Here is a 136,737-nt window from a genome sequence, read left to right as displayed (position 1 = left end):
TGGAAAATTACTGGTGTTCTTGGTTCTCTCTTGGTGTTGTTGGTTTGGTGCTGTTGGTGTTGTTGGATTTGTTTGGGGAAGAAGACGAATCTGCTCGGGGAAGAAGATGACACAAAACGGCGTCGTTTGAGAATTTAGGGTTTTGAATTTGGGGGAAAGACACAAAACGGCATCGTTTTGGTGTTAGGATGCTAAAACGACGTCATTTGAAGGCCTAAGTGATCTAATGGAAACTCCGGCGAGCCACATCAGCATAAGAAATTAATAAAAAAAGGCTACGTCAGATTTCCGGCCAATCAAATCGGCGTTGGCACCAAAGTGAGCGTTTTTCAAATTTTTTGGCATTTAAATGATCTGATGGAAACTTTTGGCACCAAAGTGAGCGCCGTACACAACTTATGGCACTATTAGTATACTTATCCCATCGGGATCGAAACATGAGGTATGTATTGTTTAAAATCAGGAGAATCAGGTTACCTTTTCTCTCTCTTTTAAGGCCTTGTACTGCTGCAAGGTTGATTATGGTCCTTCAAGGTTCTTTTTGGCCACTTCTAGTTCATTCCAGAGTGCCAAGAACTTGTTGAAGCATGTTGTGATGGACATATTTCCTTACTTTAGCTCTAATAATTTTTGGGTAAGGGAATTTTTTTTTTTCACTTGATCCAATTTGCCATACATTTCCTTTACATTTTCCCACATAATTTTCGAGTGGTCTATCGAGGATAATTTGGCTGTGATGATTGGAGCTATGCAATTTTCGAGCCATGTGAGATGAGTTGATTGCATTTTTTCCATTGTTGCACAAAATGCTCATTGGTTGGAATCAGAATGGTTTCGTCAAGGAAACCATCATTGTCCTTCATGATAAGGGCTTGCTGGAATTCTCGTGCCTATGTCGAATAGTGTTCGAGTCCTGAAAGTTGATGAGCAGCTAGCCATAGTTTTGATTCATTGGCGGTGGAGACATATAGTAGGTTGCTAGGCTCCAGGTGACCATTGGCGACTGCGATTGGATATGACGGAAACCCAGGTTGGAGAATCGGATAAGGATTTGTTCCAGACTTGAAGTACTCGATTCAGGTGCTTGACTCGCATTGAACCATCCCAACTTGGTGGTTGGGCTTGCCCCATTTATGATTGGCGGGCCTCCATCGGGCTGGGTCTTATTTCTGTGGCCCTGATTTCCTGGCCACGGAACATTTTGGGTTGGCTCGTAGAACCATGGATTGGGCTATAGTTGGATAGGTAGCCACTCGAAGGATTGACCCGCAATCTGCTGGCCTGAGATGGGTTGCGCTAGATTCGATCGGTCCTAGAAGGGATGCCATTGTACACGTTGATCCCGAGTTGGCTGCTCCTAGCTTGCGATGACTTCAGCAAGTGGGCTTTAAGGTATGGATTTCTGGAACTTCTTGTGGTGTCGGCTTCGTTGAAGCACGCCCGTCAGAAACTGATGGTAGATTTTGAATGATGGTATTGATACGAAAAAGAAAAAAATTCCGACAGCAATCAGAGCCAGGGATTCGAAAGCGCTATGATACCAGGAAAGAAATCGGTAGAAAAAGAAAGAAGTCAGGAGATTGGAGGAGTTTGAAGGAATTTTGTTGTATTTCTTCAACTTGAATTCTTACATTAAAAATGTTCCATAAATTTAGTACTATGAACAATGAAAGGAAAGAACTTTAATGTATCAATCTCGCTCCGGATTGATTTCCACATCGAGCGTATCTTCCAATAGACTCCCGGATGTTCTCCTTCCCTAACTCAGCATATCTTAATTAGGCGCCAGATGTTCCTTTTTCCCTAACTCAGGAAAGTTAATTTGTGCGCCATATTCTTTATAGAATCTGTGGACAGCCACTACTGAAAGGATCGGCCGAGGCCCAATTTAGTCCTCAAATCTTTTTGAATGACGATTTGAAATTTTAAAAGCTCAATTATGAGGATCAAGTCCACTTCATAGAATCACCATCTGGGAATTAACCTTCGATAAAGCCAATGGACCGCTAAAATTGACCCGACTTCACTCTGAATTGATAATCCGATTTGCGACTCGACCCGATGCACCTTAAATATCCCACGATCCAGCAATCACCCAACAAGCTCTCACGAGAAAGCTGATAATCTCGTGTTAAGATGACAGAAGATGTCGATCCGACTGATTAAGTCAGTAATCTTCGACTAAACATGGCAAAAGCCGACCAGGAATGACTGATCTTTTGGTTTCTCTCATCTTTGTAAACGTCGATTAGGCTCGTCATTACAATGACGAGGCCCCCTTATTAGCCGGGAGATCAAGAGCAGGTAAAATTAGTAACCTCAACGCGCACAAGAGGGTACACGATACATCAAAAGAACCATAGACCAACGACAACTAACGACGACAACATAGCATTCATTGAAAAAACATAGACAAAGGTAGCCACAAGGTCCAACCACCCCCCTTCAAAATATAAACCTGCATGCAAATCCCAAAATGACTAAATACAAAAGAAAAAGCTTCCTTATTTTCCCCTTCTTCATGATCTCATACGAACCCTTACATGCATCCCCCGAACGATTCCTCAATGATCGCTCAAAGGACCCCATCATGCACACTCCCTAGTCATCCTCGTCGAGCTCTTGATGGCGCCCTCGTTTTCTTCAAGTCCTCCCTCCACCAGCACCGCCGCGCTCACCGCCGACTTCTTGGGCCTTGCTCTGCACCTGCTGGCCTGCCTCCTTCGTCTTCTGGCCCACGTACCCGGCGGTGTCCGCAAGCCGCCGCTTTGCATGCTCTGCCATCTGCTCCGGCGACGTGCCGGTCACCTGCCTTATGTAGTTCGCCACCCGTGAGAGGGACGACAGCGCTGTCAGCCCGAATGCCCCCGACGTGAGGAAGCCCGTCACGGCGAGCCCGACCACCAGCGCAGCCGGCACGAGCACGGGGCTGAAGATGATGAACAGCGGGGTGGTCAAGCAGAGCCCGATGAGGGTCCCGACGAAGGTGATCCCGGCGAGGCCGAGGAGGATGCCCCCCGCGGGGAGCATCGCCATGACCGCGAGGACCTTGCCCGCAGACGGTCCCCCCTCAGACATGTTGTAGCCCTTGCCACCGGGGCCAGTGTTGTAGCGGTGCTGCGGATGGACTTGGATCTGGTGGGGACGGTCGCGGTCCCTATCGCGGTCGCGGTCCGCCATGGACGGTGGCCGAATGAAAGCTCTATGACACAAGTGAGAGAGAGAGAGGAAGATGAGAGAGATGGAGAGTTAAAGTTGGAGGTGAAGGTGCGGTGATTTTATAGAGGAGAGGGGGAGCGAGGGAGATGGACACGTAGGTGGGGGGACGGTGAAGAGAGGGCGTGCATGAGGAACAAGTTTCAGATCGGGAACCCAAACCGAAGAGCGGCAGAGCAAAGCAAAACGAGTGAGGTGGCTGCCGAGCGCAGGAATCGAGCGACACATCGGGTGGCGGTGGTCATTCACTCCATCTGCCTCGTTTGTCGTCGTGTGGTCTCCTTCCTTATCTTTCCTATGCTCTACGTAGGTTCTGTTCCCAGTGTGCTGTCGTTCGAAAACTTAATGCTGTAATTGAATAGACGGGTCTAGCTGAAATACGTCTCCAGGAAACTGTAATTCAAGAACTCGATGACAGTGGAGAACCTACTCGTGTGCTTCGTGACCTTCGACAAAATCACTCTGATGTTCCTAGATGTGTAACTGAGCTTATAAAGAGGTCTTGCCCAACTAAAAGTCAACTAATTTCACCGGCCCCGTTCTAGTAGAGCAGAGAATCATTTCACAGTAACCAAAAGAAAGAAAATGGACGAACAAATAAACATGGAATTGCACGGATTCTAACTTTTTCATGTTGGTATAAGATTAAAGTTAAAACTGGATGACCTCTGGGGAAACCAAGACCCATGGATTCTCACTTTTTTCTGGGAAAAATCACATAGTCAAAATCAAGAAGAAAGAAAACAGAAGCTTTTGAAAATTGTGACTTTAAAGTACAGGTGGGGGTGTCAATTTGTTCTGTGGAGCATGAAACTATCTTGGTCTAGTAATAACTGCAAAATTTACGCCAGGCACATGAGAAGATTTACAACATATTATTAACTCTATTGCTCGCTTAAAGAAGCTCATGGCAGGGTCTAGAGCTGTAAATGGAGGCTTCACAGTTAAACTTGTTCTGGTGGAACTCCGGCCTCGCCTTTGGCAGAAGCAAGCTCGGGCTCGGAATTTGGAATCCAGAAAGTGAGGACAGTAGATGCCGCTACGAACATGGCCCGACGAGGAGCCCATTTCAAGCATGATGCGACGCCAATATGGCTATTCCAACATGCTACCTGGTGGATCAAGCCACAAGAAGAATGTCAGCTTATTTCTATGACAAGAACACTTGCATTTCGAACCAGATTCGCTAGCTGTACTGCGATCGACAGGAGAAATATTCACTGTGATTTGTATATATAATTGTGCAATAATTGCTTATCAATGTACTTCTCCAAGCAAGCATTTACTGACTTATATCCCACTTCAGTCTCGATGAGATGGCATGAACACATGCTTTGCCCTGTCGTCCTTTGTTATGCAATGCTAGAACTAGAAGTACTATTTCAATAAGAAATTTCAACACTTTTCTATAATGAAGACATGATGATGGTTGTTAAGAAATGCCAAAAAGGTGACTCAGATAGGCATGCTCTGCAAAATGTCATTGTCCTAGAGTGTCCAAGATTCTTCAGCCATCAAACTCCAATTTACCTATTTGTGTACTTAACTGGTGCCGCCAAATGCTCTTTTAAGAGAGAAGAGAGCATTGAATTACTAGTCAAACTGAACAAAACAATATACCTCATTTCGCCTGCTGATATTCCATGCATGCAAAGTTCCATCTCCTGAGCCTTGTACAAACATAAAAGTGGGATTAGCATGGGTTTGAAGAGAACGAGTTTCTACTCCTATAGATTCATGTATATCAAAATGTGTTCCTGATCTTGAATATCCACAATAACAAAGTGCAAGTAATTGAATAGTCTCCTCTAAGTTCTGCAGAATGGACTGATGAATTGGCCTCTAATTGCAGTGACGGTGCTGAGAGAATGGAGACTTTCAACAGCCCCACGATTTCAAAAGTTTGAAAGGATACCTGATACAACGTACTGGCCATCTGGTGAAAAACTTGCCTCTATCGGTGTACTTGGAGATGGTTCTAAATTGAATCCACATTGCTGCAATACATGCCATTTACAATAAGTATTTACAGGACAGGTGAAAACTCAGAAAAGAGGACCAAGCTCTATCACAATGATTCTAAGAAAGGTCAACAGGACAACTGCACTAAACCAAAACACGGGCAAAACTCCAAAACAAGGATGACTTATGAAGAAGGCAACCTTATCTCCTGCATATGCATCGAGAACATAGATGTTGTTGTTTGTGGTTGATAATAGCACTGATTTTCCATCATTGCTGAACTTGATATCACAGACCTCAGATGTATCTCCACCAACTAAAAAGGCATCAAAGGGGCCCTAAAAGATGGAAAAGATACAACAAAACTATTCGATCAATACTCTGAGCTCCAAAACAACTATTCAGAGTAACATTTCATTACAAAATATCGCAACCTTGTCGTAAGAGCGTGAATCAAACAATTTGATAGCACCCCCTTCCATAGCTACAGCAAAGACAAGACCCTGCTGGTCATATGCAACAGTAGGTCTGCCACGTAGACGCAGAATTCCCTGGAGACTACAAAGGTAAGCATCATCATTGTCTGCAACTGTAAAGGGCAAGGAGGACCGTATGGGAGCTTTTATGCGTTACTTTCAGTAGATTTCATGTTCAATTTTTTTTTCAATCCATATAATGCTAGGGTTTAGTCAATAAAATTTTAAGTTCAATATTGACTAGATACAACATTCCAACTAGAACTTTTAAAAGTAATCTCAATATTTGCAGTATAATGTAGGATGTTTATCTTTCGAACCATGTGTCCCCAACCCCTACCTTACCCCCACCCACCCATGTAGGAGTGCAACTAGAAGCACCTTAAAAAAAAATCTTGCAAAAGATTTCAATAGAATATCATATTTGGGCTTATCTAGTATAATAAGAGGTAATACACAATGCATGAAATATTAGAATTCCTGCACATGAAGAATTGTGCATTTACAGCCTAAGGTTTAAAGGTCTTATTTGATTCGTAAATTTTTTAAATATCTAACACATGTAACGTTTAAGCACAATGAACTGGGGGAGACTAAAGAAAGCAAAAGAAAGGGCAAAAGTAATAAATTATTGGTAGTTATGTGGTTACCTAGATATATGCAAAAAGAGGACTAGGAAAGCATACAAAATAGTATGGATATAATTGGCATCTTAATACTATTCGTGATCATGTTTCATTTCATTAACCAAAGTACAGAATTATGATCCTTAAGTTCAATACATTTAACAGAAACATGTCAAGACAATCGGTTTTCAAAATAAAAATGCCTTGATCCCTATGTCTAAATTTGATATTTCAAAGTATCATTTGCATGGAAAAGACACCTGGAAAGTGGAAACAATTAAATAACAGGTAAAAGCAACATTGATTAATTATCATACTAGTCAGGACTCCTGAGGTATTGTTATAATCTGAAGGATGTGCATTAGAAGCCAACACAATCCAGTAATGACTCTTTCTGATCGATGCTCTCCACCAAACTTGATTCCACTAACTCTACTTTAGCCATTGATATTTTTTTCTTTTTGAAACTAGCAACCAACCTGGCAAGCATTCACACGGAGATCCCACATTCTCACGCTGTGGTCAAGAGAGCCTGACATGAAGCTATCATTGATTGGAGACATGCACAGGGAAACAACTCTACAGCAGAAATGAAAGATGAATCAGTATAACAAAATCTGAAGAAAAAGCTCAAGATCTTGACTGCCCAAAATCGGAATACGGAATACAATAGCAGGCTAGTAGCCATCACAGATTAGACAAGCTCATTCTTTTGGGTGATAATGAAATTAAAGAGCTCAAACCTCTGTTTGTGTCCCTTAAAGTAGCGGAGGCTTCGGTTATCATACATTGATATATATCTTAAGGACTCTGAACATTAAAAGAAAAAGAAATAGTTAATTATTGCCATTCCCTGAAAATAACTGTTTAAATCAGATAGCATACTGCCCATTTAACGGCAAAAACAGACCTCCAGTATCTAAGTTTTTGGTTGAAGAGCATATGAGGGAGTTTGGATGATGAGTAAAGCACACACGATCAGTGCCATGTTTCTTGTGAAAGGTGGTCTTGAGCAACCTGCAGCTCATCAACGAAAAAGCAGTTTTACCAAAGGATTCTTACAGAGAGAAGTTCCACCGCTGAATAGAGTACATCTTGAGGAAGTTAGCTAAGGATGTGAACTATAAGCGTATCTTCCCAATATGCTTTGAGGCATCAAAACGCGACTCCGACATCTGGAAATACAAAGAGCCTCTGACTTAGTAGAGCATACTCACCTGGCATTTGCAATATCATACAATCTCACTGAATCATCCTCGCCGGCCGTGACCAAAATATCATCCTTACGGTGAAAATCAAGCGAATTTAATTTCCCAACCTGCGAGCAGGACAACAATCAGATCAAGCTCACACCGCATCAAGTAAATGCCAAACCTTTACAAGGAAAATTCGCGCATTGCTCCTCAACTCTCTTCAGAAACCACCCGTGTCTTCAGAATTTAGTTCACCGCAGTCACATTGCATATCATTTCGGCGATGGAAAGTTTCTCAATAGGCCACGTTAAAGGACTCTTTTTTCGCTACCAATGATTCTTGCGTGAAGGAAACACAAAAGACCGATTCGAAAAGCTTCAGCACACACATATTGATGAACGAATTGAGGTGTCAATCCAAATGACCACTAATGGAAAAAGTTAAAAAAGAAAAAAAAAAAGAATCTTTAACACGACCTTCACAACATCTAACAGTATCTAGCGGGGGACCAACTACTCTGCACCGCTGATCCCCGAGAAAGACAGCATATAAAACCAAGAACAAAAAGGCGCTCGCGACCACAAAACACGCTCCGACTGTGATTCGCCGCAATCTAGACCCTAAAAACCGTCGAATCAAAACCAACACATGTCAGGCACTCGCCGCGCGACCACAAACACACGCGCTCTCTCTCTCTCTCTCTCTCCTGAAGGCGTAATAGACGCTCGAGCCACCGTCGAGCTCGCATTCGGCGGAAGGAATTGGAGGCGAAAGCATCGGAACTCACGAAGTCGGAGAAAACGGCTCCGATCGACATGCTGCGGACCATGTCGTCGTCAAGCGCCGCGATCGTTGCCATCGCCGTCGATCGATCGCGTTCTTCCGCGGCTGCTCTGGTGGGCGCCCCCCGCGCGAGCGAACGAGAGGAGACGCGGCGACGGTGGCCTGGGGGAGTTTGGTTTGAGCGCAGCACTTCGAGGTGACGGCAGCTTTTGGGTGCTTCCGAGTGGGTCGGTTTCGTCATTAAGCACAAGTCCTGGGCTCCTTTTCGGAATACGGGCCCTTTCAAGGGGGCCCAGACTAAATTTGCCCGGGAACACCGTCTTACGTAGCCCACGGCCCGCGTATTTGTCGGAAGGGAAAATGTTGCAAATGGTGCTATATCCCAATGTGTAGCCTAATCCATAAACTTTTAATTTATTTAATATAATCTCTAAAATTTAATTTAATATATAATGTCATATTTAAATTTTTAATTTTTCGATATAATTTCTGAAATTTTTTTAAAATATATTAAAATGTTTAATGTTATCATTGAATTTAAACTAATGAAAGGATGATATTGATTTTTTATTATATAGTTTAAGTAGAAGTTTGAATATATAGTTTAAATTAAAAATTCAAAAATAACATCCATATTAGATAAAAATTTGAGGATTAGATTAGAAAAATTAAAAGTTCGAAAATCACGTTATACACCGAACTAAAATTTGCAGGTTGTTCACGTCATCATCCATGGTCGAAAGGACATTCTCAATCTCATCCCCCTTCCCCACCCCCCAAAAAAGAAAAAAAGAAAGAAAAAAAAATCCCTGCGGAAAAACCAAACGTGTCGTCTTCTTCATCAGCTCTCCCTTCCTCTTCCTTACACCACTCGCAAAAGCTCCAAAAGAGGGGTACCAGGCCGCCCTCGTTCGAAGTTCGAACCCCTCCCCGATTCTCCCTCCCTCGATGAACGCGTCGCAGTTCATGGACAAGCAGATCATGGATCTCGCGTCGCAGGGGTCGGCGCCGAGCAAGGACTTCATCGATCTCGCCGCTGACCCCCGCGACCAGCACCGCGGCAGTTGCCCCGAGGAGGAGCGGGACCACGCGGCCGGCCGCGGCGGCGGCGGCGGCGCGGAGGAGGACGACGGCGGCGGCGACGGCGACGGCGACGATGGGGTGAGGAGGGAGGAGATCGTGCCGAGCTACGATTTCCAGCCGATTCGACCCATCGCCGTCTCCGGCTCGCCGGCGCTCGGCTTTGACGGTGGATCCGCCAGGGCGTGGGGGTCCCTCGATCCCATGGCCAACGCGAACGCCGCGCCTGTCCGGGTAATGATCTGGTCTCCTGTAATGCTCGGATTCAGTTTTGCTTGCGTGTGGATGTGGTTCAGATGGGTTTTTTTTCCTTTGTGATTGGGTATATGGGATTTAGTTGAATGATCATGTCGCCGCTGCCTAAGTGATTGATATTTTCATGTAATTGGAGAGATGCTTGCGGTTCTTTAGCTTTGGTGTTTGAAATGGTTGAACTTCTTTCCGTCGCGTGCGAGTCTCTGATTGCTATGGAGTTTGTGACTGCACGGTGAATAGAGGTAGTAGAAGTTTGCAGGCATTAGAATACCTTTCGTATTGAGTATGTGTACAGGAGTCCTATTGGCACCATCAAGGGGCTTTGATGTTTAGTCGTAGCGGTTGCTATAGCAAATTAGGGAACTTACATGCTACATAAAGGAAGTAATTGGATCTGATATAAGAAGAATTCTGATTAAACGTTTTAGGAGAGAAGGAAATATTCTAGTATTGATGTTAGTCGTGAACCACTGTGAAAGCCTCTGTTCTTCAAATTTGCATGGAGAGAGAGATTGTCCTATGGAGGGAGCATTTATACAATTATCATCTCTTGAGAATCGTTGTCAATTATGATTATGTTGGAGTCTTTTGCACATTGGCTGTGGCATGGCTACAGGTTTCCTGTTGCGTTTTAAATCTTAGTTCTGAGTATTTTGTTTAGTACAGTGTAGAAGGAAATACAGAATGACAAAAATAAATGGGGGGATTATATGGGAGGAGTCTCTTGGGATATGGTCAAGGACTCTTAAATGAAGCTCAGACAAAGAGACAGTAAGAATGGCGCGAATGCTTGTAGGGGAAAAAGAGGAGAAAGAACGTATGATTACATTATTCATGTTTCGGGGGTGTAGCTCTGTTCTGGCTGTCTTGAAATCCTGTTTGTATATTGTTGACACGTCCAGCACGTATAATGAACATTTCCATGATGAACAATTGAATAGCATGTATTGTTGTGTTTAAGATTATTTCTTAGAAGTTACTGGCTTATTTACTTAGAGGAACCCATTTTTTTTTCACAGAACTATAGTTCACTGGATTCCTTTGAACCTGCAAAAATCATTGCTGAGAAGGATCAGCATGCCTTTGATGCATCAATGGTGTCTGAGATAGATCGAACAATGAAGAAGCATGCTGATAGCTTGCTGCATGTATTGGAAGGTGTTAGTGCACGGTTGACTCAGCTGGAGAGCAGAACTCGCAACCTCGAGAATTCTGTTGATGACTTGAAGGTGTCAGTAGATAACAATTATGGGACTACAGATGGGAAGATGAGACAGCTGGAGAATATTCTCAGAGATGTGAGTTTCCCATATTTGCTTTCTTTTCCTGCTTGGTCTGTGTTACATGTTCTAGATTCCAACAGTTAATCCGTGAAGGACTTGGAAAGTACGTTATGAGATGGCTTGATTGCGGGCAATGTAGATGAGTTATATTAGGTCCGCTTAATTTGAGGACATTCCAATTTTCATGCTTATGGCCGTCCATTGTATGCAGGTGCAAGGAGGGGTGCAGGTTTTAAAAGACAAACAAGAAATTATGGAGGCTCAGTATCAGCTCGCAAAACTGCAATTATCTAAGGCAGAGCAGCAGCAGGATAATCAGAAGGCTTCACATGTGGATTCCCAACAGCCAGTGCCATCCATTCCTCAGCAATCTCTTCAGCAGACTTCTCATGCTAATTTTCAACAACCTTTGCCTGCTCTGCCCACCCCTAATGCTCCTCTACCGCCACCTCCTCAACAAAGTCTACCGCCTCCAGTTCAGCTTCCAAACCAGTTTCCTCAGCCACAGATTCCTCCTGTTCCTCAGCGTGATCCTTATTTCCCACCCCCAGCTCAAGCCTCAGAAGCTTCGAATCAGCAGTTCCATCTTCCTCCCCCCCAGCAGCCACCTCCACCTCCACCTCAAGCAGGTCTGCCTCATCACCAATACCAAACAGTTCCTCAACCTCAGTTTTCACAGCCACCGCCTCCACCACCACAGCACCCAAGCATGGCACCGGTAAATCCTCCTCAACCACCAGTACCCCACCATCCCGAAGAGACGCCATATATTCCATCCCAGACCTACCCCCCAAGCCTCCGTCAGCCCCCTGCTCAGCCACCTAGTGGGCCTCCTCCGCCCCAACAGTTTTATGGGGCTACCCCCCAGATGTACGAGCCACCACCCAGCAGGTCTAGTTCAGGATTTTCTGCTCCATACAGCCAGCCATCTGGGCCTAGTGAGATGCAGTATGGAGGAGCTCCACAGTATGGTAGCGGCTCCCCCATGAAATCTCAGCAACATTCACAGAGTGGTGGAATTGGTTATCCACAGCTCCCAACTGCTCGGGTACTTCCTCATGCTCTACCCACCGCATCTGCAATGAGTGGCAACTCAGGATCCAGTGGAACTGGAAACAGGGTTCCTGTAGATGACGTGGTTGACAAAGTGACAAGCATGGGTTTCCCGAGAGACCAGGTTAGGGGTACTGTTCGGAGGTTGACCGAGAATGGACAGCCTGTGGATTTGAACATAGTGCTAGACAAGTTAATGAACGATTCTGATGTCCAGCCCCCTAGAGGTTGGTTCGGTCGATGATGTTGTACTGTGATGCTCACCTCTATACGGTTGACGGTTGCATCATGACTTGGCTACTTCACTGAAAGGAGCCATTTTCTCACAGATCAGGTTTCTTTGCGCAGTGGATGTTCTGTATCTTTGTTCATTCTCCCTTCTCCCTTCTCCCTTGGCTTTTCTATTGTGTTGGTAAGTGACGGCTCTAGTTTGACTTGGTATTCTTGCTTGCCTGGCTCTATCTATGACCCTGTTTCCATCTCTTTTTGTGTATACTCACTGAAATTCAAATTGTTTTCATCGCTTTTACTGTTCACAGTTATCATTCCTGCTCTTGTAAAGCTGTTTGCTTAGCTTTTAGATATGTCGATTCTTATCGTGGATCTAGACACGCTCAAATGACTGTTTAACACTCGAGTATCCTTTCCCGCACAGATGCCAGTTTGGGTTGATTTCCTGAGTAGAACTGTCCGTGGGAATGGCACGTAGGCCAGTCGGCTTAGACGAATGAGATGCTTTTACCTTAGGAAATATACGTCCGAGGATGGTTCTTATATTAACACAATGATTTGAAGCCTGAAGCCAGAAAAGTCATGTTGCTGTCTGGGCATCTCTGGCTCGGGCGCATGTCAATTCTATCGTTGCACTGTGATAATTTCAGCGAGTCTGTTCTGTTATGCGCGTAAATTGCGTGGGTTCCCATGTATCAAATTCCTACCTTCAAAACCTACACTAGAAATGTTTAGAAAAATGAGTCAGTGGAAAACTTATGATTAAATTCAAGAAAATAACAAATGGCTTTCTCTTTCGAAATAAAAATCAATTTTCAAAATATGATTAGATTTTAGCACGCGGGCTCGGATCCCTTGAGGCAAGTTTAGTGGGATGTTCGGGTCTCCCAAGCTCGAGCTTGAGTACCTGCTTCCTGCATTCGGGACCCACGCCCATGCCCAAGTCCATAGCAACCGTGCGTGGGATCCAAGCCTATGTGCCACTGTCCCAGCACCCGAGCTCAAGTCCTTGACAGAAGTCCATATTATTTGCAACAAAAATCCATATTATTTGCAAATTACAATCAAACATGGGAAATGAATTCCTTTAAAAATACTTTCATTTTTCGGGTAATAGATGAAGTTTTAACAAAGCATGTACTCATAAATGAGTTATGAGAGGATCCAAATTTGCCTTGATGATGAAGTCCTTTAAAATCACTTTCATTTTTCGGGTAACAACAAGAGCATGTACTCATAAATGAGTTAAGAGATGGATCCAAATCCGCAAGGGCCTGTGACCGGTTGAAACAGAGAAATGCATGGTAAACGTTTTATAATAATATTCAGTCATCACAAACAGAACTCTAGTGATTGCATGAAGGATAATGTTACGTCCTTGTTTGCAAATTGAAGGATGAAAACTTAGATGGAAAATGGAAGAAACTTCATACTTTTTGTGGAAGGATAGTAAAGGAGGTCCACAGTTCGTGGCATATTCTGCCCAAAAAAGAAAAGACTTGGAAGTCACTGAACTCGAAAGAAACTACTGCTGTCATCTGACATTATATATAGTAATACTTGAGGGGGCTTACGTCGAACCCCATATCCATCATATTCCTCATCATGGTAAGAAGGATACAGACAGTCGCCACATATCTAGAATAGGTAATCAACCTTGGACAGTTTTCCAGAACCAGTCCATGGAACTTGAACAATGACCATGTGCTCCTCGTATTCGAAAAGGACGTCGCGCCCATCAATTTTGCAGGCTCTCGGTTCGACAGAGGCGTAGACCCTCATTTCCCCTGCTCCCCTCACCCCGACTTCGACCGAATTACCCTTATAGGACAAGGACTGAATAGCTCCGCCAGTGTTGAGCATGTTGGCCAAGCCGATTGCGGCAAACTGCACCGGTTTCCCGGTCAAGACGGTTATCGGAGAAACGGTTAGGAGCTCGAAGTTGAATGGCTTCAGTGAGATTTCTATGTCTTCAGAGGGCTTTGAGAGAATAAGCTTCTTGGACTTAAACATGTAAATGGCAAATCCTTGTGCTCCTTCAATAGGTATAGGGTTCTCGCCGCTGTTCCATTCAATGTCCATGGGGCTGGTCTTGGAGGCCACCGTTTTTGAGAACTGGGAGAAGCATTGATTTTGTCTCGATTCACGAGACCATCCTCCTCCTTGGCAGTTGAATGCACCGACGACCCCCGTATACTGTTGGAGAGCAAAGCCGAACAAAGCATAACGTGAGGATCGCCACGAAGTTTTTGTAAAGAAAGAGATAAAGAAAAAACGAGTCGATAGTACATGCACAATTGGAACTGCTACCAATTACACCGCATTTTAGAAGATGATCATCGCAATCTTACTTTGTTAAGGTTCCATATTTTGAGCATGGTCTTGCCATCATGGAGAGGATCTTCAAAGAGGCAATCCCGAGTCGGGAGGGCATAGTATTCACATCTCAGGATGGACCCATCAGGCAACACGAGGGTCTTGAGCAGCTGGAAGTCATGCTTTCCTACCGTGTCGCTCACATAGATAGGGCCACCGGAGATGGCTCGGGAGGCAGCATGGAACTCAGCACACGGGTGCGTCGACTGGAACATGTCCCAATCCGGGTGGATGAAGTTGCCCATCCACAGGCTGTTGTAAGCGCAATGCACCATGTGACACCCTTGGAGCCAGAACGTGCCGTTGGGATCGCCTGATGGATCGGTGCACCAGAAATCATCACCTACATCGAACGTCAGCAACAGTGAATTGAAGCAACGGTCATTGGAGTATCAATCTCACTTACTCAGAGGATTAGAAAAAACGAAAATCGACATAATTGGCTTAGGAAGACCGATGTGCGACTCTCGACATACCGACACGACCGAGGGTGATAGCTTCCGTGCCGAGGAACATGAAATCGTTGCAGTGTTCCATGCTAGCAATCACACCATTTCCCTTGAAATGTTTATTAACAGAAGCTGTCAAGGCTTTGTAGTAGGCCTTGGCAAGCTCTACTCTCCCACCATAATCTTCACACAGCATTTCCAGCAACTGATACGGGCACATCGTCACGGGAAACAACATCAGACGATCCATTAGTAACTCAATGGAAACAATTCCAAAGGGAAGTTGTGTAGAGATACTTACGTGAATGACATCCACCTTGACGCCATCGATGCCCACGGACTCCAAGTGCGAGTGAAGCCCCTCGTACATCTGATCCGCGTGCTCCGGCGGGACCATCCCCACCCCGGTGCTCACAATCTTGTCGACGGCCAGATCCTGCATCGTCATCTCGAGCCCGGGCGACAACTTGGGCTTGATCACGGTACAATCCGGCAGGCCCGGCACCTCCGGCCTGAGCCCGCCCCAATACCCGCAGAACGCGTGCCACACGTAGACATACTCCACCGACCCGAACTCCTCCTTAAGGTCCTTAACGAAGGCCCCCATTCCCTTGGGTCCGCCGCGCCTCGCCCTTGGGCTCATGTAGTCCCTGAACTTGTAGTTCTCTTGGAACTTCAAGAGCCTGCAGGGCATCTGCTCGCCGGCCACGGTCTGGTTAATGCCTTCCTTAGTGATCGGGTCTGCGTCGTGGCCGATCGATTGCCACCCATCGTCAATCAGGACGAGCCCGGGCGGGCACCCGCCCTTGACGAGGCCTGCGACGCCGTCCCATATGCCCTGAGGGTGCACGGTGAGGTAGAACGCGTCCCAAGTGCACCACCCGAACTTGTCCACGATGCCCGGTGGGGTCTTCTCCTCGAGGAGCTTGAAGGTGCCGAGGTGAGCCCGGGCCACCTTTATGGCGTCCTTGACCAGGGCGAACGGGTCCTCGCCCGCTTGCATGTAGAGGACCGCCCGGAACTTGCTCGTGGCGACTTTGGTTGAGCCGCTCTCGACGCAAATGTCAACGTAATCGTCGTCACCTATCGAGAAAGAATCATTAGAACGCACATGATTTGGACATTAGGAAGAGAATACATAGAGGGAAGTGCCACTTTTTGTGCGTGGACAATAGCACGATTATACTATTCACAATTTTAGATGGATCACCAGCACAATTTCCACAGTAAGGGTGCGTTTGCGAACCACTTTTGGAGTTTTTAGGAAAATGCAAAAACCTTTGAGTTAAATGTGTTTTTCAAAATGCAAACTATGTTTTGTAAATTAAAGGTGTTTTCCAAAATGTAAACTGTGTTTGGTAAATTGTACTAAGCTCTTTGTGAAGTACTTTGGGCAAAATGGTGTTTGGGGAATTACATTTACAAACGAGTTTTGTGGTAAAAAAAAAAATTATCAAAAGAAAAATTAAAAAAAAAAAAAATTGCGCAGGGCGGTGGTCGTCGGCGATCTCCGGACCGTCGGCGACCTCCGGCGACCCCGGATTTGGGGCGGCGAGGTCGCGTGACACCGCCTCGACCTCCGACGACCTAGATCGGGGGCGTCGAGGTCGCGGGCGCTGCGACCCAGATCCTGGGGCGGCGAGGTCGCGTGACCTAGATCTGGTCACCGCTAGAGCCTCCGGCACTAGATCTGGTCGCGACCACTAGACCAGCGACCAGATGGGTCGCGCGGTCCCGACGAGCTCCGTGTGGAGGTCGCGGTGCAACAGGCGACGGTCGCCGGCAACGCCGCGACTCATGGAGGTCGCCCGACTCTCCGATGAAGATCGCCTAGGTCACGATGTCCCTGTAGCAGTTGTTGGCCCGGAGAAGATGAACAGTGTTTCATCCAAGGGCACGCACCGGAAAAACATTCTTGAGGACAATTTTGGAAAAAAAAAAAGTGAACAGTGTGCCGTGGGCATGCCGAGAAAGCTGAAAGCCCAAGGAAAGTCAGGCTTTCAGCCTTAAAAATACTTGCTTTGCCATTAAGTCCCTTTCAAAGTGTTTTGCCGAACACTCTTTTTTTTGCCCAAGGGACTTTGGACTCCCAAGGGACTTTGGGAAGTGGTTCCCAAACGCACTCTAAGTCCGTCAGAGCCCTAAGAAGTGTACATATCAATTTGCAGTTCTTGGATTGATTTGACTTTCCAGAACTACTTACCTAATTAATGACCCTAATAATGCCTACCAACCGCTCCTGACGATTTCCTTTTACACAGCACCCCAAATGATGGACGTACTACTTAGCTGCTAAATACGTAGGTGGTGAACCATAAATGTTTCGACTTCATGCATCCCCTACTCAAAGTCAACAGGTGAGCCAGGCTGTTTCATGCAGTCTTGTCTAATAAAGAGCCGGTCTTGGACTTTACTAATTGAAGTGCTTCGCAAGTTAGAAGCTCCCTGTGACGAGGATTTCGTAATGAATTCAGGGCAAAAACTTAAAAATTTACAGCTTTGATGTTGATCACATAGTTTTCAAGGACAAGTTTATAAGAACTCTAATGCCCGTTCAGATAGTAATCCGAAAAGACAACATCTTTCTAGTACGCACTAGAATGCCCTTGCTGATGATTTTTACTCTGACAGAATCTAGTGTTCTTCGAACACTTGATGCTCTTAGTTAACGTGGTGTCACATGTCTGAAAGATAAGTGGCTCTATATAGTTTTTGGTTTCTATAGTTCAGTCGCTATAAATCCACACGAGGTGTACGGAGAACATAGTTATTTTACCGGGTTGAAGAGAAGCACGAAAAGGGCCCTCCAGGAGCGGAAGCAGCACCACATACGGGCGGCCCGAATCCGACCTCTCCAGCATCATCAGCTGAGTCTCGCTCTCGAGATCTCGGCCCTTGGATCCGATCCAGTGAGTCGTCCACCACACCTTGAACCGGAATATGCTCATGAACCGGATGCCCTGCAGCCTCCCAACCGGCGCCACATGCCGGCTCTCGTCCTCGGCAGCGTCGAACCCCACGAAGCACCCTGCCTTGCCGCCATAGGGCGAAGGGGTGGCGACGACGTTGCCGGGGACGTCGGAGAGGAACGGGTGGCCGTTGACCGAGAAGGTCCGGCCCTGGCCGTCCAATGTGATCACGTGCTGCACGGAGGCATCGTCGGACATGGGGGAGAGAGCGGATGCGGCCTTGCTCGAAGCCATGAATGGAAAGAGGAAGAAAAACTCGGAAGATGAGCGAGACGCGAAAGTGCTTTGGGCGAGAAAAATGGAGTGCGAGTTTGGTAAGAGAAGCGCGAGAATGTGGGGTTTATATAGCGCGAATGTGATTATTTAGCGTTTGATGATTTAAAAGGTAAGGTGGGATTGGTCCCGATATTCTTGATTCTATAACGATTGAGGCTATTTTTTTGACTTCTTTTATTATTTTTTTTGGCTAAAATAAATCATTTCTAAATTGACCGACTAAATTAGCTTTCCTTTTTATTCGGAGATATAGAGTCTATTTCTATGGTCTTTGATATTTTATGGCAGGTTCTGAAGCTATCGCTAATGCCGCTTGCCTTGGCTTTTTGGCTATTGTTTCATATCAAGTTTTGTACTATAGTTTCTGTTACATTAGTTGTCCTTTATCTTATCTCACTGTTAGCTGCTGATTTTTTTTTTCCCTTTTATTTTCGCACTGGACTTAGAACCTTCTCCTTTAATGAAAAACTAGGGTAAATTTCATTTTTAGTTACAAGATCTTCTTCTTCTGATGATGATGAAGAATTAGAAGTGGGAATCTTTCCTCTTTTGCTTGCTTTGTCTATAGGTTGTTGAGAAGGTCACTTCTAATTGGCTAACGCAATTATGTATATCTGTAGTAGAATATATTGAGTGTGTATAAGGAAAAAAAAAGAGATCGGAAGATAAATCAATATAATCTTTCACATCCAAAAAATCAAGGGAGATTGGGAACATTCAAAGTGATCTTCTTAGATCTACAAATTTACGAGATTATGAGATGAATCTATGTGATTTTCATAATTGGGATTGCATTTGCTCCTATAAATAGGAGTTCTCCTTAACGGAGAAGTATATACAAAAGCAAGAATATCATAGCAGCGCAGCGGAAGAAACAGGTAAACATTGATTTCAAGTCTTTTGAAAGGAGGTTATAAAGGTCAGAAATCTGCTAATCCGTGGCTCCAGCCATTGGCCCGTGAACTCTTTTGTGCATCTTTGGCCAGAAACATTGAATAAAATCTAGTGGTCGAGAGTAATTCGATCAGTTGACTCAAAATAAAAAAGTTGGGTTATACTTAGAGTGAGAAAATCGTCACGCCCTTTTGCAAGAGAGAATAAAATTCTTTTGGGGGAAGATTTTGTGGGTATGCTTTGAAGGAGTTCGGAAAGTTCTTGTCCATTCAGGCTACTTTTGGGGCACTGCATGCAAATGGAATCAAACAATAGGAGAGCTTAAGAGCTGTGGGGTTGATTTGGTTGGCAGTTTGACAAATACGAGATCTGAGAAATTAGTTTGGCACACCTGTGTAGGGAAGACGCCGAGCATTAGGCCCTCGAACGACATAAATGTGCTGAAAATCAAAGCACTCTCACCAAACGAATGCCAGCAACGTCAGAGCACAGTGGTCATGTATGGATGCAGATATGTCTCCCAAGGCAGCGGTAAAAACTCTCTAGCAGTTGTAAAAATCACGACGACTGCATGTTCATATCGTAAACCGATCATAGGATTATGGGATGATAACAGCCGACAATGGCGTGCCTACTCAGTAGTGAGCTAGATTGGAGTCCGCCATGGTCCGCAACGTTTGCGTATCGTCTCCAAATTTCGGGATAAGTTCTTACAGTGATCAACCACAACGATTGAGTTTATAAACCATGTTTCTGTCTGTCAACTTGGAATGCTAAGGCTTAGAAGTTGCAAAGCATATATTTCCCGTCTCCTTCCCTTGAGCAGCAGTGAAGTGGACAGGGTACCAACTGCGTGACTGCATAGTTGCGAAGGAAACAGATAATGGTGGATGATACATATGCCTTTATGAGAGGGCGGTGTTATACAGAATTCTAGGGTTTTCTTCAAAATTTATTTAGAAAAGGAAAGAAGAAAGGAGACGAACATTCTGATCATGTAACTTGCTAAAAAGCACAGCAGCCCCCTTTATATTCGTTGGTACCAAATTTCGTCCTACGCTCCAAATTCGTGTGATTCTCTTCCCCAACGAAGTTCCATTCTATAGGCTAACTTTTTGTTGGCTTCCTAAAGGGTTCCCTACCTATAATTGCAAAGGCTCGAATATTTTCCGACGATCGGTTTCACTTACGTGAGGAGTAAGGAAACGAATACGATGTCCTTATCCCGATAACATGCCGCAGTAATTTGTTGGTCCTTTGAACCTTTAAGAATGTCTCGTGGCGCACGATATTGGAGGAGATCTTAGATTTCGATTCGGGGTCTTGAATTTGAAGATTCAGGACCTCGTATCATCAAAACCCCGTCGAGCAAATGGATGCAAACCCGCAATCTGATCGTATTTGTCGTTTCTTCACCTTTTGATAAACGTTCTTACACGTCCAAAAATATACATATTTGAAGGAGATGAACGAGTTCTGTGCTTCGCCCTTTTGTCCATCCTTTTCAGATTGGATCTCCCTTAGCTCCGTGATTCCCCAACTAATGTTAAGGGTCAACGTTGATGATGTCTCTCACGTTGCTGCTGCTCTCTCTCCTTTTTGCTTCTTCCCCTTTTACTTTGAATTTTCAAAAAGAGCATCAAAATTCACGCATCTTCCCACGTCTCACCACTCATTACCGAGACTTTTCCATCTTGTGAGCCCGAGAGGGGGGAGAGGATGGTTTAGAACGCGGCTAGTTTGATCTTGCTCGATGAAACTAGACTGTAATGGCTCATCTAAACCATAGCACTAGTTGGTATGACGCATTTTATTGTATGATCATAGGACAATATAACCTAGGCTTGAGATAGCTCTAATCTTAGCTTTGGAATCTAAGCTCACTTTGGATACTTGATATTTAATTTTTATTCGTTAGCGTCATTCTCATCGTCCCTGAAAATCCTTCACTCGTATTTCCTCTAGGACGTAAGTTTAATTGGATAAATGCCTCTGAGCATACATTAACATGATGGTTAATACTATAAAAATCCTAAATTTATACATTTCTAATAATTTTATTCGAACTAATTTTTTACCATAAAAAATCTTAAACTTATATATCCGTGACAAATTTACTCTAAATCGATACACTGTAACAAATTTCCCTTTGGTAAGTTTTGTTAAATTAGACGAATATCACGCAAAAAAAAAAAAAAACAAATTGTTACACTTGCGACAAATGAAATGTAAAATTTTAAATTGATATATCCGTCAACTGTCATTCATCATCTAACTTAGTAATTTGAAAATTTAACAGAAACTAACGAATAGTTAATTTATCACAAATGTGTTAATTTAGGGTAAATTTATCACTAGTATACTAATTTGAGATTTTTCGTGATGTTAATCTTAACCTTTTTATACAAAAGAATTTGTTGATTCAATTCGAGTTTTCCATGTATGTCCCAACCGATATACATACATCTATATGTATGTACTTTGGAATTTATGGACATGTTTAATCCATTTTGACTTGCAAAGTTGGAAGGGATCGATCATGGGCATGGTCCCACCACATAAAGCCCCTCGAGAATTTAATGAGAAGAATAATAAGATGCAAAAGAAGATAAATATTCAGATTCAAAGCTAGTGGACCCTTTGGATTTATGTGAAGACGTTTGTTCCGTTGAAGCCTCTAAGTTCATGCCAAGTGGATCCACTTTGTCTTTTTGATGTCCCATTTGAATGCTTTCGTCACTTCCAGAAGTAAGAAAAGGCATTTTTATTTTTATTTATTTATTCATTTATTCTATTTGTCGACATTATGCTGATCTTAATATGAATAATTCACGTTCTAGCTTTCAAATCAAACCTAAAATAGTCTCCAGATGGGAGTATGACAATGCTCGAAACGTTCCTTTACCTCAAGGAAAGGTTACTGCGAGCGGAATTAATATCGGGACAAGGTGGCGAGGGCGTGATAGGTGGCACGATTGATTTTAGTGGACTTAAATGCCATATGGCTAGTTAAGAGTTATGACTCAGAAGTACCAAATCTCTTGAAATTATCCGGAGTTGAGATATATAGAAAAGAGTCAATTATGGAGAGTTCCAAAATAGTTTCGTATTGGAAATCCCAAAGTATGGAAGTGCCACAGTCGAAATGTGGAAAAGTACCCCGAGTGGCTCATATGATGTGTATCTATAGCGAGGGAGGCTAAGATGGTAGGATGCGGATCAATGGTGGGTTGTTGCATGTTGGTGGGAAACGGGAGCGACACGAAACCGGATCAATGGTTGGCTAAGGGTGCGAATGGTAATTGCTTGGCTAGGGAAGAGTTTTTTTTTTTTTTTTTTTTTCTTTCAAAAATAGTTTTTTTTTCTATTTCTATTCCGGGGAACAATTTCTGAGTAAAATAAGATGTTTGGTAATTATAAAAATTTATATTTTAGAAATAGAAAAAGAATAGAAAAGCGTTTGGTAACTACACAAGATTTTGTATTTTTGTATTTATTTGTTTTTTATTCTTGCTCACTGATTGCCGACCGCCGCGCCCGTCTCCACCCGCTGCCGCCACACAGTGCCGATCACTTGCCGCCCGTTCGCCCGCCGCCACCGCACGAATGCCACCGCCGACCATCGTCGCCGCCCGTCGGCGGTCGTGAACAAAGGTTTTACCAAATGGATTTATGTTCTTTTTTATTTTATTTTGGAGAACAAAAGAACATAAATTTGAAGGAAGAGAAATGTTACCATGCGTTACCTAAAATATCTCTAACAAGCTCCACTCCACCCACCAACCAAAACTTTTTAACAGTGCATTTGCTTCACTGAAAACTTTTTGATAAAGGAAGATATTGTTTGTGGAAATCATTTAAAAAAATGATGAGTTTTCATTTGTTTGATGATTTGGGCGCATTTGGTAACATTTTTATTTTTGCGAACAGTTTATTTTCAAAAATATTTTTTTTTTATAATTTAGTTTCCAAAAACAATTTCTAAGTATTTTAAGATATTTGCTAACTATATAAAATTCATGTTCTCGAAATAAAAATATATTTGATATGACCTCAAATATTTTTGTGATTTAAAATTTCTTTTGATTTATTAATAATTTTATTACATTTTTTTTTCTTTTTCTTTTCTTCTCCTTCCTCTTAGCTGGCCACCAACTTGGCCAAGGCCAACCGGCAACCATCTAGAAGAGGGCTAGTGAAGTCCCCTCGAGCCTCGCCTAGCCACCACAGGGTCGACCTCACCCACCCAAGCAACGTTGACCCAAGTGATGTCGGCCTCGTGGTGGCCGGGCGAGGCCGAGCCTCGCTAGTGGATGGCGAGCTCGAGATGACCTCGTCGAGGGCCGACGAGGCTCTGACAAGGTTGCCAAACCTCGTATGGCCGTTCACCAACCTCGTCGCTCCCAAAATGGCCATTCACTCGCCAACCAAGGCCGACAACCGAAGAGGGGAAGAAGAGAGGAAGAAGAAAGAAAGAAAGAAAAAAAAAAAAAGACTAGGAAGAAAAGAAAGAAAGAAAAAAATTGTTTCTTATTTTTTGAGTTGTTCTTTGGAACAAGAAACAATTTTGTTTCTTTTAATTTTTTTAATTATTTTATTTAATTATTTTTTTTTCCTTTCTTTTTTATTTTTCTTTCGACGCCCGGCCAGCTTATTTTGTTCCAAATCTCGCCGATTCATGGGCCAAAGAAAAAAATAAGAAAAAAAAAAGAAAGAGAAGAGAGAGAATTCATTTCAACTTTTTTTGTTTATTCTTTTTGTTGAAAAACGAACGGGAATAAAAAAGGCCCTAAAAAACATATATTTCGGAGAGTGTCATCAAATGCTCCCTTAGAGAAAGCATTTTCCTTATTATCTAAAGGGGAAATCGTTTTCTCCTAATTTGAATTTATTATTTTTAATCTATGGAAATCTTTTTTCTATAAGTCGATTAGTTTTTCTTCATTTAAATATTGGAAAGTGGGAAAACAGTATATTTTTTTTTTCACTCTTAACACATTATTTATTTAACAGCACGACCAACTGCCTAAGATATGATTTATCATTTATTTTTTTATCTATTGTTAGTTGGGACGTGATTAATGAGTTAATTGGGCATGGCCTACTGAAAATAATCAAGACGGGCTTTCAATCGGGGTCCCCCTTGGTCCTTGCATAGGTAGGAGACACTCGCAGGCGACGACAGATTTGGAGTTGGACGTCCAATTTGGTCTGGGGTTAATTAAAGAATCTACTGCTACGTGTCGTCCGCAGCGCCTACGTGTCCTCCATCGTGTCCGTTGGTTGCTCTGAAATTTTGAAACATTGATGGCCCTTGGAGGGGGCAGAATTATCCACGTAACAAGTTTTTATGGGAACGGGAGGAGACAAATCACACAAGGACATTTAATTCGGACCAACTTAAATTTGACGAAGATTTACATGGTTCGAGTCTAGTCACGTCGAAATTTTCAAGTCGGGTGTGACTGTATTGGTCCACCTCATCTGCCTTAGCTATATGCATTCGCATCGCGTAATAAATTGAAAATCTTTCGTCGGGAAGCGACAATGGACACACGTCACTAGTAGGATTGCATAAAGTCTCAATCATCTATAACATCCGCCGTTAGTACTTGCATAGACTTGTCTCGTTTGTACAGTTGGGTCGACGACACATACATCGATCATGTGAATTTCCGAATAACGGTGGTTGTTGTGTATTATTTAGATGCGAAGCAAAAGAGATAAGTAAAATCATATGACAATTAATCAATGAGTTGAGTGATGATTGAGACATATCAATCCGATTCTATGCAAAATTGGCTAGATACAATTGGCTCACATCCACCTCCTTTGGCATTGCATCTAGAAAGGAAGAGCTATGGGAGAGGGATACACTTCACTAGGCGAAGAAACGCTTGAAGTCTTGGGCCATAACTTAAGACGGAGGAACACTTGCCGCCATAACTTAAGACGGAGGACACAGGAGTCGCCATAACTTTAAAATGGCACACTGAGTGGCGGTTTTAAAGTTAAATGGGACACTTAAATAGTTATTCGAAAATCCGTAAACGGCTGACGTGGCGACTTTCTGAAGCGAGTTTGGTCCAAAACAGCGTTGTTTTGCATGACGTGGCGAAGAAAATGCAAAACGACGTAGTTTTCGTGTCTACGTATAAATAATAATATAAAAATTAATTAAATTAGATTTAAAATTACTTAAAATATTCAAAAAATTTTAAAAAATTAAAATTTTAAAAAATTAAAATTTTAAAAAATTAAAATTTTAAAAATTAAGAAATATTTAAAAATTTAAAAAATTTTAAAAAATTAAGAAATATTTAAATAATTAAGAAAATTTTAAAAATTAAGAAAATTTTAAAAATAAAAAAAAATAAAAAATTTTAAAAAAAGGGGGAGGGCGCGACCCTTGCCCTAGATTTGGGCGCGGGCGCGACCCTTGCCAGATCCGGCGAGGGCTCGCGAGCCTCGCTGCCCCCGCCGCCAGGGAAGGGCCGGCGACGGAGTAGGGAGGGTCGGCGGCCTCGCTAGCCGGCCCAGGCGGCGAGGGCCCGCGAGCCCTCACCCAGATCCGGGCGAGGGTCGCGGCCCTCGCCGCGATCAGCCGAGGGCTCGGCCCTCCCCGTCGGTCGGCTAGGGGCCGCGACCCCGGCCGACTCCCCCTCCGTCGCCGGCCCTTCCCGGCGACGGCGGGAGGCGGTGGCGGCGAGGGCTCACCCTCGCCCGCCCTTCGACCTCCCCCTCCCCTTTTTTAAATTTTTTTTAAAATTTTTAAAATTTTCTTAATTTTTAAATTTTTTTGAATATTTTAAATAAAATTAATTGTAAATCTAATTTAATTAATTTTTATATTATTATTTACACGTAGACACGAAACGGCGTCATTTTTGCATTTTCTTTGCCACGTCGCCGCGCAAAACGACGCCGTTTTGAACCAAACTCGCCGGAAAATGGCCACGTCAACCATTTGGCCGGATTTTCGCCAAAGTGGCACTTAAGTGTACCATTTTAAAGTTATGACACTTAAATGTTCCTTCGTCTGCCAGTTATGACCTCAGGTGTCCCGACCTCCACTTCACTAGGATCGCCTAGAGAGTTTCGGTCATCTATTGCATCCCCGAATATGTTAATGCTTATCTATATCATAATAGTAAGTAAAATAGATATCGTTGATCATGTGAATTTCATGTGGTCCCATTAAGATAGATATTTCTCAACAATAATCATTACATATCATGTAGATGCGAAGCAAAGGGGTCTAATCACATCCCATATAATGAATAAGTTTAAATTTGTGATGATTTAGATTTGTTGATCCAATTTTGTGGAGAATTGGCAAGTTACGTTTAGCTCAAATCAAGTTACGATAGTAGACCAAAGTGGATGATTTGGGTTTGTAGAACCCAATTAAAATCACTATCGAATAAGCCGAACTAAATCATATCCCCAGTTCACGTTGGCCATATCAAGTCTAATTCCTTATTTAGTGATTTGTCCTAGTTTCCCCAACCGTAAACCTTCCGGTCATTGCATCCGAGCACCAAATAGCATAAATTTCGACTTCCTGTCAAGCCGTCAACCTTCATTCTCGTTATTCTCTAAAAGAAAATGTTAAACTGAAATGTCGAATCTTGCCATCACATAAGGTTTGGAGTTCTACTTTCGCTTTATCGTTTGAAGCCTTGTTAGATGCACGTTCGATGCACATGGTCAACGTGGATTACACGTGTTTATGGGATGAGTAGAGCCGAAGGATGGTGACCCCACGTCGCCCAAAAGATAAATTAAAATTCGAAGGGGCAAATAAAACTAGATTGAAGATCAAATGGGCAAATTCGAATAGTGTTTGTTTCAGTAGGGAGACTACCCTTTTAATATAAAGGGAATGGGATCTGAATCTCGAGCATTCCCCGAGAGTTAGTAGAGATAATTTAGTTTTTAGGTTTTAATTTTAAAGCACTGTAAAGGGCCCGTGGTGGAGACTAGATAAATTAAAATGCGAAGGGGCAAATAAAACTAGATCGAACATCGAATGGGCCCGACCCAAGGGCCCAAATATCTGGGCCCAATACAGCACTAACCCACTTCGAGTGCTCAATTTTCAGCCCAGACCGATGATGACCAACCCACACGAGAGAAGGGCGAGAGAGCGAGAGAGAGAGAAGGAACATAGAAACTAGAAGAGATGGATGATTCGGAACTCTCGGAGCTCCGCTGAAGTTTCACGCTGCTTGGCACGATCACTTGGTGAGCCCGATGGTCAATTTAATTTATCTGGGTCGGTTGATTTTAGCAGATTTGCTTAGTCGTTCCTCCTCAATCAATTCGATGTTTCCGTATCCTGTTCTTTTGGTTTTCTTTGGCCATCTTTACGGTTCATTTTTTCGCTCGAATCATCGGAGTCGAGGCAGAGACGATGAATGCGTGCACATGCTCAAGGTGTAATGGAATTCCGCGCCCTTTTTTTCTGTTTCTTTTGTAGGATATTCTAAGAGATAGGCATTCTTGAAAGGCAGGAAACAGTTGGGCATGCTGGCGCCGAGGCTGATGGGAATTGAAAGTTGCGGGGCGTGATATCTTAGGCATTGTCCTCGCTAGTTTAGCTTCATTTTTCTTTGCACATATGTCGTCTACTTGTGTTCTCAGAAGCGGCACGACCATGCTGATCGTGTCGCCGTCCGCCCCCAGCCTTTCGCTCAAGCTAAGAGGTAAAGATTCAAGTTGAATGTGTTGGGTACTTGTGTTTCTCTCTTTCTTGCTGTGGCTCTGACAATTTTTAGAAAATTAATTTAGCTGTCCAGTGGGTGAAATGGGAACAAGTCTCGGAGCTGCGGCCTGGATGCCTTTAAGATTGGGGGGAGGTCCGTTTAGAAGTAGAAATGCTTTGGTAAGATCATGCTTGAAGCCTGAAAATGGAGGATTTGGACCGAGGTCTTTCGGGATTGGTGAAAGAGATGGTCTCATCATTGTTGACCATGGGTCGAGGCGTAGAGAATCGAATCTCATGCTTAGTGAGTGATAAATTTGGATACTCTCTTGTTTTGAAATTCTTAATTGAGTCTGTTGGTTTCTCTGCTTATCTCTCATAACGTTACAATAGCGTCTTAAACTGCATTGCCAGATGAGTTCGTGGCCATGTTTCGAGATAAAACTGGGTACCCAACTGTGGAGCCTGCTCACATGGTAAAACTTTCTTTTCTGACATCAGTTACTCAGTATATGAAGTAAATTCTGCTAGCTGTTGACAACTTTTTGTTCTTTGCAATAGAACTGAAGAGTTAATAGATTGTTGATTTGCTGTAAGTGGATTTAGAAGCAAATATGTTGCTCTGTCTCTTCATGAGCTGGATAGTTCTTTTTGTGGATAAAGATAAAACATTCTTACATTCGTGGGTGGTCAGTTCTTTACTTGTAACTTTGTTTCTCTAATAAATTGTATCCATGAACAGAGAAAAGATCTGTCCAGGTTAACAATGTGATTGACCTGGCATTCATCTCTTATGACTTATTATTTGTAGACGATAGACTTGTATTTGCCTAGGCTGTGCCTTTTTACCTGTGTTTACTTTGTTTTCTTCATCTGTCGCGGTATTCTGTTCATTAAAACATGATCATATGGCATGGTGTTCATTATTGACTGCTTGAATATTTGCTACTTTTGATCCATTTCTTCACGTGCCTTGTCCATGCTAAGGAAAGTGGTCCACTGATATGCATTAGGCAAAGAGTCCTAGTTCTGAATCTCTTTGATCAATGAATGTAGTCTATAACAATTTCAGGCTTCAAAATAACTCAATTTGGTTTGTCTTCAATTTGTCTGATTTATTGGGAAAGGCATGTAAGTTCTGGTTGTAGTTCTTGTATTGCAAAGCTTCCATTGATGTCCTCAGGTTTCTGAGGTGAATCCATGCATGAGAAACTGTGTTCATTAGTTCATTCCATTCTATTAATCAGGAGCTGGCAGAACCATCTATAAAGGATGCATTCAGTTCATGTGTTCGCCGAGGGGTAACTCGTGTAATTGTCACCCCATTCTTTCTCTTTCCTGGGAGACATTGGCACAAGGTAGTTCAACTTTCCATCTTCTTTTATTTGAGCTATGTTTTATGGCTTCTCTGTTGTGCGTACAAGATTTACGGAAGTGATATATATCTGGTGTTATTTCCAGGATATTCCTTCTCTGACAGCTGAAGCTGCAAAGGAGCACCCTGGTGTCTCTTATATTATAACTGCACCTCTCGGCTTGCACGAGCTACTTGTGGTATGATCAATATTCCTCTCTTTATTCATCCTCGTTGCTGAATGGGTCTGAAGATATGTGACATGGTTAGGAAGAGTTGCATTTGTGCATTAAAAGCAGCTGAAAGATACATCTTATCCTATCAAGCTCAGTTGCCATCCATTCAGATAGGTTCTTTTCTATGGAAATTTTTTTAAGGTTACCATAAGGAAGAAGTTCAACAGAAAACATTTGCCAATAACTCTGCAATATAAGCAACATCGTTTCATCTTTTGTGCAATTTCCCTAGTCATTGTAAAGTGAGCTCATTGATGAAAGTAACTGATATTGAAACAATCTGAGCATGATGCAGTAGAAGCTTTATTATAAATCTTCAAGGTTGACAATTTAGTTATTTTTTTATCTTTTGAAATGGGGAAAATCTTATACTGTGCATGTGGCTGTCTTTCTGTTTTGCAGGACGTCGTGAATGACAGGATCAAACACTGCCTGAGCCATGTAGAAGGAGCTGCAGATGAGTGTGAAGCTTGTGTAGGTACAGGCAAATGCAGAATCTATTAGTTTAATGGTGCAACATTTTCCCTTCACTGGAAATAGAATTGAAAAAATCTGAGGGAAATGTTGGAAAATTGCTGCTCTGCATGATTGTTCTCTGAGCTTGATCCAAGTGCCAGTGATATTATGTGGAAATCATGTGGTTCCCAAAACCAACTGGTTAAGGCCATAAAGCAACGATTATGCCGAAAATTTCTGGGAGTACATGTTCCGGCATGTGTCCTTCATTTCATTATCATCTCTCGTCTTTGGCCTCAATAAAGAGTTCTAGTTCAGACTTGCAGAATGCGTTCTTCATCAGCTTGACTAGCTAAGGTGTAATCATTGCAACAAAGCTAGATGCAATTACGTCTGGTACTCATGTAGATGGGTGTATCTGATATCATGGGGTTTCTCCATTGTAAGAAAAAACTTTGTGATTACTCTGTGCCACCTTCATACATCGTGTGGTTGTGCTGTCGAACATAGTCCGTCCATCAGAATTTTCAGGTTAACTTGTCTCTCTATCAACAAGCAATAAATTGCTACATTTCACTATTCATGACAGGATGATGCATGATGCATAGTTGACAACTGCGAAATGTAATTTCATTTTCATTGTGGTGCTATTATAAGTCACGAAGCTATGTACAGATACGAACTGGAGAAGCGTCTCCTTGCAATTGAATGCTTGCATTGAAGCTCGTACTTTATCATCCATGGTTTTTCTCTTGGCCAAATTTCTCACCTACTGTATTGCTGGCATTAAAGAGACCTCTCTCGAATGCTTGATCTGCTTATTCACTTCTTATTCCATGTGTTTAAGCCGAAAAGTTCGATGAGTTTCCAGAATCTCGAGAACTTCTCCATTTTAATCTTCATGCTAGCATCGGCCCGTGCCTTAGCTTGAGCAGGTGTTTCCTCTTCAGTTGCTGCTGTGGCTGTGAAGGGTGTGGCTGTGAAAGGAAACGAGTACAATAATTTGATCAGGTTTGGAAGTCAGTTTAGAAGATGATCGGGCCCACGAAGAGGGTTGTCGGCAAAATTACCAGTCGCGGGTTGTTCTTTGAGTTGCTTGGAAAGTGTCTTTGCTGCCATGAAAACATTTGAAGGTCTTTCCCAGCCGCCGCCAAACACGCCATAACCGTCCTTCGGCTGAGGCTGTGTCAGAAACTCCAGCAGTCCTAGCTCTTCCCTCTCCACCCAGTATATGCAGTTCACCGGGCACGACTCCACCGACACCTGCCGAATGATCATTTCATAGAATCCGCGACATAGCATCAAATAGAGAAAAACGAAACGACGATAGGACAGCTTATATACAGCAAAATAAGTATCCTAGCTTTTTGACGTCTTTCTCCATCAGATCATCACAGGCGGGTGAAGGATTCTTGATTGATCTCTCCATCAACACAAGCAGATGGAGTTCGGTTGTGAGGAGGAAAAAAAGAATCAGTTACCTGCAGCTTCTGCTCATCATCCCCATACTGGACTCTCACTTTAGCGCATCCAAGTTCTTCGTCCATGACAAACGTGTTGCTCGAGTGATGCACGCATTCTCTGCATCCTGAAACCGTCGAACTACTGATTGAAACACAGGCACCTCGAATTGACTGCGAATTCGGAAAAGGAAAATGTACAGCAGTGAGCCAAGGAATGACCTATGCATGCATTTGCATCTACAAACAGAGCCTGCGATCTTAGAGGCCCTTTCCACGAGCTATAACCTATGTTCGAACAGTCTCCTCTGAATCTTGTCCTCGCTTGACCGGTGATGGCATCGTAGTCTCTCCTTAGATTGTCTCTCATCAACACCGCATAAGCCTCGTTCAGCAGCAGAGTATACTCATGACCCTACAAGCAACAAAAGCCCTTCAAGTCAAATTATAAATTCGGCTCGAAAGAACGGCAAAACTTTCGCAAGATCTCGAGGCCATGTCGGAAATAAACCGAATCCATGTGACCTTTTGGCCCGCGACATCAGGGTGATGCTTCTTTTGCAGCTTCCTATAAGCTTCTCTGATTTCTCGCGAGCTCGAATCTGCCGAAACCCCGAGCAGCTCGTAGTAGTTCTTTTCTGATCTAAAGCTCCTTTTGGCCCTTCCGCCACAACACGTGACGACTCCATATCTCTGCCTGCAGCTAGAAAAATGGAAATCAGGCGATGAAGATCGTTCTTTCCAGGATTACTCTGCATACTCAACGACAAATCTCGATCCGAACGTATGGAAGATACATGGACTGAGCTTATCGAACAAAATTCACGGAGCTTCGATTTGGAGATCACCTCGAAACGGGCTTCCTGGTATTGAGATAGACGTGACGAAAATCGGAGTGTTTCGGCGCTAGGGATTGATGAGCAAGTCCTAGAGAGGCCGACATATCTCCTATGCTGGTCTTTCTTAGGTCCTTCGGAGTTTGCTAGTGTTCGATATCTTCCTCTTCTTGTTCTGCATAACCAGTGTCTGTTTTTGATAGGCTTGGAGATATTTCTTTTGTTTCCAGGATAATTGGATATTTTCTCAGTGGCCTTGCAATTTTAGGATCGCCCACCAATCATGGACCTCCTGGTCAGCTAAAGTGCTCAAGTGGGGGACCCTAGCTAGAAACAAGCAGCTGAGAAATATCCTAATTGCCACCGTCTCTCTTCATATTTACTTATTTTCCATCTTATGTTAGGAAGTCATCATTAAAAAATATAAGCTGATAGATGAAAGGATGCGGATATACATTAAAAAAAAAAAGGAATATTCCCTGTGATGCGACATATTTTAATAATAATAGGTATGACTTGAGATTATTACAAATTTAGGTCTGTAAAAAAGAAAAAAAAAAGAACTTTATATTGTTGTCTCCACAGCTCCAATTTGACATATGCAGGTGACAATTTCCAAGGCCTGGCTCTAGCATTTTACACTGGTTTGAGCTCTGTCTCTCTCTTCAATCCAGCATCTCTGCATCAAGCCATAACTGATCATGAGCCTCTGCCCCGTCTAATTTTCACAGAGCGAATGACAGCAACGAGTTTCGTCCACTCACCGATCGGGGGCCCGCGATCGCCCAATCTCAATCCAACAAGGAGTACTCTTCCTTGTCCGCATCCGGATCATCGGACGGACCGCAGAACATGCCGCCCCACTGCGGGAAGTAGATGAGGGCGACGGGGAGGGTGCAGACGAGCATCAGGAGGCCCATCAGCGATATGCTCGTCTGCCTCGGCATCTCGGAGCCGGAGAACAAGAGCAGTTGCGTCACGACCGCCCCCACCGTCCCTCCGCTCCCCGTCATCCCCGAGATCACTCCGAGCGACCTGCAACCGAACAAATCTCAGTTGCACATCGAATTTCGTATGTAGAAGGCGGTCGTGACCACGGGGATCTCGATAAATTTTGCTCCTTTCTAGAGATAATTGGAAGAACAAAACTTGGCCTAGTTTGAAAATGTGACGCATCCGAATTACCATAGCCACGAATGTAACCGATCTCCTCTTTAGACTCCCTAACTACAGTAAAACCCGATTTCCGCTCGGCCTTATTCATAAGGGCCCAGACCCCTGTCAAACCTCGGGTCCCATCCCTACAAAAGCATACCGACATTTTCTCATTTATACATGCCGGACCCCGGAAGATTTAAGGATGCGAAATCAAGAAAATGCTTTTTCCCGACACTTTCCTAACCGGTACAAAGTGAAGAAACGGACTCTTCAATGCTCAGTCACGTGCCCTAGAGAAAGAAAGAACAAAGAAAACCCTTAAAAGGACCACACGAACTGTTCGTCTCCATTTTCCTTTGCTCGAATGGCCGACGACCAGTCGACCTAAGCAGTCGAATCAACGCACGACTCTTGCAATTCGCGTGAGAAAATTTGCACGGCTCGGGTTGCATTTTGATCTTGGACCTCGATATAATCCAAAGTTTCGCTTTGTCCATCTCCTCATAAAGTCTGTCGGCCTTACTTTTCTTTAATCCACACGACACTACTACTGCGGATTATTGCTGTTCTATAATGTGCTCTCCCTGCCCGGTGCTATCTGAAGCTTGCGTGAAGGAAGTGTTGACCAATCACCCCCTCTTTCTTTCCTTGGCTAGCTTGCTGACGACCTAGATCAACTGTGGGAAAATTACCCAAAAAAGTACTAAACTCAATTCCGTCCTTTCCTTTTACCCAATTTTGATAAAAAAACATTGTCGTGACAATCTAATTAGCTAACCATTCTATGTGGTGTGATCAATATTATCATAGATAGTTCTAAAAAAATTTGTTAATTTTTTCTATTTCTCCTTCTCCTTTTTTATTTCCTTTTCATCGATGCTGGCAAGAGTTGAGCCTCACAGGCTATAGGAAAGACTATGGAGGGCCTGGTTGAGGGTCGCAACCTTTGTTAGTGGCCGGCAAGGGCTTGCAACTCCTCACCAAGGTCCTCTGCAACCCTGCCTGTGTAGTCCCTCACTTGGTGACCGATGAGGTCATCAAGCCCTTGCAGGCCGCGATAAAGAAAAAAGAGAGAAGAGAAAATTAAATAAATCAAATAAAAAATATCCATAAATTGTCCACTTCAGTTCTGACAGTATAATGTAGGACAATTGGCATTTACATTAGCATCTCAAGTCAGAATTGGCCAAAAAGACTATATTGACAAATTATAAAAAAGTTTAAGATTTAATTGATCAAATTAAAAGATTTAAAACTGAATCGACATAAACACGATAGGTTTATGAATTTTTTGGTAATTTTCCTAATCATTCATAATAGTAAATATAAAGCACAGAGTATGATTGTCTATGTTGCGAAAAATTATATGCACAAGTAGCCAAATACACTGTTGACTCAAAACAATAAGTAGTTATGATTCTCAAATCAAAGGGCAAGGAGCCGACAAGAATGCTTGTGTACAATTTTATTTACATCGGTAGTGTATGCTCGATTTTTCCCAGACTAAAGTGGCGTCGAATCTGTGTTTGTACTTTAACACATAATTTGCCTACAATTTAATAAGGATCTAGATATTGTGTAAATCATAGGCATACGATATGGACATATGTTTCGTCCTAAAGGAAAAGCCTGTCTTCTAAATTTTGATTTTATATAAATCATGAACTCCGGGGTGATTAAAAAAATCCATATTTAATTGATACATGATGTGATGTGTAGACTATTTTATTTATAAGTATCGAGCACGGTTCATTTATTTAGATATTTACACATAATCTGTCGCATCATTTATTACTTTACTGATTTCGTACGTCGGTTTTAGCATATCTAGCATTGCTTTGTAGCAATTGATATCATTAATTTTTTTAACTCGAATCGGATCGTAGTTTAGAGAACGCTTAAGAGAGCTAGATCGGATTGATACTGACCGCTTGGAGACGAAAGGAACCACGCCGAACGTGAGCCCGGCGGCGGCCTGGACGAACACGCCGAAGCAACACATGACCGCGATGGAGCCCCAGAGGGAGCCGACCCGCCCGAGCCACACGCACAGCAGCCCCGCCGCCGTCTGCGCCGCCCACAGCCCCCACAGCCGCCCCCTCATCCCGAACCTCCGCCCCAGCATGTCGGAGGCCACCCCTCCGGCCGGCCTCGTCACGCAGTTCGCCGCCCCGAAGGTCGCCACGATCAGCCCCGCCGCCTGCAGACTCACCCCGAACCGGTCGTAGAAGTACTGCGCCAGCACGTTGTCCGCCGTCAGCTCGACCCCGAAGCAGTATCCGTACGTCAGGCCGAGGATCCACCCTCTGTAATTCCTCAGGCCGTGCATGAGAACGTCGAAGAAGCCCTCTTTCGAGGCCTCGCCGTTCCTGTACTTCTGGGTTTCGGTGTTATTGAGGTTGCGTTTGTAGTTACCGCTGGGCAAGTCCTGGCCAAACGCTAGGACCATGATCGCGGTGACGATCTGGAACACCGCCGGTACGACGAAGGACACTCGCCACGCCGAGGACGACGACACGTGGAGGTGCTCCACTAGGGAGGTGTAGATGAGTGGCATCACCAGCTGAGTCAGCCCTGACCCCACGTTGGCCCACCCGGCGGCGACCCCGTTGGCCAGGCCGACGATGTCCCCGGCGAACATGGAGCTCATCCAGAACTGGTTCGCCACGAAGTTGGCGATGGAGAACCCGACGAAGAACCGCACCGCGACGAACCCCGCCGGGGTGGTGACGAGGCCGGCCGCGAGGATGGCGGGCGCGGTGAGGAGGGAGAGCGCGGCGGAGGCGGCGCGGGGCCCCACGAGGTCGCAGGCGGGGCCCATGGCGAGGCGGGAGAGGATGGCGCCGGCGAAGGAGGCGACGCCGGCGGCGCCGACGTCGGCCGGGGAGAGGCCGAGGTCGCGGCGGATGACGGGGAGGAGCGGGGGGATGGAGAAGGTGGCGAAGAAGCAAGCGAAGAGGGAGAGCCACGCGAGGTGGAAGGCGCGCATGTGGGGGAGGCCGGCGCCGAGAAGGGGCGGAACGCGGTGGCCCTGCCGCTCGGGTCCACCGGGAGCTGGCCGAAGGAGGGGGGAGGGCCGGGTTGCTTCGTGGGTCGGCTGCCGTCGGCTTCCATGGTGGGAGAAGAAAAGGGCGTTAAAAGGTACCTCAAAAGAAGAGAGAACGCGTTTCCAGAAGGGGAATCGAAGAAGTTATATAGGATTTAGTAGAGAAATTCAATTTGGCATGGAGAAATCGTCCAGTAAAAAAAAGGGCATCTTTCCTACCAAACAGAAAAAATGTAAGTTATCATTATTCCCTATTGAAGTAGATGCATAATAAAAATCAGTACCATCGATGCTGTCACTTTGGCCAGGCGAGAGAGCAAGAGAGCATGGTGTAAGCAGAGGATCGCGCAGCAATCTGTCAATTTCTGGTGGAATATAACTGGGCCCTCCCCTTCCATGTCCTGGCCCGGACCTTGTCCTCTCTTCCACGTTGTAATTAATGAAGTCTTGGATTTATTCGATTCCGTCGCACGAAGAAGCGAAACTGCATGATTTACTGGACGGCAGGAGATATGTCTCCCCACCATTCGCCGGTCTAGATGTGCCGCGACAGCGAAGTGAATAGCCAATTCCTCGCAGGGACATCTCAAATTTTTTTTCTTAGCCGAGAGGTACGAACGGTTTGAATCGTAAGACTTCTAGATGAAATTGGAACAGGACGGGCGATTCTACTTAAAACCACCACATCAGACTCTTACTTAAAAAAATATGAGTGTACTAAAAATTTTAAAATTTGTTAAGTATAATCGAGTATTAAAATGTGCATTTTTTTGAAAATTTAAGGAATTGATTATATTTTAATAACAAATTTTAGGATTTGATTGTATTTTTTGAAAGTTTTAATATTTACTTTCACTTTCGTCACAAAGTTTAAAACTTCCAATGCACTTATTCATTGAAAAAAAACACACTATAGGATATCATATCTTTGCCATCGAGAGTTGTGCCGCTAGACTCCTATGTTAACATTCTTGAGAGATGACATGATTAGTATTTTTTTGTCCATTACATCTATCTGCTCGCCAAATTTTTTGATTGGGTATCGAACTTTGGCTCAAGGCGATGGCAGGAATGGAACGTATGCATGGCGCATGAATCATTAGAGCAATTTCAAAGGTGTCTCTATAGTGACAACTCACTCTTTTGACATTGCCCGGCGTGGCTGCGAAGCTGCCACACCTCCAAGTGGTGGCTGGTCTATATGGGCCCGTAATCAATGTTACACATAATTGTGGAGGAGAGAGATCGGGATTATGACCCGTGAAATTCGAGGTTAGGTCATCAAATTCGTAATTATCAACTTTTTAATTCAATTTAGTCCCCAAATTATATTAAAATATTTAATATCTTTCTCAAATTTGAATTGATAGAAGAATAACATTGAATATTTCCATATAATTCAAGAACTAAATTGAATATGTATAAAAAATTCAAAGATCATATTGAAAAATTAAAATTTTATGAACTACATTATATATTAGGGTAACGTTTAAGAACCACATCGAATAAAGAAAAAGTTTATCACCACATTACACATTAAGTTGAAGTTCATAGGCCGTTTATGTTATTATTTCTTTGTGTAATTCAACAACAAAAATTAAGTTTTGAAAACTTGAGTTCTGAATTTTATGCAGTAATTACCTTACTTGCTGAAAATAGAACTGAGAAGATGTTTCATGATAGTTAAAAGTTGATAGCTTAATATTATTAACTACTATCATATGTAGAAAAAAGTCATAATTGGTAGGTTTTTAGAAATATTTCTGGCAAAAGATTCTAGTTACCATAAAGAACGAATTGAGTAATTCCTTCCTTACTTACCATATCTAGTAGATTTTTTTTAGTTAATTGAATTATTTGAGTCGATTGTATTTAAAGCTATCAAACGATTTCAATCTCTTTAAGTGATGAACTACTAGCTTGCGTCACTTAATTGAGTAATCAAAAAGGGTATTTTGGTTTATTGAAGTGTTGAAAGAAACGCAACAAGTCCCTTCTAAGACTTGAATAAATACGCATTTAAATTGGAGCTAGTCATTTCACTATTTAGATCGACATTCAGATTCATTTAAAAGAATTTACAATTTTTTTCCATTTCTTTCTTGATTTAAAAAAATAATTATTAATTTTCCTTTTTGAGAAATTCCAGAGTAAAGTAAAAATGAAAATTGACTCCCCGTCAATCGTCAACTAACAAAACGACCTCTTCCTGCGAACCCGGAAGGAAGAAAGAAGTAAAGACTATGATCAGCTCCATGAAAAAGCTCTCGCCCAAAACCAGCTTCAACGCCTATGTAGAGACGTGCTTCTCCTCATTGAAAAGCCTCCCCGACCAAGGCTCCGCCAGAGAGGTGACGGCGCTCCACGGCCACCTCATCAAAACGGGCGTATCTTCGGAGCGGTACATCGCCGTTAAGCTCCTCGTGCTGTACTTGAGTCACCGGAGGTCGAGGGAAGCGGAGCAGATCCGGAGGGACTTTGATGGGTCCGACGTGATCGTGCGCAACTGTCTGATCACCGCGAGCCTGGAGTCGGGGGACGTCGGCGAGGCGCGGCGCCTGTTCGACGAAATGCCCGAGAGGAACGAGGTTTCGTGGACGGCGCTGGTCTCGGGCCTGATGAAGTGTGGCCGAGTGGAGGAGTCGATGCGGTACTTTTGGAGGAGCCCCTTCCAGAGCGTGGTTTCGTGGACGGCCGCGATTAGCGGGTTGGTTCGGAACGGGTCGAGCTTCGACGCTCTGAAGCTTTTCAAGAAGATGCTCGAGTCCGGGGTCAGGCCTAACAGTGTTACATTCACTTCTTTGTTTAGGGCTTGCTCGTGCTTGAAGGAATTTTCTTATGGGACGAGTGTCTTGGGATTAATTGTTAAAGCTGGTTTAGAGCATTGTGTATCGATCTCCAATTCGCTAATCACGTTTTTCTTGAGGATGGGTGAGGGTGAGCAGGCTAGGAGAATATTTGATCAAATGCAAGAGAGAGATGTCGTCTCATGGACTGCTATCCTGGATATGTATGTTGAAATGGGGGACTTGAGAGAGGCACGCAGAATTTTTAATGAGATGCCAGAAAGGAATGAAGTATCTTGGAGCGCGATGATCGCAAGGTACAGTCAAAATGGTCATCCTGAAGAAGCTGTGGACCTATTCCTTCAAATGGTTCGTGATGGATTTAAGCCAACTGTTTCTTGTTTATCCTGTGTCATTAGCGCTCTCGCTGACTTGAAGGCTTTGCGAGCAGGGATGAGTTTGCATGCTTGGGTTATAATGATTGGAATTGTGGAAGATGTATATATTAGCAGTTCTCTAATTGACTTGTATTGCAAATGTCAAAATACCGCGACAGGACGCTTGATATTCGATTCAATGTCGTTAAAGAATGCGGTTTCCTGGAATTCAATGATCTCGGGGTACAGTTTGAATGGACAGACGGAGGAAGCTTTGGAGCTATTTGACGATAGTCCTGTACGAAATCAGGTCACCTGGAACAGCATAATAGCTGGTTATGTAGAAAGTGGACAGTTTGATAAGGCCTTTGAGGTGGTAAATAAGATGCTTTTGTCAGGGGAAATCCCCAGTGAATCCACCTTCTCTAGCATTCTTTGTGGTTGTGCAAGCACTGCTTCACTGGAGAAAGGGAAGAACTTCCATGCAAAAGCAATTAAACTTGATATCGAGAGCGATCTATTCTTAGGCACTGCACTCACTGATATGTATGCAAAATGTGGAGATATGTGTGGGGCTAAGCAGGTTTTTGGCAGAATGCCTGAAAAAAATGAATGCTCATGGACTGCGATGATACAAGGTCTGGCTGAAAATGGTTTTGCAGAGGAATCCATTGCTCTGTTTGAAGAGATGGAAAGGAACTTCTCTGCAGCTCCTAATGAGCTCATGCTTCTGTCCGTTTTATTTGCTTGTTCTCATTCTGGGCTAGTCGATAGCGGTCTCCAGTATTTCAACGCGATGGAGAAAGTATATGGTTTAAAGCCGAATAAAAGGCATTACACCTGTGTGGTTGATATGCTTTCTAGATCGGGCCGCCTCTCAGAAGCGGAAGAATTCATTGAGGCAATGCCAATTCCACCGGAACCAAATGCATTGGCTGCTCTATTAAGTGCTTGTACTAAGTACCGGAATGAAGCCATCGGAGAAAGGACTGCTAGAAAGCTGTGGCAACTGGGTGCAAAGGATTCAGCGGGCTATGTGTTAATGTCGAACATATATGCTTCAGCTGGAAGATGGGCCAATGTTGAAAATACCCGGAAGTTGATGAAGGAAAGCGGGTTGAAGAAGAGTGTCGGCTGTAGTTGGGTCGAAGTGAAGAATCGGGTTCGCTCTTTCTACTCGGAAGACAAATCTCACTCTCGATCTGCCGAGATATACGGAATGCTAGATTTATTGAGATTGGAGATGTCCTCTTCTTTCGAGACACTCCCCTTCTGAAGTTGGAAACTTGCTGATGATTGAAGCAGCAGGTGATTCCAATGGACGCTAGAACAACGGGTCCAATCGGAAGCAGGCCAGCCTTTCCAAATCAAGTGGCTGGCCGAGTCAATGACAGGACAGAGACAGTCCTTTCCAGGGAGAAAATGGGAAAGGAACTGTCATGCCGAAAGATGAGATGCCCAGAAATAGAATGCTTCTGCTATCTTGCTATAGGAGTTTGTCATCTTTTTCAAGGTTGATGCGGAAAACCATGCTGATCCCATCTCATGAAGTAAACACAACTGACAAGCAGATTGGAAGAGCACATCATGATACAGATACAAATGTACTGGGAATCCCGTGACATTTCAAACCTAAGGGTGAAATCGAGCCGACTCGAGTCCACAAAATGGCCATTCGAGCTTAAACTCGAATCGAAAATTCTTCGTCTCAATACTCGGCTTGCATTTTTTGTACATGATTTATCAAGTTTAATCATAATGGTGAAAGATATTTGATGTGGTCGAACGGAACCTGATCGAACTCAACTATTATTATTTTTAAGCTCAAGTTCGCTCCACTATTAAATGTATAATCCAATTTAAGATTCACAATTATACCTTATCAATCTTAAATAGCTCAAATCAAGTATGAACAAGAATGAATTGCGACTTCCTTGGAAATTTTACTTGAATGGGGCAATTTTCCTATTTAATTCAGAAATAAAAACAATTGTTTAACTTTACAAAATCATGAAAAAAATATATAATTTTACTTGTCAATTTTTGGATATTTCTAAAAATTCAGACATTTCTTTAAATATGGCGAAACTTGAGAAAGGTAAAAAGTTTTGAAAATAGACGTCAAAATATAGACTCGGCACACCGTTAAAAGAAATTCAAAAAGAACAAAAAAAAAAAAAAAATCGTTTCCCTCCACGGGACCTCACGTCCCCTATAAATACCTCGCGCTTCAATTCTCCCTCTTCGTCCGTTTCCATATGAGCTGACAATTTCGGTGCTCTGCTTTCAGTTCTGCTTCTTCCTCCTGGATAGCGATTGAAGGAAATCCAGTTATGGATTCGTACACGTTGAAGTCCGTTTCGGATCTTCCACCGCCTTTCCGATCGATCTACAGTTTCAGGTATGCGACCTCGCCAGCCGAGTCGAACGATTCATCTTCGAGCGCTTGCGGATGCGTGGAACTGGCTCGTCTCTCGCACCGATCTCTCTTCTGTCCGGATTTTGGCTCCGCGTGCTGCGTTACCGTGCTCCGATTTAGTCGTCGCGAGATGGATTTTGAGTAGTTCGGCGGTTGGATCGTGCGGAATCGGCTCGTAGTTTCTGCATCGCTCGCTCGCGTCTCCGATTTCCGCTGTGTCTAGCGTCAGTTTCAAGTGCTAGAATATGCGAATTCTGCTCTCCGCTCGTCTTCTGCATTGATCGCTCTTATCTCAGATTTCAGCTCTGTAAAGAGTACCTAAGCTCTGTCGATCATGAGATGGATGTGCGACTATTCGCGCATCAATAGTTCTTCTCTCATATTTGATCTCTGTGTGGTCTTCTTGTGTTCTCTATTGATCGTGATGATATGGATGTATGTTGTGATTCATTGAGTATGTTCCTTTTCTCTGGTAATTGTCTGATAGAACTTCGAAAACCAGCTGTAAGGAAGATACTCCTATGTATTTCTGATCAGGTGTGTATTTTTGAATTTATCCTGCGATTTCAATTGCGTTTCTTATGCAAACAGGTACTTCAATTCGCTGCAAAGCGAATGTTTCCCTAGCTGTTTCCACTCCGACATAAACATGGTTATCTCGGCACCAACGGGGAGTGGTAAGACAGTGCTCTTTGAGCTTTGCATTCTGAGGCTGCTCTCGAGATTTATAACCGACGAAATGAAACTTACCCCTGCCAAAGGAACACTTAAGACGGTAAGTCCCTACATGAGAATGCGACGACGTTATTATTATGTCATTGACTACAAAGATGTAGATTAATTCTGTAAAATACGGATTTTTTTATTTAGTTAATAAGCGACTTCATATGGTCATTGCCCAATGAGCATGTACTTTTATGAATATCCAGTTGAGCATTCGACAACTGCTGGAAAAGTTCTTTTTAGAGAATGATCCCTCGTCTGCAGTGTTACTGTGTTTCTTCTGCAACTACATCATTTTTCATGCATCAATGAGTAATTGCCTCTTGCTTTTGTATGGTTCGAGATATACATTGCTCCTTCCAAGGCTTTAGTACAAGAGAAGCTCAGGGACTGGAGCCGAAAGTTTGGATCATGGGGAATCAATTGCCTTGAGCTGACCGGTGATAATGATGCTTACAAAGCAAGGAACATACAGGAAGCAGACATCATTCTGACCACACCCGAGGTTACAATGTAGCCTTAGAGACATGGTTTATATGTAATTGAACTAAGACCTCACATTTCATTCGCATATTTCTAGTGAACTTTAAAAAGGATCAGAGAAATCCCTGTATGTTAGCTCTTTGTAGAATATCTAGGATGCATCAGCATGTGGACAACTAATCTTGTTGCCTGTTTACTTGTCATGCTGAAGCCTTAATTGATTTAATTTCCCTTCCCTTTAGAAATTCGATGCGGTGACTCGCTACCGCATAAAGGACGGAGGCTTGAGCTTTTTCAGCGATATAGCACTCTTACTCATTGATGAAGTTCACCTGTTGAATGATCCACGTGGAGCCGCTCTGGAGGCAATTGTTAGCAGAATCAAAATTCTTGCTAGCAACCCAAATTTGAAGTTGACTCCTCTTGCTCATGTGCGCCTTCTAGCTGTCTCTGCAACGATTCCAAATGTTGAAGATCTTGGTAATGCTTATCCTTGACATAAAGCTGCTTGTGAATGCATGTGTTTATGCAAACCATAGTTTGAGGACTTTTAAAAGATCATAATGCACTGTCTAGTTCAACAAATTTAAGAGCTTCTGTAATTTACTGCAGCTGAATGGCTCATGGTTCCTGCTCAAGGAATTAAAAGGTACTAAGTGGTATCCATCCCATAATGTTTTCTGTCTATCTCATTCAATTTTTTTATGCTGTGATCTGTTTTCAGGTTTGGAGAAGAAATTATCTCATTCAATTTTTTTATGCTGTAATCTGTTTTCAGGTTTGGAGAAGAAATGAGACCAGTGAAATTAACTACCAGAGTTCTTGGTACACATGCTGGATTTGAGTGCTCAATTTTTTGAGGAATACATGCAATCATTTTAAATTCATATTTACATTATGCAGTTATATTTTGACAGGCTACACCCCAGCCAAAAATGACTTTCTTTTTGAGCAGGCAAGTTCTCATCATACTCATAATTCCTTGGGTGAAAACAATCAGGGCCTGCACGACCTAAGTTCAACTTCTCAAGATACTTCTTTAACTGTGAGATTCATATGCAATATTTTTAATGCTTCTGTCTTACTATTACTGTTTGCTACCATTTTCCAGCGCCTTCAGAACTTCATTTTCGGTGAGTAGAAGCGACAAACTAGTCGATGCAATATAATTCTTTATCACAACTTTATCAAGTAGACTGGGGAACAAGATTGACTCCACTTTATTAATTGAAATACTTGGCAGACATTCTAATGCAATATTCCAAAGGGAAGTCTGCTCTTGTTTTTTGTTCAACTAGAAAAGGAGCACAAGAAGCAGCACAGCGACTTTCGCAGATGGCAATGACATTTGGTTATTCAAATCCGTTTATTAAGAATAAGGAACAACAAGAGAGTCTGAGGGAAGCTTCATTGTCTTGCGGCGACAAACAAATGCAGTCTTACATCATTTATGGCGGTATGAGAAAATCTCCCTACTTCATGACATGTCATCATGTAGGTTTAATTCTGAAATGCTCTTACGAGCTGATGTGTACTGAAAGTTCAGTGAATTGTATGTCTGCAGTTGCTTATCACCATGGTGGGCTTGGCTTGAAGGATCGTAACCTTGTTGAAGGTCTATTTCTTAAGGGGGATATACAAGTTTTGTGCACTACTAATACTCTTGCCCATGGAATCAACTTACCTGCACATACAGTAGTAATTAAATCGACACGAAGCTTGTATGTCTTACTTATCCTGGTCACTATTTCTTAATCTTCATGTAAAAAAGTGCTTCCCACTAAATTTAACATTTTTGCAATCCATCCAGCAACAAGGAAAAAGGACACTACGTGGAATATGACCGATCAACAATACTGCAGGTAGATGATGTCTTGGTACACTTAGAAAAAACTGAATCATATATCACTTAAAAATGGCCATATGCTGGAGATGCTGCAATGAGCAAATTTTGCCCAAGTAGTTTTTTTTTTATGGTAAGAGTTTTGCCCAAGTAGTTCTGGCACATCTCTTAGAAGAATGTGTCTGGGAGGTAGTATGGCTGCTAGTTGATTATATCTTAAAGAAATATGCCTAAATACAAATGTAAAGTACATCAAGATGTTGTGATCATTAGTTATTTGGAGTCCTGGGGTGAAAGCACCACAAAAAGCATATTACTATACCTAGTGAAAAATTTAGCCACTATTTTGGAGATAAAATTGAGCATTCAGGACCAACATGTTGGATATTCTGATTGGATGGTGATCTTTAAAGAGCATTTGTGTGTTTTCTATTAAAAGCCAAAGAAGGATTCTACTAACGATGTGATATCAATATCTTCTGGATTAGAAATACTTATATCTTTGGTCATGTTTAAAGGAAGATTGCATAAGGCAAAACTGGGAGCAAAATTACCGTCCCTTGGCCATGGTTTATGTTGATTTTAAATTTTACTTCATTGTTTATTCATGGAGCATTGACATTTCAACTCTCTGGATCCTAGGGACGTATCTAAAAACTGGCCACTTTGATGCTATTGAATATACAGATGTCTGGAAGGGCAGGGAGGCCACCATTTGATGATACAGGAATGGTTATTATTATGACGAGAAAAGAAACGGTATCTTAAGTCGTCCATCTTCTGTTGTTTCTGATGATTGCATTTTATGGTGAATTTAATGTTCTTATAATTCGTCTGATAATCTGTGTAGGTTCATTTGTACGAGAATCTACTGAATGGATGTGAAATTGTCGAGTCACAGTATGTTTATCTCATCCTTTAAATTGAAATGTTGCCTGGTTTTGTTTTCATTTGTCAAACAAGTACTATAACTTGAAATTCGTGGGTTTACCTTTTCTGTTCAGATTGCTCTCTTGTGTAACAGAGCATCTGACTGCAGAGATAGTGCAGCTGACTGTCACTGACATCACTCGAGCAATTGAGTGGATGAAATGCTCTTATTTGTATGTCCGAATGAAAAAGGCATGTACTAATAACGACTTTTTTGGGTTCATCACCGAGGTACACTTTGGCAATATGGGTTGACATTTCCTTTCATGCTTTAGGACCCTGGAAAATATGCAATCAAGAAAGGAATAACTATTAACCAGATAGAGAAGCATATGCAAGGTATTTTGATAAATTGTTACCTTCCCCACCACCCCACCCCCCCGCCCCCACCACAAAAAAAAAAAAAAAAAAAGAAGGATAAAAAGAAAGAAAATGCAATTTGCAAAGCTTGTAATTTTCAATTCGACCCACTCTTTCAGAGATCTGCCTTCAGAAAGTACATGAGTTGTCGCAGCATCAAATGATCTGGACTGATGATGATGGATTTCTCATAAAGCCATTAGGTATATATCAACTTATAAAACAACATTGCCAACTGATGAATTTTTTATTGATCCTAATCCTTTTGTTTCTGTTCTGCAGAGCCTGGTCATCTGATGACAAAGTACTATCTAAAATTTGACACAATGAAGTACATAATGCAGGCTCCTGCAAATTGCAGTTTGGAGGATGCACTTCATGTCATATGCCATGCCGAGGAACTTTCTTGTATGTGTGCTAATGTTGACAGTTGCGAATATTGACAAGCCTGGAAACTTGACATGGGATCTGCATTTTTTCCTGTAGGGATACAATTAAGACGCAATGAGAAGAAGCTTCTGAATGACATTAATGCTGATAAGGATGGAAGGCTTCGGTTTCACATCACTGGTGATAAAGGAAAACCAAAAAAGCGTATTCAAACCAGAGAAGAGAAGATCTTCATCCTGACAAATGATTTTCTAACTGGCGATCCCTTAGTTCATGATTTGTCCATGACCCAGGTTCATTGCCTGGAAATAAAATTTGTCTTCCGGGCCCCATGCCAGTTGAATTGATAATGAGTTTTCTATCATCTCACTGTAGGATATGAACTCTATCTTTCCAAATGGATCGAGAGTTGCGAAGTGCTTGAAAGACTATTTTCTGTACAAGAAAAACTACATGGGAGCAGTTAACTCCGCCAGATTGGCCAAGTCGTTGCATCAAAAGCTCTGGGATGACAGTAAATATTTGCTGAAACAATTGCCTGGCATAGGAATGGTGACTGCCAAGGTTTGCTGTTCTGCTTTTTACTTACTCCAGAGAACCAAGACTAATTTGTGTTTCAGTGTTTTCTTACAATGCTCTCTTCCTCAATGATGTTATGAAGGGTCTGCTTTCCATGGGAATTGATTCATTTGAGAAACTAAACGATGCTGATCCAAGGAGGATAGAGATAGTCACTGGACGCAAATATCCATTTGGGAATCAAATCAAGGAGTCTCTACAGTCATTACCTCCAAAGGTTGAGATGAAAGCCGAGGAAATTGAATGTGATAGACAAGGAAAGGCTAAGGTGTCAATCACATTGACTCGCCTATTGCAGTCAGTTCTATCAAATAAAGGACATTATGCTGACATGGTATGCTAGGAATCCATCTGTCAATTATGCACTTTTCTGACTAGTTTGCGCTTCCATTGCAACTGTGATTAGTCAATTTTTAAAGAGAAAATAATTACAACTAAGTTCCTCCTTTGCAGATTGTGGGTTCAGAAGAAGATAATTGCATCCATTTCCACAAAAAAATAAGGTGATTTTTTATCTACCTATAGTCTTCAATGCCCATATTCAAGAATGACGATTCATTGAAAACACTGTGCTATCAAGCAGCTATAAATAGCTTATACATCTGTTATGCTCTATTTTTCACCTTGATTTCAAGCGACTAATTAAGTACTTGTGAATTGGTGTTGACAGAGTGGCTGAGTTCAGCAGGTAAGCAAACTCAAGGCTCCTCCTAGAACATGACTTGAACAGCCATCGGTTTATAAGTAAGGTTCACCCATATTGGTCCAGGGCGAAGAAACCACAAGAGTGCTGTCTTTACTTCTGAAAAACCCATGCCTCTGATATTCCATGATGGCACTTTCTTGTTTTGCATTTGGTGGGGCATGTATTATTCAGCTACAAACATCACTGCACCTCCACTGAACACTGTGAATAACATTGCTAATAAACAGGAGTTTTGTAGCTTTCATTAAGGATAACCAAGTTATATACAATGTTAGCTTCTTGTTTGATTCTGCAGCCCCTATAACACAACAGTTTACGTGTCACGTCCAAGGCATGGAAAGTTGACCGTCAAGGCTGACCTGATTTTCGAAGAATACTGTAAAACCCTTCCCTCGATGTCATTACTATTTGCAAAGTAATGAACACTGACATTGCCAACATGCTTCAATTCACATTTGCCTGGTTGATGCAGTGGGCATTGATCTGCACCATACTGTTCAATTGAAGGAGAACCAACCAAGCACAGATAATGAAGGTGATAACAAGAAGCCTTCATCTTTCCCTCCATCAGGAGCAGTGGATACAAAAAACTACAACAGTAAAAGCACATCAAATGCTGTAGCAAGAAGCTTTCATAATTTCCACAAGTCTAAAAGCAAAAGCAATTCTGGGTAAGTTGCTTCTCTTGCTTTATAAATATCAACTAGATTGTCGTCTAAAACACCATGCATTTGTTTTTTAGTTCCAGCATAAGTGTCTCTGAGACTCGCATTAATTATTTGTTCTGCTATTCCAGGCCCAGTTTTGACCTCATAGATGAAGAATTGGCAGAAGGTATTGCCAAGCAATTTACCTTTTTTTTTTTTTTTTTTTTTTTTTGGTTGGTGACTCTTATTACCTCTTTCCAGTCCTCAGATATGTTTCTGCTTCTAGTTAATGAAGGTGAGCCTGCAAAGAGAGATGACGATGACAGTGACTGCAAGATCATATCCGAAACTACTGTCTTTGACCATATACGTGAAAAGGCCAAATGCTTTCCTGCACTGCCTGCATCGAGCTCTTCCTCCTCTCCATCGCGTCAACTGCTGGACATACAAAGAAAGCGCAGCCGTGCAAAGCCACAAAAGCTCCCTGAGTTGATAGAAATTCAGGAAGAGACAGAGGGATGGGATACCAATGACAACTTTAATGCATGCGATGCCGATGACGATTCGAGTTCAAAGCAGCATTTTGCAGATGCATTCTCAGTGCCAGTGAGCGCCGAAGGTGAGAAACATGCATATTTAGTTCAAAGCATTCGTTCTTCCAGATATTCATCTCTTTCGTGCAGAGTTTGAGACCATCTGCCTCCATTTCTAAAGGTGGATTTCCTTCCAAACCTAAAGAAAATGCATCCATGGCTTTGAATGAAGAAACGGTGTTCGGTCACATTCGTAAGAAATCTAAGAACCTCCCGGTCCTCACTGGCCTGAACATGTTAGAATCCAAGACGTTCATCGGGACAAAGGAGCACTCATTCGAGGAGCAGGAGCAGCCTCATCACATTAAATCCAGAGACATTCTTAGAGATGACCCTAGCATCTCGAATACAGAGCCCATGCAGGTGGGAAAAGATCCACGCCATACACATTCACTTGGAGTTTTGAGGACGAGTATTGACATATCTTCGATGAAGATGCTCTTGTTTGATAGCCCCGCAGCGAAGAAGAATGCCTCGCAGGCCAACCCGCACAAATCTCCTGGAGTTTGCAAGAAGCTCGATCGCTCTCGCAGTGGACTAACTGCAAGTACAGCCAAGGAAGCGGACTCGTGCCTCGGGTTCAGGAGCGTCTTCTCATTCCTCTGATCTTATTTGCCAAGAAACAAACGCCATTATCGCATTCTGAAAATTCCCATTCCTTTCCGTCCCTCGGTGGTCTCTCTGTCAGTCACCGAGAATTCGCCATTATCCATCACCTGATTCAAAAGCCCGCGTAATGGACTGCAGAGGCATAATATGAATGCCTTGAGATCCAAAACGCCATAGGTGCGAACTTGCCTGCTCTGCTACAGCTCAACCCCCACGCATGCATGTAGATAAGCTGTGCTCAACACGAGAGTTGACCTGTTCAACGAGTTCAGTTAAATGAACATTTTGAATCTGACGAACGTTCGAATGCATTGATGAGTACATCGAACTATAAGCTGAGAAGCTGCAAATCGAAGGACAGTTGGGTCGCGCAAAGCACTTCATTTGTTCAACGTTTTCGACATATTGTCCTTCGTTCGACAAATTTCACTTTATGTACCCTCTTTAACAAAACTCAATTTAGTTTAATAAGGTCGGGTTCGTTTTCGTCCTTGTCACGTTTGCATTGAGTGCCTTGACATAATCAAATACGTTGTGTTCGATTCATGCATTAACTTGACAACCGTGTGTTTCTTTGGTGATCCATGGACGTAATTTTCACTCAAATTGACACTGAAAACGGGAACTGATTTACACGCACGGTCCAAGCGTCCGACTCATATTTTCAAGGGCAAATAAGTAAACTCGAGATGGACTTTTGAAAAGAAGAAACGAGCACACTGGTCGCTCGAATGTGGACGCGTGGATACCATGCGTGGCGGGATCGCAAAGAGAATTCGAAGCACTCCCTCCTAGAACTGTCCACGAATCCGATCAACCTCTCGGTTTCTGCTTCCCTCTCTTCACTTCACCTTCCTCGGTCGGCCGCTGCAGAGTTCTTCGTCGATCACCAGAAGGGTCTGGTTTCCTCCCTCCCTCCCTCCCTCCCTCCGTTTTTCTTTTCTTTTTAAGTCATGTTTACCGAAAAATTGGCAGGTGATGAATGTTCGATCTCTCTCTCTCTCTCTCTCTCTCTCTCTCGATTATTTCATGAATTTCCCATTTTTTAGGGTATCGACTATCGAGGGTAATTCTTGGGCGTGCGTAATTCGGAAGAACATAGTCGTGGTTGCATGCAAGCGTGCAAGTTCCGGCTTGTTGTGCATTCGTCCTCGTTGCGGCAAAGCTTGTTCAATCACGCGTGTAATTTTTTGCAGAGGAGGGAACAAATGGCTGGTCCGCACCAGGTGGCGCGTGCGGCTCACAAGGGCCCGAGCGTCGTGAAGGAGATCGTCTACGGGATAACCCTAGGCATTTCCGCGGGGTTGCTGTGGAAAATGCACCACTGGAATCACCAGAGAAGGACCAAGGAGTTCTATGATCTGCTTGAGCGAGGTGAGATCAGTGTTGTTGTTGAAGATGAGTAGGGTTTTTCAGTACTCTCTGGACTCTGGTATCGGTTGGTGGATACTTTGGTGTACTTCACTGAGGGTAGTGTCTCATGCGTCAAAGATTTTCTCCAAGTGATCTTGTGATCAGAACATAGTGTAAGATAATTCGAGTGGATGGGTACTTTGGTCACATGATTGCTTGAAGATACATAGTCTTTCGAGTTTGTGATGGCGGTTGATCAATCGAAGTGACACAATCCGAAATCATGGTCCTGAAATTTGAAAGGCAGTACTTGCATGTGGTCAATATTAAGGTGGCTGAGTTTTGAAGTTAATTATATAGGTCGTTGTGAAAGTCCACGTCACGAGCATGCTGAAATCGATAATGTTTGATTTGAGTCTTAGTTATTCAATCGGAATATAAATGTATGAGCGTCATGTCAGAAGTTAAGAAACCTCTCTGAATGAGGTAGCAATTGATAATCCAAACCGACGCAATATGATATCATATCATGATTCTGAAAAAGCAATATTTGCATCTAGTCAATATCGAGTCATTGGGTTTTGAACTTAATTATAGACTAACGTGAAAGTTCACGTAACGAGCATGCTGAAGAAATAGAGAATGTTTGATTTGAGTCGTAGTTATTCGAACCACTCATAAATGTATAAATGTATGAGTATCGTTAATAAACCTTTCTGAATGAGATAGCATTTGATCATCCAAAGTGACAACCTGAAATCATGGTCTCAAAAAGCAGCACTTGCATGTCATCAATATCAATTCATCAGGTTTTGAATTTAATTATAGATTACCTAATTGTAGATTAATGTGAAAGTTCATGTCACGAGCATGCTGAAGCAGAGAATGTTCAATTTGAGTCTTAGTCATTCAGTCTATCCATAAATCTATGAGCACAGTGTCGGAAGTAAAGAAACTTATGTGCATGAGGTAGCAAAGTTTGTAGCAAAGTTTGCTCCCCGTACGGTTCAAATTTGTGTCTTCGAGGAAGACGGTGTGATCTGGCCATCACGCGCAGGTTATGAAGTTGTTGGAGTGAACTGGAGCATTAGATGTTCATGGATTATTTCCCTTACTTACGTAGCTAGTTTAAGATATATAAAGAAGCGAGCGGGACCATGAGGCTTTCGGCTTGGCTTGGCCACTCAGAGAATTGTAATGAATCCTTCACGGTGAAACGAAGGAAAGAAAGTTTCCCGCCGATGAATTGGTTCATATGTGTTAGCTATATAGTCGGGACAAGCCTACCAGTATCACAAACATGGAAAAAGGTCCTTTTCCTTTAGGGCCGGTCGAGTGCCCATCTTGAACTTGGTTCGATCTGACCATTAAGCTGAAGAAGTAGTTGTCGATTATTGTCAATGTGGCCGAGGTCGAAATCATACTTCATGATAGAAACGCTTTTCGAATTAATGGCTTTTGAACTTGTTGCAATTTACTTGAAGGGGAAGCGCATGTGGGATGAAAGAGGACTGCTGTTGTATAGCAATTGATAGGGGGTGCTTTGATGGGCATCCCATTGATGTGAAGGCGGTGTGATCTATCTATTGCCGTAGCGTGGGCTGGTTTCATTGGCGGTTCCCTTTTTGTCGAGTCGTTTTCTGCTTTGCTCTCAATTGACGGAAAAGCATGAAACTTTGCCGGGGGGGCGGTCCGCTCAATAAGCACAGTGCGCCCCAAAAAGCAGTTGGCCGATCTCCGTCGCTTTCCTCTTTTGGCGATGGAGAAGATTAGTACTGTCATCGCGGTCGGCATTCCCCGGTCGGCATTCCCCTCCCAAGGTTTCTCATTCATGCCACGCGAGGTGCGGCGATGGAGACGATCAGTACTGTCATCGCGCGGTCGGCATTCCCCTCCCAACGTTCCTCATTCATGCCGCGGCAAGGTGCGTGCTCCAGCAAGACGGGCAGGGAGACGGAACTAACCCGACCGGACCTCGTACAATTCTAGCTGCTTCCAAGAGGAAGTGGTTCTTCCGTTCGTTTGGACGGAAGAACCAACGGCAGCTCGAACTGCAATGAGAGGACATCGATGAAACGTGAACTTATGGCCATCGTGGTGCGGTAGGTCAACATTTTCAGGCAGCTCATCAAAGTCCCGAAAGACAAAAATCCAGGCCTCGGGTTCACACGTCTCTCTGGTCCTGCAAAAATGGTCATAAAGACACCGGACCTAACCCTTCGTGAAGATGTGAGAGAAGTGTGAATAGCATTCCATCTGCCACCTCACTGTCGCCCACGTTACGTTTTCGCACTTCTTTCGCTTTCACTTTCACGTTCGGTGGGGGGCCTTCATCATTCATCGCGTCCGTTTCGCCTGTGGTTTCAAAAAAGGAATTCTGAGCTGGACACCACCTTTTCACCTCGCCTAATTCGTCAAAGTCCCGATTGCACACCTGTAAATGTCCCTTCTCATTGAAGAAAATTTGACACGGGAGTCGGACATGGGCGGCTGAGGAAAATGTCACCCGCCCGTTTCGACTTTCACGGTTTCGTCTTTACATGTTCGACGGGTGAAATCTTAAGAATATCTGCCGGACGTGAAAAAAATTTCCTTCATTTGGCTGTGGAAGTAATTACACTGAGGAGAAAGTTAAAACAACGCCGTCGTGTCGCGCCTTCCAGGAGAGGGTTGCAACTGATCACATCATAGTTAGCTCACTGCTTGATGCTTGTCCTGTAAGTCAGTATGGAGTCGACCGCTCTCGCGAAGTTTCGTTAAACCGAGTCGAATTTTGCTGGAGCTCACGGCCTTTAGTCCTGGTGCTTTACCTCATTGATCATGTAGAGCGGCCGACAACGGCACTGCCTGCGAGATTTGCCGTTGGAGCAGATGCCCGTGTTCTCAAGCGACCGAGTATTGGCTGCTTGTAAGAAGCGTTGTCGACTCATGGTTTCTCGACTGCTTGTCGAGGCTTGGCATGCTCGAGCATTCTGAAGATGTGTAAGAAGCGTTGATCTTTCTCACTGCACTCGACATGAAACTGCTCATCCCGGAGGACCTATTGGAGGTGGCCGGTCCTGACGCGTTGGCATTTAGAAATGGGGGCTGAGTCGGCTGCGGGATCGCGAAATCCTCGCGAGTCAGCATCTGCACCACCTCAGCCATGAACGGTCTAGCGGCAGCCGAAGCTTGTGTGCAAAGGAGTCCTATCCGAAGGACATTCGAGGCCTCTTGCGCAGGAAATTCGCCTTTCAAGCAGGAGTCGACGGCTTCAACCAAGTTGTCGGACTTGTAAAAATTCCACACCTTGGATGAATTGCAAGAGCAAAGCGTCAGCAAAAGGATTTAAGTCATCGGATTTAGAGGAAGATTTGACTTTCGTTTTGGACCTACCATCTGTAATAGAGAAACAGTCTCCTCCCTGAAGGAACTGCTTTTCCTGCCGCAAATGATTTCAAGAACTAGCACTCCAAAACTATAGACATCGGCTTTTTCGGTGAGTTGTCCCCTGACAAGATATTCGGGAGCCATGTATCCGCTGCAATCCAATTGGCAATAACATTAACGATTGACAGTTCATTATAGAATATAAACGGAAGAGTGCAGTATCGAATCTATCTTGACATGTCTTAGTGCGGTTTCCTAAGAGAAAACAAGTTCTTCAAAGAAAGAGATCAATACACTCACAGTGTCCCTGCTATTCCAGTGCTAAGATGCGTCTCGTCGGGTCCGAAACACCGAGCGAGGCCAAAATCGGCAATCTTCGGAGTGAGGTTCTCGTCCAAAAGTACGTTGCTGCCTTTGATATCCCTGTGGATGATCCTTTCCTTACACCCTCCATGTAGATAAGCAATCCCCTCGGCAGTGCCGGTGATGATACTCATCCTCTGCTTCCAGTTTAGAATCCGTATCTTGTTCTTGTCTGCGAAGACAACCCGACACCGTCACTTCTATCGCCACACGACCCTATTCGATCCACTTGCATTACTCGTAATATATGACCTTCAAGTTGGAATCGCTTAAGGAGAAACAATTACCGGATATGTAGTCGTCGAGGCTCCTGTTCGGAACGTACTCGTAGACAAGAAGGCTCTCGGGACCTTCGATGCTACAGCCCAGGAGCTTCACAAGGTTCTTGTGCTCGATGCCACTGATCAGATTCACCTCGTTGAAGAACTCATCGACCCATTGCCTGGTATTGAAGATCAATCTCTTGACGGCAACGACTTTGCCATTCGGGAGAGTCCCCTTGTACACGGAACCGCCACCTCCTTGCCCGAGTTTCTTCAAATGGTGGAAGTAATTCGTCGCCTTCTCCAGCGTCTCGTATTTGAAATTCAGACTCGATTTGTCGCCGATCGAAATCTTATGGAGATGGATGTTGCCTGGGAATCACGCAGCCGAAGTCGACAAGATCAGACGAGAACATCACCTAAAAAAAATGATCCTAGAAAGTAACATTTCGGCGGATGATCATACCTCCTTCTAGTCTCGACACCCTAGCATAGCATGCATAGGCGGCGAACATAGAGAGCATTATGCAAGCTACCGCCACTAAGACAACCGCTACCGTGATCCCGATCGAAGACGACCCTGAAAACAAAACTAGTTCACGGTTCATGCCTGGCAGAATAGCTCAGCATTGCGGAAGCAGGAGATCTTGATCACGTGTTTGATGAATTCAAGATATAAAATTGGCAGCGAGCATGGGGAAAACTAAGGATTTCGGGATGTGCGAGGCGCGAAACAAATCATTTCTTGAACGAACATATCTGTTTTCAAGGTCTAAATCCAGAGAAGAATTGCAATTCTATTTGAGCACGATAACAGAGAACAGAGTTTTCCATTGAAAAAGATAGTTTTTATTCACCTTGATCAGCCTCGCTCGCTCCTTGGTCACTGTAAAACTTCACAGTCGAGTACCTCAAATAGCAGCCGGCGTTCAACCCCCTGCCGTCTCTGCTCGGCACGCACCGCCGGACCGCCGTTTTCGCCTTCTCCAAGCAGACTCCGCAGCCGTCGCTGCTGATGCTCTCCCAGCACTGCGCCAGCGCGTACGCTCCCCCCGCCTCCGCCACGCCGAACCCGCCTCCGACTCCGGTCGCGGCCCGAGTCGCGTTGCCGACGGCGAACTCCACGGCCGCCGCGAACCCCTCCCTGGCCGGCCCGTCGACGGAGCCGCGGTCGGAGGTGCAGTTCGCGGAGTCGTAGACGGGGTCGACGGCCTCGGTGAAGAAGTCGTAGCGGTCGTAGCGGAGGAAGCAGCCGTCGAAGTAGATGCGGGCGGCCGGGGAGGTGAGGCAGCGGGGGAGCTTGGTGCGGCCGGCGGCGAAGCAGAGGAGGCAGTCGGTCTGGGAGAGGTCGCGGTGGCACTGGGAGAGGCCGTAGACGGCGGCGGCGGCGGCGGCGGCGGCGCCGGAGGGTCTGGTGACTTGGGTGGCGAAGTGGCGGGTGGTCATGAGCTGGGAGAGGGACTCCATATCCCTGACGAACATGGGGACGATGTTGGGGGCGGAGGCGGAGGCGTTGCCGCAGGAGAGGCCGGCCTCGAAGATGCGAGGGTCGGAGAGCGCGAGTGTGAAGAAGGAGAAGAAGAAGAAGAAGAAGACGGCGGCGACGGAGGACGAGCCGGAGGAGGAAGGAGAGGGCATGGCGACGGCGGGAGACGGCGGCGGAGAGCGCATGCAATCAGAATTCATGCGTGCTTCTTGCTGGCATTGAAGCTCTGCGTTTCTTGCTAGAGAGAGAGAGAGATTTTGTTGGCAGTGTTTCGTGCTCGTTGCTCTCCTGCTTATGTGGAGGAAGGTAAGGTAGCCGACAAGTTACTGTCTCATTTGAAATAGAATGATTCAATTTATTTATACATATTTATGTATGTATGTATGTATATTGTATGTATGTATGTATGTATGTATGCAGTGCATGCATGCACTCGCTGAACATTACCTATAAATATAATAAGTTTAATGTGAGTGATGTCGATATAATTGGATAGTTTTTATTTGGGCACAACCAGTAATCAATCGGTCTTCGTCATCTTTATAGATAATTGTGATCTATTTTTTTTATTGCAAAATCATTACAATTAGAGCATAAAAAGCAAAACATTGATAAATAGTTTTCTATCAACTAACTGATCTCAAATCTCTTCATATAATCCCACAATACTTTAATATAATTAATTTCATGATATGCTACATTTCTAAATATAAAGAATGGTGAAAATGATATAAATGATTCCTAAATTTTAATGTAATGTGCGATATTATTCATTAACTATTGATTTATTCATTATAGTCCCTAAATTATTAATAAAAAAGTATTTAATGTTAATATAGCACTCAGGAAAATAAACAAACGAAAGAAGATGTAATTATGTATAAAGATATTTTAACATAAATTAATGTCAATAATAAATTATTTTCGGTAACTAAAAGTGATGTAAATGAAATCATATTTGGATTCATATTTATATTTTTTTTTGGCAAAGCAAATGGGGTCTGATGGAAAGGGTGGGTTCCTGAATATTCGATACGAAGGAGGGTGGCTAATGCTAGGGTTGCCTAATCCTTACCTACCAGGAGGTTAGCAACTTATTAGCATCGCATTGCATTCCAGGGTTTGGTAATGTTGCGAGTTAAAAATCGCCTTTTCTTCGTCTTTTTGGCCTTTTTTTTCTTTTTGGTAGCTGAAAAGGGGACACGTGGTCTCTCGGAATGATGGCGGAAAAAAGTGAGGAATTGGAAAACCCCCCCGCCCGTCCTGTCCTGTCCTGAGTCCTGACGTCCAACCGACATGCCACGTGGGGGCGCGCCTGGGGGGGGGAGGGGCCCACGCACCGTCCGTCCCGTCCGTCTGCCTGTGCGACAGTGCGAGGACAGCGGCTGGGAGGGAAAGCCCGCGGGGGCCCACCGGCGCTTCCCGAACTAACCCCGCCGCGGCCAGCAGCAGCAAGCAATTGTGCCACCAAACTTTGCCTTCACCATCGAGTCTTGACTTTTCTTTTGTACTTTTTAATTCACTAATGCCCCCTCCCACAAGAAGGGAAATGATCATCGAGACTTATTTTTTTGTAGGGTTTAATACCTTAAATATTCTTAAACTGATATATATATAGAGTAAATGTATCATAAATTAATTTTTTGATCATTAAAAATTCTAAATTTGTATAATTTTAACAATTTTATCCTAAACTGGTACACTTGTGACAAATTTATTTTATGTTAGTTTCCATTAAATTTTACTATCAAATTACTTAATTGAATGACACGTGATAATTTATTAATGTACTAGTTTGAGATTTTATTATCTATTTGTTGCAATTATACAAATTTTTAGTTGTATTAATTCAATTATTTGTGGAAAATATTAGTTTAAGATATTTTGACAATGGAAAAAAAATTAAAATGAGGTATCAATTTAGAGTTTTTGGCAGTTGAATAAATTAGTCTTAGGCAAATTTATTACAAATGTATCAATTTTTGGTTATTTGTGGTGTTTTTGGGTAAATTTGATTTTTAAGATAAATGCATCTAATAAAATTTTGGTAACTAAATAAAGAAAAGGGTTTTTCATGATCAAAAAATTAGTGAAAAACCCAAACCGCAGACAGGATAAATTTATTAACTATAAAAAATACGTGACGATACATTCATGACAAATTTACGTTAGTGACCAAATTAATTTATTCGACCACAAAAAACCCCAAATTGAGATTTGTGACTTTTCGAAAATTAGATTAATACCACAAAAAAATCACAAAAATATTATGACAAAGAGTGTTTTATAAGCATTTCTTTAAATTTTCTAATAAAACTAACAGAGGGCTCAAAGGTATACGGTTAGGGGTTTTGATGGTCAAAAAAAAATAGTTTGGGGTAAATTTGTCACAAGTGGTACGGTTTAAGTTTTAACTAAATAAAGAAAATTTACTATTATCAATGCAATGCTTTTCTTGTGTTTTTAAGTAATCGGTGCTTTGTGAATCAAAGTATTTCTCTATAGAGCATGCTAGGGCGCACTTAACATAACTCGTTTTGTAAGTGTATTGTGTTTACCGACTTATGTGTGCTTTCTCTGTGCTCTCCCGACTGCGAGTTGTCGTGCCATTATTATTTCACGAATAGTAAAAAGTAATTCGTGACTAAAGCTTAACAAAAACAGCTAGGCTTGACCAAGAGTAATGGTGATCACTAATGTTAGGGATTAATGAAAATATACTTTTATGTTGTCGAATCAAATCCAAAGTTCAATTCACGAGCTAGATCAAAGAAAATCAAAGTAATTCGGATTAAAAAAATTCTGGACGACGTAGAATTGAAAATTTGTTTTTTACGTTGACTCAATTGATTACATTTGGACCAAAAAAAAAAATTGATTACTTACTAATTATATATGAGACAAAAAAATCAATTCAATTTGATTTGATTCCAAACTAATCGATTCAATCCGGTTTACTTCCGTCCTTTCCATATCAAAAAGGGTGATCATTTCCAAATGAAATGGGTCTCGTTACAGTTTGACAATCATTAACATTTTTCGTTTGGAATTTATCTATTCACTCTGTGTCTCCAACTTTCCAAAGACAAAAAAACATCTGCAAATCTCTTACCAATCACAATGCATCGATCTCGGTTATCTTGAGAAGTTCTGCTCTCCCAATCACACCCCAAGTCTCCCCTCAATTGTCTCCGAGTCAATCACGAATTCTAAGCCACTTTTCAGTTCTTTGATGTGCGCAGATCAAACCATTACTGGAGCCCCTACAAAGCGACAAAAGGACGATAACTTCCTTTGGACCCATATCGTGAAAGTCCAGATCGAATCAAATACGGAAAGAGTGGGAAAGCAAAAGAGACGTACTCCGCCGCAAGTCAAAAAGTTCTTTCGTGGCGTTTTCTTCTCTCGATCCGCATCGCCCATCGTCCTCTCGCAACAACCGTATACGCGGGCTTTTCAATTTCCACGTTTGACTAAACCGATCCGCAGTGCGAAACAGCACGCAACGACAGGCGAAAAGGTAATCTTGCGTTTTTAAAAGAAGCCACGACAACTTTTGGCGAGTCCATGCGCCGATTCAAGTCTAAAGGCCACCTCAACAAGCACCATGCTATGTGAACTTAAATTTAATGTTTGACTTAGTTCATCGGTGGACCTATCAACTGGATGTGGATGTGTTGGGTTGGATCAGAAATGATTCGACTCAAATTAATCCATTTATATGCAATACAAATCTATACGTGTAGGAAAATTTATACATGAACTAAAATGCAAACACGGAATGAACCAGCATGAGATTAAGAGATGACTTGAGTTTAAGTAATTTGCGTGCTCATGTAATACTCATATTAAACCCATTCATGATCCATTGTATTTAGTCTAAATACATTTACAAACCATTTATTAAATATTACTAATCCATATAACAACAAAATCCATCACATATAGGTTAGAAAAATGGATATGTGAGCCATTTGGCAGGTCTATTCATCAATCGCGCAGGTGCATGCATACCGAGAGTCCATGAACAAAGGCGAGGCAAAAGGCGTCGTACTTTTATTGTTGCATCTGCATGCCCAACCTAATCGAATCCGCAGCAAAAACATTATAATCATCGACACAGGTAAATCACAAGTTCCCATAAAGACAGAGCGTTAAGACAAGTATAACATCCCTGAGAAATCCTAGCAGGGAACATGTAGGTAAAACAAAGGGAAGACACATTATGGAGGAAAAGATATTGAGCATTCAAAGCATTCAAAACTACCTTGGCATGTGAATACCGTGAAAACCCTGTGAAAACGCATTTTATTTCCGCCGGCGAAAAAATGCTCTACCTTTACAGGCTTGGAGTAACCGTTCTCCAGTATGCCGTCTTGGAAATCAAAGCTATGAATATACAGCAGCTAAAGAATAAATATATTGTGACAATAGCTACCTAACAAAAAATTTCATGGCTAGCAAAGTCCATTGTCTGATCCTGGGACCCTCGGTTTCGGGTTAGCACCTGAGATCAGCGCCCACTAACACAAAGGGGAAACTTGCAGCACCAGAGCATTTCACTCATCTCCGGAGGCTTCATGAAGAGTCGCTAGTGGGTTGGCACCAGAAATTAGGACCAGCTAACACATGCACCTGAGCAGCTGGAGCGAGATTGCCTCTACAATCGATTGATGGCTCTTTCCTTTGAGCCGGCAGGAGGATATACAGCTCTAATCGTCTTTCAAAAGAGACATAACAGGAACTCCCTTGCTGGAGAAGCTTGTACACACCACTCTCAGCAAATCACCTACTTCATAGTCCGCCTTCCCTTCTCCCTGAATGGAATGAATTTTTTCGCAGTTTCAGTGAACATGCTGGATTACAGAAGTGAAGATATTTTGACTAATCATCTCAGGCCCTAGACTAGAGAAGAAATTGATGTCTCGGAAAGATTTTGCAGGGAGGGTAGTATCTGATTTATAATGAGGATATGTAATGCTTTTAAAACACCTATAACCCTTCAATTATATAATTGCAGTCCACCTAGAGTCCTATTGTGAACTTGAAAACCCCAGAAAAGGCAAATGGCGACCTATTTATGGGAGAGCTTGCTGAGGAAGTGCACTAAATGACACTGTCCATCTAACATCAAAATGCTAAAGGAGCAACTGTAAACACAGCAATTAGAGATATGATGGGCAATTATCAACAAGTAGTCCGTGTTCATACATACCTCAAACCGGTACATTCCACGAACACCATTACCCAAGTCAAGGACTAACCCTCGTCCAAGAACTTTATGGACCTTGGCAGTTACCCTCATCCCAAGCTTCAAATTCTTGGCAGTGGGAGCCTCTTTCTCAGTTTCTTCATCACCTTCTCCAGTGAAAGTGGACTTTAATTCGCTTCTCTTCTCAGTAGAACTCGCTGACTTCTTACTCTTCACAATTCCAAATAGAGCGAAATTAGATGATGGAGTGTCAAATAAAGTGTCCACATGTTATCTCCTATCAGATTCCCATAGCACTTACCAACTTAGAATTTTTCAGAGTTTCAAGCAGACCAGCAGATTTCTCCTCTTCCTCACACTCAGCAGCACTTCGAATTAAGATAGATGGTGCACGGGATGTATAGCTCTCCATGCTTTGGGAAGAACTCTCTTCCTTGGAATCTTGTTCTTGACTACTAGGCCCATCTTTGACAGACGGCCATATAGGAACAGCTTGCTTAACTACATTATTTGGCTCTGATGCTTGTCGGGGTGAAGTTGCTTTGAGGGATAATTTAATATTGCCACGGACATCCTGCCCTATGCACATGACTGTCAGCTGCTGGCCCACCGAAACAACATCCGAAACTCGAGATACCTGATCAATTGGGATTTTAAGTTTCATGTCAACGTTATCCTAATCATACAAAAAAGGGAATATTTTTTAAGCAAGCTGACACATTACTAACCAATGACTCTTTGTTTGAGCCATTGCCACGATTTCACATTCAGAGGGGTAGACAAGTCTCAATGAAAATATCCACAATCCAACATTTTATTGATACAGATATAGATAAACGGTAAAAGTAATCGCGGATATTCTCCAGCAACTTTATTGAACAATTTCAAGGTAACGAGATAGAGTACCTTGACATTGTTCAAACATTTGACCAATGCAACAATTAAGGACAATTCTAATGCTACCAATTATAACTGAACAACAAATCATCTGTCAAACGGGGAATAATTCTCCAATTTGCCAACTTTTATATAATGCTATCAAGAAGATCAAAAGGTCAAGAAACCATTAGATTTCATAGAAAAAGAAACAGGTGGGTAGTTGATACGCTCCTCCATCTTACATACCGGTTCATGTGATAACTCAGAAACGTGCAGCAGGCCTTGCTGGCCACCATTTAACTCCACAAAAGCACCATATTCCTTGACTGAAGTTACAATGCCTTTGTAAGTACCTCCAACCTCCATCTCACGGCCAACGGTAAATTCAATCTGAGGACATGAGAAGAGAGCAACTGTGATTTCTTTATCCAAAAATGTCATAATAAGTCAATTCCCCTGGTACAGAAACCCAAAAACAATATGTAGAGAATTGTTGGGTCAAAAAAATGTAAACTAACAGACACATCAAGACCATTTCGTGTAACAAACAATGCAATCTATTCCATGAAGCAATTCACCATACTTTAAACAAGTGAAATCCCCACTCCCACTCAGTTTCTAATGTCGAAAACTTTAGAAAAACATCTCTAATATTAACTAATCAAAATAATGATCTGGCTTCCGGCTGAAAATGCCACCTGGAAGGAACATTTTGACGTTTCAGTCAAAACACTAGAGGTGCCCATGAGTCTTAGCACAGAAGGTGAAATATACCCAAAGAGATAGAACTTTTAAACTAAAAATATTCAAGCACACATCAGTTCCAGAATGTAACTATATCCAGCTAATGCAGGAAACTTTACATGAGATCACTGACTATCATCAGTGGGCATAAGCATGGTGGTGTGTGCATGCTTGAGCGTATGCTTTTCTCTGTGAGTGGGAACACAAGGGCAGTACACATGACTGTATGCATGTGTGAACGCATGTGCACAACTGTCTATCCTCAATGTACTGATGGTTTAAGCACTTTAAATTATCAGGTACTCCACTGGTTAGAAAGATTTGATTGCGCTGAGTGAATATGCACTCAAACAAATTGGTTCAGTTGGTCTGCCCCCGGAAGAATTCATGGAAATATGCTGAATAGAGGACAGAACAGCATCTAAATTTGATAATCCAATCATTGCTTTATCATTTGATGTCACGGCACAATACAAGAACATTAAACACCAGGGAAACCTGGCTCTTCCATATTTAAGCCAAACAAATATCACATGACATACCTTTTCTTGCACCTTCTCCATTACAGTTGGGTTCTTAGCAACTATGGTCAGTGTTCCATCACTCACAGATAATCGTGCACCTGGATTTTTTAATATTGCCAGTTACAATGAGCAACATAAAATAAAGGTCAAATACAAAAAAAGAAGAAGAAGAAAACACAAAAGCAGCAAGATAGGAAGTGTCTTCTCGGCAGGATATGTATGAACATTCAACTAGCTCCAATGAGCTTACCAAATCACATGAGAAAAGCCACACGGGATAACATACATATTTCATGGTATCAGCTAATAATTTTTGCTCGTGAAATGGCTCATTTTCGCTTTTTTAACAATTAGAATGGACATGGCCTCCTCACTAATAATCCATTATAGAATGTACATGGTGCCAAACATTACTAAAGAAATGTATCTTGTTGGACAAAATAATCTACAGAAGTCCACTTGTATGGTACCATGTCATAGACTGGTAAGAAGCAACATTCTTCACCCAGCTAAAGTATTGTTAAGAAATCAACAGCATATAAATCTTAAGAGGCGAGGCTTCTATTGCTCCAGAAAGGAACTTCTCTACTGCAGCTTTTGGCATTGCTTCTAACTTGTGGTTTGTTGATGAAAGTAAGACACTATGGAAATAAAAGTGACAAAATAAGATGGCTATGCTCCTACAGAAGTAATCAATCCATCATGAAGCTGGTTGATGTATGGTTGGTTACCTTTCCAATGGATAATTCTACAGACATTTCATAAAACCCACAAGATTTAAACAAGAACTAAAAACTAAAGCAAAAGTCAGTCCAATCAGGCTCTCGGCTGATGTGATGTTTGGTTTTGCCCCTTTGGCATGTCTTAAGGTACATCTTTTATTGCCATATAATGAACTTATTTTATTTATCAAATATATAGCCATCTGATAAAGTCACATTGGCCAGGTGTCATCAGGATATCCTATGCACACAAACTTATTGCAGTCTCTTATAAACAAAACTTAATTCTTGAACAAACCTGTTTCCTCCTCAATCCTTCTCTTTAAAACACCAAGAGGGCCAATCAAACGACGGAGAGCTTCATTGCCGAACTTCAGAGTTGCTGGATTCAAATAATGAAATTTCAGTCAAAGCATGACATTTCATACTAATGAAACATCGGGCTATGAACAGTCAAAAAGTAGACCTAATTGAGGAGTATTTCTATCATCTTGGGTACGCGGTAATCTGATTTCTCTCTCCATGTGGCCCAAAATTTGCAGACGACCTTTATGAGCAGGTTCTAAACATTCACAAATGATGTCCAGAGGTATTCCAGCTGGTTTTATGTCCAGTTGAATAGCCGTAACTCCCTTTCTAGTGCCAGCAATTTTGAAGTCCATATCTCCGAGATGATCTTCCAGACCCTAGAAAAGGACATGCTCATCAAACACCATGAGGAAGATAGCAATGATCAAGTTAACTTGCAGGACCATTCCTCACAAAATGCAGGAAAAAAAGAAGCATCTGCACCATAACTACGAAAGTTAACTAAGGCATACATGAAGTACACAAAATTTTACAGAAAAGGATAAACCTACAGGTGGACAAGGTTTTAAAAGATTCTCTATTGAGTATCAACTAAAACTATGTTGCTTTACATAATCAACACCAATGAAACAAACAATAGTAACCCTTACAAGTATATCAGTAAGTATCCGGTAATCAGTTATTTCCCCCGTCACTGGATCAACTTCACTGACAAGACCCACTGAAACACCTGCTACATGTTCTCTTAATGGAATGCCAGCATCCATGAGCGCCATACTGCCTACACAAGAGAAGACATCATACTCAGAAAATAATGCAAACACATATTCAGACAAGATTGCACATTTTTCAAGTAAGCCATGTGTAGTAGAAAATTAATGCTCAGATACCTCCACAGACAGTTGCCATTGACGTTGAACCATCAGAGGCCATGACTTCTGAATTAACACGCACAGTATAGGGGAAGAAATCTTCAGGAGGTAAAACTGCAAGGAGGGCTTTCTCAGCTAGAGTTCCTGCAAATAAGTGACCAAGATGGTGTTATTCTGAGATCCCAAACATAAATCATTTACTTCTACAATTTAAAAAGGTACCTCCAAAAGATACAATGTTAGCAACATGCTATTGATGGTGAAAGCTTTACAAAAATGATAAAGAACCAATTTTTTTTGTTGAACTGGCTCAAAAAGGAATTAACATTAGAAGCATTAAAATGTCAAGATTGTTAATTGACAGTCTAATTTTCATGTAGTTCCAAGCTACAACTTGACTTTTTTTATCCCCATTAACAATTCAAATGGTCTCAGATGACGGTAGTTCTTCAAGAGTAAGGGAATGAGGAAAGGCTCCAAATCCATGAAACTCTCATATAGAGAACGTGTTGCTAATCCAATATTCTTTGAACAGTTGCAAAAGCCAAGTATGGCTCCGCAAAAAGCAATAAGCATTGAGATGATACCAACTGGAACATGGACCATATTTGCAGTCGAGTTCAGGATCACATCAGAGTGGGCATAGAGAATCTGGAAATGCTCTTTTGTCCAACCAAAAATATACTTTCAGAGTTCTCTGACAGCATTGGTTGCAGAGTACGTGTAGAAATCACAAAGTTCTCTCATGAATGTATCCAAATATATGGTCCTTCACATACATCACAAAGTTTCTGATGATTACATGATGCGGCTGCTGATATTCTTTCATAAGATCAAATGCACACCTTTAGCACAATGTCAATGATAATTAATGTATTTTAATTTAGAAAATTAAGAATTGTGAAAATTATTAAAGATGTTTAGGCACAATTAATTACCATTTCTTTTTCCCAATGACACTATAATACACTTGACTTAGAGGGAATTATGAACAGGAAGTCATCTTAAAACCTCATCTCAACATGCTAAAATCTTTCAAACAGGGGTTGATCAATACAACGAGAAACGTACTCTTTTTCATAATTTGATAGGCAAGTAAAAGAAATTACCATGCCCAACTTCACGTCTATTTAGCCCAACTCTTTTGCCAACCTCATTAATTGAAAATGGCGGAAAGGTATAATGAAGCATAAAACGCTTGCTTGGGGGACCCACAATTGAATCCAACTTTTGAGCATCCCCTGGGGCACCAATTGTCACAGTACAAAGCACCTGCAAATATCAAATGGAAGCTCATGCAAAGATTTAAATGTAATCCAGGCCACTATATAGCCCATTCTCCTTTTTTCCTTCTTCTTAATTATATCCAATGACCTGCGTATCTCCGCGAGAAAATATCGATGATCCCTGCAACATACGCAGATAGCCAGCTTCGCAGTACACAGGTCTGACTTCGTCAAGGCGTCTGCCATCAACTCTAAGTCCTTCTGCAATTATCCTCTTGCGGACAACCTGACGTGTTTCACGAAATGAGGTCGGCAATCACTGGAAAAAGTCAACAGTGCAATGAACAGTATATACGAAGTCTAACACCCATGACAGACCATTTATCACAATGAATATTCAGTATCCTAATTAGCATTCATGTGATCATTAGAAAGAAAGAATCGCAAGTTTATGGTACATTAGAAATTAGAGCTTACCTTCTTCCTCACAGTATCTACTGCTCTAGGCAACACCAATAAGCTTTCTTCATCACCTTCTTCTTCAAGTGCTTTTTTTACATCTTGGGTTATGTTGTCCAAGGCTTCTCCACGTTCAAACTGATATGCAAAATGCCAAAGACCCAAAAAGCGCGAAACATTAAGTAAGACTGATAATTTCTAGATAACTACAAATAAACAGAAATTGTAACCAATAAAGAAAATTTAGAGGATGCTACAGATCCCTCCCATTCATTATGTTGAGCACCTTGCCATATGAAGGATCAGTAAAAACAGCTTCAATAGGAGCTTCTGCCAGGTTGCGAACTTTTTCGAGAGTTCTATCTGAGATCATAGACAGCTTATATTCCTTCTTAGTTTTGCCAGCTTTCGCAGCCAATCTCATTTGAGGTTCAAGGTACTTCACAGCCTGATACAACAACAAATACATATTAGTTACACATAAATCAAAAAGAAATCAGAAAGAATTGCAGGTGTGCAATTCACCTCTGGATGCGCTAGTCTCAAGCCAGCTTCTAAATCTTTCTCTGATATCTCACGAGCTTGCACGTCTATCATCAAAGTTTTGTCCTTTGTGCATGCGTATAGTAATTTCAGGTCACTTAAATTGAGCTGAAAGATAGACATTTATAATCCATTAGCACGTCACCAAGTTTTCTATTATCAGAAGTATGAAATGTGTCATCCTCCAAGACAAACAAAATATGGTGCATAAATGGAAGTAAGGGATATCATGAGTTTCAAGATAATCAATCCCACAGCACATGTATCAATTAAAACAACTAATTAGTTGACATCCCTTACCAAAAATAAATAAATAAATAAATAATGAGTTGACATGAGCTCAAACAGCACATTACCAGAAAACCACAATTGCCCTTTCTACTTTCTGTTGCATACCCACAATCCTTGGATTTTCAAAAATATATTTTGAAGAAATATGAACAGATGACAGCTAATGATTGTTGGGATACTAGTTTGAAGTTGATAATCAAAATTGTCTAGGTGATGAAAGTATTATGTGAGGGAAAAAATTTAAAGGGAGAGGAACGTGTGCAACCCTGAAATGTCTAAAATAGGCAATAGCTCTCAACAACAGATATGATTAGTTGATTATCAAGGAATTTGCAATCGATGCAAGAAGCACCTCCTCCATGGTGGGATTAATGATGAACTTCCCACAAATCCTCCCTATGCGTATCACTCCAATTGGACCTCCCCAAGGGATATCTGATAACATAAGAGCAGCAGATGTTGCATTAGCTGCCATTACATCTGGATCTTGTTTCCCATCAGAGGAAAGAACGCTTGCCATTACCTATGCATTACAAAACATAATTAAGAGACAATGAAAACACAATTCCATGTACAGCCAAAGAACATTAGAGGATTAAAGAGCAGTTTTACCTGGACTTCATGAAAAAACCCAGCAGGAAATAACGGTCTTATTGGTCTATCAATAAGTCGACCAACTAAAAGTTCACGCTCTTTTGGAGCACCCTCTCGCCGCGTATATGTTTTTGGGATCAGACCTTGGGCATACTGCTTCTCTTGATAATCAACCTTTGAGAGAAAATGATGAACTTCATCACATATACAGATGGAGCAAAAATTGCCACTTCCCCCTCAGTTATTGAAAAAAAAAAAAAAAAAATTGCATAAGCACAGAAAACTGCTAACAAGCTCCAGCACTGGCACGACAGGATGATTCTGAACCATCAAGACCATAAGCATTTCCTTTTCATTTCTGGAGGCTATAGAAAGCCAGGTCATGACCAATGCATTTTTTATTTTGCCAGTATCTAACTTGTGGAAATCGTTTGTTCGGCCAGCTCGATAATGTTATATAGTGTGACAAGCAAAATAAAAGGAGCCCATCACATGAGCATGACTTCAACAGAAGCCATTTCACCATCACCGCTATGAAACTGAAATATGACCCGTATTCACACGAGGGCGTGCAAATTGCACAAAATAAATTATGCCCATAACAATTATTCAATCACGAACGTATCAAACCAAGCTCAATAAGGCATGCTGAGCTGTCAATATCAGCTCGAACATACAATGACCGGCCAAAATGCCCAAAACGAGCCAAGTACGTACTAACATCTTCTATCTCATTCTCCCCCAAGCCCAAAATATCAAAAAATACGTCTTTACGCGGACAAATAATCAGAGAAATAGATCAAACACGCCAACGAGGAAAACAATAAAGAGTCAATTGGGAGAAAATATACATTGATAGAGCTAAGGACAAAAAAAAAAAAATGCAAGCACGGCACTTCACGTTGAGCTACAATGCAACTAAACAGGAAGCGCCACGGAACTCACAGTGAGAGGCAAGAAGCTCCCGACAGCATCGCCCCTGGAGGACGTGACGGTGGACAGGACCTTGGTGTCTTCCATGCCCAGCACGACGGCGCCGTTCGCGAACCGGGCGATCTTCCCGGTCTCGAGCGTGATCAGGCGGGAGCCGATCTCGAACTCCTCCGTGAAGCTCTCCAGGACCTTGGCACCCGCGGCGGGAGAAGGCGACGGCGGCGGCGGCGGCGGCGGCGGCTCGAGCTCGGGGTCGGACAGCGTGGAAGAGGAGGAAGAGAAGGAGGCGAGGCCGAGGCGGCCACCGCGGGTCGCGCGGAAGCTCAGGGACCGCCAGGGGAGGAGGTTCGGCTTCCTGGCTCTCGTCGCGATGGAAGCCATGGCCATTTCGGGGAGCGGGGAGTTGGGAGAAGGCGGCGGCGCGCGGTGGCGCGCGGCGGTCGCGGTCGGCGGAGGTTTAGGGTTTAAGGGGGAAGGGGAAATTTAGCGCCAGTTCCCGCCGGTCAGTGAGGAGTGAAGAAGACGAGGTACTAGAAATCAAGCGAGGGTTTAAGGGGAAAATCTGGTGCGGACGTGCGCACCACGGGATCTTTCGTGTTCGCGCGTCGCGGCCAGGATGTGGAATTCATCTTCAATCCGGCCGTTGCATCGCGAGGGAAAATGGATGATAAATAAATAGTTTATGAATTTTAATTTGATTTGCAACATGATCTCTTAATTTTAATTTAATACTCAAATGTAATCTCTAAATCTTTAATCTGTTTAATATAATCTCTGTATTTTTTATACATATTTAATGCTGTTCCTAAACGAAATGAAAATGTTCAAAGTAGCCCTTCTATTAATTTAATATTAGGGATAATATTATACATTTTTACATATTTTATAAATTAAATTCAACATGTACCAAAAGTTCATAAACTACATTAAATAAATTAAATTTTATTTATCACATTACACATTGAGTAAAAGTTCATAAATCATTTATGTCATTTTCCTTAAATAAATACACATTTGATGCCATTGCGTAATATCTTTAAAAGTGTTAATAGATGTCCAGTTTTTTTTTTCATAATTTTGAATGGATTTGATGATACTCCTAAAAAATGAATTTCAAAGCAAGGATAAAAAGTGTTTGAGGATGAATATGGTTGATTTCGCCTCCTTGGTTACTTGGCACCTTTCTACCCTCGGAACAAATTTTCTAAGGAATGCAATGTGGTCCCTAAAATTTAGATTAATGTTTAATGCAATCATTAAATTTTAGTTTGTTCAATATAATTTCTGAATTTTTGGTAAATATTTAATGTTGTTCCTGAACGAAATGAAAATATTTAAAATATTCATTCAATTAATTAAATATCAGAGATAGGATTAAACATTTTCACATATTTTATGAATTAAATTTAATATGTATCAAAATTTCAATGATTATATTAAATAAATTAGAGTCCATTAACCACATTACATATTGGACAAAAATTCATTGACCATTTATGTCATTTCCCTAAATAAATACACATTTGATGCTACCGCTTGACATCTTTGATAGTATTACTTGAGCAAACAAACGTGCACATCTTCTTCTTCTTCTTTTTAAGTTTTGAATGAATTTGATGATACTCATAAAAAATGAATTTCAAAGCAAGGATGAAAATGGTGCGTTTGGTAACGATTCTGTTCCCGGAAGTAGATTCTATTTAGAAATTATTCATTTTGATTTTGTTCTGGAAATAGATTCTAAGCATTTTAAGCCGTTTTGTAATTGTTTAAAATTTTTAATTATGGAATTGAATTGCATTTGGTACCGTGCTCATTGATTTTATTCCAAATCAATTTCTTTTAATTTTTAAATAATTTTTATACTTCTTTCCTTTTTTTTATATTTTGTTTCTCCTATTCTTCTTCTTCTTCAGACCGGCAACCTCACCAGAGCGTTGTCGGCCTTCGTTGGTCGAGCCTCATCAGTAGCTAGGTGAGGCTCGCCTAGCCCTCGTCGATGGTCAAGACGACTTCGCCGGGGCTGGGCAAGGCCCGCCTGGCCACTGGCGGGGTTGGGCTTGCCTCAAGCAAGCTCGTCGGACCTCACTCTAGCTCCGGTGAGCTCGTTGGATTGGTTGCCAGTGACCGACGAACGGTGGTAACAGGCAGTGACAAATAGTGGTGAACAGCAATAGAGGAGGGGAGAGAAGGTTCCACTTTTTTATTCTTTTTTTTTTAATTCCCGGAACAAGAATCAATTTTATTTTTTTAATTCTTAATTCTACTCCAAATTTGTTCCATGGAGAAATTTTTTTACCAAAGACAATTCCATTCCCAAACTACTATCGAGAACAAAGAATCAGAATTTGGCTATGTTTGGATGATTACCAAACAAAGCCAAAGTGACTAGGGATGATTTGGTCGATTTCGCCTCCTTGTTTTCTCACGCCTTGCTACGCTTGGGGAAAATTTTTCTCATGACAAGGATTGCAAATGTAATTAAATGTTCACTAAATTTTTTTTCCTCCTCCCTCCTCACCTCCTTATTTACATAAATTTTAAAATCCTTTCCCCCCTCTTTTCCAAAATTCCCCCATAAATAGTAAGTTTTCCATGACTTTGTGCAATTTTTTGCTTTGACAACACATGGATTTTCTTTTTGTCTTTTCCTTACTTTCTCGTGAAGATTTTTCAACTATAGCCATATCTTTTCCTATCACGAGAAGTTAATAGACAATACAATTTCATGGAGAAATCCATCATTCTTCTTCATTTATGTGACTTGAAAGATAAAATTACAAAAAGAGCCCTCCAAGAGAGCCGAAACGAAAAAAAAAAAAACTTTTTTTTAAGGATTAATATTAGGAAAAATTCAAAATCAATTCATTTATGCCACACTAATTTCCGTGTCATACTACCTTATGAAATTATTCATCTTGTGCCACTTTTGCATTAAATAGGTGCATCAATACCACGTTTATACAAAAATAATTTCTATGTGACAAAAAAATCTCAAATTCATATGCTAATATCATATTTATCTCTAACTAGTATATCTGTACCACATTTACCAAAAAATCTCGAGTGTAAGGGCGCGTTTGGTAACGATTTTGTTCTCGGGAGTAGATTCGATCGGGCGATTCTTTATTCATTTTAGGGAACCGATTCTAAGCATTTTAAGCCGTTTGGTAACTGTCCAAAATTTCGATTCGGAATAGAATTGCGTTTGGTACCGTGTTCATTAATTCTGTTCCAAATCAATTTCTTTTAATTTTTAAATAACTTTTTTACTTTTTTCCTTTTTTTTTTTCTTTTCATTTTTTTCATTTCCTTTTTTTTTTTCTTTTCTTTTTCTCATCTTCTTCTTCTTCTTCTTCGGCGGCAACCTCACCAGGAGCATCACCGGCCCTCGGCGAGGCCGACCCTCGTCGGCGAGCCTCGTCGGCGGTGGGCGAGGCTCGGCCTCGCCGAGATCTGGCCTCGCCAGGGTGGCGGGCGGCCTCGTCGGGGTTGGGCGAGGCTTGCTGGGCCACCGCGGGCCGGGTGAGCCTCGCCCGGCCACTTGGTGGGGCGGGCGTCGCGAGGCTTGCCCCCCCGCCCCCCTGCGAGGCCCGCCGGCCCCCGGCGAGGCTCGGCCTCGCTAGATCTAGGGAGGCCGAGCCTCGCCATGGTGTGGTGGGCCGGGCTTGCCTCGGCGAGCTCGCCGGACCTTGCCCTGGTCTAGCGAGCCTCCGGCAAGCTCGTCGGACCGGCGTACGACGGCGGCAGACGGCGGCAGACGGGGGACAGTGGCGGGCTGGTGGTGGACGGCAATCGCGAGATTGGCCAAAGGGAAGAAGAAAATTTCTTGATTTTGATTCTCAAATTCATTAGGGAACAAGAATCAACTTTTTTTTTTTTTTGTTTTAATTCATTCCCAATCGTTAAGAACAAAAATTTTACCAAACGCGATTCTTGGCAATAAACGATTCCAGGAACAAAGAATCGAGAATTTCGGAATTTGGCACTGTTTGGATGATTACCAAACAGGGCCTAAGTTTCTCGTTTTCTCCCCTCGGAGCTACACATCTGGGCCTCTTGCTAAAAAAAAAAGCTACATATTTGGGCCAACAACATAGGCGGCCCGAAACGGCCTGGCCCGGGCCCATGAAGGAATCGTGCCTTGAGGGGCCCGTGAGAGGAGCCGGGCCGGGCCGGGCCGAAATTGCCGGAGGTGGCGTCCCCGAGAAACGTCGAACGATGCTTTAAGGTGGGGACACGGACACGGTATCCCCCGCACTCTTCCCGATTCCCAGTTCCCCTCGCCGGCGGCGAGATTTATAAAGCCGGAAACTCAAAACTCTCGGCCGCAATGCTAAAACCCAGGCCCCGATTCGGAGGCGCCATGGCCGGCGCGACCATGCTGTCGTCGAGGTTCCGATCGAGCCCTCCCGCCGCGGGCCCTAGCCTCTGGCTCGGCTCATCGTCCGGCTCGCCTCCTTTCGGCGGTGGCGGCGGCGTCGGCGGGACCCGCGTGCAATTCTGCGGCGGCTTCGCTCGCGTCTCGCTTCGGTGCTTCGCTTCTTCGCCCTCGCTCGACAGGATCCAGGTCGGGAATCCGATCGTCGAAATGGACGGTGAGTTACACCCCGCCGCGCGCTCGCGAAAAGTCAACTCGTGTCGAACGCGGAGCGTCCGTACCGTAGCGCTCTGCTCAGGAAGATTCGAAACCGATGTGAAATGGAAGTAGAAGTTACGAAAGCATCGGTTTTCCCGGAACAGTTTTTCTGATTCTCCTGCTTTCTTCGTCCCTGGACGAGGAAAATGGAGAGTAGATTTTCTAGTTGTGCTCCCATTTTTTTTTTTTTTTTGAAGTTTTCAACTCACTGTTCTTTTCTTTTCGACGTTTAGGTGATGAGATGACGAGGATCATTTGGAGCATGATTAAAGAAAAAGTATGAATTGGATATGTTTCAAATGTATGTTCTTTTTTTTTTTTATTTGGCTTGCTTGCTTGTTTAATGTCTCCTGGCCTTATGGTCTACATGATTGCAGCTTATATTCCCTTATTTGGATTTGGATATTAAATATTACGACTTGGGGATATTGAATCGGGATGCGACCGAGGACCGAGTCACTGTAGAAAGTGCTGAAGCTGCTCTCAAGTAAGTAGTTTGAAATGGGTAACTGATGCTGAAGCTATTGCTAAGACATCAATTGAATTGGTGAAGCTTTATGCTTCTTGTGTAAATTATGTGTTGGATGTTGCCTGGTGCTTCACTGCATTTTTTGCTTAGATGGCTCTGGAAGCAGGACTTTGATGTTAGAATATAATATAGACAACAATAATATGAACATTACCAATGGTGGAGCTTTGCACATTCTACTCAAGAGTTGTTGTTGTTCTCTTTGTTGATCTCATGTTAAGTTTTAAAGTGTCATCTCTTTTCTCAAATCCATGTGGAAATTAAAGAGAAGGTTTACGTGCGGTTTAGTAGTTTAGTTGTCTATTTCTTTGAGATGGAGATTGAATTCTATTAGTTTTTGTGTTGCAGGTACAATGTGGCTGTGAAGTGTGCTACAATTACCCCTGGTTTGTTCTCCTGCTTCAAGCTTTTCAATCTCTTGCATTGTAACCATAATGCCATCATAAACTATGATTTCATAGACTTCTCAAGTTGTTTCTCTGCTACCCTTAATGTTTGGAGTGGAGAACAAGTGCCTTAATGTGCAATCTAGTTGCAGTTAATTTATTTAGACAAAGTTACAGGCTCTAACTCGTTTTTTCTTCCTGAATGTTTTATTTTTCAGATGAGACTAGAGTCAAAGAATTTGGCTTGAAGTCTATGTGGAGGAGTCCCAATGGCACAATCAGAAACATCTTAAATGGTCTGTTATATTGAAGGAAGACTCATGTCATTTATGAAAATTTGAATGCTGAATTGCAAATAAATTATTGCATTTCTTATGGATGGAAATTGGAGGCTACATTGAGGGTTGATGAGTATTTTATTGGGACGGCATTTTATAGTTATAGCCTATTTGACAACCCAGTTAAGTACTGAAAGTTGACAATTTAGCACTTAATGAGACTATGCATGCTATAGCCCAATTACATTTTTGATTTAAAGGATTCGATTATGTAAAAAAATTTAATTAAAGTATTTAGTAAAGGAAGGGATTTCATTCAAATCGTTCAAAAGAAGAACTAATTAATGGTAATTAGAATCTTTCAAATTATATTGCTAAAAGCCACCACTAATGATCACAATTTCATGTTCGGTAATAGGTCAACAACATTTAGGGTCATTTTTCATTCCTTATCAAACAACTTTTCATTTTTATTTCAGCACCTAAGATTGTCGACATTTTTAAGTTCAGTGCTTAAGTTTTCAGTACTTATGAATGTATTTCAAATAGAATCGTTTATGTTCCTTCATGGGCAAGTTTCTTCCTGTGATAATAGAATGTCCCTTCATAGTCGTTCATGAGAAAAAGTTGATTTGTGCTGACAATATGGTAAGTAGTTGAGTTTCATGTGAGCAATAATCTTCCTCTTCTTCTTTTTCTATTTTTTATTTTTTTTTATTGGGACACATTCAGTTCTTTTAATGTCTCTCTGCCATTTTAAAGAGAGAAGTGGATCAGAAGAATCTTTTGGTGGCAGAATTTGTAGAACTAAGGTGCTGACTTACTGTCATTTGACTGCATGAAATGGAAACACGAAATTATCAAATATGTGTAGATGAAAGATAATTTAAGAGAGAGATAAATTAGAAGATTTTTTTCAAGTGTTATCTAATGAAAGAAAGTCCACAATCATTTATCTACTTCGTTGAGCTTTTGATTTGATATGTTCTATTAGTCTCTTTTAATTGACTATAACGAAAGACCACGAGAATTGGGTTTCAGTGAAAATGACGTGAGGCAGAGCGCAATGTGTATGAGCATCCATTTAGTTTGCCCCCACTTGATGGGATGAGATTTGGTGGATGTGGTTGTAGTTCCTTTAATTGCCACCGGAGCATGAAAGCTGTATCCTCAGGCTGCTGTAGATATATCTGGCGTCTCTTCCATCATAGAGACTTGTTCTCCAATCCCTTGCATCTTCAATTACTGTCCTAAGTGAATTCATTTTACCTTTTCAGGCACTGTGTTTCGTGAACCAATCCTTTGCCGGAACATTCCCAGAATTGTTCCTGGTATGCCTTTGCTTCTGGTGTAGAATTGGAGTTTGGTGAGCAGTACAAAACAGTTTTAATCTTTCTGTCAAATGCACAGGTTGGAAAAAACCCATTTGTATTGGTAGACATGCATTTGGTGATCAATATCGTGCTACTGATACTGTTATTAGTGGGGCAGGAAAGCTCAAAATGGTATTTGGTAAGATGAATTTGACGATCTTTTGTATTTAAAAGGCCATTACTTCTCGATTTTCAATGACGAGACCATTTTTTATGATACTTAGTCCCAGACGATGGGAATGCCCCATTGGAGCTCGATGTTTACCATTTTAAAGGTCCTGGTGTGGCCCTTGCAATGTATAATGTTGAAGAGGTTTGTCTGTTTTTCCTTTTATCATTTTAATATTTAGATTGTGGCGTGTCAGATTTTAGAGACTCATTGCTGTATTCTTGTCAAATGCTCACAGTCCATTCGAGCCTTTGCTGAGTCATCAATGTCTATGGCATTTTCAAAAAAATGGCCTCTCTACCTGAGCACCAAAAACACCATTCTAAAGATATATGATGGCAGGTCAGTGACTTTTGCATATCATTCTTGTACGTCTGGTGTCATTGTACATTTTCTTTTGACCTGTTATGATGTTTGTCAATTTGATTTCCATGCACAAGAAATTCACATAGACAGATTGTTACAGATTTAAGGACATATTCCAGGAGGTATATGAAGAGAAGTGGAAGGACAAGTTCGAGGAACATTCTATATGGTATGTGTCTTACATATTCTTATTTATGGACGTACAGCACATATTCCTATCAGATTGACTTTAATCTTAGGGGATTGCAGGTATGAACATCGTTTAATTGATGACATGGTCGCTTATGCACTAAAAAGTGATGGTGGTTATGTTTGGGCTTGCAAGAACTATGATGGAGATGTGCAGAGTGATTTACTTGCTCAAGGTATGTTTAATTTTCTATCGTTGGGAGTGGCTGCATATGGCTGCATTATATAATGGAAAATTATAGTTAACAACCTATTGAATTTTTTCAACCAAAAAATAAAAATAAAATATTGAACTTTGCTGTAGATAATGGGATGAGATTGTGCTGTAGTTAGTTTACAGGAATCTCGTGAATCAGAAAATTTGGATACATCCTCCATGAACACTTCCACCCACTACTCTCCAACCAAAAAAAACAAAAAAGAAAGAAGGAGAGTACACGTAGTAGTATGGGGATTAATAGTGTCAATGTAAGTAATTATTGAATTTTGCACTTTTAATCGTTCTCGCATAATTTATTTGTGTTTTCACCTAGCTTTTTCCCTTCTGTTCAGATAATTATTTATTTAGATAAATTTTATCCAGAACATATTATGATGAAATACGATTCCTGGGCAAAGTGGAAAATAGAATTTGGATAATTGAATATAAGCTACTGAATAGAATGCTGTGGAATGGTAAGTGTGCAATCTTTTTGGACCTCTAGAGCATCCAGTATTCCCTAAATACCTGAAATTCTGTGCTGTGAAGCTGTCCTTTGTAAAGCTATTCTAACTTTTGGTTGCTTTAACAAGGATCCGCTGGTTATCTTTGTCATAACAATCGCAGATCTGATTTGAAATAGATGGGTTTGATAGTTCTTTACTGAAGAGGTTTGTATTATATGCAGGATTTGGCTCTTTGGGTCTCATGAGCTCTGTCCTGGTGAGTTCACTATTTATTGTTTCTGTCCAATTACTTTGATCTTGAGAGCTTAGGAACTCTTGATGACAATGATTTTCTGCAGTTATCCTCTGATGGTAAGACTTTGGAAGCTGAGGCTGCTCATGGGACTGTAACTCGTCATTTCCGTCTACATCAGAAGGGTCAAGAAACTAGTACCAATAGCATTGCTTCTATATTTGCATGGACAAGAGGATTACAACATAGGTGCATTCTGATACTTCATTTGTTACTTACCCTCCTGTTCACCTCTGTCTATAATGGGTTCTGTTAGTTACTTGCTATGTTGCTGGAAGTATTTGCCTGCTGGTTCTGTGATCTATGTCGTATAGAATACTTCAAATATATTAGTTGAGCCCTGCTGCAATTGTTTTCCTGACACTGAATGGAACATATAGTGCCAACACGAGACTATTACTTTTTCACAGGTAGAGATAGCAAGGTTATCTTTGACTTGCATTTTGTGAATGTTTGTTCAGAAGGGAAAGATGGACAGGATCACTAGACTTTTGGTCCAAATGTTATATCGATTTCTTAGTTTGAGATAAGCATGCTGTGGAAGATTATTTCATCAATGTTCCGTGTCAATGCATTTTTATGATCTTACACATTTACCGTTCTACTAATTTTCCCCCTTCATCTTTGCTGCTTGTATGCACTCTGGTTGCTTGTTGTTCTATTGTTGTTTCAACTTATAAACCATTATTTGCTAATCATGATATTCAGAGCCAAACTAGATAACAACGACAAGTTAATCGATTTTGTTCACAAATTGGAGGCTGCGTGTATCGAGACCGTGGAGGCTGGAAAAATGACCAAGGATCTTGCCATCTTGATCCACGGACCAAAGTAAGCATGATCTTTACACGATACTATGTCAGTTTCCTCTGGAGTTGTGTGATGTGAAACTATTATGGTATCTTTTCTATGCCATTTTCATCTGATGAATTGGTTCACGGTTTATGCAGGGTAACCAGGGAGTTCTACTTGAACACAGAAGAATTTATCGATGCTGTCGCACAAAATCTGGAGACAAAGCTGCGGAAACCTGCAGTAGTCTAAGTTTGAATCATACGTTGTCCGTGTGAGATATTTTTTGGGAAGTTAGCATTTTTTGACAGAGGAGACATTCATGACCACAGTCGAAGCCCCTATTACTTAGGCCCGGGTACCTACTGAAACAAGTTGATTGATGCGAAACGGAAGGCGGAGGCAATTTCTGTTCTTTCGCGGACAAATCAGGGTGAGGAGTGACTTACTCTGACCTGTGTCGTTTTGGCCATCTCGAGGTCAGTTTCTCGAGAAGTCCTTCATCCTCGTGCGACGTGGTTATGTTATGCTAGCATCCCGTCGCCTTTGTAGACGAATAAATCGAGGAGAGACTTTTTTTGTAAGCGTTTCAGGAACTAGTGTTTAACTTTACAAAAAGATTTGAAACTACTCTGCATGAAACATCAATTTGCCCTTCTTTCTCTGTTCCTAGTCGGGGACTGCCATGTCGACAGTCCTGGTCGGAAATCGAACGGTGGCTTAAAAAACGGAGGAGCGAGGGAGCGAGCGCGCACCACATGCTCTTGCAATCAGGACCATTTCGTCGTCTCATGCCAGCCATCCATTCGTTCCCAATTCCAAACACGGGACGAAAACGGAGGGTCATTCGAGCGCCCACCAAATCTATCACGACCACAATTTTCATATTTTCGTTCGCATTATTATCCAAATCCTAATGCCGAAGGACGTCTCCCCCATTCGATCCCGAATGCGACCTCTCTCATCTGAAGGTCGCCATTGATCCAAATACGAAACTCCCTCTGGATTTTCTTTCTTCTTCCATCTTTTCCTGCGAAAGTTCCATCTAACGAGGGTCGCTGTTTTTTTGTGCTTTGACTTCAAGGGGTAGGAGCTCTATCCCTGTCCGTACAGATGGGGAAAGAGACCGCACGAATGCGAATTGCGGGCTCTACTTTTTCGTCGCATGCGCGAAATGTCACGTGAACTAACCAAGAGAAGGTAATAAAAGAGAAAGGAAAACGGAAAACAAAATTTGGGGGAGGTTGTTCGTTTAACCCTGTTAGAGAGCTCGCTAGGTTGATCCCCTGTTCTCATCTCAACGACATGCAGCGTTAAGACAGAACCCATTTCTCTGTCTCTCTCTCTGTCTCTGTCTCTCTCTCAAAATGCAGAGCACACCGCTTGCTCAGTCTCCTTCGACGCCGTTCCTCAAACCTCGAAGCGGAGACATCCTTCGGTCCCCTTCGACTCGCGATGCATTGCCGCTGAAGTTGCTCGAGCGCGGGGCCCGTAACTCTGGCCTCCTGCCTTTGAGGACGGTTTCGCTGCTCCGTTCTGCCTCGCGACCCCACGCGCTGGGCCCGGCTGCTGCTTCTTCTCCTTCATCTTCGCTTCTTTTTCTGAGACGGAAGGAAGATGGCACCAAGGCCAGGGCTGCTTCGGCGCCCGGGATAGCGGAGGACGGCGCCACGAAGCTGGGCGGCGTCACGAGGACGCTGCGGCTCGTTGTCATGTTCGGCACTTGGTACCTTTTGAACATCTACTTCAACATTTACAACAAGCAGGTCTCTCTCTCTCTCTCTCTCTCTCTCTCTCTCTCTCTCTCTCTAGAATTGTGTCAGCATCGCTGGTTTTGGGTTGGTTTAGCATAATGAATACGATCTGTGTACGAGAATATTTCGTAGAGTATGCCAAATATAGACGAGAAGTATATTAAAACAGGTTTGCGGAGTGGGTATATTGAACGTCCTACAGTCACATCACTTAGCAAGTAGCATATCGATCTTGCAAACCCATCATTTCACACCCTAGTACCATTCACGACGGATGAACGCTCTTGTATTCCGAAGAAATACCACCTGAGTTATGCCCATCAAAACAAAAACTCGCACAGCCATTCACTGTAGTTCTTCTAGCAGCGAAAGAGCCCGAAGCAAGAGGTCACGACAGTTTTTGCAGTAAAACCCCCCCCCCTTCCTTCTTTCTGGTGGAGAGACACAGGAAAATCCACAGTAGTCTGAATATTGTTTTCGGGGAAGTAATCAAGATTGACATTTTCCTGAAAGTAAAGCGAAAACCCAGCTCCATGTTGGGGCACTAGAGATTTCCTCACGAGCAGATGAATCCATGCGGTTCAGCGAAGGCGGCTTTCCAGAACGGTGGCCTAGTACTTTACTTGTATAGGTTGGAAGTAAAGGTTGGAGCTACGAAGCTTTACCGACATGGACATTGCCTCCATAGAGAGCGACGGACAGACCATTACTGACCACAAAACTTGCGGTTGGGAACCTTACGACCTGTTTGTCCGGTTCCTTGCTGTAATGTTATTACCCTTTTAGAAGCTTTCGATGCAAACTAAGAAACAAGGTCGAGAAAATGTCGAATAATTAGAGCGGTAATAATAACGACGATGATGAATATAACACACCAGTCGGGCATATATTATCTCTATCTATAGTTTCTACTTATTACTCGCGGTTTTTCTCTAAGTTCATAAGAGAGAGTATTTATTTTTGGAAAGATTATGAAAATTAACGCTCAGTTTTACGCTTAAGCATTTGATATATGAATATTTTGAAATTTCTCAAATATTCCGTGATAAATACAAGTTAAAGTGATGGCGTCCTGAAAACTTCACAGAAAGCCAATAATAGAGATCACCCAAATAGACCCCCAGTCGGCATTGGTTTTCAGCTCTAGGACTAGGCATTTAATCTTAGTTTTTGTTAAGAAGTTAGGTCTAGAATGACCGCCCAATGATCTTTCACTTAGATCTTTTTAACTAGGGTTGGCAGCCCTCCCTTCTGCCCCCCCTCTCTCTAAAGGAGGTAGAGAGGCAGACCGGAATTGCTGGAATAAATAGCGTGAATCAAATGGTAAAAATGAATTAAAATAAAAGGCAAAAATAAAACACAAAGGTCCCCGGCTGCGTTATGCTAAAGTAGAATTCCTCCCTTTATTTATTTTTTTATTTCTAACCTGGGAGCTAAGCTTGCTCCAAAATAATAGAAATTGTGCAAGTACACCCATAGAAATAAAGTAAATTGTGGGATCTTTTTTGATGATATGAACCGTTCATTATAAGCCTTCCATAATGAGTTGGATTCTTGTGAACTGAAAATTGAATATAGAAAAGTAGAATTTTTAATAATCATCAGATATCATAGAAGATAGTGATTAATATGGTGATATAGAATTCTGAAGCAAAATCCAGCCTCATTTAGTGCATTAAAATTTCTCTCACAAGTAAATGTATATGCATACAGTATAATGCAAACGATTTTCTAGAACAAGTTTGAGGTATGTTTGTTTGAGGGAAAATTTTATGAATGAAGGAAGATGATTAGTTTTCATTTGCTTGGCGGTTTAGGAAAAGTCATTTGCTTGGCGGTTTAGGAAAAGTCATTTCCTTCTGATAAGAAAGGGAAGCATTTTCTGTCAATGTAAACTTCTTGCTTTCAATTTATAGAAAACGGTTTCCGCGCTTTGATTAGTCGTCATCCAAATACCGGAAAGTCGAAAAGCAATTTTCCAAAAGCAATTTTTCTTTGAAGAAACTGACCTTAGACTTCATTTTAATTCAGATTTCCAGTTTTTGCTGACAATTTTCCTTGTATTTGGTAACTGTACAGGTCCTGAAGGTATACCCTTTCCCAGCAACAGTAACAGCATTTGAGTTTGGGTGCGGGACAGTGATTATTCTCCTGATGTGGGCATCTAGACTCCATCCATTCCCTAAGCTCACTCGATCTCAGGTGAATGCTGTGTAACAATTTGAAAACGAGTAAAGAAAAGAGGTTAAATTGTTTTCAGTTCATCTGATGATGGTAGTTGATAATCTTCACTTTACCGAAAACATTCGGAAAAACTTTCAGCTTGCATTAATTCTACCACTGGCTGTGGCACACACAATGGGGAACCTCCTTACCAACATAAGTATTGGGAGAGTGGCTGTTTCTTTCACTCACACGATCAAAGCCATGGAGCCTTTCTTCACAGTTGTTCTTGCTTCTCTGTTCCTTGGAGAGGTATAAGTTTCTTTACATCGGTCACTTAGCTGATGCACAACGGATAGCACATCAAATTTTCCAATTTGGCAGTTTGCTTTCGAACATTATCTCTAAGGGCCCCTTTCTTAGCTTACCTTAGAGAAACTACCGGTATATGCTTCGACACTGACAGTCGGTAAATCGGTCTTTTATGTGCCGGGTAATAGATACGTCATCACAGCACTTATTTCTCATTCTTGGAGCCTGTCTTTTTCCATTAAGAGCATTCTGTGTTTGTGCAATTTAGGGAGAAAACAAGTCTAGGATAACAACCGAGCACGGGATCGATCCTAGTTGTGATCAGATTTTAGAATTTCAGGACACTGAAACTGGGACGAAATGGACCCGATTCATAGTCCCTCAAACATGAGAATATACAAATTCATGTGCATGTCTCTTGCGAAAGAGAAGGCGATGCTTGACGGAGAAACATTTGTTGTATTCTTGTTCTGAAGTTCTTGAAATTTTTGTCCTTCCTATCTTGCGTTTCATGACTTCTGAAAGAGTCATGTGGAGCACAACCTATGTACTGTATGATGAAATCTACTGATATGTGGCTTGAATTCAATTTGGGCTAATATTGCCCCTAGAGGCCATCATTCTGGGTTGTTTCCTCCCTGGTGCCAACTGCATGTGGAGTGGCACTCGCATCTTTCTCCGAGACTTCATTTAACTGGTGAGCTCTTCTTCTGCAATTCTAGTTTCAACATCATATTAAAAAATTCTTGATGTATCTCTGTGAAGCTTTCAACTGCAATCAGTGTCAAAACAGAAAGCTGCGGCTGATGTTACACTGATATGTCGATTATGTATAAGTTCACCTCTCGTGAATCAATGTTAAATGGAGTTAAAGTTGAACCAGCTTTACTTGTTCTAATTCCGACAATGATCTCCCTTTTTTCCATTTGAAACAGGATTGGATTTAGCAGCGCAATGGCTTCCAATTTGACAAACCAATCGCGTAACATATTTAGCAAGAAATTCATGGTTAACAAAGAGGTAATATCCATTTATAGCTAATGTTAGCATCAATAATCATAGCTTCTGTAATCCCCCAATCCACATAAGATGGTAAAAAATTTGCGAAGTGATCCATAAGTAGAGACTCGACCCTAAGTATTGCAATTCAATTACATTCTTAGGGGGGTTGGCCCCTTGAATGGGCCAAGTCATTGTGAACTGTGTCAGAGCAAGATTGTGTAGTTCATGATGTGCCGCTTTTCTAGTCAATTATAACTTTGATTGGCAATGGGTACGGTGGCCAACCATTACTTCTTTCAGGAAACATTGGACAATATCAACCTCTTCTCAGTAATGACGATAATGTCTTTCATGTTCCTGGCTCCCACAGCTATTTTCATGGAGGGTTTTAAGTTCACTCCTTCATACCTGCAATCTGCAGTAAGTGACATTTCAGAGAACTGAAGCTAACCCACTGAAGTACATGTAGAAAGCACCTCTGATTTAGTAGTTTACGGTTTCCGTGTCAGGCAAGTCAAGGTTTGAACATTAAAGAGCTGTGTGTGAGATCTCTTTTGGCTGGATTCTGCTTCCACAGCTATCAGCAGGTGAGCCTCAGGCTATTCATTTCATCCTCGATCGTGTGCTTTTCTTCAGTATTAGCTGCAGCACACCTGATTGGGCGGCACTGGTCTCCGGGGTCCGGAACCTCAGAACTTAAGTGTCGACCGAGAAAGTCGGAGTTACACCATTTCTCGTGAGAAATGTTAGATCATGATTTATAAAAGTCTAATCAGAGCCTAACTATGAGATTCATTTCCATGTACATATCTAAAAACAAAGCTAAAAAATTTACCTGTCTGATCTTGTATGAGGTTCTCCGCAAGGTCAACGACATGAAATATTACAGTGAGACCTAGTATATCACGTTCACCTTCCCAATCCGAAGTTTGAATTTGACCCTTTTCATGCACTGTTAAGACAGAAGGTGATGAAGAACCAACGTGAACTCCAGTTGGAGTTGATGCACGAACATGATTTTTTTTAATATGACAGAGTCGTCTCCATGTTCCCCCTATTCGGCAGGTCTCTTATGGGATACTAGAGATGGTATCGCCGGTCACTCACTCCGTCGGAAACTGTGCAAAGCGCGTGGTGGTCATAATCTCTTCAGTCATCTTCTTCCAAACCCCGATTTCGCCCATCAACTCCCTCGGTAAACTCCTCGAATCAGCAAATTCATTGGCCCTTTTATATTGTTTAGCTTTTGGCCACAAGCAGATCGCTTACGATGATCTCTTCTTATTCGACCTTGAGGAATAATCCATCACGACCAACTTGTGGATGCAGGAACTGCGTTGGCTCTCGCCGGAGTCTTCCTGTACTCAAATGCCAAGAGGATGACGCCAAAACTGAAGGTCTGATGAGGCGTGATGTGCTATGTAGAGGGAAAAATAAGAAGTTCAATGAATTTGACAACTAATAAAAATCCTAACTGAGAACTTCAGCAGTTGTTCATAACAAATACCCATAAAAAGTGAGGATAGTCTCATTTTTTAGCGTCCCCGTCCCAACCAGAGTCAGTCAATGCACATTGTCTTTGGGATTTCAGTCTATGATCCTTTGAATTCAATGAACAGTCACATTAGGTCCTGTCGGATTTTCAATTCGAGTACATGTCATCAACAATCTCTTTCGATTCGAGGATCATCAATTTTGACGAAAGTGCCAATCCAGCGCAATTAACAACCCCCAGGTCGACACTGTTGCCGTAATTCCCCAACTAAACCGTGCTAACTCAGAGAAACATACACGAAGAGCGTACAACAAGGCGATGGTACCTACTACAGACATTCCAAGTACAGATCAATCCTCCATAGCAATTCAACTTGGAATCTGGAATAAATCGGACACATTCCAATTTGTCGCTGCAGTTGGTGTAGACAAAACTCCCCATGGGAATTGCAAGGAGATTTATTAAATTGAAGAGGAGAATAGAATTAGAAACATGAACATGTTTTGGGTTCCCCTTTAGCGATTCAATTTTGAGCCAGAGAAGAACTAAAACCCGCCTAAAAATTGGTTAACTGTTGTTCAGTCAGGTGCTTTACATCATCAATCAGTGGCCTTTGGACATGATGCACTTGACCAGATCCAAAATCCGAAAATAATCATAGAAAAGCGAGGACTCCTTGCCTTCCAGCCCATCCCTGCTGTGCCTGTTACTGCCGGCGAGATTGTTGCATGGGCTTCCGCCAATGATGAGATCGAACCCGCCAAAGGAGTTCATAAGCTGCTCCAGCCTATCCCCATTCAACTGTTGAACATCAGTTAGGTGGGTCAAATTGCCCTTCTGGTTCGTTTGCTCCCACCAACTCCTCATGATATTTCTGTTGACTTCAGATATTTCCACGGAGACCACGTTTTTTAGCGGGATTCCAAGCCGATGAAGAGCAACTTCTGCGCCACCAATTCCTGAGAAGAGAGAGAGGAGGTTGATTCCAGCAGGGAACAATTCCTTCAGGACGGAGAGATGATAAGCCACAGTATCAACCTGAAAGTATGCCAGAATATGCCTCCATAAGAATTAATGCACTGGATCAACATGGAATAACTATGCAATGTATGATGCAACTGAGGTATTCTTGGTTCCAAGCAAACAAAAGGCACCTACATACCTACCTGGAAGGAATTGCCCAGCGATTTGTATCTATCGGTTCTGCTAATCCCACCTCCCCTGGTGTGATTTTTTGGGAAACCCAAAAGCATTTCCACTTCATCAGGCTCCAACGGAGCCAGCTTGTTTCTTCCCACCCAGACGAGGTTCCACTTGCGGCATTCATCAAGGACATACTTTTGGATCCTCGGAGGAGGCTCTGACTCGCCATCATGATGTTCAAGGGCCTTTCTGATCCTCTCTGTAAGCTTTGCACTGCCAATGCATGTTTGTAAGCAATTCAGCTTCGTCCTTGTGTCCCATGAAGGCCACCACTTCTTCGTCAACGGCAATGCTTCATGAATCATGCCTGGAGGGAGTGGAAGAAGAGGAAACCTGTCATTGATAGGCAGGTTATGGACATAGCCCCTTTTTCTTGCAGTAGCACAGAAGTACTTCGAGTCTACAAATTCTGGTTCCACATCATATAAGAACCGAGAAATGGTGTCCCAAACTCCCTTGGGAGCAAGTGCTACGTTTTCATAGTAAAAGTAGGGAGGTCCAATAGCTGCCTCTGGAAGTGTTCGGGGAACTATTGTTCTCGTCTCCGCGGGTACCCCAAACCCGACCATGGGATTTGGGAGACGAATCGGCTCCTCATCTCCATGCAAGAGCTTTTTCTCGCCTCTTCTTTTCTTGCTCCAAGCATCACAATTAGAATGTTTCCTCTTCTTGTGCTTTGTAAAGTTATTGAGCAGTCTGGGCTGCAACGGACCAAAAAAAGAAACACCACTTTAAAACACATCCATAAGAGCCAAAATGAGAATGGATATAATTAAATAGGGTAAATCACCTTCTCTTCAGGTCCAAGAAGGGCATCTGCTTCCTTTGACATCTGAGCAGCACATATGAAATCTGCCAGCTCAGCTACTGAGGCATCAGGACCTACAACATTGAGAGGAAGAAATAAGTTATCTTCTCAATCTTACCATGGATTGTCATGATTCAGCTAAAGACACTTAAAACAATAATTTGAAGACATACAGAGCTAGATAGTATCACAAAGAAATGAAGTGCAAATCTTGATGCCATTACAGAGAAATATTCTGTGAATTGTCCTGTTAGCCATAGGAGGAAAAAGAGTGAACAAGCACCACGAGTACAGCTTTTATATAAGTTTGTTAATGAACCATAACTCTTCTAGTGCAGAAAAATTACAACTCATCATAAGAGGAGTGAAGAAGGAACAGAAGTGAAAGCAAGAAGAAAACTGAACCTCTGGAGAACTTCCCTCTCAAGTTGAAATGAAAGGAAAGGAAATCAAAAAGTACAAACTCATCATTTCTTTGCTTTATAAGAGAATAAGTTCATGTTTAAGCTGCACCAATGCACTGAGCAGAATATTAGAAAAGCTTGCATTTTAATCCACTAGAAATTTATTTTTCTTTTTGTTTGCATGTGACAAGATGTCAAAATCTTACAAAAACGGAAGAATAGAATACAGACCACATCTTTCTATGGCAATGGAAGCTTCTTCCACTGTGTACCCCATATCTGTCAAGAACAACAATTTCTTATCTTCAGACGAAGGATTGATGACTTCCTGCAAGACCCATATAATTGACAACGATCAACATTCAAGCCCATTGACCTTAACTCTAAATTATGTTAACTGCTTCAGCAAAATTATAGTTTCAGCATTGTTCCACATACAAACAAACACTTCCAGAAGAAGAAGAAGAATCAATTTTCACGTTAATGAAAATAAGGCACAACTGGGAACTGGTTCAAAGCATGTGTTAATTAATGCACTTTGAGGCAGCACAGTAATTGTGCGCTTCCCCATTCAAGAGGGAATGACACAAATGATAGCATGACGTTTCATTAACATATAACTCTCACAAACAGCAGAGGACTCGAACTCCCAATAACCCTATTCAATCTGTTTCTTCAAGTCCAACCAATGTTTAATTGCCCCTGAATTTTAGAGGTTCAACAAGCCCCCAGAGCAGGCACCAGGTTCCAGTTAAACCCACCAATCCAAACAATCTGAAATTTGCTTTTTTTGTACCCAAAACCGAACATTCAAGACATTCCTAAGTAAAACATTATCATCTTTCGAATATAATCTAAACGGGACATTTTGTTAGTAAAGAAGGACTAAGACATTGAAACAACAGGTGACAAAGGAGAGAAACCTCCAATAAACCAACAGGTCATTATAAACCTTATTATTGATCATATCCATTTCCAGGAATGTGCAATCAATAATTTAATAATACATGTGACACATATGCATTTACATATCACTGAAAGTGAAATGAATAAACAGGATAAGTAAATCACATGATTAATCAACTTAGGATACTGTAGAGTACTATAGTATCACACATTGGAATCAAGTCACTTATCTCTGAAGTGATTTTAACTATTCCACCCTGTCAAAAGTCTTTTAAAAGATCTGGCAGAATGGCATAGTGGAATGCACCCATAGCCTCCTTTCAGATTCCACATGATTCTCCTTTTCATTACCAACGAAAAAGTCATCCATTTAACAGGAACGTGACTCAATTTAGAGTTTTGAAAGTAAGTTGATCAATGGTAGCCAAAAGTTGAGTGACCGATCCTCTGACAAACAGCAGCACCATGATGATTAATTGTTAGTTTGGTGCATCCATGGAAAAAGAGCCCAACTATCTTTGCTTATAAATTGCCCCAGCACAACTTTAAACAATAGTTATAGATAGACACCATATGATGCATATTGTAGGGTCAACACGTCTTAACTTCTAATAGTTTTGAGACTAAAAATAGATAGGTTCTGTCCCTAAACTATTGGAACTAAAATAAAAGTTGTGATTCTAAACCTTTTCTCATGGCCACTCATTTCCTGCAGTCAACAAAATCCAGTCACACAAAGCACACATGCTAAATCAACCAACTGTAAGCATATATGCAGCATGAAGAATAGATGGCATATCTGATGATATGGAAAAGTGAAGAAAAGACACATCCCTGCAAAGTACAGTACAGATAGCTTTAAAAATAAAGGTAAAAATAAAAAAAAAAACCAACCTCGCTTTCAGAATAACTATCATCATCTGAAGAATCTTCCAAAAAGCTCCCCTCATAGTCAGAAGATAAGTGATCAGAATCCATAACTTCCTCTTTGACAACAGCAGATTCATCAATATCTTGCTCTTGAGGAGAGTTTTCTAGAACCTGCAGTCCAATCGAAAAGAAACAATGAAAAGACAGGTGGATAACTTGTACAAGGCACCTAAATGCTAACAGATCAACTTATCATGCCATACTTAAGGACCAAGCGAATTATAACATGCAAGTTGGAGTGCTTGTTCAAGATAATCAAGATATCTGTAATTTATCAGCCAATCATCCGCATGGTTTCTGCATGTCTGTTTTTGGCAGTTGGACCAAAATTATGTAAATGAACTTTCAGATTTGTCAAAAGAACAAAACTTATAGAGAAGGGAAGCAGATCCCCATGTCAATGAATCAAGTTCTGAACATCAAAAGGTCTGTTTTGACCAAATCAAGCTCTAAGTGTGAATCTAGCTTGGACACCGCCAGAGCATGAAGTCAACCAAGTAGATTCGGCAATATAGAAACATCTTGCCAGAAGAATTCATTGGTTCAACATCATCATCATCATCATCATCATCATCTTGAAAGAGATTAATTGTTTGGTGATTTTCTCGGGCACACATAGATAATAACTTTGTCCTCCTCTCCCTTCACATATAAAGGAATTCCTATGTAGAGTCATCCATACGCACTGAAAGGCAACAATAAGTCCTATAGAGGCACTGCAGATTTTGCAAACTAAGGTTAAGAATCATGACTGTGCTTAAAACATATTCATCAGTGAATATCTATGGACAGCCATTTCTAAACTGAACTATTCGAACTGGAGGAATACAACATTATCTAGTGAAATCTTCAGAAACAGACACAGAATAAAAGCTAGCTTTAGGCAAAGACTTGGTGCAATCCTGTACTCTACAGGAGATGTGAGTCAAGTGCACAGAATCTCATGGTCACAAATTCAAAATAACTTCAAAATTTTTGGCCAACCAATATATTAAGCTAAACATTTAGTGACCATAAACAATTTGAAACCTTTTTTTTTTCTTTTATATATAAATCATACTCTATGTCAGCTCTCTCTCATGTTAGGATTTCAATTTCCAACGAAAATAATAAGTGGACAGGACACAAGCTGAATGTATGGATAATTGCGCCCATGAGCGCCCATGATATATGCATTTAGTTGTAGGGAAGCAAGAAAAATAGGAGCCTCTCTTCTCACCTTATATGTCAGGAGAGATTCCAGTATTGCATCAGGATTTCCCTCTCCTGTGCAATTATTTGAGAATAATCAGAAACACGGGAGAGAAAATGAAATATTTCAAAAAGAGGCAACCATAGACACCCACCGATTTCATCAATAGCCTTTGTAACCAATTTCTCTGAAAAGCCCATCACCACAAATTCACAAAACAACTTGGAATGGGATGTACTTGCCGACGAGCTCGCCTTGGTGCAAAAGAAAACCATAAAGGGGTTTTAGTTTAGGTAAAGAAAACACATTCAGTGAGTCTTGTGCATTCTCATGCACGATAAGTTAAACACTGCAAGATAGTCATGAATTCAACTTCAAAGCTGACTCAACTTCAAAGCACCAGCAGACGAACGCAAAACAATAAGGGCAAACAATCTACATAGTCGACCATACAGGTGATTTGGCATGCTATACAAATAAATACTATGTAAGTTGAAAATTTTGCTTCAAAACTAATTTATCAAGTCGCTTTATCATGCTCACTTAACAGAACAAACATACCTTAGTTAAACTATATAATTTTTTTATGATTTTTTTTTTTGGTCGAATTTTTTATGATTAATGCATTAAGTTTTGAATGGCAATCTTTCACAGGTTTTACAAAGTCAAAACTGTTTAACATCGCCCAGTCATTTCCTCATATTTTGCTAGGACATATATGAATAAGCAAGCAATGAGAGAATGAGATGGGCTGGAATAAGTCGACATCACCTGTGAAGAAAGAAAGACCGTTTTGCACATTACATCTAGATGAAATTACAAGGTCCCTAAGTATACTAATAAGCACAAATGATATCTAAGAACAGAACTCTTAAAAGTCAGACAGAAACCAAGATGACAAAACCTTATCTGAGATTCTCAAATGGCTGTTCTTGCTTTCAAATAAAAATCAAACATGTTAGGCTAATGTGTCCTTAAGAAAGGCAAGTGGTCAATAGTGGAACAAAAACAGAAAGCCTTTTCCATGAGCTCACAATATAAGGACATTAAAAGACATGCCTTTTTTCATGTAGGAAAATATCGATGCAGATCCGTGTCATATTCTTTCTCTAAAACCCTGTAATGTAGTGAAGGCAGTTCACTATGTTTGACAGCTAAAAGATCAAGAAACCTTGCCGGGAAAAGGACCAAAGAAGACAAATTTACAAGCAGACCATGAAGTCTCTTAAAATACATACATAATGGAAGAATGTTTCCGTGTGGCAAAAGTATGATTAGTAGTCATCCCTTTTCTGAACTTAAATTTCTCCAACTAAAAAACTTAATTGAAAAACCAAATATTGAGCTATGGCAGAGCCAGTACCAAAAGAAAATATTCCAAAGCCAACCAAATATTTACCTCTCCAGAGCCTGAAGCAGCATCTCCACTGGGACGAGCCAAACATGAAGAAGAAGATGCCGCATAATTCTCAACCTCAAGCTCATCTTCAGTGTTCCAGTCAACATTATCGTCCCCTTCACCAGCTGCATTTCCATCCTAGAAGAAACAAATTAAAAAAAAAAAAAAAAACTTCATAAATTAGTAGTAAGATTAAAAAAAATAAAGAATATCAGAATTGACAGAGAGAGATGTTTTTTCATTGCTTCTTACCATCAAGAATGAAGACTTGACTAGATCAGAAACAGGAAAATAAGATAAAATATTGAATGCAGACATATAGTAACCATACGTACCATAACTTTGTATTCTCGAGCTTGGTCGACCCGAGGATCCTTCGACAAGTGACTACCCCAAAAAATGGAAGCTGCTAATTAAACAAGACGACTACCTTAAAAGCTGATTAAGGTATGGATGTGAGGATAAACATCAAATGCACATTCTGAGTAAGAAAACTAGTAAACACAGGCGGACACACTGATATCATCAGTTTAACATGCGGAGGAAATCAATGCTAACCAAGCCATAATCACAGACAAAGACTGAGAGCTAACAGGATCAAATATCATTATCAAGAATTTGCGCAGAAAAACCGATTTTAGCGTTTACACCTTGGCCACCATGGCAAGCGCAGAACAGGGCTGAACTAGACCGAAGCACTATGTAAACGCGAATATCTATGAAATCTTATCATGCAGTTTTCCATGACACTTAGCTAGGCAATCCCCCGCCTAAGGCCACCGACTTCCTAATGCTCCTCCTTCTGCCGAAAAAAAAAAAAAAATCTTCACCATCAAGACTCATGAAGCGGGACTTCGCTGTCGGATCTAAACTCTCATTCAAATGCAATTTCTCTGCGCGCATGTCGAGACTACACTCCCACAATTCGACATGATCAAGCGCAATTCCAGAAGCACGGCGACGATCAAAACTCCTCGTTTCCTCACTCCACCGAGCCCTCCCCAGCAGCGGGGAACGCATGCCGGACGACAAAAGGCGACGCGGCCGAAGCCGCGAAGCTCCGGCGAGCGAGAGGCGCCGGACAACCGCCGAAACCAGAGGCAAAGAAGAGGGAGAAAGACAATCGACGCGGGATCAAGCGAAGGCCGAGAGCGACGGAGACCGTCGCCGGAGCGCTCCGGGGCGGGGTACCTGGAGAGCGGGAGGAGGAGCGGGAGCCGCCGCCGGCGCCGGAGGACGCCGGATTCTCGGTGGGGAATGCAGGTCCGGCTCGTCGGGCCGGAGGCGGGAGGATTGCGCCGGACGACGGGGGGCGGGAGAGGGGGAAAACCTAGAATCCTCGAGCAAGTCGTAACGCTCCGTGGCGGATACCGAGGGCCGCTCGGGGTGAGAGACGGATGATGACAGGAGAATCTGGAAAGCGCTCGTGACAGAGTTTTAGAGAGAGAGGGAGAGGAGCTTCGTAGTAATGCGCATACGGGAAGAGCAGCAAGAGAGAGAGAGAGAGAGAGGACGTCGGTTTTTTGGTGCGGGAATCGGAATTTTGAGAGCCGGCGAGTGGGCTACGCGCGCCGCGGGAGGAGTGTCCGGCGCACTCGCGCGCTTGAATTCGCATTTTTCACGCTCGGTTTCTCTTCTTTTTTTTCTTTTTTTTTTCTTTTTTTGGGAAAACGCGTTTCTTCTTGGTTTTCCGATCTATTTTTCGGAATTTTCTCTCATTTAAGTTGTTTTCTTTTCCGATTTGAAGATTATGCTCGCTTATTAAGTTCCATAATTGCGTTTTCGTGATTCGAGCATTATTTTATTGTAAATACTAGTTTTCGTGTTATGCATTCATTAGATAGTTAATGATATTTATCTGTTTGTTGCATTCAAGTACATAAATAAACTCAAACGTTCTCGAATATCAATTTTTCGTGCAAAAATTTCGAATGAATCAATTAAGTTAATGGGGGAATGAAGAATTCCTCTTTAAATCAAAATTCATAGGTTAATTGAACTTGATTGATAACGACATTTTTTTTGTCGGATGATATGATAATGCATTTTCCTTTTTAGTTATCATTGATTGATAGTTAATTTTCTTTTGATTTGTTATTGATAGTGAATTTTTTTTTCTTGATATGTGATTGATAATGAAATGACATGGTGGATGAGGGCATCAAATGAGTGAGTACTACATATTCTGTAGTCTCGAGAGTGTGAAAAGTATTCACCTTTTCACTCCCCCTTTTTATTTAACACAAATGCTAGCTGACACCGTTTTCAAGCAAGTGTGAGAATAATGACACCCTTTGCTTTTTATTTGTTCCCTTATTTTTGACGTCATTTTTCTTTGAAAATAATCGAGCACTTTTATCATCACTAGGCATCTTTCTTGGCCCGGACCTAATCAAAAAGTGTCGCTAGAGCACTTTTAAATGATCATATAATAAAAGTTATGGGTCGTTATATATTTATTTTTATCGCAATATGTATGATTAATATTTTAAAAATCATACTTTTATAACTAGATATATTTAAATTTAAGTGTTTTTTAAGGTTTTTTTGCCGACACATCTTTTGCGTTTGTATTTATTGTCTCGAAGCTTGTGTAGCTTTCCGAGAGGCGCTTTTTGAAACTTGACTTAACTTTTAGGCCCGAAAACACTTCACCCATTTTACATCACAGATCATTCCACCAATATGTAAGGCCGTGAATTTTGATTATTTTCATATATTAGATTTAGTTCGAATGAAATATTAAGATCGAAAAATTTCAATTCAGTAAAGTTCAAGAAATATTGATTTTATGAGAATTTTATATCCAAGCAACCAAACACAATCTTGTCATGTCCCACCTTATCGTCCTTATCTCTGAACACCATCTATTCTTTTGATGTAACTTTAGGGGAGTGCCCCATATTGCCCCTGCTTTATCACATGAACAATCCAAAATTAATAGGACAAGAATGTAAATTCATGCGTCCTCAAAAAAGGGCACAACTTTCCGCATAGCAATGCACCCTTGCTTTGACTAGGGGCACTTGCAGACGACACTTATTAATTGCATCTCATTATATTTGTGCTTTGTTTATATCGCTTACAAAAAAAAATAGAATTGAATAGACTATTATTATGATTTATTTTTGGCAAAAATTTGTTATGGAAAATAAAAGTCAAAGGATTTCAGAAAATTGCGGAACGTTGTATATATATTTTTAGAAGCGTAAAAAAGGCGATCATAGCAGTCGCCTCTCTCAGAGCGTTCCCATGAAACTTTTGGATGTGGTCAATCATGTCATCATCTCCAGCGGTGGGTGAAGTTGCTGATGCGAAATGTTGATGTAAAAAGGAGAAAGAAAAGAAAAAGGTATGACTTGGTAAAGTTTTTTAAAGTACATGCATTGAGATTCTGATCCTGAGGTTGTCTGTAATTCCAGACAGGAAGTTTGAATTTCCCTTGGAAAACGATAGACCTTCCCACTTGCAATTTTTAAAGAGCTGGACATGACAGCAAGGTACACCAATTATTCAAACGTAAAATGGGGCACATACTTGCTCAATTGGACTCCCAATTTATAATCACCTTGGTTGTCGATTGAAATATTTCCTTTCATCGAGTAGCGCACAGTTCATTGATTTTATATCTCACTACATAATATGTTATAATTTGGCCAAAAGAAACTTATACTACATAGTATATTGCAATTATTTTGGTTTGACTACATCCCCTTTGAATGTCTTTCATATCTCAAGCACAACTATAATTAGGTAACACCAAATTCACACGAGCTCGATGTGTTATCGTTAAATCACAGGGGTTTCATGGAAGACTCTTTAAAATCAAAAGTTGTTGTACTAAATTTGCATGAACCCGATGCATCTTAATATCTTGAAAGTTTAGGTGAACAAAGATCATATACATACAATATAGGATACTTCAACATCCTCTCTCATGTGTGAACATACATGCATAATAAGTTAGGATAGAACCCAACTTTGATTTGATATTGAGATGTTCAACTCAAAAACTTAAATTGGTGAATGGAGGAAGACCATATGTATATAAAGAACATACGAATTAAAGCGATATGTAATATTTAAACATGTGGAGTATTTACCATTAAAAAAAAAAAAAGCTAAAAAAGAAACAAGTGCAAATGCAGCCAAGAACCCTGTAAAGAATATGGACCAATATAGACACTAGCTATCACATATACACGACAAGCTCGATTTGACTTTGGCAGAATCAGCGAGCACAATCATCAACCCAAGTGTTTGCAGCCTACAAACCAAGGAAGGGAGACTGCTGCCTCGCACGCTCTGGATTTAATTTTTGTCTGCAGCTCAAAGGGGTTTTACCCCTCTCTCAGTCCTGCAAAGTTGAGACAAAAACCGGAAAGCAGCAAATCGTTACACTAGTCCGAACCATTACAATCACTCGTGACCGAAAGGTTTAGTAGCATTGATTGTGTCCTTTGAGGTATGAAGTGGAAGAGAGGTAGCAATGGTCTCCCATTTGGGTGGGAGACGGTCATTAGGATCACGAAGCTCCTCAAAGGATGGGTGGACGCAGGCCTCTAGCTGCAAATACCAGATAGAAGAGACGTTACAACTTCGAAGAGAGAGGATTCTATTGATTAATTCAACATGATCCTGTTTTAAAAACACTTTCAATAAGAAAGAAGATGAATCTAGGTCTTGCATCCAGAAGCCAGAAATTTCGGCGTGCACAAGAAGTATTTCATCTGATAAGCATAAATAAGAGAAAGAGAATACCAAAGAGGCCCTGTTGATGAGAAAAGTTAATTGTCTTACTTGCTAAATGCCCAACTTTCAGGGGATAAGAATAACTGCTCTTGAACAAGTCTTCACATACTGCTCTTCACATTTGGACCTGAACTTTGGCTTTGCAGTTTTTATCAGTTAAAAATGGAAAGGAGAACGAAACACCACAAAGGAAAAAGACAGATGGAACTTTGTGAAGCCAAATCTGGAGGTAAAATACATCCAGATCATCCATAAAATATACGAAAGTAACCCTTGGTTTCTTTTCTTTCCATTGAGAACTCATTGATCACACCTCTCAAATAAGGATTTAAAGAATGATTTCTTCAGGGGGGTGTGCGCTATTGGAATAACTGAATTTTAGGGTGTATAACTCCATCTTTATAATTTAGGAAAAACTGAATGCTATGCATTTAAATTTAGGATAAAGGAATAGACAAGTATTTGAACAAAAGGTCAACATGGTTAAAGCAGAGGACTCACTTTGTGCTGGAGATAAGCCCTAATCTGTAGAAACTTGAATTCAGTATAGTTTGGGTTCACACATTTAGTTTCTTCACGAGTTGGTGTTCCAAGAACCTAAAAAGAAATGAGATATGTAAATATCAAGGACTGCCGGTGATGCAGAACAATATGAGTTAACAGAGGGTAAATCCTCTCAATTGAACAAAGCCTTGAGAATCAACTGTAATGGTCTCCACTAGCTGGCAACTCAACTTTCACCTGGAAAGAGAGGCCATCATATATGCAACAGCCAAGGGTTGTGGGAAAAAGAGGCAAAGAATTATAGCCACAATCACATAGGCTAACGCAATTTAAGAGAATCAAAACTTCAACTATTGTAAAGAAACTGTCCCAGAAGAAGTTGAGTGAGGACACATCCGATGGACCCTATGTCAATTGCAGTTTTATATTCAGTTGCCCCAAAAATGAGTTCAGGTGCTCAAGGATAATGCAAACCAATAAAAGATAATAGGCCCGCCTTTGACCGTTTCATAAAGAGGTTGACATAACTAAAATTCAAAATGCAGTTCTGCAAATGCAGCAAGTGCCAATACATCAAATAACACTGATGTGTCTCCATGCGGCATGCAGTCCCGCAATTGTCAAATGACTCCATTTACAATTCAAGTTTCCTTGAATAAGTGAAATACACAGGAATGAGACTGAAGACCCTAGCGAATCGTTTATGTTAATGAGTATGTCAGCTCGCCTAACAACAGGAAGGCGATTACAAGCATACAGCACACAAATGATAATTGAGAGGAAGGCATTTTGCCACCTTAGATTCAGAAGTTAAGTTCACGGTTTAATCACACAATGTTTTCCTTTATTAACTCGTATACTAGGCAAATCATTTGATGGAAAGAGAGAAAACACAGCATAGAGAAATTTCTTTACAGAATGATAAATCACAACACAAATCAAAAGCATTCACTGATTTGCCCTGCTGTAATGCTTTGCTAATTGATAGACCATCTCAGGAACATATTCAAGCACCAAATTGACATAAAGCACGCCAAGAGATGACAGGACAAAGAATGCTTTAAAAGCACGGAAATCCTCTCTCTCTCTCTTTATCTAAACTTTTATCAGTAGTATTATGAAATCCGCATTGGTTCATGAAGGCGGCGAGGGCACATTCATTGCAAGTTCACCTGTTTGGCTTGACCATTTCGACCCCAATGGTCAAAACTACAACATGGCCAGTTTCATCCCATCCTCATCCATGACAGCCGCTCGCATTTCCTGCTATGTAGAACTGTCAACCGTAAGGAGAAGTGATGCACAGCAGAAATTGTAAACTTTGGGTGCAGCTAACCTTCACAACCTCATCATCTTTGATCTTCATTCCATGCAATCCCTCAAGAACCTTTGGGTACGATTACCAGAGAATTATGTCCGCAGGGTGCGGTGTTTCAAACTCCCGCATCCATTTTTACTTAGAATTGCTGTTCTAATTCCGGATGAGGACAGGAAAAAACCTCAAATCACGTCCCCTTAATTACAAATAAAGATTTGACACAACCAAAGACCATAATTCACCAACTCTATCAAACAATCAAGTTATCTTCTCTATACAGACAACCTTTCTAAGACCCAGAAAGAAACCGATATTTCCAGTACGAGAACACTGCAAGAACAAAAGATGCGGAATTCAACTTAGATCCGGGCAACGACGGTCGCTTGAGGTTCGAACTCGGTGGAGACGCGAGACGTGGCGCCCGGCGGTTGGTCGGGCTGTCGTACCGCTGACGCCAGCTTCGACGACTGGATTGACTATCGGGTGCATTGCGCGCAGGAAACGGTTCGCGCAGGGCCCTCCGATCGGCGCGGGTGCTAATCGCGAGCAGCCATCGGGACGGGAGGCTGGTCAAGGCTGTCTTGGAAAGGAAAAGGGAAGATCCGACTGGTGGACAGTGACGGCAACGTCAGTAGGTAGTTTGTCCTTTTCGACGGTTAAGCTGTCTTTGTCAAAGTGTTTCCAGACCAATTCCAAGCATCGGCGCGGGTCACAGATTTTGAAAGTACAATTTCAATTCTTAAATTACAAGAGAAGTACATATATAATTATATACATATTTTATATACTTCTAGGATATTATGAATGCGCAGGCCCAACTACTTTGAAACCCATAAAACATTTTATAAACATTGTAAATCGGCTAAAAATACGAATTTTAGCTTCTATTATTATTTCTATTGCAAAAATTGGGGATGATAAGAGAAAAAAAGGGACACCCTAAATTTGCCTTGCTTCATTGGGTGCGAGATTCCAAGCGGGGTTCGGATTGAACATCGTCTTAGTTAGATTGCAAGGCGATGATGGGAATATTACTAAGATACCCGTCATTTATATTAAATATATTGTGCACCATTTTTTATACATAAACATGTTTTAAACCTCGAATTAAGATTCTATGCTAGATCGAATGAAGTGTTTAATCCCTCAACTTGATATCTTAAGTTGACCTCTTTCTTGTGGTGTTACCTTGCTATCGAGGTTTTAATTTAATCCATCGTGTTCATCTACTGCAAAAGTGCATTTGTACATGTGATATCATCTGAATGGCTCAAAATGAGGTACTTCATGAAGATTTTTGCATTTGAATATCCAACAGTGAAAATTGCCAATGATACGAGTAATGGGAAAATAAAAATAAAATTTGTGGCAAGTATGTTATCCCACACACATAGCCCTTCCTTGGCCTCAAAATAGGGACTGCTTGTTAGCTACCAAATTCCTTTTCATTTTTTGACTCATATCATAGAAAATTTTAAAGTAGCATAATTCCGATGCACAGGTTCCACATTGTGGCAAGTGCATAGCATAATCAAAATATTTTTAGTTTTAAAGAATCATGTCAAGCAGAAGGAAGAGAGGAAAGAGGGTTTTAAGGATTCATAGCAAACTACACAATATTATTTCAAGAGAGGGTGTGTTCTACCCCTTAATGGATATATATGCTGCCTTATATAGGCATAAAAAGGCACACTAAAACTTTACAGACTTCACTTGGCCGATAAAAGCCAATTATGTGCGCATGCTAAGCTTTTCTACTAGCTTCTACACTCATTATCCCACTTTTTTGGCTCCTGTTAGAATATTACAGTACTATGAACAGTATGCTACAGTACCAAATAATGCTAAACAATACATGAACAATGCCAAAACAGTACATGAACAATGTACTATAGTATTTTGGGTCAATTTTTTTTGTTTCCTTGTGATTCCTCTGTCTCTTTTGCTTTGTTTTGGATAGATCTCTAATAGAGTCTTCTTTTTCTTCACTTATTATGCATATGGATAGGCTCTTCACTTATTATGTCTATGGATAGGCTCTTTAGTGCTATCGTTTGAATCATCCAAGTCTTCTCCATACTTTTGCCTCCGATATTCTTTGATCATTCTTTTGATTTCCAGAATTTCAAGATGTTCAGTACCTGTATCATCTAAAGGTTGGTATGAGGATTGGGAGTGTTTTCTTACTAGATGCTATTGTCTAATCGTTTCGAAGAGTTTTTCTACTTCTTCAATTACTTCAGCTAGCCATGGTTTTTTGGATGTCTGGTGAGAACTTGTAGGAGCATTAGCAAAACTTGTTGGAATAGAAGATTGGGGTAAATTCCCAAGCTTGATTGATGGACTTTCTCTATCAAGACCTAGACAGAGTGTAAGCTTTAATTCACTATGATCAAAAGGATCTTGTGACAATGGTCTTTCCATGTATCTTGTGATGATGAAGCTAGATCTTATGAATTTGCTGGTGACTCACAAGTGTTTGGGACATCCATTCCGTAGTATTTTCTTAAGTAAGCATCAATCGCTGGTTGGGGCACATGATAGTCATCATTGTGAACCCAAGAAATAGGATTATCTTCTATTGGCCAAGCTTTTGGCAAAATAAGTTGATTGTACTGACTTAATATCCTGCGTAATTCTCAATACTATTGAGGATAAGCTGATATTCTATAGGAGAATGTTGCAAAAATCTTATTTTGAATAGGTTGGGGCTTATATGTAGATAGTCCAACCTCTGTTGGAGTTTTACACATATCTCCACTGGGTTAAACAAATACCCATCACCCGAAAAATAAACAATTGTATAAAATTCCGGTCAAGCGTGCATGCTTAGAGTTGGGCTTAAAAAATGTTTTTCCATGCATCCAATGGTTTAAACCAACTAAGCATATCCCCAATATATTTATGCTTGGCTTCTCCTTAAATAATTCTACTGATAATAAGAGGCATTTTGACAATTGGAAACTCAATGGCAATGGTATAAAGACTCAATAAATACCAATAAAACTATTTGAGTTTTTTGGAAATTCTTCCTTCAGGAAGAGATGAATAAATAGGAATTTTGGATGCAATCCATTTGGCTTGAGGAGTAGACCACCATATTCATTAAAAATATGAAAATGATGTTGTCACATGAATCTTCCAAGGTTTTCGACAAGACCATTTTCTTGGATAAGCCTAGGGATTTATGGCGGGTATGAATATGAAGGCAATTTAAGCTTGATTTTTCGAGCCTTGAAACCGCCTTTTGAATTTCTTACCACATACATATTTATGGACATGGTAGCTGCAAATTCTTTTGGTTTGGATAGAAAATCAACAAATACATTCTTTTTTCCTACAATATGTTTAGTCTTAAAGAAATACTTTGAAAACCATTCTGCTTACCTAAAAAGCTGTGGATGTGGAATTTACTTTTGTTTGAACTTCAACATTTGAGAGAATGAGGAATGTCCATCTCCACAAGGAAATGATGTCCTATAGGATGAAATTCATTTTTTTTTTATGTCATATTTTACTACCAAGATTTATTTGAACATAGAGTGATAATGCATTTCTGCTTACATAAATTTCCCATTCTCATGTCCTTTGACTCGTCATTACCATCTATTTGTAGCATTCTTTTTCCTGTGGATGGGATTTGCAAAGGAGGAAGATGTTGCAAAATTTCCGTAGGAGGAAGATGTTGCAAAATTTCCGTAAGTCTGTGTACAGATTTAATTTGCTATGGTCCTCACAAAATAGCATCTTTCTTGAGTATTCGTTGTAGTAAACTTACAAATTCTGTGATTTTTGGAACTAAATCCTAGAGATAATTTACAATCCCCAGAAATTACTGAACTTGTTTGTAAGAGAAATTTTCATTAGAAAACTTTTGCAATTCCTTAGTAATATGAGGATTGGGATAATAAGTTCCATCTTTGAGATGCACTCCAGGAAATTCAAATTTCTTTTAGGTAATTTTTGAGATAGCATGATGCCATGTTTTCACACCAAGTCTGCAAATTGGGCTAATAATTTACATGTGAATCCTCATTTGGGTTGTAGAGAAGGATATCATTAATATAAATTTGAGTGTTGGTTAGGATGGGCTGGAAAATTTTGCACTTAGTCTTCTAAAACGGCGAAGGAGTTGTTTTGAGGCCAAAAGGGAGCATTGTCCACTAAAAATGCTGATTTGGGATGCAAAATCTAGTTTTACTCAATTGTCAAAATCCAGCTTTAAGATCAAACTTGGAATACACTTTAGCTTAGGTGAGACTAGAGAATAAATAATTCCTATGTGGTAAAGGAAATTTAGCATCCTACACGAATTGATTGAGAGACTGATAATTGATAACCAGCCTCATTTTTCTTTTGTTCTGCTCCGCTCGTTTGTTGACATAGAATGCTTTGTAGGCCCATTGAGAACCTGAGAGCTCAATTAATCCTCGATGAAGTAAATCCAAACATTCATTTTGGGCTAAAAGCAAATGTTTTGGATTCATTCCAAAGTGACTAGTTTTGGAAGGATTGACATCCTTATTTTTCTTGAAAGGAAGATTGATTAAGAAGTTAGAATTTTTCCACAAAGTGGTTGGAGCATTTTTGGACAAAGTCAGAGTTAGAGTCTACACATGCCCTGAGAATGGTTTGTAGAGTTTGGATCTAAAATACTCATTTGAATTGTGAAGAATCTTTGGATATCTACAAATTCCTAGAACTGCCCTTTGAACCATAGTCCATTAGGGACAATTCTAAGTTTATGAATTTATGTAATGATATCCCAACTAATAATGATATTTTTATCTGGGGAGCTCGAGTGAAGGATTTTAATAGTGACTGAACATTGGGAAAGAATTGCATGGTGATGAGTTTGCTTCGTACTCTTGTAGCAAAGGTATCTCTAGAAGAAAAGTTAAAATACTGGGTGCATGACATCTAGTATTTTTCTAGAAGTATTTTTGTATCAAGAATAGAAGCATTAACTCCAATATCGACAAGGGCAATAAGAGGAATAGGCTTGTCATCATGGGCATATTTTTATAGGAAAATACGAAAGGATAGAAGGAGTGTATGCACAAAGATCTTAAATTATGGGAGGTTCAAAGAAGAAGAATACCTCTTCTTCCAATTCTTCTTATGAGCTTTTAGTGTCACTAGTTTGTGACTATGTTTGGATTGCACACACAATGTGTTTGGTTGGTTCATCTTCCAATGAGAAGACCAATTCAACATCATCATCATCTTGGAGTGATACTCCATTTGCTTTTCTATCTTCTGGATTAAATAAGAATTTCTTTTTTTAGCCTTTGGAAAATTCTTGACAAAATGACATTTCTTGTTGCAAATGTAACACCTCTCAAATTTTCTACGCCTTCTAGAAGAGTTTTGTTTAGAGCGTCTTTTTCGCAAGAATTGCCATTGATGCCTTTTATTCGTACATCCTAAAGAGATTTTTTTTTAAATGCCTTCGTTTTTTGCATCGATCTCCACAATAAAAAATCATCATAGGAGTTTTTCTTTGAACACTTGATTTTTAACTTAGGCTTTTGATAAGCCCGGTCAAGTTCATTGTTGCTCTTGAGATAATTTCTGAAAGCCTTTCTTTGGATGCAAAGATCATCAAGAGCAAGATGTATCTCTTGCTGGAGTTCTCCAAGGAGAACATTGGCGATAATTTGCTGTTTATTTTGAATGGATCTTTCCACCATTTGGCCAATCTCCTTTGGAATGGAGGCCAAAAATACTTGCTTTGGATTGGGATCAACTTTAAGAGCATAGAATAATTTAAATATTTCTTAGAAATGCCTACTGAGATGCTTTCTTTGTAAAGAGTAGCACTTTCTTTCAAAAAATTCTTTTCTTCTAAGTTCAAGGAGATCTTTTGGTTTACCAATAAAGAATTGACGGATAACCTAGATCACATGATGAAAATTTGTTTGAAGCAAAAATGTCATTTGATCCTAGTTAGAAATAAATCTCCACCAATCTTTTAAGCTTCCAGTAAATTTGCTCACAAACTCGGTCAATATATCATACCGGTATTCAATAGAAAACGCTTTGGTGTTGAGCCAAGTATGGAATTCTTGCAATCTATCTAGCCATTTGGGATATGGAATGTATCAAGTGTAAAGTAGTATTTTGAAGTCGAAGACTTCAGTTTGGGATTTGAGTCATGAAGGTTTTTTACTTCTAGCTCTAATGAATTTGATTCCATCTCTGCTTCAGGGGGTCAGCCATAAACATAGTAGGTGCATGGGATTTTGGTGTTTGTGGCTTAGAGGTTGAAGTAGTTTTAGAGGAGAGAGAATCCGGTTCTGATGGTATTTTAGAGGTATTTTGCTTGGCAGAATCAAATGAAGCAATAGTTGTTATACTTTGTCTACCTTGATCTTGCAGGAAAGCCTCAAGTGGATTTGAGACCATATAAGCAGAGAGAGGGTTTGGAAAGAGTTCAAGAGCTAGCTTCTTTTCTTCACTAATCCTTCTTTTCTTTTCCATCTCTCTGATACGATTTTGAAGGGTAACATTATTCCTTTGATCCCGCCTTGGAGTTTCGTCAATAATTGAAACAATTGATGTAGCCTTAGAAGGGCCTACATTGAAAACATTTGCCAAGGCTGGGAAAAAGGATTTGGAGGAGGAATCGATTTTCCATCCTGCAAGAACTTGATTTGTCTTCTCAGTTTCCATTTAAGCCATTTGGTCTTCCAAATAATGATGAGACACATATCGTCCAGATTCCATCTATTGAAGTTTTTTTTCTGGAATGTCTCAAGTAATTTATTTATGACCAAAGCCGTTTGATCAATCTTCTGGTCGACATGATCAAGACGAGCTTGGATAGTTGAAAGTTTGGTGTCAATTGTCTTGAGAATATTATTCTTAGCTAAGGCATTTTCTAACTGCTAATTTAGGACAGCTTCAGCAATTGTAACTTTCTTTTGCCTTCCATGGTCGTTAATATTCGCAAGATTGGGGACCTTAAGGATATGAAGGAATCGATTATAAACATCTGTAAATTCTTCTAGCGCCAGGAAGGAGGCACTAGAATTAGATCTTTCCAAAGGTGGAAAGTCTGAAGATTGAAATATATAGATAGATAGAAGGACAGGTGGTGGTTGTAGTTTTGGAGAACATGAGGATTGAGGTGCTTTGGGTATTTCCAGAGGAAAAGAATTCTTCTTAACCCATTTTGTGAATAGGTTTATAGAAAGGTGAGACAACTGGCTTTTGAGGCAAGGGTTTCCTTCTGGATGCTGACTGAGGAGGTGGAGGAGGTTCACATGGCTTAGAGATTTTTGGAGGAGGATGTGAACGAGGTGGTCCATATGAGACCATAAATCGATATTTTCCTTCATCTTTACCAAGAGGTCCGAGTGGGGTTTCCGTCAAGGTACCTCTAGTAAAGTTTATATTTTGAGTGTTTCTTTTTTCTGGATGGCTTATCATCTCTTTTGTCATCCAGACGATTTTTGCAAAGTGAGCACTGACAATCTAGATCCCAAAAACAATGTCCTATATGGAGATCTTTATAATAATGAATAAAGTGTCCCTCCTGATCAAAAGATTCAATCATGGATTTTGGATCTAGATGGCTTTCGTCAGCTGGGACATGATTTGCGCATTGTTGCATCATAAAAATAGTAGGAAAAATAGAAGATGTGGATTCTCCCTTTTTCTTACTAAATTTGATGACAACCGTGTCATCTTTCTTCTTGGTAAACTGGGACTCGGTGGATTGGATTGGCCTAGAGTTTTGGTGGATTTTTTCATGGTTAGTTACTCGTGTGTCTAGGAGTAACTTAACTAATTGATCTCGAGGGATTTGTGTAGGAACATGGATATAGGAGGTTTGGTTATTATCCATCGAGATGAACAAGGCATCTTCAGAATTAGAGAAGTTGAGATCAATGGCATGATTCTAGACTCAATAAACCATTTGGTAATGTAAGGTAACGACAATAGATTTTGGAGTTTGAGGAGCTCCAATAATCTGCAGCTAGACCTTAAGGGCTAAGAGAAGGTGTGAATCCAAGAGAGCCATATTGAAGTTAGGAAACAGTGTAACAAGCACTCTTCTTGCATTAAGGGTAGTTTGAATGGTGTCGATGCAAGCATGCTGCTAATCCAAAAAACGGGTATCCAAGAGAGCCATTTGAGCAGCCACAGGTAACCCCTTCCTTCCGTGAAAGGATAAAGCAGGTCTAATGGCACCAAAATGAAGATGCATATAACCTTGTTGTATCCAGTGGCATGTAAAATCAGAAGGGATTTGAACATACTTTTTAACCTCTTTAGGAGTATGCTCGATAAGCCCCTTAATATAATAGATAGGAGAGAAAGAAGATTTAACAAAAGCAAAATACTAATTTATAAATGAAAGATGAGTCTCGGAGATTTTGCTGTCTTCGTTGAGGTAGGAAATCTCATAAAGATAGTCAATCTTAGAGCCATTAGAAGTGAGGAGTTCAAGATGAGGCCTAAGAGAAATAGGAGCATTTACAGTGGAGGATGTAGAAATTTTAGAGGATTCAGTTATGATATGCAAATTTCTCCCCCTTCTGCACTGAATAATCAACTTCAAAGTAAAAATGTGCCAAACAATACCATGGCTTTGATACTAGAAAATTGCCAATGATACAAGTCAAGGAAAATGAAAATAGAATTAATGACAAGTATCTTATCCCACATGCACAGCCCAGCTACTTCGGGGCAGATTGATCTTAATTGGCAATCTTGCAATCGGGATGGGTACCCGATGCCATGAGATTCGAACTCGAGATCTTCGTATTTTGGATAAGTTCTCCTCTCAATTTAACGTGCAAGACAAAAGCTAAAAACCTTAACAATTGAAGGAACACCCAGCCATCGCTTCAATTTTCAGGAGGAAATAAAAAATAAGAAGGCAACTATCTCATCAAAGAGGTGGAATTATGTGCTTGAATCCATTGAAATGAAGTGCACTCAATCAAGCCACTCGAGATCATTCAAGAACCAAGAACCCGTGATCGGACTGGCCGGAGTTGGCTGCCACATCGATGGCGATTGGACCTGCATCAAATTGAGAACACAGGAACCTCACCTACCATCATCATCGTCACCGCCATCGTCATCCTCACCCTGGTGGGGGCTTCTTCAGAAACGTCTGAGCTCCAACACATGATGCAACAAGACAAGCCTTCCAGTCTCATTCGTTTCGCTCGTCATGCCTGAGTTGAATATTGAAAACAGGCCTTGGAGAAATATAATATCGCTCGCCAAATTTAATGATGATAACGTTGATTATACGTTGCTCGAACGCATTGATGAATCGCAGCTGGCGAAACTTGCAAGTCACCACGTTGTTTTCCCGTATGTCCTGAACCTTCATACCGGAACACGGAAGAAGTTTCCACACCGAAGATTGAGTTCACGATTAGCTTCAGGATATCGTTTTCTATTGTTGTTAACCATACTTGAATTAGCAGATCACGGGTCGCATGAAAGCATGGCAGACTCTGCTAGCATTGCCTTCATCAGCATTTTGGACGTTTGCCGAGCTCTGAACCATTCGAGAACTGGCTCAAAATTCGGGCACACGGATCATTACGTGGCGTCCGAAGCCCTGGGTGGGGCCGCCGGAGTGATTCATCGGTAAAGATCCACCGAGAGATGGTCGTTAGTTTGCGCATTTCTCTTGGGAAGCAGCGTTGGGACGAAGTGCTGGATCTTATCCCTGCCTGCCTGGTGGCGCGGTTCCAAGCCTTTGATCGGCTGGCACGGACGAGGAAGTCGACGTTATAAGCCGTGGGATCGAGGCCCGCTATTCATTGCAGCTTCTGAACTCGTTAACGCATGCAGTCTCCATCCAAGACTCGTGCACGTATCGGGTCTTTACAAGTGGACGGGGTTGATTCGAGGATGAAGTTGCTAGTTTCACATGTTCAACAGGCAGATCGAGACTGAAACGATCCGTGTGGATTTTTTTTAAGAGGATCTTCAAGGCTTTGCGTACTTACATTAGATGGGTCGTTGCTAGATGTCCTTTTTACGGTTTACAAGTCAGACAAGCACATGATCACCAGTTTGAACGAACCTCAATCTAATAAGTCAAAGATTGCTTCTGCTCGTGCTTTTGCTTGGAGACGGAGAGCTTTCGTTGTCTTCGAGGTTTCTCTTCCTTCGTCTTGAAGTTGGTATACATGGACGCTACTATTACGATATGGATGCATTGATTAAAATAGACAGCGTAGAAAATGGTAACATCTTCTCGACAAATTACAGCAAGGAAGTCTTTTCGAGACTCACGGGGAAAGAAGCAGATGAGCAATGAGGACCCAGATGACCTTTATCATCACGTTCGAACCATCTTCAAGATTTAGCTTCGATCTACAAATCACGTCATGCTCACAAGAACTTATAAAGTTGAGATCGAGAGGGTGCATTTATGAAAGAATTCTGCATACAAGAATCGCCTAACTCAATGCGAAAGGCAGTGGATATCTATCATGAAGACCTTAGAATCTTGATAATATCACCGTCACCTTCAGCAAAAACGTCCTATGGATCTTACCTACATGGTGTCAACTATCCGAGTGCCAAGCCTCTATAATTGCAAACAGGGTCTTTGTATGTGTCAAATTAAAGTGCGAGACGGTAAACCTAATGCATACATATGCCCTATGCTTCACATGAAGATCTTAGTCCGATGCTGCTGTTCCCAAAATTGCCATAACCGATTAAACGGTCTCCTTTACTGCAAACAGACGACAAAAGATTCAGGCTTGTATGGAAGTCTCTGTCGCATGCACTGTTAGCACCCCACCAACCCTTTTTGCCCCTTTTTCCCTTGCCGCTTTTGGTGGCTTTCTAAGCAACCGTAATACCGTATTTGCTTGGCAATCTACGACAACCTGGAAAAACCGTCACAACGAACACTGAGGCTGTAGAACACTCATATTGATGTCAGGTAAGATATTTTTTTAGGTTACTAGATTCTCACGTCTTGGCCCTCTTTGGGCGATCCGTCCAAATCCTTTGCATTTTTTAAAATACACTGAATCCAGACCGACTCCATGTGTCAATGCACTGCTTGATGTAGCAAATCCAGGCGTGCATAAATAAGTGCCTCCTTAAGTATTGCACCCTGTATTTGGAAGTAGATCGTTCGCTCCGTAAGGTTCCTGACAAAATTCATCACAGACCACCCATTCCTAAGTCTGAAGCATATCCTAAACTAGAATCAAAATCCAATCTAACAAAACCCAGATACCACTACCTTGGAATAAAAATTCCAATCTACAAGCAGTGAATTGTCGCAATAATTCCTCTATAGATTTCATGCACTGTGCTACACCACTCAGAGCACAAGGCGGCCTGCATGGCCATGAACTTTATTTGAGACCGAGAGCATAGTTATGAAAACCTGGCTGATCTCATGCATAAGGATCAACTCCAACAAAAAGTGAAGAGCAAAGGGGGACAAAAGGGAAAAAGAGAACTTTCAAGCTTTTCCTAAACAGTATCCATACACGAGAAACCACCAACCAAGTGGGGGCAAAGCCATATTTTAAGCTCTTCCACCATGTTCTCTCACTTGATTATGTACGAACAAAACTGAGTAGAGCTAGCTTGTAACCAGAAGAGGATAAGAGCAACGTCCAAGCAGAAGCAATAGGATGTGAAACATGAAAGTCTTAATAAAAGATTTGGCTGGGTGTCTTATGTGTCAGTGTCACAAGTTCGCAAGCAGATACTGAAGAATCCAAGATCATCAAGGAAATGCTAATCAAATCAAGGAAGAGAGTAACTGAAAATGCACGGTACCCTCCAAACTCTTTCTTCTCTTTATTACACTGTTCCACACATATGTGCACAGTGGCATAAGTTCAAACAAGCCGCTCCGTCCAAGTGTATATATACACATATGGAGCTAATGTTCTCCCTCACTAGCCATTTGGACGACGGAGTACTTCTCCCATTTGATCCTCTTCATCTCGTTTGTTCATCACTTCACAAAAATGACAAGTATTGACCTAAAGAACCATGCATCTCTCGTTCTAGTTGCCATTCTTATATTAAGTGGGGACTTTGGTGCTTGCCATGCTAGAAAAAGCCAGTCTTGGAGGCAAAGCAGAATTCACCTGTCCAGTATAATGGATAAAGGCCACAGTAGCCGCCATAAGCGCATTACTCCACCAGCACCTGCACCTGCACTTAAGCCTAAGCCACCAGCGCCTACGCCCATGCCTATTCCTGCACCACCAGCCCCAGCACAAACTCATGAGAACTCTACGACGTTCAACGTACAAGATTATGGTGCCAAAGGTGATGGACACACAGATGATATGCAGGTAATTCTGAGAAACCATCCACTATCCATTTAAGCTTCTAGGAAGAGTTGGGATTTTGCCTCACTTCCCTCAATCATATTGCATTAAAGAAGCTATGAGGAACTTGAACAGTGGAAAGGGGGATAGCACCCTCTGGTTCTGGTTGGGTTCTCGAAAAGAGTGATGAATTCATGATAGCTTTTTAGACTTATTTGACACCGCTTGGACTCATTTATCTGACTACAAGAATTTTAAATAAGTTTGATACAACTAATACCAAAGCAAGGATTCAAGTTCCTAGTATCCCATATTTCTAGGGAAAAACTGCATATGAAATGCATCAGTGCAATAAGCAGATGTGCTGATGATTCTGAAAATTGTATTCAGTATCTTTCATCTACCAACTCATAAATTGGGACTAATCTGTCATTATGGCAGGCATTCCTCGCAGCATGGGCAGCCGCTTGTAAAGTTGAATCATCGACAATACTTGTCCCATCCGGATCAGTTTTTCTCCTCAGCCCAATTTCTTTTGCAGGGCCAAATTGTAAACCTAAAATTACATTTCAGGTGACTGCCACGTCAACCATCATACCAACAAATCTCAATGTAGCAGAAAACAATTTAACAGCTAGTATTTGTTGGAAAATGCATTTTTACTAAGAAGCTAGTAATTTTCCCACAGTTAGATGGCAAGATAATTGCACCCACAAGTGCCAAAGCTTGGGGATCAGGTCTCTTACAATGGATCGAATTCACTAAGCTTACCGAGATAATTATCAAAGGGGAAGGCATCATTGATGGACAAGGAGCGGTTTGGTGGAACAATTCATCAGTCTATGCTGGGACAGACTCCATAGGCCAAAACAGAACCAATGAATTGAATAAAATGGTAAGCGCCCAGGTTTGACAGGCTCTCACATGAATGATACTACTTCCAAATGCAATGGCAATTACTATAAAAACTAATCAAGTCTTTAACCATGACAAGCAGATTAGTGCGGAACTGAGTAAAATGCCAACGACCAAGCCAACGGTGAATGCCTCAACAGCTTCTATGAGAACCCATTAACAGAGATTTCTGACCCCATGCATAACACATAACTTGTGCATGCAGGCACTCAGGTTCTATGGCAGCAGTGATGTGACAGTTACAGGCATTACTATACAAAATAGCCCTCAGATGCACCTCAAGTTTGATTCTTGTACAAACGTTCAGGTTTTTTATATTAGCATCTCATCTCCTGGTGACAGCCCCAACACAGATGGCATCCACCTCCACAATTCCCAGAATGTGCTTATTCACAGCTGCAACCTCGCTTGCGGTAATTCCTAGTTTAGAAAATCATGTACTTTTCACAGTGCAAGCACAATCGACAATAACTATGATTAGCACGAGTTCAAACATAGCCAAAGTCAATGAATATGACAACTAAATAAGCCTACCTCAAATTATATGGTTAAACGTTGCTGACGTTTTGAATACTGTTAAAACTTTTTCCAGGTGATGATTGTGTTTCCATACAAACTGGATGCTCAAACATATATATCCATGATATAAATTGTGGACCAGGACATGGCATCAGCATTGGAGGGCTAGGGAAGGACAACACGAGAGCTTGTGTCTCAAATGTGACTGTGCGTAACACCGTAATGCGTAACACCATGACTGGTGTGAGAATAAAGACATGGCAGGTGAAGGCACCCAAATCCCAGTACAAGGCTTCCTAGTTTTCATCTGACACCTAATATGCTCAGCTGTGGTGCTTCTTCTTGAGGTTACAGGAGAGATCAAATTAAGTAACCCAAGTTGTATAAATTTAAAATATTGTGATGTGATCTAATCTTTATTCCTGCAGGGTGGCTCAGGTTCAGCAAATAATATCATGTTCTCAGACATCCAAGTTTCCGAGGTTGAAACTCCAATCGTGATAGACCAATACTATTGCGATAAAGAAATATGCAAGAATCAAACATCAGCTGTGGCAGTTTCAGGCATTAATTACGCCAACATAAAAGGAACTTACACAGTACAACCGGTATACTTTGCATGCAGCGACAGCTCGCCTTGCACAGGGATATCTCTCGCGACCATACAGCTAAAGCCACACCAAACAAGCCACCATTTGTATGGCCCTTTCTGCTGGGAGACATATGGAGAGTTGAAAACCTCCACGATGCCTCTGATTGACTGCCTGCAGAAAGGCAACCCATCGAATGCCCCTTCAAAGATTGTTTTGTGCCAGGCTTAGCACAGGTAACACGCGAAAATGCCCATAAGGTTCCTGCAATTCTTTAGCTGGGCTCAATAGGTTAAGTGAATAGCATAGTCACTGTACAACAATATTATACATGCAAATCAGCATTTTTCACACAATTCTGTATCACATGAGCCTTTCAGTGGGTTAGCACTTTGTTCAACATGGAATTCACCGACATCTGCACAACTACATTCCTTATTGAATCGCAGCACCAAGCCACACTCCAACTAAAGAAGATCCTTAAGCATCGATGGTACCAAGAAGACGACCATGAACTGATCGAAGTAAAGAACTCTGCCTCAATCACTCAATTTAATGTAACTAATACCGAACCAACTTTACCGACACAGCCCAATTCTACTCTGTAATTACATCAATTGTCAAATGGACCTACGGAAATTGCACGAGAATCATCGGCATATGCTCACATCAAGCAGTCCCAGAACTAAGAAGCAACAGTGAGCCAGTAAATTCAGCAATCAATGCCATCGAATCGGAGGACAAAACCTGATTGACAAGAACTTGGTGGGCCATCAACTATCCATTTGCTGGGAGGCCCTGTAAGCGCCTCCATCCGTTCAGGACACGCCAAGGAAAAACCGAAGCGAACCGAACCGAAGATATCCCATGCTACGGCAAGAGATCGTTGTGCTCTCCGACAAAATCCCAACCGACATTGTGCGATGCTGATCGTTCCGAGATTAGATTAACCTCGGTGTCGATCGGAGCCTTCCCGAAGGAAGAGCCGACAGCTCGAAGGCGCGCGGTGGCCGGAGATGCTCGTCGGACGGTGGAGGAGGAAGAGAACGGAGCGAGAACCGGGGAGACGGAGGCTGAGGACGACGGGTGACGCCATGAATCGGAAACAAGCTTTCTTTATTCGCCTGGCCGGCAAAACTGGAAATTGAAGAGTCGAAAATCTTGATCGGGACAGCTGAAAAGTAATACCGAAAATTCAAATACGAATTCAAAAGGGATGACTGCAATAAAAATGCTAAAACTTGGGACGAAAATGTAATTAATTCTTAAATTTTATAAAAAAATATAATTAAATTTAAAATTTGTGAAATTAATTTAATTGAATTTTAAAGTTAACACCATCTAACCTTTTAATAGAAAATGTTGACGTGACATTTAAAATTAATTTTTATTTTTCATGTGACTTTTTAAAATTATTTTTTATTCAAAATAGATTTATAAACTATAAAAGAAAATCTAAAATTTATTTAAAATACAAAACAATAAAAAAAAAAAACAGTAGGCTTCCTTTGCGGTCGTCCATCGATGGAGGGGCCAAAGAATCGTTGCTAGCCTTAGGCAAGGGTGGTCGGCCCTTGCCAAGCTCGGGCGAGGGTGCCTAGATTTGGGCACGCTAGCTCTCACAAGGGGCCGGCGACTGTCGTCGAAAGGGCCTGGGCAGGGGTGGTTGGCCCTCATCGGCCCCCAGCCCCAGGTGAGGGCCAGCGACCATCACCAAGCTCGGGTGAGGGTCTAGGCGAGTGACGGTCGCCAGCCCTTCGCTTGGGCCGGGCAAGGGCTAGGCGAGGGCCAGCCACCCTCGCCTAGGGTCAGTGACGGTCGCCGACCCCTCTAACAATGGGTAGCCGCAAAGTAAGCTTGCCGTTTTTTTTAAATAATTTTTTTAAAATAAAATTTAGATTTTCTTTTTCTAGTTTTTAAATCTATTTTGAATAAAATATAATTAAAAAAGCCATATGAAAAAATAAAAATTAATTTTAAATGTCACGTCGTGCCGTGTCAACATTTTCTATTAAAAAGTTAACAGTATTAACTTTAGGATTCAATTAAATCAATTTGACAAGTTTAAAGACTTGATTGCACTTTCTACAAATTTTAGGACTCAATTGTATTTTTGTTATAAGTTTTAGGACTTATATTGCACTAATCCCAATTCAAAAAGAGTGTTTGTTGGTAATTAAGAATAAATCACTAAATAATTTTCATTTAAAATAATAATACAAATAGTCCATGAACTTTAATTAAAATGTAATCTTTAAAGTTTTAATTCCATGATTTTTTAGAATATGTTTAATTTAATTTATGAACTGTGTCTGAGTCATTAGAACTACGCATTTCTGCTGCTAGATATTCTTCGTATTTTCATTCAAGTTTTGTAAGTCCAATATCATAAGGGCTATGAGTATTCCATATATTTGTCTTGTTTGATGAATATGCTTCTTCATGATTCCTAGAGGATCCTAGAGTGTTAGTAAGCATATTTGGCTGAGGTCAATTGGATGGTTGAGTATAGCAAGACATGTCCATCCTTAGAGATAAGGGCAAGAGTCCTTGACCATAAGGGTCTTGAGAGAGAGGACCCCCATTGTGCATAGGGGGTCTTGGGATGATTGTATAGGGTCATCAGTGTCTGTCATTTCTTGCTCATGTGATAATAGGGTTGTCTTTCTAACATGTCTGAATTCTTCGAGTGTTTCTTTGACTTTCAGTGCTAGGTTGTAATGATCTCATGTGATGGGTACACTATAATTCCATACATCATTAATGGTCTTATTCTCTTGGTACAAAATTATTTGGAGTTCTCGGTATTGGTATTCACAACAACCAATAGGTCTTGAAAAAGATTTGTAAATCCGAACTTCCTTAAGGTGTGGCCGTGGTTTATAAGATGTAATTCCTATATTTTGTGGGGTCTTGGTAATGATGCAATTATTTTTTACAAAAGCCCATGGTCGTCTGAAGAACAAAATAGTGTGGACGTCTAGGTTTGGTCAGACAATTCTTAGCTAAGTGCTTCCAGTGAGTAGGAGGATAAAACCAATTGAGGAAGGTTAAGGGGTTTCCATCACTTTCCTTTTCAGTGTTTATCAGTATTAAACATATTTATATAGTTTAGGGACTTAGGGACTTAGGGACAACGTTAAATAAATTAAAAATTCAAAGATTACATTATATATTAGTATCATTTATGTGATTATCCCATATTCATATCTTTTTGAGTATGAAATTAAAAACAATGATGGTAGATTTTAAAAAATATAATTCACAAGATTTTATTAGTCCATGTCACGGGATTGACTATATTAAATAATTAGTAAAAATTCGGGATGAAATTAAACAGATTAAAATCTTAGGGGCGATGGTGCAATTTGACCAAAAACCAGGGACCGGGAGTAAAGCGACGGATCGGAGCCTCCTTCTCGATCGTCAATCCAGGAAACGACAGCGTAAGCCTACGAGGTCAAACGCGTCACAGCATTTCGTGCTCTCCTCCCACTTTCGATTCGAGAGGTCACGATTGCACGAGGGACTAGAAAAACAGAGAAGAGGAAGCAGAAAAATAGAGAGAGAGGGAAAGGAGCGAGAGAGCGAGCCTCGTCGTCGTTCGGAAACCGCGTCTTCTTTCTCCTTTCTCCGGGAGAGATCGTCGCTCCTCGTCGACCAAGGTAAAAATAAGCAAACCCTCTCAATCCGCGTCGCCTTCCTCGATCCAAATCCGATCCGTTTTCGCTCGAAGATTCTTCGTGTATTCTCTGCAAAACCCCGTCTTCTCCGATTAGATCCGCGCCGGCCGTCGATCTGATCGCCGACGCATCGGACGCGCCGTCGTTTCGAGCGGCTTCTAACGATCTCCGTGCTCACGATGCCGTCCTCGTTCTAATGTTTCAGTTCGATTTTTGTTCGGTCGTGATGCGATGTGTTTCCGTCGGCCGTTGCGATTTCTCTTTGACGTGGGGGATATTTGGCTTAATGATTCGGTAGCAGGTACGGCGAGGTGACCATGGGGCTTACGTTCACGAAGCTGTTCAGCCGGCTCTTCGCCAAGAAGGAGATGCGGATTCTGATGGTAGGTCTCGATGCGGCCGGTAAGACCACGATCCTCTACAAGCTCAAGCTCGGGGAGATCGTCACCACGATCCCGACCATCGGTGAGTCTGATCCAGCCCTAATTTCATGCACAGCTCGTAGATCTTAGCATTTGGTGTGCGTAGTTTTCCTTCACTTTTGTTCCTTCTTTTTTTTTCCTGTCGTTCGTGCACTGATCGTCTAATGCATAGAGATTGCTTGGCATGAATCTTGTTTGGTACCTATGCATACAATGGGTTGCATACGTATCACCTTATGGATTTGGTTTCGGTTATGTGCCGAGCACGTGTTGAATTTTAGCTGGTGAAAAACTGACCACAAGATGATAATGGTGTCAGTTCTGTATGGAAGTTACCACCTAATTGAAGCCTTTAATTTAAGTATCTATCGAGAAGCAATATGGTTGCATTAATGACATAGTAATTGGATGTGTTGGCTTCTTTGCCTATCAGATTTAATCAATTTTCATATGAATGATGTGATGAGGTGCTTTGTGCAGGATTCAATGTTGAGACGGTTGAATACAAGAACATAAGTTTCACCGTGTGGGATGTTGGTGGCCAGGACAAGGTAAAACGTAGTTCCTTCTTTGTGTATATATACATATATATGCATTACGTCATCTTACTGATGTTTATTTTAATGTTTTAATAAGATTGCAGTGAGGATTTAAGATTTACTTTGCTGCACATTGTGTTGTGTCTATGTCAAACTATTTTGTCTGAGTGAGCATAAGAGTGAAACTTTACTTTTTTACAATAATTGATAGTAAAAGCAAAAAGGCTGATAATTATGGGTTCTCTTGGATGCTTAGCTATTTCTCATGTTGGTGTCAAAATATAAAAGTTTGAGTTAGGGGTTAACCGATGCCTTTCATCTATGGAATTAATTGTGTAGCGTAAGCAGCTGTTGAAAGAAAAAATGTTTTTGTATGTAATAAGGAAGGCATTAACATTGGAACATTTTAAAACCTGTCAAGATGATTACAAATGTGCTGATTTAGTTTGCTTTCATGCTTAGATCCGTCCATTGTGGAGGCACTACTTCCAAAACACGCAGGGCTTGATTTTCGTTGTTGACAGCAATGATAGAGATCGAGTAGTGGAGGCAAGAGATGAACTGCATAGGATGTTGAATGAGGTAAACCCTATTTTTCTTCACCCTGCTTCCCATATTTGTCACTTGATTTCCGCACGGCTAAAGTTTCTGTTCAGTGTCATAATTGCCTTTGTATGATAACTTTGTTGATTGAGTTGGTTGTTGCCTCAAATTGAATGTATCTTGATTTAGGAATCAAAATTTGGTCCGGTGCTATAGCTATGTTATGTAACAAGTATATTACTTGAGGCAACATCCATTTTCTAACGAGAAATCTTTGCGAAGTTCTGTATCACTGTCTTTGCGAAGTTCTGTATCACTGTCACTGCTTTTCTTATAACTTTTTTTAAATTCAATTTTCACATTATATGTGTAAAAGCGTTGCTCTTCTTTTTGGGATTATAGTCATGAAGCTGAGATTGTGAAAAAAATTTCTACCGAAATCTCTTTGGTAGCTTTTAAGTCAGCAGGACAGAATACAGTTTTTTGTTATCTGTTTATCCAACATGCAGCAAATACGATTTCTAATGATCTATAAGCTGTAATAGTTGGCTGTCACCTAGCTAGCTGATTGTTAAGCGGAAGCTGGAAATTCAATCAACCTTTACCATATATATTTCCTCATTCTCTGAAGTTGGACATAATTCCAGGATGAGCTGCGCGATGCTGTTCTTCTTGTTTTTGCCAACAAGCAAGATCTTCCTAATGCAATGAATGCTGCAGAAATAACTGATAAACTTGGTCTTCATTCTCTCCGTCAACGCCATTGGTAAGAGTTTTTTTCCTTATTTATGTGGGGTCTTGAGTTCTTTTTTCTTTTCTTGTGAAAAGAGGAATTTCTTAAGGTTGCTAATCCTCAAACCATGGAAAGCTGTGGAGATAGAATTTGTTATAGGTTTTGCATGTATTTGGAGCATCTGGAAGAATTATTGAGGAGTGGAGTAATTTGATAAAGATTTCTTCATGTCTAGGCATTTCTTAACTTTCTCCTTAATCCTGTAATCATGAGAGATCTGTGGATTTGATTGTAAAGTAGCTGAAAGTGACCAGAAAACAAAAGGGTCTAATTAGGTTGAGCTTTTTACTAGTTCAGAATTCTCGGCATATTATAAAGGATCTTGCGACTTCAAAGGATAAGTCTTGGACTCCTGCTGATCCTTATGATGATGCATCTCAGGTACATCCAGAGCACATGTGCAACCTCCGGTGAAGGTCTCTATGAGGGTCTGGATTGGCTTTCCAACAACATTGCTAGCAAGGTATGTAGCAAATCGCCACATGATTTGTTAGATACTCTGTGGACTGTGGCCTTTTTTTTTTTTTTTTCCTTAGGTCACTCTCTTGAAATTAGATTAAACTGAATCAGGAAATGGCATGAGTTAGCATCTGAGTTCTTTATTTTTTGGCTTTTTTTTTTTTTTGTGTTGGGGGGGGGAGGACTGCAGAGTCTTCTTGTTTTCGTTTTTCTTGAGAATTCGTTGCTGATTTTTCTTTTCGTTTTTCTTCAGGCTTGAGGCATTTGTGGATTTTGGTTGGCAGACTTGCTGAAGTAATTTGATCCTGGGACAGAGTTGATTTTCTTTTGCTGAATGTTTTAATCATATAATCATATGCTAGAATCCTTTTATGTTATGCAAGTTTGTGTAGTTCTTTTCTGAAGCTAATTACACCTAGATGTAAACTCAAGGTCACGTCATGTTCACATCATGTCTGAACATTCAGGATGAGTAAATTTCTTGTGCTATTGGGAAGGTCCATGAATAAAGTATGTAGATTTGGGTTCTGCTTCTACGTATTATATAGAAAGATTTCATGGTCACTATGGTCTTACGATGGTTCATGGACTGAAAATATTTGAACCATCGAAAATATTTTAGGTTGAGTAATTAGCCGTCTTAGCAATTCGTTGGATACACAAGTCATGAAGTTGGCTCTTTCTGCAGGCTGATTTTCTCTTTTCCTGATGGATGTTGGGTTGTGTCCTCTGTAATTCAACTTGCTCAGGGACTCGGTAGGTAGGATGGCTGAAACGTTACGCTTGCATTTCTATAATTCAGGCAGCGGCATGTCCTGCGGTTCATGTACTTTTCCCTGCCAATAGTAATTCGGTTTGCCTGGCAGTTCTGGAAGTTCTCGAATGATTTCTAGTCCCACTAGACCAGGCCAATCCCCGTTTTGGAATTTACAAAACGAATCCCACGAGAATCAAGTAACACCATTACCCGATTATAATCCTGACTCTTCTTAGCATTTTAGCAAGTGTTTTTATCCATGAGCAGCCAAAAAGTAACAAGATGATGGCCGGAGTACGTTGCCTCACTTTTTTACGCCGGTATCGTTATCCTCGAGTAGTAGGGCGAAGGCAACTAGGCTATTTCAGATTCTCCCGTGGGGAGTACTATGTCCGTCCGCGGATGTAGCCCTTGGCCGTAGTTACTTCCTGCGGCCGACTCGCCCACCATATTTGCTCGAGGCTTGTGATCCGAGGAATGGTGTTCAGTCTTTCTGTGGGCTTCGTGTTTCTCTACCGGTACAAAACTGCCCTCCTTCAGGATGTTCGGTCACAGACACCATTATTAACTTTGACAAAATTTTCCAAAAAGTCATAAGCTAATTGTACGGCACTTAACTCAATTTTCAATTGTGTCAATAAAGTTGTAAGCTTTTTGATAACTGTTAATTCAGTTTTAGATTTTTCAATTGTCTCAATTTAATCCTAAACATTTTAAAATTTATCAAGTCTTTAACAAATAATCAATATAGTCTCATGGCTACTTTTGGAGCCAAAAATTGCTAAATTAGCAATCCAATTATTGCCCGTTATATGTGCCCGTTATATGTGGCGTATGTAGCATTGACATAGATAATTTTTTAAAATAATTTTTTAAAAAATTTCACTATTTTTTAATTTTCTTTTTTTTTTTTTTTTCTTCAAAGAGTCAATAGAGCTACCGGCTACTAGGCAAGATCGGCATTCTCGCTTGCCCGTGGGCGAGGGTTGTGGCCCTTGTAAGATCTAGTGAGACCTCACGAGCCTTTGTTGGGGTTAGCAAGGGCGTTACAGCCCTTGTTAGCCATAGCAAGGGTGGGCGAAGGCCAAAATTCCCTCGCTATGGCCCATAAGGACTTGCGATGCTCTTGCCAAATTTGGCAACGCTAAGGTGTCATGGCCCTTGTCCCATTGAACTTGTGAAAAAGAGAAAAGGGAAGAAAAAAAAAGAACAAGAAAAGAAAATTTAATGAAAATTTAAAAAAAAAAAAAGGAGGGGGAATTGTCTAAAAAGTCATAGATTTATTGCATTTTTACCAATTCAATCTTAAACCTTTTAATTTTGCCAGTTTAGTCATAAATATTTTTACTTATTACTAATTAAGTCTATCAAATCAATTTTGATTAGAAATTACTGATGTGAACAACCGATATTGAGATGGCACTTTATTAATGATATTTTCAATTTTTATTTTTATTTTTTTGGTTTTGGATCCAGGGTTGGCAAGGGTTGCTAGCCCACTATTGTCAACCACAGGCAAGGGCTAGCAACCCTCGCTAGCCATAGATGAGGGCCGATCGACCCTCGCTAGCTTTGGGTGAGGGTGTTGCGCCCCTTGCCAACTTTGGGCGAGGGCCGCAACGCCCTCGCCAGAGCCGGCCCCAGGGGGGCTTGGCTGCCCTCGCAGGCCCAAGGCCTTACTTGGCCAAATTTGGCGAGGTTGTTGTTGCCCTTGCTATTTCTAGGCGAGGGCTTACATACCCTAGCTTTCCCCGGGGAGGGCATCGTGGCCCTTGCTCGAGTCAACAAGGGTTGGTCGGCAATGTTGCTGGCCCTAGATCCAAAACTCCCCCCCCCACCCCAATTAAAAAAAAAAAAAAAAAGAAGAAGAAGGAAAAACATAAAAAAATTTCAACTATTATTTAAAAAGTGTCACATCGGTAATTTCCGGTCAAAATTAATCTAATTGACTCAATTGTCAAGAAGTGAAAATATTTATAATTGAATTAACAAAATTGAAATATTTATGATTGAATTGGCAAAAATACAATAAATTTAAGATTTTTGGACAATTTCTCTTAAAAAATATGCACACCTATACTAGCCGCGCCACTTAGGACAACTAGTACCGACTAAATTGCCATGTTGGCGTAAGTCATAATGACTATATTAGCAATTCTTGAAAGGTTTAAATTCCCAAAATATTTAAGATTTAATTGGCATATTTGAAAAGTTTATGATTAAATTAAAAAAACTTCAAAAAACTTTAAACTAAAGCACTAATAAAAGATTTACAATTGAATTAACTATCCTATAATAAGTTTATTGCTTTTTGGATAATTTTTCAATTAACTTCCCTTTGAATCTCAACGCAATGAAGTTGCTAATTCACTTTGTAACCGGGCTTAACAAGGGCTTTGTCTTGCACTCGATGACACATCGAAACTCCTCTCTTAACTGCATGCACTCATGTACACACGTGTGCCGGGGGTGGCGAGTGGAGCGAATGTGCATGTTGAAGAAGTGCCTGTTTGGTAATCATCTTAATAGTGCTTAATTATGATATTTTGTTCTAAAGGGAGTAGTTTTGGAACGAGAATCGCGTTTGGTAAAATTTTTGTTTCTGAGAACAAATTTCTATGTTTTTGTTTCTAGAATTAGATTTGAAATAGAATCAAGAATTAAAAAAAAAAAAGTTGATTCTTGTTCCGGAAACAAATCTAATAATCAAAACCAAGTATTTTTATTCTTCTATTTTCTCTTCTTCTCTTTTCTTCTTCTTCATCTTGCCACCACTGTCCACCGCCGTTCGCCACCATACGCCGCCATCCACCGCCACCGCCGATCATCGGTAGACGTAATCGGTCTAGCGAGCTCGCCGAGCCAAGGCGAGGTCCAGCAAGCTTGCTAGAGGCAAGCCCAACCACCGACGAGGCGACGAGGCTTGGCCCCGACGAGGCTCACCCGGCTATCGGCGAGGCTCGACCGACGAGGGTCGGCCTCGCCAAGGGCCAGCGACGCTCTGGTGAGGTCACCGGCCCTCGTCGGCCGGTGGCCGATGGTCCGTCCGGCGACCAAGCCAAAAGAAGAAGAAGAAGAAGAATAGGAGAAAAAAAGGAAAAAAACTAAAAAAAAAAATTTAAAAATAAATTAATTTGAAAAAGTATTTAAAAATAAAAATAAATTAATTTGAAATAGAATCAATGAACACAGTACCAAACGCAATTCTATTTCAGAATTAGAAATTTTGGACAATTATCAAACGTCTTAAAATGCTAAGAAATTGTTCTCGGAAACAGAATAAAAAAAATTATTTTAGATTAGAATCGTTACTAAACGCACTCGAAGTGGCTCCAAATTGAGGCCCGGCGTCGTGCTCGTATGCCGCTGTCCCTAATTTGAGCCCCGCTGATTAGATTGATTGGACTCATCGTAGGACGTTCACAACCACTAATTCCTCCAACAACCATCTCTCACTTCAGTGCTAATGACATCTTTTCTAACAGCTTCCTAATTAGATTAACAGAGAGCAAAAGATCAGTTTCCCCCCGCGGGACAGGTCAAGCCGTTTTCCCCTCGGGAGAGCCCTACCGTAGATAAGGTTTGGCCGAAGTTGTACTGCTTTGAATGCCACTTGTCTAGGGGCTCAAATATCTTCCTCCGATCAACTTTTTGAATCTTCAATTTTGGGCTTAGAGAGATTAACTTCAGTTTGGCAAAAGAAGAAAAGGGTACGTAATTAATGGGTACTTTCTCCAAGGGTTGCACTTGCCTTCGTGGTCAAGCCGAAAGATTAAACTCGTACTACTCAATATTGATCTGCATCTTCGAAATACACTCAACAATCAACATCTACGGTTCGTCGAATTGAAATTTATTTTCACTTTTGGGTGGGACATATGGAGTTATAGTGCTTTTTTTTGGAGAATACAGATTATTATCCTCACAAAAAAATCCCCCCTCCTCCCCTTCGGCAAATGAAAGTTTTTAATCGACAGTTCAAATTACCTTTAATTGAGAGTTTGTATACGTTTAAAGATGATAAATTACCCAAAAAGTCCTAAACTTATTTTACGGAAATCAATTTAATCTTAAACCTTTCTATTGTGCTAATTTGTTCCTAAACATTTTGACGATTTACCTATTTAACTATAAACCTTTCAATTATTCTAATTTAATTCTGAATATTTTAATGATTTGTCAATTCAATTATTGGTACAGTTGAAATGTCTATAATTAATTTGTCCACAGTACATTAGGTTTAAGATTTTTTGGGTGATTATCTAGATCTTTTGGACGGTTATTCCCGATTAAGGAACTAGCCAGCTAATCTAAGAGTACTAATGCACGTGGGCCGGGAGACTTGATTGTGGTGAGAGAGAGAGAGAAAGAGAGGTTGCTCCATGGCCACGACATCGCAATCCCTCCCAAGAGACTAATGCTTCCACTTGACTTTCCCTGGCAGCATGTCTAATTAAGGTTTTTGGTTGTACTTTGGGCGTGTCTTAATCCCGATATTTTCTTCGATGGGAGTGGCTGATAGCTGTTCGTTGGGCACTCATGTTAGGAACAGGTCATGTTCCGAGGGGCGTGTACTTAGCCTAAACCAGTGATCAAATGATCTAATCAAATCCTCTCCCCTCTACCTTTTTGCTCTCTCCACGCCAGCTTGTGGCTCCAGATCGTCCGAGCCTAACTCGTTGTTTTGATCCATGATTAGACTCCTCGGATCACGCGTGATGTGATTAGAGGGTCCTGACTGGTGGCGCTTTCCTTTGCCCATTGCCACTTTAGATCCTGTGGCTAAAAATCATTAGCCTGATTACCGCCGATAGAGGGAAAGGTGTCGGAAATGTCTTAAACAAGCATGTTGTGTTAGTACTAATTCAGTTATAAACTGTTTGAAATAATGCCAATTTAATTATCAATCTTTTGATTTGGTACCAATTTAATCATTCCAGCTAATTTTAGCCTGATATTGCTGACGTGGACGTCGGCTGGTTGGTTGATATGACACCTCTTGCGTTGACATGGACATAATTAAAAGATTTATTACTAAATTGACACAAATATAATATATTTAAGATTTTTCTAATACTTTTCCCTGCTGATAGATCTTTACAATCAAGTGTTGTGTTGTGTGTGTGTATTTTATTTTATTTTATTTTGCATTTGTCTTAGGTTTTATGTCGGAATGGGTGCAAATATTTAAAGGGTTTCATCGTAATTGATCACTTATGGTGTGTTTATTTTGAGGAAAATTTCGTGATAAAAAAAAACGTTTTTTAGGAACTCACTTTTCAAGAATTTGTTCCCTTCTTTTTTTAGGTTAAGGTTCATTTTTCATAAATTTAAGCATGTATATTTATTTGTAACATAAATGATTTTCGATTGATCGGTTATTTTCAACGGGCCAAAAGCGTAAAAGTTTAAAAAGTAATTCATGAATTTTTTTAAACTGAAAAAAAAAAAACACAACCCTCAATTAGCAAATGATGGATGGGCAAAATGAATGTGCTAGACAGTGGGAGCTTAAGTTGGAATTATGTGATTACTTTAGGGATAAAAAGTTAATAGTGATCGGGACTTGTCGCTTGAAAAGAGGGTGCGATGATCAAAGACTAAAGAACCTTGAATTTTCTAATAAGTAGCTCTTTAAGGTTTCATTTATTTCACGAAATATCAATAATTTAAAAAGTATTTTACTAACTTTAATCATTGTTGTCCCTTTGGAACTTCTATTCACATTTGACATTTCTTTTAGGGTCATCAAGTTTAGAAGCATTTCCATGGAGATTTCATGTATTTATAGAGTTGGACATTATTTCATATACATTTTTCAGGTACTTACTTTTTCTCGGTTTGCTTTCCCTTTCTGTATATCATGCTGAAGATTTTATACTTGAAGATACCACTGTTTTCGGTGATCCAATTTAAGTGCCTCTATAAAATGAACCTAAGTTGTAGGAAAAAATTAAGGGTGATGACAACAAGTGATTGGATTGAGTTGTTCTTTATATACAATTATGTTGATATGGAGAAGACGAAAATTGTTCTAAGCACCGATAAAATCAGAAGATCCAATCGCTTAAACCGACTCGACATGTACAACTCATCACATACCCTTGCAATTCAAAGTCCACATATTCAAGCAAAAATATTAGTTGGAGGCCCTTAATTGAGCAATTGTACTTGTCCAACAATAAATCATACTATTCGTTTTGCTTTAAGCACCAGTATTACAGAATACATCTTAGAAGCATATGATCAGATTTTGTGTCCAGGTGATTGGAATGGTGAATCTTCGTGGGCTTTTTTCAAACTTAAAGGGCCTATCTTTTCCTCACTTACTGTTGTTCTTCATGGCCCGCTCTTCTCCATTGAATTTGATTCTACAAGAAACTCCTATTCAGATCATTCTTGTTTTGTTGTCAGTGTTGATTTGTTTTTGCTGAGGATTAAGAGCGCAATTGGAGGCAGACTAACATAGGAAACTATTTTGAATTTGGGAAAAACTTTAGGTTTATGAAGCAATTGGGGACATTGGTGATTAATTAGGATAACAATTCGAACCTAGACTTGTACAATCGAGAATGTCGATGTTACTCACCCGTTAAGTTCTTGGACCAACATGAAATTTGGTTACCCTAAGTTTTCTTTTTTTCCAAGATCTTGGAAGTTTCCTCGAACCATATGCCTGATGAATCACTTCCATTTGGTATTTCAGAAGATGATATCCGTCGCTTGATCTCGAACAAACTCGAACTCGACAGACCAGCACATCCAAGACAATAGATTCTTAAGTTTCAGATATATCTTCAGATATATCTTATATTTATTTATGTTTACGAAACCATTAGACAACAAAGACATATGTGTGTACATATTAGTAACCGAGAGTGCATGTGAGCCCACGATCTTGCATGCATAAGTTGTTATGCACTGGCCCGCGAAATGGTCAATTTTTACCGTGGTGGTGCGTATGTCATGCATGGCACGGACGCTCCCATGCGTCACGACCATGCCAAGGTGACGAAATGATATTTCTTTACGCTAAACTACGACTATCGTGGCAATTAGAATATGTATACACACGTTTAATACCTCACATTACGTAAAAACCTCACGTACGAAATAGAGAGAGAAGGAGGAGGAAAAAATATGCCGCACGACGCTCTATAAAAACCCCAACCCTAATAACATTATCTCATTAAACTCCTTCTCTCGCTCCCTCCTCCTCCAAACGTCTCCGTTTCTCTCCAAGCTGAAACATGGACAAGAAGCCAGACGACGACAATGGTAAGTCCCAAGATGTCGAGGTGAGAAAAGGGCCGTGGACGATGGAAGAGGATCTCATCCTCATCAACTACATAGCGAATCACGGCGAAGGCAGTTGGAACTCCCTAGCCAAAGCTGCTGGTAAGACCATATCGTTCTTGTCGATGCGGCCGATTATAGCTCCCTTTCACGCATCTTCTAAGCTGCTCTAGTGTTTCTTGAAATCGATGAACGTTTAAAGCATAAGGCACGCGACGGTTCGTGGTGTGTATTTGTGCGTGATGGTGATGAACTGATTTGACGGGTTTATGTTTGTAGGTCTAAAACGTACCGGGAAGAGTTGTCGGCTCCGGTGGCTGAACTATCTGCGACCCGACGTCCGGAGAGGCAACATCACTACTGAGGAGCAGCTCCTGATCATGGAACTGCATGCCAAGTGGGGAAACAGGTGAGATGCACATAAGTCACACAACTTTTCGTTACATAGGTTCTACAACATAATACCCATCGATCATATTGAAACAAGTTCCCGTGGAATCACGAAAAGAACTAAACTCTCATCTTCAATGTTTGAGTGACAAAGAAGATCCTTCATACCTTCCTCTTCTAAATCTCTTCCCTTCTATACATAGTGGGATTAAGTAGGTCACCTTCCTAAGAGCCCCTAAATGTACATAGGGCATGGAACTTTATCAAACACGCACGAGGGAGAAAGAGAAAGAGGCTCACGATCCAAAGGACAACTCTTGGCCACAAGAGAGATTTCAACACATGGGCTTATGGGTTTCATGGCTAGGAAATTTTCCTGCAGAATTCTTTCCTAGGATTTCATGGCCACCAGATTGGATCCCACGTTCTCTTGAATTTTCTGAACTTCGTTGAAATTCCAACATTTTAAAGGCAGTAAGCCATCTTAGGCATGGCCGAAATAATTACGCTCCAATCTCTTTGTTCCCTGCTCTGTTCCTTTTGTCAATCCATTCCTCTTTTGTTCAATTAGAAGAAGATGCATGTCATATTCTTGGCTTTTGCTGATTCTCCTCTATTGCCCTTTTCCTCCAACCTTGCAGTATGGAGACATGCATCTAACTATTTTTCATACTACAAAAGAAATTTCTGTCTGCGAAAATTTTGATTATCAATCGCGTTTTCTGTCTTGGCACTAAATTAATTTCACAGAATATGAAGTATATGTATAGATTTACAAATGAACAAAAACACTTCCTTCAAGCCGATTGCTTTTCACGGGATGGCTTACACCTAAGAGTTGCACGAGGATGATATACTTCATGAACTCGCTCAATTGTTTTTCATTTGATTGCTAAAAAATTAGAGTAATTCTATAAACCAATTTGCTATATCCTCTTCTTTTCCTTTTTAGCATCTTTTTCCCTAGATGCAAGATTCCCATGTACCTAATTCTTCGGAAGACGCAGCTGTCATTGATAAGATGGCATGTTGTGCACCCAACCATTCAGGTTTCACGATAAAGAGTTTCTAATTTTGGCTGAACCACTTTTAGTTAGTCACATGTTAATTCTCTCTTTTGGGATTGGTTGAAGTTGACATAAACCCTACCCTTTTACCTCTTCTCGACATTGTTGGGCCCCTCCGACCTAAAACACCCGCACAGAGAGAAGATTGTCTTTCTCTTCTCTATTCCTCACGTGGTCGAATGTCAAGTGTCTATTCACTTTCTCTGTCCGAAACTGGATGACGAGTGAAACCTCGGTATCCATGCATTTGTACGTGTGTTTTTTCACTGCATTGAAACCTCAGCAAGTTATCGCGGCTCGGGACAAACGCATTTTACGTGATCTATATTAATCAAGAGATCGATACAGAATACTGGCTACGAATAATACTGTACTGCCATTGAATACGACAGATTCACCAGACAAACCTTTATGTACAGTGTATATAGTTAGTGTCCTATCTCTTCTTCAGGTGAACATTGAACGAGAGAAAAGCTAGTACATACCTGAGAAGTATGATCTCAAGACATTTCTACCCTTAATTAGAAAAGTTGATGGCGGCTATTGCTTATAGGTTGCGATCATAAGATTCATCTTGTTGTCGTTTTCGAGCAGTTCAGTTTCTTTATCATCGAAAGAATTGTTACTGTGATTGGACATCATCCACTTTTCCTCAGCGAGGGTCTCACATAGTTTCTCCACCGTCTTCTCCTTCACTGATGTAGCACTTGCTCTTTTCTTTTAGAGTTTTTTTTCTTGCACACACACGGATCGAGATGTGCGTGTTTTAACTCGTATTTTATAATGTCGCAGCAGCTACGAATAACAAACGATGGCTTTTAAATTATGTTCTGTGAAGATGAGACTTGTCGCTGTTATAGATAATGAATAGTTTCAGTTCATTGCCTTTTCTTTGATGCCACTCAAAATTTTAGTTATAGACATACAGTCTTGTAGAGTTCAGTTTGCAGCAGTTTCTTGTTGACTCTTAGCGCCAGACGTCCGTGCTCACCGCCAAATGCAGGTGGTCTAAAATTGCAAAGCATCTTCCCGGAAGGACTGACAATGAGATAAAGAACTTCTGGAGGACTAGAATCCAAAAGCACATCAAGCAGGCAGAGGCTTTCTCTGGTCAGAGCTCCGAGATGAGTGATCAAGCAAGCACAAGCCACATGTCCAGCATGCCAGAGCCGATGGAGACCTACGACTCACCGCCGTCATTCCGAGGCAACAACAACATGGAGCCTTTGCCGGTGAATTTGTCGGTCGAGTCGAATGAAGCCTACTGGAGCATGGACGATCTTTGGTCTATGCAGTTACTCAATGGGGATTGATCGCGGGGTGACGTATGGTGCAGTAATCGAAATGGTTCGTTTACAATAATAGCTAGGTTTGTTTACATAAAATGGACATTAGCTTTTATCTCACATATATATCTACATACATGTGCTAGTTTAGAAGTTATCTACAAATATGTGCATGAGTTGTAAACGAAACTACCATCTGCAGTTTGCATCCCCGCTATGTAATGACTGAAATAATGAAGCGAGATTATTTGGCTTTTTGCTTGCATCTCTCTGAACCAGGTGAAGAGAAGCTAGCCACAGAAGAAAAAGAGAGAGATGAGGTAATCTAACTCGACGATAACTGATGATGGCGGTTTGTAAACGTGTATATCATATCTGAGTCCAGTTACTAACTGGATATATCAGCGCAAACTGCACCGAACCTTGACGCCGAAGCATCTAATGAGAGAGAGAGAGAGAGAGAGAGAGAGAGAGAGAGAGAGAGAGTTTGGTGGGAGAAGCTATTCCTTATTCTGTAATGAGGACATTTGACAAGTGAAGTTCTACATTCATCGGTATAGACAAACCTCGTTTTCGTTCGTGTAAACGCTTGGACAGAACCAGCACGCGCACCCACGGATCATTGACCATCGTTCACGAGCCAGCTTAGCAAGCGTTAAAAGCTGCCGAACCGAAGCTGTGGAGAGGCAACACGTGGCGAGCCCACCTGGCTGGTTTGGGCAAGTTCTATCGCTTGCTTTCGACGAGGGGCGATCCATTTCTGTGCATGGTTATGTGAATGCGAGGGCCGACGTAAACCTAATTCTTGAGCGGCTGAGCGGGAAGGGCTCACATGCATGGGTTTTTCGCGTCAACCTGGAAACCCAGAACATGCCTCCACATGCAACCTGGCGACTTTCGACGATCCACCCATATTGATGATGCTGCTATAGTCATCTCCTTAAGTTTCTTACAGCGAAAATACATTAGACTAACGGATCGAAATGCTAAATTTTATGGCGACCAATATATATAATAATCGTGTGCTTGTGTGGATAAGATCATGTCGAGCTCTTGGCCTCAGTTGGTACCTTTAGTCGCAAGGAAAGAACTGGAGCTCTCGTGTCGCTCTTTCATTTCTAATTCGACCACATGTTTTGAGTGCGAGAAATCACCATGAACGCAAACGCGTGCGTGGCATGTGATTTTTATAAAGCTGAACACATGGCGGGTCGGCCAGGGAGTTCGAGTGCAATGGAGAAAGAAGAACAATTCACTGATGCCCGATTGTCATTATCGCAATTATAACAGGGAAATTACCATAAAAAAAAAGTCTTAAACCTATTACACTTGTGCCAATTCAGTTCGAAACTTTTAATTGTGCCAATTTAGTCTTAAATGGTTTCACATTTTAACAATTGAGTCAATGTAGTCAATTTTGTTTGGAGATAGCTGATGCGAAGGCCAATTGTCTTACATGGCATGGCAATTGATACTAATGCGAATATTTTTAAATAATTTTTTAAATTTTGTTATTTTTTGGCTTTTTTTATTTTATTTATTTTTTTTTTGGACTAAGGGTCAGCAAAGATCACCAACCACAAATGAGGGCAATGCTTGATCTAGGCATTGCAGCCTTGCTCGAGGTCAGTGAGGGCATTGCAGCCCTAGTTGAGGCCCTCACCAACCACAACGAGGGTGTCGCAATGGCCCTTGCCTAATCTAGGCATTGCGGCCCTACTCGGGGTTGGCGAGGGTTGTGGCACCCACGAAGCCCATGCTTTGGCCAACGAGGTTATTGCAACCCTTGCCAAGGCCCTCACTAGCCACAACGAGGGCGTCGCGGCCCTTGCCAGATCTAGGCAAATATCACAACCCTCTTGATGTGGTGGGCAAGGGCTACCTTGCCCTAGCACAGAGTTGGCAAGAGCCGCAACGCCCTCACATAATTCCCTCACCTATGGGTAGTGACCCTTGCTGGCCTTCAATCCAAAAGAAAATTCAAGAAAAGAAAAAATATATTTATTATTTAAAAATGTCCAATTAGTGATTTTTAACCAGTTGGTTAGATTGACTCAATTGAAAAAATATGAAAATATTTATGACTTAATTTGTATAATTAAAAGGTTTAGAACTGAATTAACACGAGTATAAAAAGGTTTAGGACCTTTTTGAAAATAGTTCACAATCATAACTTGTACCTCTTTTTTTTTTACTTTTAATGTTTTACTTTATTAAAGACCTCGCAAAACCGAGTTGGTGAAAATGTAAATAGGAATTCCACAGATGGCGTTAAAAAATACTTGCACTATTATCATGTGGGAAATCAATATGTGACTAAGAATTGAAGTGGTAAGTAGCTTAATACTTAAGGCGTGCATGATAAGCATTCTATTGATCTATTTTTCTATTTTTCTGCTCCTGGGAAGAGGTTTGGAAAAGTATGTTTAGTAATGCAAGTTCATTTTTCTATTGCTAGGATAAATTTTTAGTCAATAAATAGGTTTCGAATAGAAATAAAAAGTAATTTTTATTTTACTTTTCTATTTTTGGAACAAAAATGCGAAATAAAAACTTTTTTTTATTGCTTACACTCGCTACTAGCTGTTCGCCCACCACTGGTCGCCTCCCACCGTCATCGGCTGGCTGCCTAAGAGAGAGAGATCTTATGTCGTTATCAAATAAATTTCCATTTCAAGAATAAAAATTTCTTATTGTTGTCAAATGAGTATTTTGCTCAGAAACTTGTCTAGGGATTTAAAAAAAAAATCAATTTTTCAATAAAGATCCACTTATGAAATAGAATGATTATCATCAATGCTCTCGTGATAGGGTGTGGAGTGCTACTCATGGGTTCTTTACATAATAGTGCGTGCGCCGGGCCATGTCAAGGTTGGGCAGGCCGAGCCTTTTCAAGTAAACACGTTGCTGTCCACCCATTTAAACATCTTTGTAGCCGTGTCCTTTCATGGCATCACACGTTCTAAGCAGCTCGCCGCGGTGGTTGTGCGACCAACAACTATGGAAAGAAAGTTACAACACTCGCGCGGTGGTAGGATTATCTTCATGGGATCAAAACTAGGAAAATTGTCTCAAAAGTCCTAAATCTATTGTGTTTTTATCGATTTAATTATAATTTTTTTAATTTTGTCAATTGAGTTCATCTGGTTAATTTTAACCGGAAATTACTAATACGAACATCGGCCATCTACATGGCACAAGAATGCTGATGTGAACAAACATTAGTAATATATTAATATTTGTGAATATTTTATATTTTATTTATTTCTCTCTCTCTCTTTTCCTTTTTTTATTTTTTTTATTTTATTGTTAAGGACTAGCTGACGATAGACGACCTCGCCAAGTGGTTGGCAAGGGCTTGTTGGCCTCTTACATGATAGGTGAGGGCTCGTGACCCTCTCCTAGTTGAGAGTGAGGGCTGCGAGCCCTCGCCCAACCTTGTCTGCGTTTGAGATCACACAACCTCAAGCGTTGTCTGGATCACGCAAAGTAATTTCCAAATGCAACTTAAATCCAGATGGATGCAATCTGATGCGCAGAATGCATCCCAGGAAGTCTCGATGACAGAAGATGCATTTTGAAATGATCATTGCTGGAATGTCCCGCATGTTGCCCAAATGGATCTTCTTCCCTAACCACGGGTTTTGCCCTCCATCATTAGTAATTCGTTGCTCAATAAAATTATCAAGATGGATGCTTCGGGTTAAGCCCGTCGTTGACGATATCGGTCCTCAATACCCAGAAACAGACAGAGATGGGCTCCAGGTTGCATTTCTCGGTCCATTCAATCTCGTTGACATCACCAAGAAGATTTACGGATGATTGATCTTATCGGATCTAAGTAAGTTCTTAAAAGACTTCATCTTGATCTTCATTCGGATATTTAAATGACAGGCCACCGAGGCCCTTATAAGATCGAAAGCTCCCTTCCTTTGCTGAGGTTACCTCTTAACCGAACACCAATGATCCAAGAGGAAGCCCTTCCTTTTGTCTCCTGAAAATGATAGAAAAGCAGGTTAATTTCCCCCCTCGTCCTTTGTGGTCATCTAAATTATTGATTGGATTAGTGATTGATATATCATCTAAATTATTGATTGGATTAGTGATTGGTGGGGGGCCCGACAGCCCTAGGGACGGCGGATGAAGAAATCACCCCGCTCTAAAGAGTGGTCTGTAATTCCATTATTGCAGCCAATCGATTACTAACGCTCTTACTCAACAGCTGACCGGCATGTTCTGCTCAAATAAATTCTCGATTGAGCCGCCGCCCATCGTAATGAACAAGTTTGCAACATGGGTGAATTTACAAATTTCTTATGGAATGCACCTGTTGGTACCATGTTCCTACGATCTATATATTATTTTTACTTGGTGTGTATATCTCAAATGCCTTTTCATCACTAAACTAAGGTAGTCGATGCCTAGTACTGACATATGCTAAGTGCTTAACCCATCTAGCCGGCAATACTTTATCTTCTTCCTTTCTTAATTAAGGGAAAAGGGTTCTCTTAAATCGAAAATTTCCATATATTATTTTCACTTGGTGTATATATCTGAAATGCCTTTTCATTACTAAACTAGGGCAGTCGATGCCTAGTACTAACATGTGGTGAGTGCTCAGCCTATCTAACCAGCAATGCTTTATCTTCTTCCTTTCTTGATTAAGGAAAAAAAAGTTCTCTCAAATCGAAAATTTCCATTTATCAATGACAAGAAACAAAAAAAATAAAAAAATGAAGGGATATTTAGGATAGGAGTCATACTATCATAACACTTATCACGATAATACACTTGAATCATAGCATCTTCATTTCATACATTTTGTCTGCTTGAATCTTATCATTACGTTTAAAGGACGGAGAAAATGAGACGTGACCTATAATATAAAAAGGATGCGTGATACGATCAAATTTGCAAGTATCTTAGGATTAAAAGGCACAAAATAAAAGTTGGAGTGTATTGCCCGACAGGTTAGAAAAATCTAAGGAAAGAAGAAAAAATAAGAATGGCTTAACAGGGAAAAAAAGAACATGGAGAATTGCGACATTTTTCTTGGGTCTCAAAAAGGGGAAAAAAAACAGAAATTTTATATATTAATTCGACACGCAAGAATATTAGATGCCTAAAATCAACCTTATCTGAAGCTACCACTTTTGATTTATTTCCCTTCAATATTTTGGTTCTTTTCTTTTCTTTTTTTCCCATTGGCTTATGGCAGGAAGAAATATATAACTACCACACACGCACACATACTCACACAAAATGAAGAGGATAAACTTCATGGCAATTTTTCTTTTTTTTTTTTGTGGTGGAGATATGAGGAGTACTCATCCCAAACAATTTTTGTTTTTTCTTTTGGTTTTGATGCTGGCGAACATAAATTAGAAAATTCAGTTATCCA

At 41.2% G+C, this 136,737-nt stretch overlaps 17 protein-coding genes and 2 long non-coding RNA genes across 29 annotated transcripts; 9 read left to right on the top strand and 10 right to left on the bottom strand.

Moving 5' to 3' along the window:
* Positions 1-2,399: 2,399 nt before the first annotated feature.
* LOC104422632 (oleosin 18.2 kDa) lies at positions 2,400-3,757 on the bottom strand. Its single transcript, XM_010035010.3, has one exon. It carries the CDS (start codon positions 3,178-3,180, stop codon positions 2,644-2,646), a length of 537 nt encoding a protein of 178 aa, XP_010033312.1. The 5' UTR covers positions 3,181-3,757; the 3' UTR covers positions 2,400-2,643.
* A 192-nt stretch (positions 3,758-3,949) lies between these two features.
* LOC104422631 (protein ANTHESIS POMOTING FACTOR 1) lies at positions 3,950-8,460 on the bottom strand. Its single transcript, XM_010035009.3, has 10 exons — positions 8,262-8,460; positions 7,498-7,598; positions 7,191-7,297; positions 7,024-7,090; positions 6,760-6,859; positions 5,613-5,729; positions 5,379-5,516; positions 5,132-5,213; positions 4,837-4,886; positions 3,950-4,328 (listed from the first exon to the last, which is right to left on the bottom strand). The coding sequence occupies exons 1-10, from the start codon at positions 8,331-8,333 to the stop codon at positions 4,161-4,163; spliced, it is 1,002 nt and encodes a 333-aa protein (XP_010033311.1). The 5' UTR covers positions 8,334-8,460; the 3' UTR covers positions 3,950-4,160.
* A 614-nt stretch (positions 8,461-9,074) lies between these two features.
* On the top strand, positions 9,075-12,473 carry LOC104422630 (pollen-specific leucine-rich repeat extensin-like protein 1). Its single transcript, XM_010035008.3, has 3 exons — positions 9,075-9,571; positions 10,612-10,890; positions 11,087-12,473. The coding sequence occupies exons 1-3, from the start codon at positions 9,206-9,208 to the stop codon at positions 12,170-12,172; spliced, it is 1,731 nt and encodes a 576-aa protein (XP_010033310.1). The 5' UTR covers positions 9,075-9,205; the 3' UTR covers positions 12,173-12,473.
* Positions 12,474-13,457: 984 nt separating this feature from the next.
* Positions 13,458-18,278, bottom strand: LOC104422629 (probable galactinol--sucrose galactosyltransferase 5). The gene is made up of 5 exons (XM_010035007.3): positions 17,761-18,278; positions 15,286-16,067; positions 15,012-15,189; positions 14,511-14,878; positions 13,458-14,355 (listed from the first exon to the last, which is right to left on the bottom strand). The coding sequence occupies exons 1-5, from the start codon at positions 18,185-18,187 to the stop codon at positions 13,798-13,800; spliced, it is 2,313 nt and encodes a 770-aa protein (XP_010033309.2). The 5' UTR covers positions 18,188-18,278; the 3' UTR covers positions 13,458-13,797.
* An 8,986-nt stretch (positions 18,279-27,264) lies between these two features.
* Positions 27,265-30,457, top strand: LOC104422628 (sirohydrochlorin ferrochelatase, chloroplastic). Of its 3 annotated transcripts, none has more exons than XM_010035005.3 (7): positions 27,265-27,370; positions 27,606-27,831; positions 27,917-28,134; positions 28,245-28,306; positions 29,078-29,188; positions 29,292-29,384; positions 29,823-30,457. In XM_010035005.3, the coding sequence occupies exons 3-7, from the start codon at positions 27,933-27,935 to the stop codon at positions 29,922-29,924; spliced, it is 570 nt and encodes a 189-aa protein (XP_010033307.2). In that variant the 5' UTR covers positions 27,265-27,370; positions 27,606-27,831; positions 27,917-27,932; the 3' UTR covers positions 29,925-30,457. The 3 variants fall into 3 exon arrangements, with proteins under 3 accessions (XP_010033307.2, XP_010033308.2, XP_039159686.1); XM_010035006.3 differs by having other exon boundaries at positions 27,281-27,370; positions 27,640-27,831; XM_039303752.1 differs by having other exon boundaries at positions 27,283-27,370; positions 27,636-27,831.
* Positions 30,421-32,396, bottom strand: LOC104422627 (chaperone protein dnaJ C76, chloroplastic). Of its 2 annotated transcripts, none has more exons than XM_010035002.3 (6): positions 32,185-32,396; positions 31,862-32,039; positions 31,559-31,751; positions 31,358-31,464; positions 30,947-31,139; positions 30,421-30,853 (listed from the first exon to the last, which is right to left on the bottom strand). In XM_010035002.3, the coding sequence occupies exons 1-6, from the start codon at positions 32,277-32,279 to the stop codon at positions 30,699-30,701; spliced, it is 921 nt and encodes a 306-aa protein (XP_010033304.2). In that variant the 5' UTR covers positions 32,280-32,396; the 3' UTR covers positions 30,421-30,698. The 2 variants fall into 2 exon arrangements, with proteins under 2 accessions (XP_010033304.2, XP_010033306.2); XM_010035004.3 differs by having other exon boundaries at positions 31,862-32,033; positions 32,185-32,391.
* Positions 32,397-32,714: 318 nt separating this feature from the next.
* LOC104422626 (high affinity nitrate transporter 2.7) lies at positions 32,715-36,470 on the bottom strand. The gene is given in 3 exon segments (XM_018864151.2): positions 32,715-33,207; positions 35,259-36,325; positions 36,328-36,470. Coding segments are annotated over 3 exon segments (1,428 nt in total). The 5' UTR covers positions 36,445-36,470; the 3' UTR covers positions 32,715-32,963.
* Positions 36,471-38,577: 2,107 nt separating this feature from the next.
* On the top strand, positions 38,578-50,307 carry LOC104423905 (DExH-box ATP-dependent RNA helicase DExH17). Its single transcript, XM_039302963.1, has 29 exons — positions 38,578-40,811; positions 41,053-41,143; positions 41,810-41,940; positions 42,550-42,733; positions 43,025-43,186; positions 43,407-43,644; positions 43,777-43,813; positions 43,943-43,989; positions 44,082-44,119; positions 44,276-44,297; positions 44,408-44,620; positions 44,729-44,885; positions 44,975-45,026; positions 45,695-45,766; positions 45,858-45,907; positions 46,012-46,129; positions 46,213-46,276; positions 46,417-46,500; positions 46,580-46,705; positions 46,784-46,980; positions 47,063-47,251; positions 47,349-47,600; positions 47,720-47,769; positions 47,937-47,954; positions 48,268-48,350; positions 48,445-48,643; positions 48,769-48,806; positions 48,906-49,238; positions 49,334-50,307. The coding sequence occupies exons 1-29, from the start codon at positions 38,620-38,622 to the stop codon at positions 49,816-49,818; spliced, it is 5,922 nt and encodes a 1,973-aa protein (XP_039158897.1). The 5' UTR covers positions 38,578-38,619; the 3' UTR covers positions 49,819-50,307.
* Positions 50,308-50,467: 160 nt separating this feature from the next.
* LOC104422625 (putative cytochrome c oxidase subunit 5C-4) lies at positions 50,468-51,450 on the top strand. 2 transcript variants are annotated; one of them, XM_039303148.1, is made up of 2 exons: positions 50,468-50,718; positions 51,018-51,450. In XM_039303148.1, the coding sequence occupies exon 2, from the start codon at positions 51,030-51,032 to the stop codon at positions 51,225-51,227; it is 198 nt and encodes a 65-aa protein (XP_039159082.1). In that variant the 5' UTR covers positions 50,468-50,718; positions 51,018-51,029; the 3' UTR covers positions 51,228-51,450. The 2 variants fall into 2 exon arrangements, with proteins under 2 accessions (XP_039159082.1, XP_039159083.1); XM_039303149.1 differs by having other exon boundaries at positions 50,715-50,796.
* A 2,150-nt stretch (positions 51,451-53,600) lies between these two features.
* On the bottom strand, positions 53,601-56,966 carry LOC104422624 (cysteine-rich receptor-like protein kinase 42). Its single transcript, XM_010034998.3, has 6 exons — positions 56,027-56,966; positions 55,636-55,749; positions 55,194-55,541; positions 54,844-55,078; positions 54,550-54,694; positions 53,601-54,462 (listed from the first exon to the last, which is right to left on the bottom strand). Exons 1-6 carry the CDS (start codon positions 56,853-56,855, stop codon positions 54,058-54,060), a joined length of 2,076 nt encoding a protein of 691 aa, XP_010033300.2. The 5' UTR covers positions 56,856-56,966; the 3' UTR covers positions 53,601-54,057.
* Positions 56,967-60,931: 3,965 nt separating this feature from the next.
* Positions 60,932-70,431, bottom strand: LOC104422623 (polyribonucleotide nucleotidyltransferase 2, mitochondrial). The gene is made up of 17 exons (XM_010034997.3): positions 69,976-70,431; positions 69,049-69,204; positions 68,789-68,959; positions 68,128-68,253; positions 67,889-68,050; positions 67,621-67,740; positions 67,292-67,429; positions 67,027-67,189; positions 65,936-66,061; positions 65,696-65,826; positions 65,203-65,422; positions 65,035-65,118; positions 64,033-64,112; positions 62,993-63,136; positions 62,169-62,504; positions 61,871-62,077; positions 60,932-61,472 (listed from the first exon to the last, which is right to left on the bottom strand). The coding sequence occupies exons 1-17, from the start codon at positions 70,348-70,350 to the stop codon at positions 61,368-61,370; spliced, it is 2,844 nt and encodes a 947-aa protein (XP_010033299.2). The 5' UTR covers positions 70,351-70,431; the 3' UTR covers positions 60,932-61,367.
* A 3,788-nt stretch (positions 70,432-74,219) lies between these two features.
* Positions 74,220-80,300, top strand: LOC104422622 (isocitrate dehydrogenase [NADP]). The gene is made up of 15 exons (XM_010034996.3): positions 74,220-74,561; positions 74,836-74,879; positions 74,980-75,089; positions 75,480-75,517; positions 75,736-75,813; positions 77,073-77,126; positions 77,206-77,307; positions 77,393-77,481; positions 77,576-77,679; positions 77,804-77,872; positions 77,953-78,068; positions 78,780-78,814; positions 78,897-79,039; positions 79,559-79,681; positions 79,801-80,300. Exons 1-15 carry the CDS (start codon positions 74,297-74,299, stop codon positions 79,892-79,894), a joined length of 1,464 nt encoding a protein of 487 aa, XP_010033298.2. The 5' UTR covers positions 74,220-74,296; the 3' UTR covers positions 79,895-80,300.
* A 563-nt stretch (positions 80,301-80,863) lies between these two features.
* Positions 80,864-86,541, top strand: LOC104422621 (phosphoenolpyruvate/phosphate translocator 2, chloroplastic). Its single transcript, XM_010034993.3, has 9 exons — positions 80,864-81,408; positions 83,476-83,598; positions 83,719-83,871; positions 84,483-84,568; positions 84,807-84,891; positions 85,174-85,293; positions 85,383-85,460; positions 85,939-86,068; positions 86,203-86,541. The coding sequence occupies exons 1-9, from the start codon at positions 81,010-81,012 to the stop codon at positions 86,274-86,276; spliced, it is 1,248 nt and encodes a 415-aa protein (XP_010033295.2). The 5' UTR covers positions 80,864-81,009; the 3' UTR covers positions 86,277-86,541.
* A 251-nt stretch (positions 86,542-86,792) lies between these two features.
* On the bottom strand, positions 86,793-94,717 carry LOC104422620 (DNA (cytosine-5)-methyltransferase DRM2). 4 transcript variants are annotated; one of them, XM_039303948.1, is made up of 10 exons: positions 94,402-94,717; positions 93,546-93,616; positions 93,211-93,348; positions 91,966-92,065; positions 91,839-91,885; positions 90,584-90,730; positions 89,015-89,111; positions 88,362-88,453; positions 87,531-88,272; positions 86,793-87,327 (listed from the first exon to the last, which is right to left on the bottom strand). In XM_039303948.1, exons 2-10 carry the CDS (start codon positions 93,546-93,548, stop codon positions 86,972-86,974), a joined length of 1,722 nt encoding a protein of 573 aa, XP_039159882.1. In that variant the 5' UTR covers positions 93,549-93,616; positions 94,402-94,717; the 3' UTR covers positions 86,793-86,971. The 4 variants fall into 4 exon arrangements, with proteins under 4 accessions (XP_039159882.1, XP_039159881.1, XP_010033293.2 ...); XM_039303947.1 differs by having other exon boundaries at positions 86,793-87,406; positions 87,535-88,272; positions 93,546-93,619; positions 94,402-94,716; XM_010034991.3 differs by having other exon boundaries at positions 86,793-87,406; positions 87,535-88,272; positions 94,402-94,716.
* A 2,520-nt stretch (positions 94,718-97,237) lies between these two features.
* Positions 97,238-100,376, bottom strand: LOC104422619. 2 transcript variants are annotated; one of them, XR_721228.3, is made up of 5 exons: positions 99,803-100,373; positions 99,639-99,729; positions 98,464-98,559; positions 98,011-98,089; positions 97,238-97,776 (listed from the first exon to the last, which is right to left on the bottom strand). It is a non-coding gene; the product is annotated as an uncharacterized LOC104422619 (long non-coding RNA). The 2 variants fall into 2 exon arrangements; XR_721227.3 differs by having other exon boundaries at positions 98,011-98,559; positions 99,803-100,376.
* Positions 100,377-111,571: 11,195 nt separating this feature from the next.
* LOC104422616 lies at positions 111,572-114,245 on the bottom strand. Of its 2 annotated transcripts, none has more exons than XR_005547056.1 (2): positions 114,108-114,245; positions 111,572-112,003 (listed from the first exon to the last, which is right to left on the bottom strand). It is a non-coding gene; the product is annotated as an uncharacterized LOC104422616 (long non-coding RNA). The 2 variants fall into 2 exon arrangements; XR_721225.2 differs by lacking the exon at positions 114,108-114,245 and adding an exon at positions 113,270-113,586.
* Positions 111,738-114,457, top strand: LOC104422617 (polygalacturonase At1g48100-like). Its single transcript, XM_010034990.3, has 7 exons — positions 111,738-112,101; positions 112,519-112,650; positions 112,766-112,972; positions 113,075-113,116; positions 113,198-113,405; positions 113,585-113,775; positions 113,940-114,457. Exons 1-7 carry the CDS (start codon positions 111,769-111,771, stop codon positions 114,330-114,332), a joined length of 1,506 nt encoding a protein of 501 aa, XP_010033292.1. The 5' UTR covers positions 111,738-111,768; the 3' UTR covers positions 114,333-114,457.
* Positions 114,458-117,562: 3,105 nt separating this feature from the next.
* Positions 117,563-121,083, top strand: LOC104422615 (ADP-ribosylation factor 1). Of its 2 annotated transcripts, none has more exons than XM_010034988.3 (7): positions 117,563-117,766; positions 118,083-118,249; positions 118,687-118,757; positions 119,208-119,327; positions 119,936-120,054; positions 120,463-120,544; positions 120,794-121,083. In XM_010034988.3, the coding sequence occupies exons 2-7, from the start codon at positions 118,102-118,104 to the stop codon at positions 120,797-120,799; spliced, it is 546 nt and encodes a 181-aa protein (XP_010033290.1). In that variant the 5' UTR covers positions 117,563-117,766; positions 118,083-118,101; the 3' UTR covers positions 120,800-121,083. The 2 variants fall into 2 exon arrangements, with proteins under 2 accessions (XP_010033290.1, XP_010033289.1); XM_010034987.2 differs by having other exon boundaries at positions 117,600-117,766; positions 118,086-118,249.
* Positions 121,084-128,547: 7,464 nt separating this feature from the next.
* LOC104422614 (MYB-like transcription factor EOBII) lies at positions 128,548-131,363 on the top strand. Its single transcript, XM_010034986.2, has 3 exons — positions 128,548-128,695; positions 128,873-129,002; positions 131,054-131,363. Exons 1-3 carry the CDS (start codon positions 128,548-128,550, stop codon positions 131,361-131,363), a joined length of 588 nt encoding a protein of 195 aa, XP_010033288.2.
* Positions 131,364-136,737: the final 5,374 nt, after the last annotated feature.

The sequence above is a fragment of the Eucalyptus grandis genome, chromosome 10, assembly GCF_016545825.1.
Source record: "Eucalyptus grandis isolate ANBG69807.140 chromosome 10, ASM1654582v1, whole genome shotgun sequence".
NCBI classification, from domain to species: domain Eukaryota; kingdom Viridiplantae; phylum Streptophyta; class Magnoliopsida; order Myrtales; family Myrtaceae; genus Eucalyptus; species Eucalyptus grandis.
The sequence above is the reverse complement of the archived record's forward strand: the minus strand, read 5'-3'. Positions and strand labels throughout refer to the sequence as shown.

Bases quoted from the DNA above. Each gene is read 5' to 3' on its own strand.
- LOC104422623 (XM_010034997.3), bottom strand. From the start codon at position 70,350: ATGGCCATGGCTTCCATCGCGACGAGAGCCAGGAAGCCGAACCTCCTC. The intron at 62,505-62,992 runs GTATGTAAGATG...CCAATTGATCAG, and splicing joins CTGAGTTATCACATGAACCG to GTATCTCGAGTTTCGGATGT. The intron at 62,078-62,168 runs GTAAGTGCTATG...GGAATTGTGAAG, and splicing joins CTCTGAAAAATTCTAAGTTG to AGTAAGAAGTCAGCGAGTTC.
- LOC104423905 (XM_039302963.1), top strand. From the start codon at position 38,620: ATGATCAGCTCCATGAAAAAGCTCTCGCCCAAAACCAGCTTCAACGCC. The intron at 45,767-45,857 runs GTATCTTAAGTC...TAATCTGTGTAG, and splicing joins TTATGACGAGAAAAGAAACG to GTTCATTTGTACGAGAATCT. The intron at 48,644-48,768 runs GTAAGTTGCTTC...CTGCTATTCCAG, and splicing joins AAAAGCAAAAGCAATTCTGG to GCCCAGTTTTGACCTCATAG.
- LOC104422628 (XM_010035005.3), top strand. From the start codon at position 27,933: ATGGGAACAAGTCTCGGAGCTGCGGCCTGGATGCCTTTAAGATTGGGG. The intron at 29,189-29,291 runs GTAGTTCAACTT...TGTTATTTCCAG, and splicing joins CTGGGAGACATTGGCACAAG to GATATTCCTTCTCTGACAGC. The intron at 29,385-29,822 runs GTATGATCAATA...TCTGTTTTGCAG, and splicing joins GCTTGCACGAGCTACTTGTG to GACGTCGTGAATGACAGGAT.
- LOC104422629 (XM_010035007.3), bottom strand. From the start codon at position 18,187: ATGGCTTCGAGCAAGGCCGCATCCGCTCTCTCCCCCATGTCCGACGAT. The intron at 15,190-15,285 runs GTAAGTATCTCT...TGCCCGTATCAG, and splicing joins TCAAGGTGGATGTCATTCAC to TTGCTGGAAATGCTGTGTGA. The intron at 14,356-14,510 runs GTAAGATTGCGA...GCTCTCCAACAG, and splicing joins AAATATGGAACCTTAACAAA to TATACGGGGGTCGTCGGTGC.
- LOC104422622 (XM_010034996.3), top strand. From the start codon at position 74,297: ATGCTAAAACCCAGGCCCCGATTCGGAGGCGCCATGGCCGGCGCGACC. The intron at 75,518-75,735 runs GTTTGTTCTCCT...TTTATTTTTCAG, and splicing joins GTGTGCTACAATTACCCCTG to ATGAGACTAGAGTCAAAGAA. The intron at 79,040-79,558 runs GTGCATTCTGAT...CATGATATTCAG, and splicing joins ACAAGAGGATTACAACATAG to AGCCAAACTAGATAACAACG.
- LOC104422617 (XM_010034990.3), top strand. From the start codon at position 111,769: ATGACAAGTATTGACCTAAAGAACCATGCATCTCTCGTTCTAGTTGCC. The intron at 113,117-113,197 runs GTGAATGCCTCA...TTGTGCATGCAG, and splicing joins TGCCAACGACCAAGCCAACG to GCACTCAGGTTCTATGGCAG. The intron at 113,406-113,584 runs GTAATTCCTAGT...AACTTTTTCCAG, and splicing joins CAGCTGCAACCTCGCTTGCG to GTGATGATTGTGTTTCCATA.
- LOC104422624 (XM_010034998.3), bottom strand. From the start codon at position 56,855: ATGAATTCTGATTGCATGCGCTCTCCGCCGCCGTCTCCCGCCGTCGCC. The intron at 55,750-56,026 runs GTGAATAAAAAC...TTTTGTTTTCAG, and splicing joins AGCGAGCGAGGCTGATCAAG to GGTCGTCTTCGATCGGGATC. The intron at 54,695-54,843 runs GTGAGTGTATTG...ATTGGATTGCAG, and splicing joins ACTGGAATAGCAGGGACACT to CGGATACATGGCTCCCGAAT.
- LOC104422620 (XM_039303947.1), bottom strand. The intron at 90,731-91,838 runs GTGAGAAGAGAG...ATTGGACTGCAG, and splicing joins AATCTCTCCTGACATATAAG to GTTCTAGAAAACTCTCCTCA. The intron at 88,454-89,014 runs GTCTGTATTCTA...TCAATGTTGTAG, and splicing joins CATTGCCATAGAAAGATGTG to GTCCTGATGCCTCAGTAGCT.
- LOC104422632 (XM_010035010.3), bottom strand. From the start codon at position 3,180: ATGGCGGACCGCGACCGCGATAGGGACCGCGACCGTCCCCACCAGATC.
- LOC104422621 (XM_010034993.3), top strand. From the start codon at position 81,010: ATGCAGAGCACACCGCTTGCTCAGTCTCCTTCGACGCCGTTCCTCAAA. The intron at 83,872-84,482 runs GTATAAGTTTCT...TATTGCCCCTAG, and splicing joins CTTCTCTGTTCCTTGGAGAG to AGGCCATCATTCTGGGTTGT. The intron at 86,069-86,202 runs GTAAACTCCTCG...TTGTGGATGCAG, and splicing joins TTCGCCCATCAACTCCCTCG to GAACTGCGTTGGCTCTCGCC.
- LOC104422631 (XM_010035009.3), bottom strand. From the start codon at position 8,333: ATGGCAACGATCGCGGCGCTTGACGACGACATGGTCCGCAGCATGTCG. The intron at 7,599-8,261 runs GTGAGTTCCGAT...TCCTGCTCGCAG, and splicing joins GAGCCGTTTTCTCCGACTTC to GTTGGGAAATTAAATTCGCT. The intron at 6,860-7,023 runs GTTTGAGCTCTT...TTTCTGCTGTAG, and splicing joins TTTAAGGGACACAAACAGAG to AGTTGTTTCCCTGTGCATGT.
- LOC104422630 (XM_010035008.3), top strand. From the start codon at position 9,206: ATGAACGCGTCGCAGTTCATGGACAAGCAGATCATGGATCTCGCGTCG. The intron at 9,572-10,611 runs GTAATGATCTGG...TTTTTTTCACAG, and splicing joins CGAACGCCGCGCCTGTCCGG to AACTATAGTTCACTGGATTC. The intron at 10,891-11,086 runs GTGAGTTTCCCA...CATTGTATGCAG, and splicing joins TGGAGAATATTCTCAGAGAT to GTGCAAGGAGGGGTGCAGGT.
- LOC104422614 (XM_010034986.2), top strand. From the start codon at position 128,548: ATGGACAAGAAGCCAGACGACGACAATGGTAAGTCCCAAGATGTCGAG. The intron at 128,696-128,872 runs GTAAGACCATAT...TTATGTTTGTAG, and splicing joins CTCCCTAGCCAAAGCTGCTG to GTCTAAAACGTACCGGGAAG. The intron at 129,003-131,053 runs GTGAGATGCACA...CGCCAAATGCAG, and splicing joins CATGCCAAGTGGGGAAACAG to GTGGTCTAAAATTGCAAAGC.
- LOC104422627 (XM_010035002.3), bottom strand. From the start codon at position 32,279: ATGTCGGCCTCTCTAGGACTTGCTCATCAATCCCTAGCGCCGAAACAC. The intron at 32,040-32,184 runs GTGATCTCCAAA...CCATTTTTCTAG, and splicing joins ACCAGGAAGCCCGTTTCGAG to CTGCAGGCAGAGATATGGAG. The intron at 30,854-30,946 runs GTAATTTTGCCG...TTCCTTTCACAG, and splicing joins CAAAGAACAACCCGCGACTG to CCACACCCTTCACAGCCACA.
- LOC104422625 (XM_039303148.1), top strand. From the start codon at position 51,030: ATGGCTGGTCCGCACCAGGTGGCGCGTGCGGCTCACAAGGGCCCGAGC.
- LOC104422615 (XM_010034988.3), top strand. From the start codon at position 118,102: ATGGGGCTTACGTTCACGAAGCTGTTCAGCCGGCTCTTCGCCAAGAAG. The intron at 118,250-118,686 runs GTGAGTCTGATC...TGCTTTGTGCAG, and splicing joins CACCACGATCCCGACCATCG to GATTCAATGTTGAGACGGTT. The intron at 120,055-120,462 runs GTAAGAGTTTTT...GATGCATCTCAG, and splicing joins TCTCTCCGTCAACGCCATTG to GTACATCCAGAGCACATGTG.